The sequence below is a fragment of the Coturnix japonica genome, chromosome 3 (assembly GCF_001577835.2).
Source record: "Coturnix japonica isolate 7356 chromosome 3, Coturnix japonica 2.1, whole genome shotgun sequence".
In the NCBI taxonomy this organism is placed as follows: domain Eukaryota; kingdom Metazoa; phylum Chordata; class Aves; order Galliformes; family Phasianidae; genus Coturnix; species Coturnix japonica.
The window spans coordinates 42,131,875-42,276,053 of record NC_029518.1 but is presented as its reverse complement, the minus strand read 5'-3'; the positions used below and the strand labels follow the sequence as shown (position 1 = coordinate 42,276,053).

General features: G+C 37.5%; 3 protein-coding genes across 12 annotated transcripts in view; all 3 read right to left on the bottom strand.

Moving 5' to 3' along the window:
• Window positions 1–23,153: 23,153 nt before the first annotated feature.
• On the bottom strand, window positions 23,154–87,859 carry ADGB (androglobin). Of its 9 annotated transcripts, none has more exons than XM_015858175.2 (35): window positions 87,539–87,848; window positions 78,932–79,067; window positions 77,237–77,329; window positions 75,291–75,362; window positions 74,551–74,739; window positions 73,919–74,058; window positions 71,364–71,450; window positions 69,571–69,752; window positions 68,440–68,568; window positions 66,830–66,924; window positions 64,478–64,643; window positions 63,459–63,549; window positions 61,994–62,138; window positions 58,540–58,570; window positions 54,895–55,063; window positions 53,890–53,953; window positions 52,546–52,648; window positions 51,867–52,008; window positions 49,521–49,635; window positions 49,006–49,173; window positions 47,983–48,121; window positions 45,595–45,729; window positions 45,138–45,231; window positions 43,686–43,820; window positions 43,329–43,482; window positions 38,832–39,019; window positions 37,859–38,040; window positions 35,718–35,899; window positions 34,415–34,526; window positions 30,080–30,267; window positions 28,302–28,457; window positions 27,114–27,222; window positions 25,740–25,848; window positions 24,224–24,407; window positions 23,154–23,734 (listed from the first exon to the last, which is right to left on the bottom strand). In XM_015858175.2, the coding sequence occupies exons 1-35, from the start codon at window positions 87,718–87,720 to the stop codon at window positions 23,534–23,536; spliced, it is 4,767 nt and encodes a 1,588-aa protein (XP_015713661.1). In that variant the 5' UTR covers window positions 87,721–87,848; the 3' UTR covers window positions 23,154–23,533. The 9 variants fall into 9 exon arrangements, with proteins under 9 accessions (XP_015713661.1, XP_032299535.1, XP_015713663.1 ...); XM_032443644.1 differs by having other exon boundaries at window positions 35,739–35,899; XM_015858177.2 differs by having other exon boundaries at window positions 35,703–35,899; window positions 61,994–62,075.
• Window positions 87,860–95,721: 7,862 nt separating this feature from the next.
• Window positions 95,722–113,106, bottom strand: RAB32 (RAB32, member RAS oncogene family). Its single transcript, XM_015858182.2, has 3 exons — window positions 112,694–113,106; window positions 99,026–99,303; window positions 95,722–97,347 (listed from the first exon to the last, which is right to left on the bottom strand). The coding sequence occupies exons 1-3, from the start codon at window positions 112,920–112,922 to the stop codon at window positions 97,198–97,200; spliced, it is 657 nt and encodes a 218-aa protein (XP_015713668.1). The 5' UTR covers window positions 112,923–113,106; the 3' UTR covers window positions 95,722–97,197.
• A 30,247-nt stretch (window positions 113,107–143,353) lies between these two features.
• GRM1 (glutamate metabotropic receptor 1) overlaps window positions 143,354–144,179 on the bottom strand; it is a 173,195-nt gene continuing 172,369 nt past the window's right edge. For both annotated transcript variants that reach the window (XM_015858187.2, XM_015858188.2), the window contains one exon: window positions 143,354–144,179. This exon is cut by the window's right edge and continues 2,876 nt beyond it. The gene's annotated coding sequence lies outside the window, so the exon portion shown is untranslated.

Below are 144,179 nucleotides of genomic sequence, written 5' to 3'. Positions count from 1 at the left end.
GCATACAGTGCCTCATTCAAAATTATCATTTTTTACATATTTTCATAGGATGAAAGACAGATTTACACATTTTTTAATTTAACTGACCTCCTTTAATTCCTCACAGATAACTCCTTCCAGCCAGAGGAATTTTTAAATTAAGCATCTTCTGTCTTCTGTGCTAATTTAATAAGCAATTTAAGCATGAAAGAGCCATCCTTAGCAACTCAAGTACCAAAATATTTGCATCCTTTACTCCTCAAAACTTTCTATGGTAAATTTTATGGTGGTCCATCTGCCTGCCTATAGTGGTAAGATGTGTCCATGTCACCTTCTTGCTAATGTTTATTTCTGTCAATTTACTTTGTTTGAAAATGGCTTGTAGGGCATCATCATAAACCAATTTACATGAACAAGAAATGGAGCAGTCACAGAGGGCTGAGGTAGTGGTGAAATTTTTGCTCCTTGAAAGTGTTTGGGTTTTTTGAATGAATTAAAAACGAGATTTTGTGATGATCATTATTCACTGTAAAAACACTTTTGTTTTTGAAAAGAGATAGAACTTAATTCCTGTACAACACACACTAATACGAAGACCGCTACAGGCTGCTTTGCATGAGACATGAAATCAGTGTAGTTGTGTTTTAAATAATTATTCTACTGTAATACAAAACAGGCTTTTGCATAGATACCTCTCAGAAGTACGTGAGTGGCAAAATTCATTACTATCTGAACACAGGGGGAATTTTTCTGTGGAACCTGTGTAACATAATAACGTACCTAATTTCTGTGCTAATCCATTTCTCAGTATAGGGGCAAAAGTTGTGTTCAGTGAATAGGTCACTATTAGCATCTACTGCTTAACAAAATATGTATGAATGGATTTTCACCATCAGAGTAGACACGAACTATTAAAAATTCAATACATCCTCAAAGTAGAAATTCTCACCTGGGCCTGGGAGCAGATCTTGGAATCATCTTCCACAACTGTGGTCACTCTTTGTACAATGCACAGAAATATTAAGGCTTAGGGGTGATGAAGAACCTTAAATGTAGATAAGGGTTTCCAGTATCCTGGATTTTTTACCCATCATAGGAGATAAAGGAATTTGGAACTAGAGCTACAGTCTGTTCATGATTTTTATTTTGATGATTGACTGTGCAATTTAGATCTATGAGTCTGGGGCGACCATAGATTTACATTAAGTCCCTGTGTCATTAACTAGAGTTGCCTATTTCTGATTTTTTTATTTTTTGACAAAATGTCGCAGTGGAGAGAATACAAAAGATATGACAGTAGTCAGTGTGCTGCAGAGGTGTTACTGTTCTGGCACAAGTTTTTGTTTCATTTTTGGCCCTCCACTAAATTCATCCTTTGTACTTCAGATTCTATGACACAGAATAGGAAAAGTGACATTCTTTTCCTCTAATAACTGTGTAAGATTTTAATCCCCACATTTCTATTTATGAAACTGAACACAGTTTAATCACCAAGAAACTGCATTTACACAGATCAAGAAATTATATATAAAAAAAATTCAGCAACTTTGTTTAAGAAACTATTCAAGCTATTCTGAATACTTAAAACTAAATGTGAAGTATTTACTGTATGAGAAAAACCTATTTAAGATGTAAAAAACTTACTGTTTATGCTAGGAGAACTTCTAATAACAGAAAATTAAGCAAGAATGTTTGTGACAATTGTGTTTCTTTGGTTTGCTTTTTTGTTTGTTTGTTTTTCTGTTTGTTTGTTTGTTTGCTGTTTGTAGTGTCTTCATGAAACCTTTAGTAGCGGAGTTTGGCTGCACTACAGACAGACTCCCCCAAGTACAGAGATACCCCATTCTCATGTCCATCCCCCCATCCTTAGTGCCTCCATCCATTTGCCACTGTAGTGACTATACATGGACCTGGTGCTGCTCATTTTCAAAGGCTGCTCTGAAAGCTGTGCCTCTGATTTTAATATGTTGGCCTACAACATCAGAGACGGATGTTGGTGGTATGGCAGTAGATCCTGAACCTTTCTGCCAATACTCTGTTACATTTTGTTGCTGTGCAACAGCTGGCAGCAGAGGGGCAGTCTGACAGAATGGTGTCTGACATGGAAGTGTAGATGAATTAAAGGTGTGGAAATGAATTTTTTCATGTGGGAAGAAATGGTGCCAATTGGCATTCATCAATGCTTGCTGAACATTTATGGAGACCAAATAGTGGATGTGAGCACAGTGAGGTGGTGGGTGGTGCATTTCAGCAATGGTAGCAGCGATGTGAATATAAGCCACGTTCCAGATGGCCACGCACAGCTGTCACACCACGAAATGAAAAGCTCATCCACATGAATCGGCTTATGGTTGTGATTTCGTTGAAAAACTGTGTTTTGCTGCTGAGAATTTGCTCTATCGGTGTTATTGTGCTCCTCATATCTTTTGCAGTTTCCTAGACAGGAACTGTGGGGTGAGTCAGGATGTGACTATGAAGGGAAGACAGGGAGGCCATGTCCATATCTACCAGTCTGGCCCTGTTCTTCCAGCACTTTTACTTCACTGGAATTCAGCAGCACTGTCTGTGCAGGGAAGTTACCTGGCTGCTTTGCTCTAATGCCAAGTGCAGAAGGGCTTACTGCTGGAGTGGGGATGCATCGAAAGTTGTCTGTGGCAAGGAGCACCTATGGTACTGCTCAATGACTCCTTGCTGCAGACAACTTCTGATGCAGTCCCTCACTGAGACAGCTTGGGCCTCTATTTTTGTCCCTTCTCATTTGCTAGCGAAGTGGTGAACACAAGATTATTTCTTCAGATGTCAGCAACGCCCAGTGATTATTCCCCTGCTCACTTATAAATGTTTAGTAGCTGAATCACTTCCCAGCCAGCAATTGTGAGCTCAGAGATGGAGGCATCTGTTCACACAAACTGAGGTGTGGGAACAAATTAACTCTTGGTTGGAATGAGGGGGGTGGGGAAATTCCGTTTTAAACAAGGATATAAAGCCCAAAGGCAGGAAAATGCCATATACCAACCCATGATGTATTTGATAGGGACTTCTCAAAATCACACTGGAGAGGTTTTTGAAATCAACACTAAAAAAATCATGAGCAGCAGACAAGCTGCAGTATTGCACCTTATTACTGTCTGTTGCCAATTCATCTCAGTTTTTCATTTTGTAGCTTGTCCTAAACAGTTTACCAAGTTCTGTCAGTATGCACAGCAATATGATTTGATTGCTCTGGTGCAGAAAAGCTTTCACTGATGCGAGATGATTAAGGACTCCTCAGTCTGAATTTTCTGGATTCTGGTGGCTGAGGTGCCTCTGAGCTGCTAAGCACAAAGCCTTCCTTTTTTCATCCTTTCATCCATTATTTTTTTTTTTTTTTACCCTTTTTGTATGGCTGCTCACTACATCTCCTAAATGCAGCAGACTGCCTCTCAGCATCTGAGCTGGCTTCCCACACCTCCTATGGTGGAAACCTCCTCATGAGCAGTCCCCACAAGATTTCCCCAAAGCTGTTATGTAGGCCAATGAAAGCTACATGGACAAACACACAATCAGCCATTTAAAGTACCTCTTCCAAAGGAACACTCTGCATTCCTGATAGTGATTTTCCTGAGGTTAATTAGAATGTGTCCAATGTTCATTGTATTCCTATCATCACAGCTTCCCCAAAAGCTGCCATAAAGCAGCGCAGACAGCTCTAACTTCTGATAGGACAGCTTTAGACTTGGCAAAATCTAAAAGCAGGAAGGGAAAGGGAGGAGGGAAGGGGAAACAGGAGAATGGTCAAACCTGAGGCAGAAGCCACAGTGAGCATTTGTAGCCTTGCAAAATTCACCCAGGAGCTCAACTCCTGCCAATATTCACACATAATCCTACAATTGTAGATTCGTGCAAAACCCTTGTACACTCTGCTGTGTGCTCCACAGCCAGTGCTCGACAACAAAAAAGACCCGGTCTGCAAACAGGCAGCCCTCTGAGTTCCAGCATAACTAAAAAATAATAATACATGAGGTAAAAAGCAAACAAACCTTGTAACCTGTTTCTCACAACATGACTAATCTGGACAGCTTCAGGCTTCTTTTAAAAAATATCCCAGTGTATTCTTCACTGTATAATTTCCCTTACTACTGTATATATGTCAGCATTCCTGCAATCCTTTATATCTTTATGCATTAGCCTTAGGAGTTCTGAACCTATAGTTAACAATTCCTTGCAATAATGTGTAACTTCTCTGAATTCATGGGAACTATAAAATGCAAACATCTTACAATGTGGTTTGGGCTTCAATTTGTACATGTGGTGCTTTGGGTCTGTGTTTGGTTAGGCTTGCTGGACCTTAGGCACCAAGGGTCAGAGAAAACTGTGGAGCCCACACACAATGGAACACTATTAAGAGTTACCATCTTTTTCCTCAAGGTTGATAACTAGAAGCAACAAATTAAATGTTGCCTCACTGTTGCAGTTTCTAAAACCACAGGAAGACTTGCGCATGCAACAGACTCTGAAGAAATTTTCTTAACAGTTCCTGATAAAAGAATGGGGGGATGAGCCAGGGACTGTCTTTATGTCCAGATAAGGGCTCAGGAAACAGGAAAGTTGAGCAAAGGCACAGAAAATGCTGTCTCCCTTTAAGGGGAAGTAAATAAGGACACTTGGGTGAATGGTAAGATGTAGCAGCAGCACTGAGTCCCCTCTTCTAGAGAAACCCTTAGAGAAAACTCATTGTCAGTCTATGCTTCAATGTGAGATGGCACAGCTGTAAGGTTTGACTGTGGAATAACAGCCCTGTGGAGCCTGAGTGTTTGGCTTGCATTAGGATTAGTGATGAAAAGTTACTGTAATTTCTTTTTAATTATCTGACTTATGAGTAAAATGAACTAAAGCATGAGAAAATTAGATCTGCCTTTCCTTGCTTGGCCTCCCAGTAGGCTGTACCTACTGTAGCAGTAAAAATGCCTCTTTTCCTGGCTGATGGCATTAGAAAGAATAGAGAAAACAAAATTCTGAGAGCTCTGCCTTTAAAATAAATATGAGTGAAATTGTCCAAGTAACAAAAAGGTGATGAGCAGAATCACTAGTATCAACCTGCAGGCACCCAAATCTTGTCTTTACAGAAAATTAAGGTAGAGATCTCTTTTGCACAACGTGGGTATTGGGCTGTCCTCCAAAAATGGGTCACAGCATCTGCAAGACCATGCTAGAGTTTCAATACTTTGCTCCACATCCATTCATCTCTCTTTTCATGGCAGTGGACTGCATGCCAGGATCTCCCCTTGAGTAGATATGACTCCCAAATATGTTCCTTGGAGTTGAGACATTCCTTATCCACAATAAAGCCTCTATAAATGACTGAATGCTGAAATTTTGCAAACTTTGTGAAGTTGCATCTCAGATTGATTGTGCAAATAATCTTTCAGACATAAATTGTTGGCCAGGCCTGGGGCTATGATTAGATCTAGCTGCACTCTTCTGATCAGGAGTTTGGAAAGAAAGGGTCCAAATTTAAACCTCAAAACTAGACTTCATCTGACTCTGTTTTCTATGAAGTAAATATCTGAATGTACTTTGCCATTGAATCTTGTTAAATCACTGTGTTATTCATCACTACACTTTGTTAAATCATCATTTATCTATATTGTTACATCAATAAAACATATTGCTGCTTCTCTCTTATGAGTGAAGGGCATCACTCAATTCCAGAACAGCTCCTCAGCATGCCAGCAATTGCCAGGTGAAGAAAGGAAAAGATACTTAGGGAATAAGAAAGTCAAGGCTTTGGTAGATGTCATAAATCTTTTTCATCAGGAAGAGAAGAAATGCAGCCTCCTCTTTAACAGTTAATGAAGTGATGATAACCAGAGCTGGGACAGTGCAGCACAGTCAGAAGAGCAGCAAAATCTTTATCAGTTCTCAGGAAGCCTGCTGGTTGCGATATTGTTTTAAAGCATAATTGTATCAGAAAAGTGGAGATATTAAGAACTAATGCCAAAATGGAGCATAAAACAACTTCCTGATATTTGCCTATGCTGCAAAAATGCTGTGGTTTCCTCTGTCTGGCTTAGATATGTCACAACTGTTTCTGCTGCCTCTAAACTACCATCAATAAAAAGAACACAGTAAAATGCCACTCTAAGATGTTTGGACATTTTGAATGTACAATTAGAGTTGCAGGAGATGATCACTGGGTATTTTAAGCTGCTTCTGGATTTGCCTTTTAATGAATGCTTTTCATCCAACATCCTAGCTGGACAGAGCTTGGGGGCAAAATGTTATGCTGAAATGTACTACAATGAAGAGAAGGCTCAGATGTTAGTATTGCTAGCAATTACATTTATGTTGGGGAGAATTTGTATTGGATCACACATACATTACATGTTGGTCTTCAGAGAACAATAGATACAAAGAGATTTCAGTTGAAGTTTTCAACATGATTTATTTCTGCTTTTAAAACATTGTGGATAATGCAGCACAATGAACAAAAATCTAAGCAGATGCCAGGAAGAATCCTCAGTTAATAATTTATTTCAGTTACTTCCTGCTATGTTTCATTAGTTAATTTGGGGAAACTAAGACCCTGTGGGCACTACACAACTAAACAGAGCAGTTACCATGTCAGCGAACTTCACTGGAACAAGTACTTCCACAAGCATGAAAATAAACAGGAAAGCCTAGGTTTACATAGGTAGACCCCCGAATGCCCTTGCCATGGTACTTCTTGCTTTTTATATTTTCACAGTAATCCTATCATGGAGGACAAATATTTCCTTATATATATTTTTCCCCTCCTTTCATTTACAGATATAACTGTTTACATTTGCCTGTAAGAGGAAAGCAGGAACTTAATAACTTTGAGATATCATTGCTCAAGTTCTTTCCAAATTTGACTGGGGTAAGGCAGCTGATGGAAAAGAAGAGAAGGGGAAGGAGAAGGTTGGACACAAAGAGACAAGTAGAGCTGCCATATTAGCTTGACTTTGCTGGGATAACAAATTGACTACCGTCCTCAGACAATTTTGAAGATACAACTTCTGATGTGCATTTTGTTCCATTTGACTTCTCCTCTCCAACAGTCTTACTGAAAGTGAAGAAGTGGCAGTTTAATTAGCCACACTGAAGGATGAGAAGAGAAGCCTCTCTGAAACTTGATCCACTCAACATTCATTCATTCATCCAGTATTTTAATAAGATGCAACAATGACTGGGCACTAAAATAGCTTTCATGCTTACTAATGTTCACAGTAATTCCAATCACCACGGAAATGCTCTATAATGTGAAAACATACTATTTGGTGGCATTACAAATACAAGATGTCAGATTCTGGTTGCACAGGCATTCATTGTTCTATGACCATTCATACCCCTAATCAATGGCAATGGATATGATGGAAGTGCATTAATAACACATGAATGAGACAACTGAGAGGACTGTCATCAGCAAGACTCCCTGTTCCAACAGAGACTACCTATTCTCCCAGAAAAGAAGTGCTCCAAATAAAAGTCCTTTCAGGGTGTGTGGAGCAGCTCTCACTCATATGGGATCAGGGGCAGAGCTTTTTTTGCTTTATAGGGATGGAGAGGTAAAGATGAAGGATACCACTTCAGTTCTCTGTAAGCATCTGGGAAGAGAAGAACTTCATTGCGCTGCCCAGTTATTGCTCTGAGGGCAACGGGCACCCTGGCATGTGCAAAAAATTCTACATAGCTTTTCTTTCCTGTCATGGCTGCTTTTGCGTGCCTGTAGCCTGAACTTCTTCCTGTCACCGTTGGTCTGGCTCTGTCTGAGATGAATCACACACTCTTTGCATACTGCACATCCTCAGGCAAAATATCTCATGGAAAAGCAACCTCAGTTTAGTCACAGTTTGAATTAGATCCATTCAGGCACATGCTGGGAGGGGGGGTGGGGAGGAGGGGGACAGGAGGGGGGTTGTTGATTTTTGTTTGTTGCCTATATACTGGTTGTTAATCTTTATTGCTTGTAAACTCTCTCTATACAAAATCTGTGTGAAAGCTGGACTACCATGTTAAAGGGAAGCTACCAGATGGGGAAAATATGGTTGATTAAAGTGGCTGTTTCCATGTTTGCTCAGTGTTGTGACACATCTTCACATTGAGTAAGGTGATTGGCAGAGAAATAACAGCAGTGAGCACTGATGAGTGTATGTGTCGTGTATACAGTGCCTGGAGCTGACTAAAATTTGGGTTTTACTATCTTCACAGAGCTTCCAAGTCTGATTTATTACAGGTTTTGCTGGGGAAAAAAATAAATAAATCAAAACCAAGAGTTACAGCTCCTGCTTTAGAGAAGAGAAAGCAGAAAGACAGCCTCAGACAGGGAATTAAGGTTATTGTAATATCAGAAGTATTCTGCAGCATGTACAATCCTATTTATTCCTATTAGCCTCTTTATTTCCATTACACCAAGGAGCAATGGTTAACCCTGGAGGTTTGGGCTGACCTTCCAAATCTGTCACAGAGGTTGAATACAATCTGGAAACCATGTCATCTCCTGTTCCTTCAGCACCCCATCTGTAAAATGTGGATAACACTTTTTCCCCTTTAGTCTTCAGTCTTGCATGCCTCGTGCAAGTTATTCTATGTATGCATGTATAGACACAGAGAGAGATCTAGACAGATGTAAACAGGCTGGTCCCAGTCATCTTTGATTTTTCAGGCCTCTGGCTGGTGCTACATGAGAATAAACTGCACTTAGTAGGGAACAAGTCTGGTGCACTACTCCTTATCTCACTGATCTGCAAGTGGATACCAGTAAGAGCTGTGAGCAGTTGTTCCCCTGATGTCCCACTGGTAGCAAATAGAGACACAGTGGACAGTTTTCAAGATTTATACTCTGGGGTTTTTAAAGATTGCAGCAGGGCTTTTTTTCCCAACAGAGAATAAATTGCTACAGTCCCCAGCTGCTGGGATGGAAAGCCCAAACACAGCTGTGCTAAAACTGCTCACTGTGCACAGGTTCCACAGCATACTTTGGCCCAGTGATTTAGAAGGACACTGGTGGCCAGTCCCATCTCCACTGCATCCTATGCTTGCTGTGCCAGCCACTGCTTGTCATGCCTCGTGCCCATCCTGAAAAACATGTTCTTCAGACTTTCAGTCAGTCATCTTCTCCTCTCTCAACCGTCTTGGTGGTTATTTTATTTGCAGATTTAGGTGACACAGAGAGGTCTGACTGAAAACAAAGGCTCTTACTCCTAGGACTGTGCTTTTGTATCTAGTTATTGTATTTGTGAGTAGCAGAATTCCATTGGGAAAAGTTCAGCTGAAATGAAAGGAGAAGAAATGTGTTAGTAGCTCTTGCAGGGAACACCTGCACAATAAGAAGTTTCACTCCAACTACGTCAAAAACCTATGCTAGATATGCCTGCACTGTACAAGAAAAAAGCTCTTCAGTTGGATCCTATACAGCACAGCTAAATTTCTCAGAAGACTCCCCACAGTGAATTTCTCACAGCTGTGGCAATGAAATGATGACTAACCAAGAAACTATGGAGGTGCTAGACCAGCTTTTCAATTTCCTGAACAGGAATCAAGGTCAAGGAAAGAAAAGCAACCCAGAGGTTACTATAATACTAAGCCTCCATGATTACCTATATACCTCCCATGTAATATGAGAGACTCTTGCTGTTCAAGATGGCTGTGTTGGTACCAGGGGAAAAGTTCCCTGCTCCCAGCCCCAGATGCAGCAGAACCACCCCAGCCAGAGGCAAATAGCAGGCACTGGGGCTGCTGCTTTTGTAAAAGGGTGTTTCTGATGAACACAACTCTCTTTTCATATTTGTGATACCCAAATAGGTGTTCGGCTTGGAGAAAGTCTTTGCAGTGCACAGTCATTTATAGAGGACCAAGCAATAAGGTACAAACCTTGCTGTTGAATTTTATTTTAAGTAGTCTTAAAAATGGAAGAACAACCAGACTTACTCTGTCTTGATAATTTATGAGCTAGCTGACAGGCGATGGCTTAATAATATTCCTCTAGAGGGCATGAAGTGGGATTTTTTTTTCCAAAAACAGTCCTTCAGAGGTTTTCTAAGCAAGGTTTTTCCTCTCAGGCTTATTAGCAAAGGCTGCCTGCCCACTTGGGGCATACTCTAAGGGGAGAAACATGGTATGGGATAATTCCTGTATAAGAATATGAAATGCAGTTTGACTGGGCAGCATGATGTCAGGCAAAATAACTCATTTCAAGGGATGCTTTGCCATGACAGCAGTTGAATATTTAAATGTAACCACTGGACAAAAATTCAGTCAAGAGGGTATTCCCTCTCTGGGCTTACTTTTCTGGGCCTGATATGCAGAGGTCAGGCATCTTTCCCTTGCAGTTCTCATCAGTCTCTCTGAACATTCAGCTAAAATGTTTTGCATTCAGCGGGGCCGAAACCCCTTCACCCCCCACCCCCCCATCCCCACCCCCCAAAAAAACAAAAAAACCCACAACTTTTTGTTAAATAATCTTTTACTGATGAACTCTGGAAAAAAAAATAATAAAAAAATAAAAAAATAAAAAAATACACATTCCAAATGAACTATATGTCCAAATAAAAGGAAAATCACGGCATAAACTACTTTAACATTTGGTTCTAGATTTGAAGACCTGACACAGCACTCTCAAAACGAAGAGAAGCTCATTCTGCTGACATACTTGCTCCTTCCCTGCTTCCAGGTGAGGCAGCTTTCTGAACTGACCCTACTGGCTACAGCCCCATGGTCAGCCCAGGGTTGGCACCCCAAACAGGCGTTGTTCCTGTAGAGGTCCCTTTGTGGCATTTGGGAAAGCCTTGCTGACACACTGTGCATGAGCCAGTCTAGGCACTGTGACTGTGCATGCAATCCATGTATCTAGAGGTCTGTGTAGCATAACCTATGTGGATGAGCTGTTTCTTCTTTTTGCCATGTTGAGAGCACAATCTGTTCTGTCACCAGGTCCATTTAGGCTACACAGATAAAGACCTTGTGAAAGATCTTTGGCTTAGCCACAGTGTTTTCTCAGTCTTTACTGAATTTCAGCAAAAAGAGATGTGCTCCACTGGGGAGCAAATAGGAGTAGGAGAATAACGTCACTCTCACTCTAACAGCAGGGAAAATGCTGAAGAGGATAAAAAATATAAATCAAAAAATCAAATTGCATTTGAGCTTTACAGCAACACAGGAACTGTTTTAATGTACATTTTCTTTTGATGTAGATCTCTGTTTGCTCACTCTGCTGATGAGGGAAGTATCAAGGGCTGCTCCTCACATCACCAGGATCACCAGTTTCAAGCAGCTGTCATGCCCTCATTAGCAGTGTCCTCACTGGAAAGAAGCATTTCAAATCTCAGCTGGACAGTGTGGGACCGTGCACCTCAGAGAAGCAGAGCTTTTTGCTTTGGTTCAGATGAGGGAAAGTCTGCATGGTGCCTGTGCAGTTCTCCTGCATTGCCTGTCTCTTGCCACATCTCATCTGCAGACAGCAGACTAGCCCAGCCCCTTAACCCACCCCTTGAGCATCACTGTAGCACAGCTGAATGATATCTTCCTCGTGGCAACTTGCTTACAATAGCCCTGAGCCAAAGTCCATATGAGACCTGCTATTCCCACCCAGCACTGCAATGGTACCATCCTCCTAAAAATATGCTCCTTCCTAGACTGAGAATACCATTTGTGAGATGGTGTATTTTTTTTTGTGGGTGGTTTATTCTTTTTTTTTTTTTTTTCCAGATCTCATTTATTTTCCATCACTGTGCCTGTGATTACTTTCCCTCCAAACCCTCCCTCTCCCTCCAGCCAGCTTGCCTTGCCTAATTCCTCCCGAGACATTATCAGCTGGGATGATGAGCAGCTGAGCTCCTGTATTACTGCTGACGCAGGCAGGCTGGCAAACAAGGCAGTGAGCACTAGGCTGGTGGGGTTATGGCACTGAGAGAGGGAAGGAGGGAGGCTGATGGGCTGACACACAGCAAGAGCCTGTGGCTCTTTGTCACCACCTCCTTTGGTGCTTGAGCACGGGGTGGGGGGGGGGACCACATGCTTCTCTGATGTCTGCTTGCCAAGAAGCTCCTGGGTCCCTGGCAGGTCTGAGCCCTGTGCACTCTGCTATGCCGGCAGCTTTGCAAATGGATTCAAGGCCATTTATTAGTTGTTTTTTTCCCCCTTGCACACACCCCTAAGACGTGTAGTGTAAGCGCATCAGGCTGCTCTCACAGAAAATGCTGTGTGGCTGTGGGAGGCAAAATGCTGCCTGAAGCAAGATGGAGCATGCCCTGAGCCCTTCTATAAGGGCTTTGATTGGATCCTCAAATCTTTGCAGCATGCATCCTGTGATAACAGTGGCTTTGGGGTCAGGAGAAAAACTAATGAGCAGCCAGGGATGTGGTTTGCCTCAGATGCCTCACCAGCACCTGGTATGCTCTATGTTGCTGACACAACACGCAAATCTCAAGCTGGTGGTGGCATGCAGAGAAAGCACAACAGTTTGAGAAGATCAGGGTGATGACCCAGGCTCCCAGATTCACACACCCCCAGTCTGTTTCACTGCTTGTCTGTAAGCATTTGATGCTGCTGATTTTGTACAGAGTAGCTGGTTGAAACAAACCCTGAGATTAAAATGGTGATATGGCTTCAGGTTAAAACAGCCCTCAGTGTGGCAGAAAACTACAAAGGATAAGTGAAGGTGTGGTCCTTAAGGGCACTTGCAACCACTTGAAGAAATGGCCACATCCTTCTGACCTACCAATCAGAGTAGATGTGTGCTCACTGATTATCCAATAAATACTGAGAAAACAAAAGGGTGCAGTCTCTAACTGCTGCAATACCATGAGAATTCAAGCACAGCCCAGGACAGCAGCACTAGCTCCTCACTCCCTGTCAATCTGAAGAGGCTGTTAGGGCTGTGCAGCATCTCCTGGGATTGCACTTCCACTTCTCTGCTTGTAAGAGGAGAGATTTATGGTTTTTACAGCTTAGCAACTGATTATAGGGATAATGGGAGCAATTTGTCAGCAAGCTAACCTTTATAAAAACTTCCTAATGTGAAGATTTTCCTCTCACATAGTACATCTTAATATGAATAATAATGGTCTCATGAATTTTGCTGGTCCAGGCTTTCCCTGGGTTATAGTCTTTATTTCCCATTTTTTCTTTTTTCTGCAGAAATGGAAAGCTCCTTCCTAAACACATCCCCTCCCTGTAGGAGCCTGCAGTGCTGGCCAGGCAATTAACAACTTCATCCACAATCGATACACTGAGTTTTTCTGAGTACGTGATGCCACGAGCAGGGAGATGAAGATAGATTTTTCCTAGGTAAGCTTTCCACAATATGCCTGAGTGTTTACATGTCTTGCAGTAAATCTACTTCCTTCTAATCATGATAAAGAAATCAATTAGCAATATTTTACTTGTCTGTTCAAAAACGAATATGGAGAAGATTTATAAGCAAGCAAATTGTGCTTGACAGCGAATTACTGAACGGGGACTCAGGAGACTCCGGCAAGCCCCTGGCTCTACCAGGCAGAGAAGCCTAGTTAAGATCTCTACTGTGCTGGACAGGTGTGAAAATACTTCAGACTGCCATCAGTCCCCTGGGCTTTACTTTGTTCCTGTGGCAATAGAACAAAGAAAACGCCGTGTGTTTGATTAGCACTATTATCATACAAAGGGGAAACTAGTCTGTATCAGGGAGTCAATTTACAGGAACAGTTGGTTTACTTCCTGACAAGCAGTACTGCCTATGGGAGCCCAGTCTCAAGCACAGCTCCTGCTGACTTCAGTAGGAATGTGGTGTGAGTCAAAAGAGATGGCTCAGTTGTGCTCTATAGAGAAGCACGATCATAATTATAGTAAGTATTATAACTGGAGATTTCTAAAGTCAATCCAGCCACTTCTTTTAACATCAGTAGCTTTCTGGTGGATAAATTCCCAGACTAATTCCTTTTTAACAACTCAGCCATAAGACTCATCATTAGACAAATGTCATATCCTAATATATACTACATCTTAAACACAATGAGAGCTTCAATCTGTTTTATAATCTCTATGATATTCTTGTTGCCCACATACTAGGGAAGAAAATTTTATTGTAGGCAGAAGACTGCACGGATTGTTCCCCATCAGACGGTTCTTGGTCTTCTTGTCCCTGAAAAGTGATAGGCTCGTGCAGACTTCTGCTGCATGATGAGATCTGTAACGAAACCAATTTAAGAGGTCTGCTGCAGCTTTCAGTGCTGCAACTTTTAAGAAAAGTGCTGAAAGAAGATAGATAGCATACTAAAATGTATACAAATTCATCAATTAAAAGGTCAACAAACTGTTCAAAAACTTAAGCAGTACAGAAGTTGATGGTTACCAGCCAACCAAGAAACCTGCTGTTTTATTCCACGAAATTAAATTTGGCAAAGTTAACAAAGCCCTTCAATCAAAGAGTTAACCACAGCCAAACAACAACAACAACAAAAAACTATCAATCATAATCTCCTGGCAACAACAGAAATCCTTGCCATACAATGAAATGCATATCAGGGAATTTTCTTCAGAGTTGGGTCCCATGGAGGAGCAGAAGGCATAATTTGTTGTGGAAGAAGAAGGCTGATCCCCAAGCTCTCGCATCTGAGGATTCAATCCTCTGATTCTCAGGACTTAAGTAACATTTCTCTACTCCATTCTTTGCTCAACCTACAACATTTTAAGATTTTTAGGAGCTGTTGGTCAATATATGTTCTCTGTTGAGAATTACTTTTGAGACTTCCTAGGTTTCAAGGGGTAGATAGCAAAATGCTAATGTTATGCTACTGTGGACTACATACACATCAATAACCTATGTCTGAACCCAATGGCACAGCAAGGCTTACATCCATCCAGTTCAACTTTCCCTTCAAATGGGTTAACTCTACCCAGAGTCTACTGTCCCTTTAGATACTTTGAGTGCTGTCCCTGTCAGACACCAACATCTTAACCATGCCAAGATGCTCTCTGGCACAACACTCACTGGCTTGGGCCAAAACCAAGCCAGGAACTGGACTAACAAGACAACATTACACACGAGGGCATGGCCCCTGGTATGACTGAACTTGCAAGAGTTAATGCAAGAGAGAACTGACCCCTGCTTATGCCAATTCCCTATTTTCCCTTTTATCAATGTGTAGAGTGTAGACCTGGTGACCCAAGTGAAGAACCTGTCCACAGCTAAACATCCAGTAAAGTACCAGTATGATGCCTTCATTCATGGTAAGGGCCTTCAGCTCACGTTCCTCACTGGCACAGACAGGTTCACTGCCACTGAGCAGCACCCTCAAGTTATCTGGAGTATTTTTATGCTTATTCATTCCCTGGATATGTTTTAAAAGGAGAACACTGAACTCAGAGATGGCAGCCCATGTTTTCAGGGGTAGACTCCCCAGTAGTTAGTTCAAAGTAGCCTGATTTTTGGTGCCTCAATTTCAAGGGAGTTCCTCAGCTTCTCACAAAATGAAGCCAGTTTAGTTAAAGACCTAACTTTACATAACTGATTGGGAACTTCACGACCTGACTTGAAACTATGTTACAAAAGTAGAGGGGTGATTTATGGGACAGCAAATCCATCCTTTTGTGAGTCCCCGAGTCCCCAGTGCATTATAACCTTGTAATGAGTCAATAAAACAAGCCACAGCTACAGCACAATGAATGTCAGGAGGCGCAGTGGACAGCAGGTATTCCTAACAATTTAAGTCTCTCAGTCTCCTGAACAAGCACTTGTACTGTTTTGAAGTTTATGGTACTACACTGAATGAGACAAGCAGTTATTGGTATTTTAGCTGCATCTCTTGTACTGCAGAGAGATCAATACCGTGTGCCATTGTCAGCCCTGCTGGAGGAGAAGGGCTGGCAGTGCCATCATCTGGCCCAAGGGCGAGCACTGAAAGCAAAAAATGGAGAAATCTTCCAGGACTCAAAGGCTCAAGGCAACTAACTGCACACAGACTGTGTTTCTCTTGGGGTTGTGGCAGCAAAGCTTCAGTTATTGGCTGGATGAGCTTTGTTTGAGATTGACTGCAGAGCAGTTACTCACACAGTATCTGAATGGACAGAGGGGCTGAGAGCAACGCGAAATCCCTCCAGTTTACACAGATCAATTCTCCTCCAGAGTAAAGTAGGGCAAGGCAAGGTGCAGATCTGAAGGCCCAGCTGAAAGCGCTGAGCTTTTGTTATTTTGCAGACCAGTGCCTTTCAGTTATTATTTCTTACTTATAGCACGCCTCCAAACTGAGTACATATTTTGCTGTGGGGTAAGTAAAAGACTAAGAAGTGCTTCAGAAAACAGTCGGGGTCAAGCATAAACCCAATGCTTTTTCAGTCCGGCTCGAAGGGGAGGGCTGCAGGGCTGCTTCACGACTCTGGCCGTGCCCCCATCCCGCAGGGAGGTGCCGGAAAGCCTCGGGCCCAGCCCGGCTGTAAAGGAAGCGGTAGCGCGGCGTTGCTCCAGCAGCAGCAGCCAAGCGCAGCTGCCCGCACGGCAACCCGGAGAGACTCTCCGGCGGGCGCAGGCACACAGACATCTCCCTCTGCCGAGACGCCGCCGCAAGTGCAGCTGGTGCAACATGACCAGCTACTGGCGAGCTTTTTGCAGCCTCGCTGGGGAAGACAGGTCGCCAATTCGGGAGAGAAGCACTGAGTGCTGTCGGATGTTTGCCGGGACAGGCAATGTGGGCAGAAAGCGTTCCGCTCCTCGGAATGACTATAAAACTGTCATGTTTTGGTTTCATTGATACAAGGTTTTAGATTTTATGCAGGAAAGCAGCAGTGTCCGGAGTACACAAAGATCTGCAAATCATTTAGTAAGGTAAATGCTCTCTAATTACCTTATTCACAACATTTATTACCTGTTAGCATCGCACAATTCAGGCTTCTTATTTTAGAACACCCTCCAGGCAACAACAATCGTTATGAATTGTTAGAAGTGGATGAATGACTCAGCATCCAAATTGAGTTGGCCAGTTTTGCATTACCCCCATACTATGAGAAAAAACAGCTGTGGCACAGTTGTTCTATAGGCTTCTTCAAGAGTTAAAGACTTCAGTTTACACTTTATTCATATTACTTTCCCATCTGACAATACAAAAACAGCAATGAAAACATGAAAAGGAAAGGAACGTGGCAACTTGGAGTCCTGCTGTATCTAAAGGCAATTGGCATAACCAGGCATCTCTGCGCTCTATCTTTATGCATCCTACTGGTGAAGTCCCAGCCTCCAGCAAAACTCCAGCTGAATTTCCCTGGGCAAGGACACAGCATGACAAAATGCCTCACACCTGACTTGCAGCATTAGCCTTGTTTTAGTGTGTTAAATTATCTGGATGATAGCAACACAAGTGCTGATAGGTCTCTGGGGGAAAATAATAGATTCCTCATTTTCACTAAGGTCAGTGAGAAGACGGGAGATAGAATGATACCTCATCTTGACTTGTTTTTCTGTGCATCTCTTTTGCAAGTGATGTGACACGGAGATACTTACTCCTCTATCTTCACCAGGTCTCTGGTGAATAAATCAGAATCATTAAGAAAAAGCAGATATGTACATAGATATACCCTCACCATAAACAGCACTTGAATTTAGCCACACTCAAAGTATAAATGGTGTTTTAGTTGTCAAAAAAGTTTTTCTTCAACACAGCAGCTGCAGTTTTAAAACTAATACATATGGGGAAGAAAATAATCCAGGGGCAAAGATACTGGTGGAGTCTTAGAAACTGCTACCACTAATTAGCTTATGTGAAAGTCACTTCAGTAAGTGTGAGAGATGCACTGTTAGGAAAATCACCTTTGGCACTGGCACAATAGAAAAGCAAGGGAAAATATTTTCAGTGATGACAGGCGATGACGCAAAGGTAAGTGGAAGCAGCTTCTGATACCTTCATTAGCTGAAACTCACACCTCATGATACAATTCGGTATCTGAAGAGAAGATAACTACAAATCCAGTGCTTATGCTAATTCCTGCTCTCATCTTTCTTCATTTCCCAAGGGAGGTGTTTTTAAGGGATGTGTACAACACCAATGTACAAGTTCTGATGATCTTGTCAACTCAGGTGGGTTATTCAACACCGATAGTTCTAGCATCTGCCAACCACTGTCCAGGACCAATTCAAGTTCTAGCTACAATGCAAAAACACTTAAATACTGAGGAGTTGGAGCTGACTGGTGGCTACCAGAATAGGCAGAGCAGAGATAAGGAAAGATAGAGGGATAATCTTTTCCTTTTCTCCTTTAGGCAGTTCATACTTTCTGCATGTTTGAAGCAGTCCTAGTGATGCCACAGCTGATAGCTTTGACTGCTTGTAGCTGATGTCTTCTTCTGATGTATTTTTCACCTCAAAAATGCCCAGTTAGTTCTTGCTCTTAAGGATAACTGCTGGGCAGAGGCACCAATGTTTAAGGAAAGAGTGAACATCCTAACCTGACAGGTCCTGGCCACACTCAGACCTGTACCTTTACACAGTCTCAGGTTAACCTGCTAGCTCCTGAACCGCCATCTCTAAGCACATTCTTACTAAGGTTCTCAGTCCTACCTGAACCACATGCACATCCCTGCCTATTTTCTCTATTTCAGCTTGCAACATCTTCAAAGCATCTTTCCATCATGCTATTGTATTGCTTCCCATCTTTGTTCTCCTTTAAGACGAGTAGTACAATAGCATCTTGATTTTCTTCAAATAACCAGAATAGTTAAGTCATTGAGATGTTACCCAGGCATTGTTAGGGCTGATTAAAGAAATGGATGTGTGGAAAGAAGAACTCCAGAAGCGAGATTTCTCTAATTCTGTAAACTGCTGTGTGATTATGCAAAGCCATTCTCTTATGTTTTCTGCCAGACAAAATATGTTAGACACTTTTCTTGCCTTTTGGAGAGGAATTGCTTTGCATGTGCATAAATGCTGTATCTCTTCCTTGAATTGAAATGAGACCTTACATAGCTGGTAAATTGCACATTGCTGGGGTGAGCAGACTGGCAGCTCAGCACTGAGCCTCATTTCACAGCACATTGCTTGTCTCAGCAGCGAGGCATCCTGGAACGGACTTGGTCTGGTTTTTCGTCTGTAACTCATTGTGTAAATGCCAGCCAAATTAAAGCAAAGCAGATGGGACCAGTCATTTGAAGATTAATGAAGCTACTTGCATTATAAAGTAACTTGAAGATATGTATTTTAATGAAAAAGATCCTCTTTCGTTCCTAATAGCTGGTCAAGAGAAAAGGATCAAGCAGTGAAAGTAAGTGAAGCTTAGCACAACACACCTACAAAGAGTTATGAAAGTGATTAACTCATTACAGAGTTAATCCCCATTAAAAGGAATTATCAGTCAGAGACTGATAATCAGTCATTTCTTTTTCAGGTTCCTAAATGACTTTTTGAATGCCACCAGTTTTCTTAAAACATTGAAGCAAAGCAAGCAAACACAGAAGAAATCATCTGGGATTATTCACAACCACGTTAAGGGGTTTTCATTCATCTGTAGCATTTGCAGTGCTCTCTGAAACTTTCTGGAATTCCTGCTGCATGGAAGTTCTTGAATGTTTTCCTGTGTATGATGGCTATACATCACATGGTAGAGAATGTGATATCAGGAATGAGTACAGCAGACAATTCCTTTTTGTTTTACCTCTTTAAAAATGAAGCAAACCCCTTTAAGAGGTTCCTGAATGTGCACCCCTGCACTGAAGAAATACTGATTGTCTTTAATCAAAATTAAAGCCAATCACAAAGAATAACTATGAAACATTTCCAGTGCTGCCTGCAGCTCTGAGCTCATCATGGCTCTCAGTCTGCACAGCTGATCCACATGCCTCTGTATTGACTCCTCAAACTGCTTCTTCTTGTGCAACTCTCAGGGATGATGGGGTGCTAAAAGCCTGTCTGGCAGCTTTTTAAGCAGAGGCTTGTGTTAGTTCATGAGCTGCAGGTGCTGAAGGCACCATGGCTATTGCCATACCCGTCTTCAGGAGTAGTACCTGGCATTTCAAAAGAGAAGTTGGATCCAACACAACTGGATGTTGTGTTGAGGGACATAGTTTAGTGGAAGCTATTAGTAATAGGTGAACAGTTAGACTGGATGATCTTATAGGTCTCTTCCAGCCTTGGTGATTCTATGATTATAAGTACACAACTCTCCAAGTCATTAGACAAATCAACTGCAACATTTAGAGATCAGTGTATGTATCTGGGCTATTCTTCATATACAGACTATCACAAACAAAAGCTGAATGAGTAACAAACTTCCAATTTCTAAAGGGATGATTTTTTTCTGAGTAACATTAGAAGGAAGTTGTTAACAAGAAACAAACGCAAACAAACCAAGCCACCCCCCCCCCCCCACCCTTCTGTGTCTTGAACCCAGATAGGTGGCAAATGATGGTTCCATATAGCCATTTCTCTATTACGCTGCCAAAAAGAACATCATCTAGAAAGATCAAGCAATCACACCTCAATACTGTAAAGGCCATGACCCCATGTTTCAGTCTCTTGCTGAAACACTCTGCTGAATATGAAAGAAAATAATTTAAAGCTTGTTCTTATACCTCTATTGAATCTGGCACTGAAGTTCAAGGGCAGTATAAACAACAGCAACTGCCCATATTCCTGAGCTTTTGTTACAGGAATACTAGGTGTAACAATCAGAAAGATCAAAGCAATGGAACAGCAATACCCAAAATGTAATAATAAAAGGGCTAGAGCAACAGAAAGGTATCACAAAGGAAAAGCACTCACCCATCTCCAAAGATCTAAGGTCACAAAGAAAGCTCCACAAAGAGGGGACATCCAACCAGAGATCCTTCCCTCGTGGCAGTCAGCCCTTAAATGAGATCTAAGAGAGATGCAGCCAGGCTCCACTGCTTCCAATCACACAAAACAATTGCCTTCACCTGTGCTCCTGGGGCCGACTGGGTCCTTTCCCCAGGTGCTTAATCAGTCATTCAGGCCCTGACTCAGCAGTTTCTATACACTAGGGGAAATGCAAATATTTGATGAAATATGGCATATTTCTTAGAAGTACCGTCTGTAAAAATAGAATGTGAACCACTGCACTAAATACAGGCAACAAGTTTCTAAGGGCTGATTGTTTAAGTTTCACAAAACTGTGGTACTTAAAAGCAGACTTACTCCAGAGGGTAAAAGGACTAAAGTGCTTTATCCCTGTGTATGCACAGTTCAGCTTTTGGGTAACTTAGACTAAAAATGAGAGGAAAAAAAAAAATTAAAAAATCTCATTTTATACACACCTGATATTTTTACTTGTCTTCCTTACAGTAAAGTGCTAAACATGATGGCTTATATTATTCCAAAGAGTCTCTTTGGAGTACAGGTAAATTTTGTTGTAATTTTTGTTCACACCTACCCACCGACTTAACCTGCATTATAGCGTACAATGTAAGCTGTTGTGTTGATGCAAAACTGATCTTTTAGAAATTCCATTCATTGCCTGTTTTAGGGTCCAATGTATACGAATTCTGTGGCACAATCTGAAGAAGGCCAAATGTCTTCCCAGCTTCACTACGAAATATGTGGATATTTTGTTGTTGTTGGCTTTTGTTTGTTTGTTTTTCTGGAATGTTCACGGGGATTTAATAAAACCACAACTGTGCTTTTCTTAAAGCACTGCATGCTCCATAGTACATACAATCAAACAGTGTGACCGTAACTCACTACCTCATCATACCCACATCATTGAATAGACAAATAAGCCAACAGAGACACAGCAGATTCTGACTATGCCACGTTATTCTTTATAACAAGAAAATTATGAAGCTTAGAATTGTGCATTTCAGCAGAACTAGATTTGTTAATGTAGGTCTGAGTACACTGTGTCTGAGTTCAAGTCAGTTTATAACTGTTGTGATCATGCAGGTTATTAGCTGCATTTTTTGACATTTAGATGTCAATTATGCTGGCTTCTGGAATTGGACTGATTTTTACAACAGAATGTCATTATAGCACTTTCAGTGACATCAAGAACAGAACTTCAGCTTGATCTTCCTCTACAGAAGCTCATTAGAGATTCACATAAGAAGACAACCAACACGTGCTATTGCCATGGAAACAAGTTGGAATATTACGAAGCAGTATAGCCCATATTCCAAAATAGAGAGGACAAAGTCAAAGCAATTATAGCACAAGACTGACAGGCTTTTTATTTGCAGCCTGTATGGGTCAAAGCAAAACCTAGCTCCTGCTCTTTGAAATAAAAATCATCAGTGCAGTTTTAGGAGTCGGGTTTCAGTCCCTTATTTGCAAACACAAAAACAATCCAGTGTGTTTAGTTTATGTTTCACAGGAGGAAGGAGGCCAAATGAAGGAAAAGGCATCACAGCAGGCGTGTAGGTGTGGCAGTGTACAAAGAACAGACATCACAGACTGATAGAAAAATGAGTCAAGTTCAAGTCAAGTTCAAGTCAAGCAGCGAGGTTCTAATAAAACGGAGATGAACAAGACCAGCCGAAGCTGAACCTCAGGTATGTCATTACAACTCAGAAGAAAGGCTAGTTCCAAATGTGATGGCTACCTGCTATCAGTGGCCAGGATGCAAAGGGTAACATTTCTTGTGATTCGTGTTTAATAGGTGACTCACAGTCTCCCATGTTGCCTAGATAACAGAATGGACATATTGTACATATACGACATGTAGGCAGTCTAACTTCCCAGACTTCTGCATGTGACTACAAAGACAGAGAGTTCTTTAAGCCATTTATAACAGCTCCGTCTGGTCTAGGAAGAGTTTTCAGTGTTGTAAGAGCTTTAATCATTTTCTCTGACTACAGAGTGCCAGCTACTGCACATGTATTTTTTGTGCTTGATGACAGTACTCAAAAGTTTAAGAATTCTGAGCAGAAGTATATTAACCTTCATGCAGAAAGCCTGTGATTGTCACTTCATTCATGTACAGGCTCTACTTTTAAGAAACATTTTTAAGTTTCAGCTGAGCAATCACTTCTTTCAAAGATGCTGTGGGGAAAAATAAAGCTTGGGAAACAGGATTTCAGGAAGCATTTGAGAAGCCTTGAATGATTGTGCCATGAGTTTGCCACTACAAAGAGTTACTGTGAGATTCAAAATCACTTATCAGAATGATGCCAGATGTGAAAAAGAACAAATACTATGGTACAGGGATAGTTTGTGTCTATTAAAGCAGGCTTTGGGAAGCCTTCCAATGACTACACATGAGACATGTGGAATGCTACTATTTAATTAATGACTTAAAAAACTGACAGGTTACATTCACTGTTTCAATTCTGGCTGTTTTGATTGACTATAAAAAAAACATAACAGCATAAAAGCATGATTTTGAGAGAAAACTGAATGCAATACTGATGCAAAAGTTTATTTCCAGTAATAAGTACAAAAGTTAATAGCAATGAGTACCAATTATGAGCAGCAAAATATCAGATACTGTGTTAGAATACTAGATCTTTTTTTGGTGTTTTTTTTGGTAGAACAAAGCCCAGATGTAATGTGATACACTGGACACCAACACTGGAAAATAGCAATTAGTCTCTTTAAGCTTGGCATATAAATTTTATTTCCCAAACAGCTAAGTTAAATTCTGCATCACTTCCTACTGCTTCTCCCTGCACCTTTCCCTTGCTTTTTTTGGCTCGCTTCTTGGATTTTCTTCTCTTGCTCTGCTTGCAACATTGCTGCTTCTTGAGCTGCCTGCTCTTCACGTCTTCTGAGTTCAGCCTGTAACAACTCACTTCTGTATGCTTCCCGAATGCTGTGAACTCTGCTTCGCATTTCATCTAAGGATGCCTAGGTAGGCAGAAACAAAAAGCAACATCCTCACTCTAGCACATGAATCTGTTTCATCACAAGCAACTGCATCTTTTAGGTTGCATTTCACTGTTTGACAATATAAGTACAGGTACTCTCCTTTGGAGCTGGTCATGCATTTTTATTGATCACTCACAGGGACACAGACATGTATCAGTGTTTTCTAGAAAGAGCTGATGAATTACTTTAGAAATATTTGCCACAGTAACATATGTTAGGCATCCAAAATCACAGCAACATCAGAAAAGTTGGACACGTTCTTATCAAGGATTAGGCATCAGTCAGTCACTGGTAGAGGACTATGGTTCCTTTTGGACTTGTAGCTAAGTATTACAAATGAAGTGGGGTGTATGTGGATTCTAATTATTGATACTGGATACAAATGTTTAAAGAACTGTTGACCAGGATATTCATGATAGTGCTGGATATGACAGGCACAGTTACTGGAATGTAATGTGGAAAACTCACCTGCAGATTCTCATACATTTCAAGTACATTTTTCTTCAACAAAGCTCTGGCATTTTGATCCATTTCTCTTTGTTCCAAAGTCAATTCTCTTCGTTGCCTAAAATGGTTAATTTTTTCCATTTTGCATTTCTTTTGCTGTTGAATTATAGATTCATCTCTTAGCACAGGTTTAGACATTGTTTTCCTGAAGGAAACAGAAAGATATTTATCTCATTTCAAGTACATTTTCAGACAGTTTATATTTTGTTTAGTACCTACATGCATATATTTGATTTATATCAAGCCAAGTAGCCATTGTACAGTTCAATGACATTAAGGGATCACTTTTCTTCATCTTGTACATAACAATGATGAGGAAGTACATTGCTGAGGCCAGATCTTCATATACTTGGATGTTTACTTTAAAATATTGGTAAAATCACACTCATCTTTGAGCATATGAAAAACTCCTACATGTGACACTTATTTTTAATTTGCAAGAAATATCTTAGTTCAGGAAGTTTTTGATATTATAATTTAGCATTGAGACAAATGTATTTTTTTCCATGGGCACAATGGCAGTTAAGAGGATAATATATTGCCATAATTTGACTCAAATGACTCGTGGAACAGTGGAGGAGCTGAAGATAAATTAAAGCCTTCTAAAACTCAAGCCTATGGAAGATATTTTGCCATATCTTCTAATTTTTAGTGTTATTAATTTCAGTATAACACCATTTTCCCTTTAAATTAAAAACTGAACTTGGGGAATTTTTCAGCATGTTCCAAAGTCTTTTAAAAATGAGTGAGTAGCATAAATAGCACACTGAATACAGGTGGACTTTAGCATGAACTGGGTTCTGTCTGTAGCACAGCAAACATGCAGGTAAATGTATATGAGGCACATAGGTTCATCCTGACACATACAATAAAGGAAGTATTTATTTTGAATGACTAATATATATTGTCTTCAGTTATTAACTAAATTGCATTTGTTAAATATCTTATTAGAATCTAGCATCATATAATGACAAACTTCATATGCACTTCTTTCAAGATAACCACTGAAATAAACATATTTGGCTGCATATGCATTTCCTTAAGAATTTTATGTCGCATTTTCATAACAGGAAAACAACTCCTTTAAAATGTGTAATCTTAAAGGAATAGCATAAATTATAACAGGATGTAGGAAAGCTTAGATTTTAAAAAACACCGATGTCAGGTAAATCAAAGTGAAAAGCGATCAGGATACCATCTACTGTCACTACTATATGATTCTATGTATACAGCATAAAGGACAGACAAAACACAGACCAGGATTTTCACAAAAAAAATAAACAAGAATGTGACAGTATTGTTGCTTACGCCAATGACATGTGAATGACAAAGTCTAAATTCACATCTATTATACTATACCCAAATATGAAGGTACAATTGCTTATATTGCATTTACTAATTCTTATATATTGAAACCTTTAGTCTGCCTTTCAATTTTATATTTAACAGGCATTCATTTTTCCTTGATACAGGTTACCTCATATAAGGACTAAGATCTATAGGCTCCCACTTTATTTGCTCCATTGGTAAGCTTGAGTCAATTGCTATTTGTGATGTTGTCTTTTCTGCAGTAAGAGAAGAAGAATCTACAACAAAACAGATTCAATTGATTATTCAGAGGGTCCATCTTGTAACAGTTGTAATAAAGATGCTTTTCTCTTTAGGCTCGGCAAAATATCTTTCTAAATGAGAACACAGATTGGACATGCTTTTTACTTCTAACAATTATGATAGAATCAAAGATGCTGAAAAAAAACCTGATTACATTTCCATTACTGCTAGAGTGAAGTTTGTATATGTACTTTAGATAAATCAGCACAACACATGAGGGAGTAAGACAGAATTATCAACTTTAAATGCCTAAGGAATAAATTTTAATCAACAAGGAATCACATTCTTTTATGAACAACAACAAAAATATCTATAAAAATCGGACCAATCCTGTCTACAATTCAAAAAACTATATTCTCTTTTGGGCATATGTTTTGTTTGGCAAATGACAATCTCCAAAAGAAAGTTCCCAAGAATATTTAAAATGGTCAGTCTTCTGTCTTAGAATGATTTAACCACAAAGGTGGTTTTAATGTAGAATTCTCAAAACACATTGACACATTTGATATTAAGCAGGCCACTGAGCTGAACTGTGTTGTGATCATTCCAGCACTTTTGTCTTCTGGTTCACTTGGCCACATCAGAGAAGCCTGTGAAATTTGGTGAGACTTAATGACGTCTGCAGTAGTTTGTTCCATAAAAACTCTTATTACTCTATTTATTGTAGAAATCGATTGAAATGTTTACAAATCCATTAAAATATATTTCTGTACTAATGACCACTGCTTCCAAATTTGAAATTGAAGGAGTGTTTTCCATTGAAGTTCCAGAAATGTCAGCTTAATTTAGAGTTGGAATTCTAGTCTGAAAGGACTGCCTGAACTTGGCTTAAGGGTAACTTAGCAGCCTACAAGGGTAATGAGGTTGTATCTGTGTCTGAGGCTGGAGCAAGGTATTGGAGAAGGTATAAAGAAGACAGAGACTAAGCATGCGATTGTGGATTTGGACACCATTATTGAGGCTGCTCTCTCCATTTCCAAACAGTATTTAATGCAGACATCTTTGTTAAGGAGCTGAATGACTTATGCAGAATGCTTTGAAACCTATTTAATTTCACATAAAAACACTGGTTGTGATATATATGCAATGTATTTGAGAACTCAGAGTAGGAAATCCTGTATCATGGACAATTTTTTTTTTGTTATTTTTTAAAATTTTTTTGGAAGTAATTAATATCCCTTTATATTTTAAAATTATAATGCTCAGAAGGAAGATGACATGCAGAAAGTTATACCCTTACCTCTGTCTTCTGACAAGGATGATAATCTGGCAATGTCCACCCCAGCTATGGGCCCCTCAGAATCTCTTGCAGCATACTTATTGATAAACTGCATGCGTTCCTGAAAAGCCTTTTTAAAAAATTTTAATTGGATACTTTTATCTCAAAACATTTTCTGAAGTAGGAATCTATACGTGATCAATGGGACAGTAAATCTTTGAACCCAGTGTATGATGAGATATGATATTTCTTCATTATCGCTAGTGAGTATACCTGAGTGGTTGGATCCATGATTCTATGATCTATGGAAACATCACTTCAAACAACATGAATAGCATCAGTGAGATAACAAATAGAAGAAAAAAAGATAAACACAAGAGGGCTGTGCTTTGTGTCAGTCATATTCAAATCATCACTGCATTATATATACTATTTCTGAAATAATGACCTGTCAACATTGATCATCCTTAACATTTTGGAACTTTTGTTTAATCAGTTTTAATGTGCTGTGTAGAGGAGAAGTAAATTGTCACTTGTATTTAAAGTTTATCTAACTTAAATTGTGTTCTGAGTATGTGAATAAGAACGTGTAGGCAAACCGTGGTGAAATGGTAGCTGAGTAAAATGAAAAGCAGACAACACCTGGAGTCTTCTCAGTGCATACCAGCAATATATAGTAAGTATCCCAAATGATAAAACGATGCTGTCAGTATCAAACCCAGTACCAAGACAGTATGCAACTCTGCCTGGGGCAGGAATTAGAAAGGATGCTAAGGTTCTCGTTACCAGAGTTTGGAATACATACATTAAAGATCATTGTGAAATACTGGAGAATGCTTTATCTCTCAGTAATTTAAAATAATGTTAATTTTTTAAATTTTTTAAATTGTAAATTATTATACTCTCATAATCTTCAGCTTACCACAAGTGACAATTTTGCAGTTGTGTAGAGGTAGTGGGTGTTGTAAAGAGAAACATTTTTTTCTGTTCACTTAAAGTCTCAGTGGTCTCAAAAAGTCTAAAGTAGACAATGTGGATTCCTGCCCACAAGTCATGCACATCAGCACTTTTGATTATTTAGGCTGTTTAAAATTCCCTGACATCCACAAAATGGTGAAGAGAAGAGTCACACAAACTCAGTTCTCTGTTATCACAACAGCTCCTGCGACTTGTGAAGACACATTACCATGCAGATTGCACTCTGATTACCTTGACAGCTCTTCCTGGCTCTGCAGATTCCCATGCTTGCTTCATGGCTCTGATCTCATCTTCTCGCTGTGTGTCTTTCTTCACTTCCAGAACATCCATCTCTCTCTGCTCAGTAACGAGACGTAAAATCCAGTACGGTTTGTTTATAGCATCTTGCTGAAAGTAGAAGTACCATGGACATAATTATTGGTATTTATCTATGACCACTATGTAAGATGATGCTCTGTACCCTGGTAATTTTTATAACAGGTAGACATTATACACGGATAGAATTTGACATGCATTGCTAGACAAAAATTTACTGCCAATGGAAAGGAAAGGAAAATTACTTTGTAATATTCCAAACTTCGAGGTCTTTTGTATACTTCTTTTCCCCCACCCCCATAACCTATACAGCATTCTCTGCACTCCAAGCCCTTCTTGACAGTCTGAATAAGAGTATTTGCAACAATTTTATTCATGCAGTTATCTCTCTGTCAAGCTTTTTTTTTTTTTTCCCTTTCCTTCCAATTCCTTTTCTTCTTTTTTTTTTTTTTCTTATTAGAAGTCTTATTATTTTTAACCAGAATTTTTGTGTAGAGATACATCTTGCTCTCTCTTCTCTAACATCAAGTTCTTTCCATTCATTTCCAAAATTCTATAAACTACTTTGAGGTGTGGCTTCTCCAGAATCATAGGATGCAAGTAGTACTCAAAGGGTAGGAGACTGTCCTGCTGCCTGGCCAAGAATTGAAGTATTGTGCTGCACATGCTTTTGAAAAGCATAGTATCTCTAGAAGCTTGAAGCCCAAGATTTAGAAGAAGGGATGGGTTGCTCAGCTTTGATTTGAGGCAAAAAACAGGAGTATTCCGAACATGCAGGCAGGAAGTATCCTCTTGAACCTTGCTTCTGTTTTAGTAACAGACTGAAGAACTCCTGCAATCTATCATCCCAGTACCTGTAGCACAGCCCACCTGACACAGCCTAAAGTTGCATAGCATTTACATGGCCAGCTTTCTCAAATGCAGCCATTCTGACTGCTCTGCAAGAAAGGTTAAGGCACTGTTCCAGAAATCTGTATAATTAGCTGTGGATAGGAATCATAGAGAAGCTTGCTGTTCAACAACTTAGTCAACAAGACAGCACAGTAGAGATTTCTTCATGAAAAACTCTATGGAAGTGCCCTCTTCTTCAACTACTTCCCATGAAGCAGGAAAAACAAAAAACAACCATGAGGACCTGTAAGTTTATTTGCCTTCCATTAATCTCTTTGCAATCCATAAAGTCAATTGCTTCTTTAAAAGCTGGTCAACCACATCACAATCAGATTGTCCTACCACAAAGTGGTAGGCAAGTAAATATCAATTTCTATGCCACTACATTTTTACAAGCTAATTACAATTATAACATGTAAGACAGGAAAGACCTATTTTATTTCTCTGATGATTCTGTGAAAACCAGTACAATTGACTCCTACTGGACATCAATACGTCAAATTAATGGAATTTAACAAACCTTCACTAGAGGCAGAAAATAGATATCCAAAAGAAACACTCAGTGGTTGCTTTACACATAAGCTAGGAAATGAGCACATCACTAATGCAGGATACAGGTCTTTTGTGTGTGACATTCAGTTATCCTCAGGTGCAGAACATGAAGGTGCCAAAGCAGGGCATAGAGAAACACAGGGAATACACTAAAAGAGCTAATAATTCTAATCTGCAGACGTGCACATGCCTTTACACTTAGTACAATAATTTCACATTCAGTAAATCCAAGTTTTTAGATTTGTTCTCACCTCAAATTCAGGTTGAAATACAAGAGATGAAAGTGATCCTCTTTCTTTAATGGTCTTCTCCCTTTCTGTCTTCTCAGTTGCTTTATCTTTCATTTTTTTGGTTGATTTAGAAATACTTGCAGACCTCTGTCCTTCAAAATGATTGGACTTTATGAGAAAACTGTGCTTCTCTTGCTTTTCCCCATGTGCTGTTCACAACATAGTTACGATTCACGATGAATTAGAATATACCATTGCCATCCATAAATGTATTTACCCATGTAAATAAATCCAGGATGGAACGTAACAGCACAAAACAGCCACAGGAAAGACAAAAAAAAGTCTTTATGTAATTAGTTGACACTGTTAAGTACTATGCCAATGTTAATTGTTGAAGCAAGAAAGAATCTGGAGACAATAAAGCTTTTAAAAGCAGGCTTACGGAAGTAGACATGTTGCAACAGCTTTACTTGTCCTTAACAGCATTTTACCTGGAACTTAATTATTGGTTTACAGTGGTACATGCATATCAGTAACTGCTCTATCGTTCTGCGTATAAGTCAATCCAAAGAGGAGACAGATATTCTGTAGCTAGCAATCTGATTCTTAGTTCTCTTACACAGTCTGTCATAAAGGTGAGAAGCTCAAAGTAAGTAAAGTCAGTGTTCTCATTGCCTCATGTCCCTGTAAGCCTGAAAGACTGAAGAGCAGAACACACACACATGAAAAAAAAAAATCAAAAAATGTAAGGATATTAAGGCAACAAAACATATTTAAGACTCAATGCGTACCTACCTGGGAATTTTTACATTAGTTACTTAATCAGTACTTAATCATATGCTGAATGTATGATCTTTGTTGAATTGAATAGCTGGGAACTACATAACACTTCCATTCTTCACTGTCTTAGGTGGTAAGAACTATTAACAGTTTCATGTCATGTTCTTGTTATAAAAGTAAAAAAGAATAAGTAAAGCCTGCAATAGTAAACAGCTTTAATAGCATAGGAACACAGCAAATGAAACAAGGTGGACTGGATCCACAACAGTCCATGATTAAAGATCAGAGTCTGAAATCTCTGTTTCCCTTCACTTTCACGCTGCTTGAAACATTAAAACAAATGCTGAAAAATGGGATTTGATCAGTGCAATCAATCAGGCAATTTCTCTTGGAAAAAAGAGGAAATGAGTCTGAAGATAATAACAAGGTATCTTTCACTTAATGTTGTGTTTCTAATTTCTTTCCACTGAGGAAAGATGACTGTGCTGCTTGTTTTGATCAAAAGTCCAATGAAGATATTCCGCTGGCTTTAATGATATTTGGATCAGATAAGCAATGCCAGTGCTATACGGAAATATAAAATGGTAAATTTGAAAGATGTACAAAGCAAATTTATACTACACATATATATGTACATATATCATGTAATATATTATACACGTGTTTATGTATACATTACATTCGTAACTCCTTATGCTACTTCAGTAACATATAATGGTGCGCAAGAGCTATGCTTAAATTCATTCAATGCAACCAAAACATACAATAAAGAATGAAAGCAAAAGTTAAAGCAGTCTCCACAAGTACTGAAAATAATAAAACATCTCCAGAAGAAATGCAAATATAAAATAAATACTGATGGCATAATCTGAAGTTAAAATATCATTATATAAAAGGCTTTCCATTTAATTTCACATTGTCATAACATACTAGGAGGCAAAGACTATCTGTGTAAAGGGATACTACAATTTTTGGCTTCTATAGAGACTTTATAACCCTGAATTTTAAAATTTTGATGTTCTAGACTTACATATATGGAAAAGTTATTAAATAAATAACATGGGAACAGATGAAACGACAGGGACTAAATGAGCTATCTTGCTCATTTCTTGGTTAATGCCTTTTTAATTTTTTGTTTATGCAACGTGTTATTTAATAAAGCATTTATGAGATGTCATATACAATAATTATGATTAAATATTAGTCATGAAATCACTTTTGCCAACAGTTCTTCTTATAAATACCGTCAAACAGCAGTATTAAGGGATTATGAAGAAAGAAAAAGATGAACATTCATAAAGAAAAAAACAAATCTATTATTGGAGAACCTAATTTCTACCAAAGTATTCCTAATAATTACTTACAATGCCAGTGAGTATTATGAGCCTTCTAAAGGGAGACTACCTTAAAAGACTGGCAAAGGATAACACAAAGCAGAAAAATGTTTTTGACACAATAAATCAGCATTAACACAAAGTTAACTCCAGATGGCACCATTGCATTACATGAAATATTAGTGCCTGAAATTTGAGATTTTTTTCAGGAATTTTCCACCTGGTTCACTGCAGTTTTCTTAAAAATCACACTGTGAGTGGACATTGTTTTGGATAAGCATCAGCACTGCCATAGTATGAATTGTGTGGTTGACAAGTGATGCTGACAGCCTTCAATGGTAAATCTCAGTTTTCATATCACTTTAATTTGAAAACTGGCTCACAATCAGCAGAATATTCAGAGATGGAATGTTGTTTACTCTAAAATACCAACCTGTGTAGTAAGTGATCTAGATAAATATTGCTGCTGATAGAGAGTACATAAAATAAGTACTAAACAGTATGGACAATAAGAGTTATGTCCCTTATAAACTCTCTTAGTGGCCTGAACAATCTAGTTTTTATTCCATGTGAACACTGTCAGTTTGTATTCTTGTATAAACATAAACATTCAATTAATCTGAACTGCGAAATGAGTTTTGGTTACTTTGAAAAGCAGCAATTATAGCAGGACACAGAAACCACAAAAACATCCTACTAGAAAATTTCTTTTTATCATAGATTGTGACTTATATCAGTTTGACTGTAAATGGGCCAAAGTACCAGTTAAGATGGATAAGAAAAGCTATGAATAGCAGTGCTGCTACTGGGAAACAAACATTAGAGGATCCATGCTACTGAGAAGCTTCAGCATCAACAGCTGAGAACTAGCAAAGAAATTCAGTGACCAAGTGACCTCTTTTGATCTGAGGCTTTACCAACCATTGTGGAGGTTGTATGAAAGGGTACATACCAAAAGCATGGCTGGTATGTTATGTGCAAGCTGCAGCTAAGTCAGAAGAACAACTACGCAATAGGGTGTGATTATGTGAACAATGCAACAACTTAAAAGAGGGTGAAACAACAACTGAAAAAGTTGCCTGTACATCTGTCTGTGAGGCACAACTCCTTATTATACCCACCTCACATTGTAATCTATCCCACTCGCAACTCATGCAGGTATCTCTTTCTGAACCAAAAAGTCAGTTATCAATCCACATTTCTGGGGCTGTATCTCTCTACATGTTATGAAACTGACATTCTGTCAGCTCTAGTAACTAACAAATAATAAGTCTAGTACTATCTAAATTGAAATTGAATGTATGAGTTTGCAGGATAATATATCGTAGTGGAATATGTATTCTAAATACATGGAGAAATTTGCTATGATTTAGAAGCAAGTACAATAGATCTTCATTTCAAAACCCATCTGAGCTAGACAAGAATATGAAAATAACAAATCTTCATTTAGGCCATTTAGTAGAATTTTACACTAATGCATACTGATGCAGCTAGCATGTAGATGGCAGCATGAGTACATTGGTGCTGTCTGTGTTCACATCAGTGCTTTGAGTGCCTGTCTGTGATTGCTGTGGTTGGCCACATATGTATGTACGCACATAGCACCTATGAATGTTCCACCTGTGCACGCCTGTTGAGAGCACACCATCTGCCTCACTACTGGTAGGATATGGGGACATGGAGCTCCTGCAGCCTGACCTCACTCCATGGATCTAACCTGTAATTTCTTCTACTGCGCTTAAAATGTGTGATGACACTGGTAAAGGAGAAGCAAGTATACAGTATTTAAGATTCCTCTGTTGCCTTCCTACGTTGAACACACACCGCTACAACCCTAAATTCATCTCCCAGTAATACAGATGGAACATAGATGTGGAAAGAGGCCTTGTCCTCTTATTAATGTGTTTTCAGGCATGCTTCTCTAGTTTCAGTAGAAAAATCCTCTACTCTGTTATAGTTTGTCAGAATATCATACCTTTATATTTACACTTCATTATAGAAGTGCTCTGGCAACTGTTTGAGACTTAAGTATGTTTGCAGAGTATCCTTTTATTTCTGTATCTCTTGTGAACTGAAGGTATAGAAGCACATAACCAAATCCTAGTTCTATGAGCCATAGAACAAAATGCATTAATGCTTAATTGTTTACTCAGGTGGCAAACAAAAGAAATGCCATACGGTCTTAGTTTTTAGCAATATAACTAATTTAAAAGCACCTAAGTACATATTTAAGGTGGCATACCTTTGAGTTCAGTTTTCTCTGTTACCTTCAGTGACTGGACGAACTGAATCTGGCTCTCAGTGAGTGGCCAACTATCATATAACACCAACGCCTGTATGATATACTTGTGAGTCTGTGAAAGAAAATGCAATATGCGAACATGCTGAGGACATAACACTTACAGTAAGTATTTAGAAGTCCTGTATTAAAGTGGCAACTGTTGAACTCAGCAAATGAAACACATGATTACTTTACAAGATTGTACATAACAGTACTCACAAGAAGCTTAAAAAATTAGTGTTAATTCCACAGATTTTACATTAATTCCTGTAAAATTAAACAATTACTCATGTGTTTATCAACTGAAATAAAACTGGGCTGTACAATAAGGAGCTACATTCTTTAAGGACTTCCATGTAACTTTCCTATATATGCCATGTGCTAAGACAAAGAATTCTGTCTTTCATTTTAAGTCCTTCTACAGAACTTTGAACACTAATATTAGCACTCAGAGTCTTGAGTTGAGGTGGAGGTGAAAAGGTCAGTGGGTTATTTTAAACATTTTCAGCACTGAAAAGGAAATTACACCAATACTTCTTTTAAAAATTGTTTTCCAAATTTTACAGCCAGTTTTAATTTGAAGGAGTGACTTCAGAAATTGTCTTATTTTATTATTATTTTATAAATATAATGTTGCAGATGAACCTAACAATGAGGAAGAAAAAAAGCTACAAAATCACCTGGAGACACAGAAACAAACAATGCCTGAGCAACAAAACACTATTTTCTAAGATAGACAAATAATGCCTGATGAGGTCAAGAGAAATGCATAATTTTGACATTCCTCTCTAAGGAAATCTAAGGGCTGAAGTAGCAGATACGTGTGTTAACAAAGTATTCAGCTGGCTGGCAGCAGGTAGGTCTCATATAGAAGTAATAAAATTGCCTTTCTCTTCCACTGCTTTTTGAAGAGAACTCGCATTGAAGCATCAAAAGTTTAAGCTGTTCATGCTATTTTTGGTCCCTTAGCTGCAAGTCACAGTATACTTGCATTGAACTTCGCATGTGAAGACTGCCTGAGGACTGAATACATCTACCTCCTTTATTTGAAAATAAAAATGAGCTCCTGTTAGTTGATTATTCATGTTATTGCCTCATTCACCAAGAATCTTAATTTTGGATATTTTGTTCTTTCTTCCAGTTATCAGATCCAAATCTGAATCAAAAGAAATGTCAATACCCCTTTATGCTTTCCTCACACACACAATCTCCAACTCTCCCCAGGTTCTGGTAATTGAAAATCTCTTACTTGTTGTGGACTTCCTTGATTATTTTCAAAGCTTTCCAAGAGGAAAGATTCTTCTTCTAACACAGGTGAACGTTCGTGAGAAATTCCTGCCTTGAAATAACTTGTGGTATCCCTTGAAGCTGAAACATGACCACCTCTTCTTTTTCCAGTTTCTGATTCCTTCTTTTCACCTTTTTGAATATTCTTTTTTTTAATTGCTGCAAGAAGATTAATAATATCAGTGTAAATTTCAAAAAATTCTGTGAATTATTAGTATGAGGTAAACAGATGTCCCTAGAAAATACAGAAAAGAAGTATATTTTCTCATGCTGTATTATGAATTTAACCTCTCATCACTTTACTTCATGTTATCAAATGTGTAATCTTGGGGAAAGTTACTTCATCTCCTTCATTTGCCTTATAATCAAATTTACTTGGCTATAATTTGTTACATCACTTCTTTTACAACTGTTTCTTCATCATGCTAACTGCTAATGTGCCTAGCAGCATGCATGAGGATCTGTACGGCCAGCTGTGTGTGTGCGCATTTGTGTGTTGTCTCACTGAACACCACTGAGAAGAGTCTTGCTTTGTTTCCTTTACATCTCTGCCTGCTACCTCTGGTATTTAACATGCTGCCAGGTTTGGATTCACCATGATGTTTGGCTGGATTACACAGAGACAGCTTTAATTAATTTCAGATGCATTTATGTAAAGTACAATCAGGAGTTTCCAAGCACTTTGAGAAAATGTGCAAAATTTAGCCTATTTATGAAAGATGATTTTTGAATACACCAACAGCAATAGGAGAGCTGATAAGCCTGCAGTGTAATGAATATTAATACAGATTCTATAAAGAAAATGCATTTTTAGTAAACAAACTTCTGAGATTCAATTGTTCTGACAAAAATGAGTAGGGTATTGACTGTTAACTTTCAAATACATTTGTATTACAGGAAATTTTATTTAAAATCAAATATTCTCCCTTGAGGGATAATTTTCTCACTGCCTCAGTTGCTATAAAAAAGAACTGACGACAGAATAATCAGCATTTATTAACTTTGCAAGACATGGGGAAATAGCTCTTCCTTCAGTGGTTTCCATTTCTGTGAGGAACATTGTGTAGTTGTAGAGAAGAGGCTAAGCCCCCCAAAAAAGTTTTTCTTTTAAGGATGTGATTGCATTTATTCATGAGTTTTTTGCTTCCTGTCTGGCTTATATGACTGCTGACAAGCCAATAACAAATAGTGATGATCAAGATGGTGCATTTAAACCACGGTTTGGTATAATCTGTGGATTATCTACCATATCCCATGGTTTGGGTATTGTTTCTTGACAACCAGAACCAAAACAAACTTTCAGATCAAACAGTGTCAAGATCTTGAAAATAAAAAGCCTTCAAAGCCTTTGAGATGGTCCCTTACCATATCCTTCTCTCTAAATTGGAGAGGTGTGGATTTGAAGGATGTACTGTATGATGGATTAGGAATTGGCAGGCTGGACACAGCCAAAGGGTTGTGAATATTGGTTCTGTGCAGGGTGGAGTCCCTCAGGGGTCAGTCTTAGGACCAGAGCTCTTCAGCATCTTCATCAATGACACAGACAATGGCACTGAGTGCACCTTCAGCATGTTTGTGGATGATACCAAACTGAGTGGTACCGTTGATTCACTGGAAAGAACGGAGGCCATCCAGAGGGACCTGGACAGGCTGGAGAAGTGGGCCCATGTAAATCTAATGAGGTTCAATAAGGGATCATTATGGTCCTTTTCAACCCAGGACATTCTACGATTCTATGAAAATAGAGCATATTTCTGTTCTCAAAGGCAAGGCAAGCATGTGCATTAAACTTTCAGGACAGAGAAGCTACTTGAATGATCCAAACAACGCTTTAGACAGTTACAAAATGAGGCCAAAACACAGAGGAATAAAGAAGTGACTGACACCTTATTTCAATAAGTCATTTCAGTATTTCCTTATTGCTGGGGACCAAGAATTCCAATTCATCACTCAAGAATTTCACTTAATCACAATCACAAAGCCACTAATAATTTCATGGAAAAGGTGAGAAAAACATTCTATTTATTTTCTGTGTTTACATAAAGTTACTGTAAGAATGTATATCCTTCAGTGAATAAAACTGTCAAATAATAATTAATATAAATAAACAATACTTACACAGGGAACTCAGAAGATTATTACTCAAGAAATGAAAAGCAGGAATGACTGCTTGGCCCTTTCCAGTGACATTTACAATTTCTTCCTCATTATCTAGGACTTGTAGCTTAATGAACACATCTGATTTAGAGGTTTGTACCTGCACTGTAGCAATATGTGATAGTGTGACATTTACTGAATACCTAAAGAAGAAAAAAATTACAATATAATCAACAATACCAGATCTTTCTTTTCTAGGGAAGCATCTAAGAATTGTGTTGGCAAGAAAAAAAAACACTTAAAACTGAGTTTTTAGCTCACTGTTTCCTTGCAGTCTGGTGAGCTAAGCATCCTTTACTGCAGTTCAGTGCAGTGAATCCACGATTAAAGTAAACATGGACAGCTGTAAAAAAAAGGGGTGGTATTGCCATTTTTTCTCCACTGTTTTATCAGATCTCTATATTCATATTGTTGCTCCTGCTGTAATACAATTCGTTGGGGAAAAAAAAATGTTTAGCTGTATGAGGGAATAGTTTCAATTAAAAAGTAATCCAGTAGAAGTAAAAAACAAACCAAAAGTAATTAAGTAAAAGAAAATTATAAAAAGTAAATAATCACATTCTGATTGAACATGCACTTCTAAAACAACTGCATGTTTAAATAAAATCAGGCAAAAAAAATATATACCAAATTCTGTGCCTCCTCACCACTTGTAAAATCCCACCTTTAATGCATGTTTAATCTACAAAGGTAATATGGAATTTCAGTCATTGATATATAGGTATGACTTAGCCTAGTGAAATACAGAATACTATTATGATAATTTTGAAATTATTCTGTTTATTTCACAACTGTTCTTCATTAAGCAACAGCAGTATTTCAGAAAAAACAAAAGCAAAAACAAAAAAAACCCACTTATTTATGAAATACAAAACATACATTGTTGTACTGGACATAAAAAGCAGGATTTGATCATTATTCTCTCAATGTTTACCTTAATATTACACATTTGTCATTGGGTATGTAATACTCTCTAATTTCTTTAGTAGAATAGATGTTATTTACAGCCTCACGAGCGAGGAATGGGAGCGGACTATGAGAACTGATGAGTCGGAGCCTCCATATTCCAGATGCTAAAGCCTGGTCACCAGTAGATGCTTCAGCCATAAATGTGTATCCTTTCTGAAGAGAAAACAAGACATTTTTACTTGGAAATAACACTTTCTAGTCTTGGAAATGCAGCTTGCTAGAGTTCCAATAGAAGTTAAAACTGAAAAAGTACTGAAAAAGGAAATCATAGATCTAAACTGTAAAAATACTTCAGAAATAGTAAGGCTGGAGTTAAGAACTGCCTAATAACATTTGAGAGCAAATATAAACCTAGTATATGTTAAAAAAGAATAATCAAAGATATGTAAAAATAATGACAAAGAAGTACAAATTCCTGTGAGCAACACATAGAAGCCTTCACTGACATTATAGTTAAAACGTTTAAATATTTAAATACTTAAAGTACTAATTATTTTAAATAACATACAATATAAAACACAAGAATTAATTAAACAAATATTTAAAAGGAAAGCACCACAATAAAAACCAAACCAAAAATCTAACAGAAGAGAAGACTCTGGTCCAGCATCAACAAGCTTGGTGCAATTAATTTCCAAATGATTGAATCAGTATCACCTACTGATTTAGATTGATAAATGGTGGGGGTGGGGGTGTGGGGGATGGGGGAGAAAGTAGATTATTCTTTTGATAACAGCATTTTTCAATATTCTTGAAATCCCAGATTTTTTGTTAATCTCCCTGCTGATTTTAAAGGTTCTTAATGTTACATTCTGACTCCTCAGTTGTCTATATTTTCCAGCTTACATCAAATATTTAAACAATTAGGACAGGTTTGGGGGTTTTTCTGTTACATTTTTTTCCTCCATTATAGCCATGCTGAATGGCTCAAATCATCCCAGACTGCTCTGAAGAACAATAACTATTTTTTCACTTCTGACTAACAACTTTAATAGGTCACCTGTTGTCTGAATCAGTTTATTCCATTTGAGTATGAATGCTGATTCTACCACAGTCAGGTAGAATCAGCATTCATACTCAAATGGAATAAAGTGACAGGTAACTTGAACACTTGAATGTCCACCCTACATGCCTTTTCCCAACTGCTAATTTTTGGCATTACAAAGATCTTCTTTAATTTACTCAGACTTTGTATCGGAGATGAGAATAGTAATACTTTAGCAATTCATGCACAAGATGTTAAGCAAACAGTAGCTGTCCTCATGTATACTAAAACAAAATTAGATAAACATGAAACAAGAAAGTGAAAACCTTTTCATTCATGGATAAACCAGACAAAAATCACTCTTCATGCTGGAGGTTGTGGGAAACTGTATGTGAATCCAATTTGCTGCATGGAGATTTAGAGATCAGATTCAATCCAGGGTTAAAATAATAACACTCCAGCATTTAATAATTTCATTTCAATACATTAATTATCAATATATTAATCTTAAAGTCTTCTAAGAGTCCATCACAAAGCCAGAGAAGTGCATGCTGGACAAAAAACTTGGCATGACCCAGCTGTGTGTGCTTGTAGTCTGGAGGGCCAACTGTATGTCGGACAGTAGATCAAGGGAACAGATTGTCCCCTTTTTCTCTGTCCTTGTGATGATTGTCCCATCTGCAGTACTGCATTCAAGTCTGGGGTCCCCAGCACAAGAAAGACATGGAGCTGTTGGAGTAGGTCCAGAGATGGGTCACAGGTGTTCACAGGGTCCCTAGGTGCTGTTCAGCTGAAGTTTAGAAATGCTTCTCTGTTATTTCCTACCATCTTCTAAAATAAACTTGTGTATAAGATAGTAAAAGAAAAAGGTATACAGTAGCAGTATACAAAAATAAATATATAAATAAATAAATAGACTGAAGAAAGTAGCAACTTGCATTGCATTTTTTATCTAGACAGTAGTATCTGCAGAAAGCAGACACAAAGACATTATTGCTAGTCTGCAGATTTTATCCTCTTTTTAATATTCGTTTCTGAATGATTGAAGGCATTCCTAGAGCGACTCTGCAGCAGAATAACAATATCTACTGATAAAATTTACTTTGACTTTGTTTTAATCTGCTGATTCTTGCAGCAGAACAGCTAACTGCTAAATTCATTCAAAAGGAAAAATAACTTGTTTTATAATAAATACACATTTAGGAATTCAGGCATACTATATTTTCTGTTTCATTATTGACATTTCACATAAAGTACTGTTAAAAGAAAGGTAACAATTAGAGTAAAATAATACCACTGTATGCAATTGTCAAGAAACACAGAATAATTGTCTTGTCAAACCATCAGTCAAGTTTTCAATAGTGTTGCAAGTCCACTGAAGCATTAATGAACCATTTGCATATAGGAAGGTAAATTGTTTGGTGTAAGTCCAAACTTTTATTGAAAAACTCAGTAGCAGAGATTATGAAATAAAAGAAGTGTAAAAACACAGCATACATGTATAATTCTGCTTTAATACGCTTAAATTAAAACCACTCTTAACTAATATTAACCATATTTTATAATGTTAAATATAAAATCATAGGCTTAGAGAGCAAGAATAACATCTGCAAAAATAATTACGGTGGAGAGGTCATCAATAAAGAAGAGAAAATAACAATAGTACAATAGTAATAGTGGAGCTATCACGTGGTGTATCCATGCAATAATGGTAAGCAGGTGGGGTACGGCACACCAAAATGAGCATCTCCAAAACTAAAGCCATAGTACTGTACAAAGGTTGGTAAGATCTTAATTAGAATACTGTGTGCAACCCTTGACATCTCTATTCAAAAAAAGCATGTAAAATGGGAGGAGGTTTGTGGTGGAGGTGGGAGAAGGGGTAGCAACAGTAGAGTTGTAAGACACATTTTCCATTCCACAAGACATAAATAGAACAGTCACAGTCTGCTAAGCAGGACAAACGCTGAGATGAGATCTGAAATAAATCTGAAGTTTTGATCTTTCTTTACACAACTCATCATTATCCTGAAAGGCTGTAAGTAGTGTTTATCATTGAGATTTCACATCCTGCCACTGTCGAACTACAAACTGAACCTTCCTTCCTGATGGAATACACAACCCACCTCTGAAGATCCCAAGTTAACTCTGAGAACTTGATGACTTTTTCTGCAACCCTTTATGTTCCTCCTCTTGTAGTAGTCCCTACCTGCCACATTCAGCTGGCATTCACTATATACCTTGGATAAAGCAACTTCATTCTATTGGAGGGGATGGGGAAAAGGTATGATAATACTGTAAGTAAAATTACAAAAGGAAGACAACAGAACTGCTACAGTCATGGACTAACATCAATTTGCTACTTCTAATTCTCTACTGACAAAGAAAGCTAAAGCTTGAATTTATCTTTTCTAACAGGCTCAACTATGGGTAGTTTGTCTAGCACAGACAATATTAGTGGTAAGATTGAAGAGTTTAGAAGCAGGCTAAAATGGGAAAAAAACCTGGAAAATAATTATAAACTAATTTCTGGATTAGTTCAATCTGATGATCTTCTGAACTATCAAACCAATTAAGCTATATGAAATCTATATGGGAATAGAGAAGCGGTCAACACCTGTCACTGATTATTCTTATAAGTCTAGGGAAATGCTGTCATTATGAAGAAACTAGAGAAGATAACTACATCCAGAAAACATTTTGAAACACAAGGTTCTTAATTAGTGAGACTTCCTGACCTGGAACTGATTTAATTTAATATTTTATTAGTTATGTGCACAGTGAAACAGTGATCCATGTTTAATTAACTGATATCACAAAGGTAAGGGGTATAATTTTAAAGGAAAATAATTCAATGTTACTTTAAATAAGGAAAGTGATCTGAAAGAAAAACAGCACTAAAATCAATAATGAAATACACCGCATTTCATCAAGAAAAATAAACAGCAGGATTCAGCTCTTCAGTAAAGCACTTAAGGCTACAGCAGTATGAGTCAACAAGTCTCTTGCAAGAAAAGTAAAGGGCGTGGAAGAGGGGAAAATGAGCATCAATCAGTTCTATAAGTAGTAAAGCCTGCCCGAAAGACATGTAAACTGATCATTCCTTACTCATCATTTCTTTAAGTTTATCCTTGCTGCAAACTTTTCTGTGCTCAGTATTGTATATCATAAAAAAGAAAAAAATGAAAACAACTGGGAGCAGTCCAAAGGAGAAAGTAATCAAGAACGTAGGAAATCTAACCTTTAAAGAAAGACTGAGCAAGCTGTCATCATTAGCCTAAAGATTGGAAATCTGGGTGATATACCTTCCTTCAGAATTAAGACAATTCATTCAGTGTTAAAACTTGGAAGGAGGCAATAGTTTGAATCTTTTAATAAGCATGGCCATACTTCTAAGCAGAACATTAATATGTAGCTGAAAATGCCTATAGAATTCAGCACTTTTATTCCAATTATTTTTATACTCCAGATATTTACCTTATTTTTGGGGTAAACATGAGGCACCACTTTCAAAAAGACATGTGGCATTTCCTTCATTGTGTCGTTATCAATTACATGAAGTCTACAGGAAGGAATAGTGGTATACATCTTTGGCACTACGAGCATGTCTTCTGGGACAAAAAATATTTCTCTAAAATAAAACAACGAAAACACAAATTAAATTCATTTTATTGCCACAAATTGAATAATTTGTGCAACAAAATAAAAGTATACATTAGAATTTAAGGAAAACAGACATGTAAAATCATATGTTTTGAAACATGGTAGTGAGAAACAGAGTCTATCATTATTTCATTCCAATAGGAATCCTATAAAAGGCTATAAAAAACTCACCTAAAAACCACAAACCAAATATATGGTGGCTGATCAGAATATGTTACAGCATAGTCAGCGAAAGAGGTCTTACACCACTCATCTTCATAACAAGGAAAATTTTTGATTGAGTCACATTTTCTTTTAAACATTTCTCTGTAAAGTAGAAAAACAAAGATTTAAATCTACTCATAATCAGGAGAGGACATGTATTGATGTATATTATGAAGAACAATGGTTCATATTTGAGGGTAAAATGAAATCATAAAATGTTTTATTAATGCTATCTTTTCTGTTATTGGATCGCACTAAGAAATAAAACAGGTAAGGAAGGTGCTCTATTATTTTAAGAGCTGGTAGCCTTACATACAAATATGTGTTGTGTTTCCATCAGTCTAACCATTAATTATTTTTATTATTAAAAAAAATAAACAACAATAACATTAGTTAGGATACCTTCCATTTTTTTATATTAAGCTGCCATCTGAAAGCTATAGAATCATGAGGAGATTTAAAAAAACCTCTTTCTTTCATATTTAAACTCTTAGGTGTTATCAATTTCTGTGGAATTAGTGCTAACCTGACTGGCACTTGACTGACACTGGGAAGCTTATTTATCATTCGTGGTATCAAAAGTTAGTGTTCCTCTGAACATGCCCAAGTTTTAAATTGCTAAATTTAAAATCCACCAAATTTGGCCAATGGTACTTTGATGTTTTGCTTTCTATAAAGAGCAATTGGAATTACACAAACAATCCCCACTTTCATATTTTTAGCCATGATAATAGTCAAACTTGGCATTTAATTAAAGGTAAGTCACAGAGCAGATCTAAATTTTGTCAGGATTAGCTTAAAGCAGAACAGTCTGCAAAGCTTTGCAAAATAATAATTCTTCCATCACTGATGAGCACATGTACAGAGGAAGCCCCTCAGAAGCTCCAAATCTGTGAACTCCTTGAAAATTACCATATGGGCAAGCAGAAACAAGTTGAAAACTTAGCTTACGTCAATAGGCCTTTTATATTAAACAAAAGTCTGTAAGCTATTTAAAAATAGTAGTTTAAAAAAAAACATAGTATTATGATTTTAAATGATGAAAACATGTTTTTTAAATCAACTGGATAGATGTTTAACCAAAGAAACGGTTTCAGGCTCCCACCTATGAAATGACCTACTGGATATTAAAAATCAAACAAACAGAAAACAATATTCCAGCTCAAAAAACAAAACAAAACCACCAAACAACTATATGGTAGCACCCTTTCCTAATGGTTAGGTTTGATACAGTATTACTCATGCAAACATATAACAAAGCACAGCATATCTCTACAGAAAGCATCCTATCCTTTCTGACCAAGTTTAATAATTTTAAAACTAGTAACTCACTTCCCACATTTATTGTGTGCACCAGCAATTTATGGCAGCTCTATGGAAATGGCTGCAATAAAGTAGTATAATTTATTATATCATTACCTTAACAGCACTACAGCACACTGTTCAAAATTTAACTCAATTGAAGTCCACAAGTTTTTCAAGGTTTCTGTGACAGCAGCGTTTTCTTTAGTACCTAGAAATAGTAAAATAAGTCTGATAATGTACATAGTACCTAACTTTCACACTGTTTTAAATGTACACTGACCAAATATTTGTGAAAAACATCACCTGGAAGCCAATTGTCTTATGAATGCTATCTTATTAGGATTCTTACAGAGGTGCCAGAGGGCTGACAACTACTTTTTCCTTTCACAGTACTTTTCAGTACTTTTCCAGCTTCAAATAATTATGTGACTAATATTTTCCATTTTAAATACCTTCATTCAATCTTGTATTGACATGAAATGCCATAGAAAATTAACTGGGTATTAATTAAGAAAAAAGCCCTTGTAGTAAATATTCGAACAAGATGAAACATTTTTGAAAAAGGACACACCTGGTTTTCTGCTGTTCAGTACTTTCCTTATATAAGTGCCCCTCCAAACAGCTTGGAGTTTAACAACTGCTGCTGTTTCTTTGAATGTGGGAATTCTTTTCTGCCAGCTACTAACGGAATCCAATTCACAGTTTTCTAAAAGAAGAGGGAGAGAATGAGAACACCAATAAGGCTGGAAACCTTGTAGCTGCTTGCTATAAAGTGAAAATACAAAGGAGACCTGTGTTACAGAAATAATGATTTCTGCATAAAATTTCCATTCGTGGCAAAAATACCACTCAAATTTTTACTCCTATCATTATAAAAATAGACACTGTATACTGTGTAATTACAAAGTTAGCATGCAGCTACTAGGCTAATGCTGAATACCAAATCATCACTTTTTGCTTCTGTGTACAGACAGCTGTTGCATTTTATTTATTTTTTACATCAAGTCTTGTAAGATGAAATCATCTTCCAAAAATAAACCAACAGAATTTGATGTATTAAAGTCTGAATCTGAATAAAGCTTAAAAGAGCTTCGCAAAATTTCAAATGTTTCTATCTCTGAATCTGATTTTATTAAGTAATAATTTAAACATCAACAACATTCAAAACACTGTATTTGATTTCTGCTAAGGAGCTACAGAATACGGGTAACACAAATAATAACATGGAATTTTGTTTATATGACTGTGACTTTCTGTTATCAAGAAGTTTTTGAATGGAATAGAAATTAAAATCATAGAATCCTTAGAGTTGAAACAGACCTTTGAAGGCCATTTATTTCAACTTCTCAGCAATGAATAGAGACATACACAGCTAGATTAGGTTGCTCAGAGCCTGATCCAGCCTCACCACATCTCTGAGCTCCAGTGCCTCACCACCCTCACTGTAAAAGACCTTTTTCTTAGATCTAACCTAAGTTTACCCTCTTTAAGCCTGAAACCATTTGCCCTTTCTCTATTGCAACAGACCCTGCTAAAGAGCCTATCTTCTTCTTTCCCGTAGCTCCCCTAATAAGTGGTTTCTGACAGGTTACTAATGAGCAATTTGATGGAATTCTTGCCCAGAATTAATATTCTTGAAGCTATCAGCACAAGGATTTATCTGGGGAGGCTATGGGGAGTAGAACCACAGGGAGGCAGTGTCAGGTAACCAGCTGGGGTATGCATCAATGTACAATGAGGGGAAGTGAGCTAGAGGGAGAGGAAGGATAGAGTAGTCCTAAATGAAGTACTATCAAACAAAAAGAGTATGAAAGAGATACACATGAAAGTGGGACAAAATTATATTAAGAAAATATATTACTCTCATCAGAAAGAAGATCACATTTCAATCTAATATATTCCATTTAATATTGATGGAATTGACTGCTTGCAACCATTGTTCCTTCTTATTTTCAAAAGTCTCTTTAATACTTAGCAACTCTGAACATTACACAAGTTCAGTCCAACAGAGAACAGTTTAGAACTCAATATGGCACGGCAGAACCATTTATTAAGAGAAGCACGCAATCACAGAATAAAGCAGACTGGAGTGGATAAATAATCCAATCTCACGTTCAAATCAGGATCAAATACAGCACATCACTGAAGGTGACGAGCATATGCCCAATTCATTTTTCAGTATCTCCAGGGAGATGGCAACTGAGCAATTCAACTTCTGACAGGACCAACAGTGAAGAAACTTCCATCCTTATGTCACACTCTATGAACTTCCTTGTCTCCTACAGGTCCACAGCTAGCTGTTCCTTGGGGGCAGATAGCATTTGGACAGATCAACATTACTAGACTGTTTTCAGGATGGGTTCTCAGAAACCTTACAAGACAGGACTGCTAACTGCAACACATCATAACATGACTTGTCATAGACAAGTCTAGAGATGAATTCAGCACAGGGAACAAAATTGATACACTACTAAAAAAATAAATAAATGGAGATAGCATTTGAAGTTCTGTCTTGATTTGACCCATCCTCATACACAGACAACAAGAAAGATTTCATTCATCTATTACGGTACTTTTCAATGATAATTGTAGATTTTCAAAGGATTATAACTCAAGTATTGTAAGATGCACGACTAACCTAATAATTCAGCAGTGCTAATGTTGGCCAGTCCTTCTAGGCATAGAGCAAATTTATAGATTTTAAATTTGTAAATGAACAGAGCATGAATATATATTGTTGGACCAAAGAAAGCATAAACACAAAGTATAAAAATATTTATAAATATACTTGCTATACTTTTATTCTGAGATCTGTCTCACTGAATAATTTCAGACATTCTGCTAATAGTAGAAAACTTGAGTACCTCCTAAGAAATGAACCACAGTTATTTAGTCAGGATCAGTGAAGATTTAGTTCCCTCCAAAATGTTTGAAGTTTTTAGCAATACCAATACAGTACCTGAAGACACACTCTCATCCTCAAATATATCAGTGAATGTAAAATCCAAAGTGAAGGATTTGAAGGCAAATTTATACTCAGGAGGTATCTTCTTGTCCAATACATATTTGATCAAAGACCATAAGGCACTATTGAAAACCTTAAAAAAAAAAAAAAAAAAAAAAAAAAAACATTTGTCAGATAATTATTTATTTGTAGAGGCCAAATTACATTGGCTCCCATTAATGTTTCAAGAACTGTTCAGTTGTTCTCATTTTCATGTCATGCATAACTTTGTCTCACACAATTAGTCCATACTGTGAAACTCCAATACTTCAAGCACACATGCAAGAGAAAACCATTTTCATGCCCAGCTTTTAAATACAGGACAGATTCCAGCACACAATTTTTCATTACCTAGAAATATTTTTTCAGTTTATTTGAAGTAAGCTGATTGTGTCAGACCAGAGCATAAAAGAACATGATAATGACCATAATGACATGGGCATGCCTACTGAATCAGTAGATGACCCCACTGCAAAAAGTAGGAATATAGTGATGGGCAAAAAGGGAAAATTTGGTGTCCTACTTTCATGAATACATTGATGTCTGTTTTTATTCTTGACACCTTGATGTTCTCTGGAAAGCAGAAATCCAGTCCCTTTTTCCATCTTTAATTAGATTAGAAATTTCAGAGTATGTTTTTCAGAGCCTTTTTCAGAGTTTGAGTTGAAAAATAGCTAGGTCTTTATGCTAGTGATGTACTGTGACCAACAGAATGCTCAGTGAAACTGACCAAAAGAGAGATTCAAATTTAATGCACAGTGCACATATTAAAGTGTGTTTTCATAATAAGAGATGATAATATGGAACGCCACTGCAAGTTTCATATGCATTGATGATTGATAGCAAGTGCTACACCTGAAACATTCTGGAGGTCCTTTGTAAAAACATAGCCACTGGTCTGAAGTAGATAATGACAACATTAAGCTGTTAGCTAATCTCTGCAGTGTCTAGATATGTGTTTACTGAACAAAGTTTCACCTTAAAATGTTCCTCAGCCATTTCAGTACCATGGATGCCAGGAGGACAGTGAGTTAGTTCCAAATCCTTCTGAGCTTCAGAAAGTTTGGGCTCACTGCTGAAATTATTAATCACATTTCCAATAGCTGTCAGGATAGCAGTAGCCTGCTCAATAAATCGGCAGCTCTCCTGGGGAAAGAGGAGAAAAATTAGCTATTGCTATCTGAATTGTTTTAAGATTTTGTTTCCTTTTGAGATTTCATACATATCTCAGCAGGAATATTTTCAGTATTCCACTTTATGCAATTTTTCCACATGTACTGGCTAATGCTTACTTGCACATTCATACAAGTCAGCAGTTGCAAAATTCATCCCAGAGTCCCCTAAGACCATTTTCAATCCACTCACCCATTTCATATTAAAATTCATATTATACTCTCAAACATACTAAAAGATTAATAGTATTCCACTTGAAAACCAAATAAGAGTCAGAAATAACTTCAACACAATACTTGACAAGTTCTAGCCACACATACCTTTTCGAGATTTCGCATTACAACATCCTCTTCTCCAAAGACACAGGGCACCATGCTAGAGAGATGAATATGGTGCCCTACAGCAGAACTTACTGTAAAGAGAAGTATGTGTCGTCTAAATTAAAAAAAAAAAAAAGAGAGAAAGAAAAAGAAAATTTAAATTTAAAATAACTTTTTCCATTTGTTGTTAAGTCACAGTTATTCTTAAGCTTTTATTTTCATAAAAGCATTTGTTAAAATAGATTCCCTTTCCCAGATTCTCTCACTCTCCAAATCTTGCATCCCTAACTCCTCACTTTGCTAAAACTTCTAGATGAAGGCAAATAGGCAAAATCAGAAAAGTCATTATTATATTTGTTTATATTTAGATTTTACTTTTTCTGCAGTAGTAAAAGTAATGCCACTATTTCAGATGGATATAAGCTCAAAGTTTTTAGGTCAGTTAGCTACACTTAAAAACACATTTGCTCTAGAAAACTTCTAAAGAAAGCTAAGTGCTCTGGTCATATAAAATAGACCATAATTTCTGTGTTTACAGAGACATCTACGAGAAAAACACATGCCAGGTTAATGTTTCAGAATGATTACTTTATATGGCAACTGTGGATCAAACCACCAAAAAGTAACCTACAACAGCAACTCAGTGTGTGCTATCAGCATACACTTCATCTCATCACACCCTACAACATACTCCAGTTATAAAAGAAACAATTCTCCCAACTATGGTTACACAACATAGGGGCTTCAAGCTCTTTTCACGAGAGAATAACTTCCTGCAGTCCCCTCTGAGATACCTGGGGAGGCTGCTGACATCAAATAGCAAAGCCTCACAATCTTCTATCATTGTCAGAATGGCATTTAGACAAGTAATACTAGCTGCAGCTTCATATTAAACAGAAGTACAGCAGCAAGAGTAAGAAATCGCTCACCCCATCCCAAACTCTTCCAAATTTTAACTACATGGTCTTCGGGAGTGAAATATAAGACACTTCCAAACAACTGACAAAGCAGAAGGAAGAAAGTACCTTCCAGGCTGAACAAGCCATATCTCATTTGAAATAAAATGGAACAGTGGTCAATAAAGCCCATCTGTTTCCCACACGCTGTAAATTAAAGCTTAATGAAAGACTGCTGGCTTTGGCAAGAGTAAAGAGAATGTAGGAAGCTCATAATTTTGCAGGTACAAAAGATGCACATTTTATTGCTTCTGTAGAGGACAAGGACATGCAAATATTAGAAACTGTGCCAAGGAGATGCGCATATTGATAGAACAAACCTATAATAAGAATCACTTTTTTTTTTTTAAATTTAGTCTGAATTTACACAATCAGAGGGCACTAGTAAAGAGTTTATTACCAACATGCTAGTATTATGGTACTTCCATTTTATACCTGTTCATTCAAAGCCTAACATGATTTTGTTTTGATTTCAAGACATTTAAAATATTGGATGGTCATACTCTGTGTGAATTTTCTGACGTACGTTTTCTTCAACTTTGAACATGCAGTGTAATATTGATTTATATCTTAGAAAAAATAAACAAGTTGAAAGTTTGCTTACTAAATACATTTTTGAGTCATCTACTTTAAGATTAAACTGATGTGTGTCTCTTTTCCAACAAATTAAAAAGGCTCAATGAACTCATCAGCAACTGAATGCTAAATGCTATTGAATGCTAAAGTGACGTCATTTTTCACTTGAACCATTTCCAGAAACTAATAAATATCAAAGGCTCTTGCCTTTTAATTATTGATTTATTCTAAACACCTGGAAATGCTTTACAATGAATATATGGAGTTAAATACATGGAGAAATAAATTTTATTGTGTGCTAATAATGAAGTTTTGTAAAAATCTCAGTTGGAATGTAAGATAAGATATGCAAGGTCTCTTGTAACCTCACAGAATTTCTCATCTCATCATTCATAAATCCTACTTCAAGAAAAGCTATAAAGCTTCCTACAGTGTCATTAATCTTTCACATTTCCATTAAAAATCCTAGTATTTTTCAATTTTTCTTGGTCATGTAACAAATATCTCAAAATTATTCTCATTAGAAACAATTTTATGTAGATTTTATATCTGTGATGTTTACTGTATTTTTAACTATTTTTTTTTCTTGCTAATTGCAACAAGAGCAAAAAAAAATCAAAAAAATTGTACAAGTTTTGGTAATTGTATTAAATTCATAGCAATGTTTCAGTTTCACCAATCTTAGCTATCAAAGAATTTGATTTAAATAAAAACTTCTGTTTTAGAAAATAAAATCTTAGCTGGTGTGTAAGGTAAATGATCATCTTAATCCCTAAGTAATAAAGAGCCTTCAGGAGTGAAGCCTTATACATACCCAAGAGGGAGATTTAGCACAGTAGCTTTGGTTGAATATGTATGCATCTTTAGTACAAGTTTCCCCGGAGTCATACATTTCCAAGAAAAATGTTCAATCTTCAGCAGCGCCTTTGAAATACTAGAACCTTCTTGTTCAGCAGCTGTAATAAAAGAAAAAGAGGAGGGGGGGGGGGGGGGGGGGGGAAGAGAAAAGCAGGGGTAGGGTGGGGTGCAGACTATAATAGTAAAGGTAGCAGTTCTGTATTTCTGATATCTACAGTCACTGAAGTCTTTACATAGCCTTTGATAATTCAGAGAAAAGGGACAGTCAAGGAAATCTCATAGGTGACAGAGAAGACACCCTTTAGATGGTTGATCTATTTTTTAGAAAACTGTGGTCAAAGCAAGGTACTGGAAGAATGTGCAAACCAGGTGACTTCTAAGACAATTAAGACTTTTCTAACACTCCTTAAAAATGCATTCTGTCCCACATGCAAAGGAAGTAAATATCCATGCAAAGCGTTATAACTTTGTTATAGTTATATTAACTATACTTTTGATTAGATTTTGATTCATTTTTGTTGGGATGGTTACTATTTATTTATTTATTTATTGGGGGGGGGGGGGAGGGGTGTTCTATTTAGAACCAAAGCCACTCTATGATTCTATGAATATGCAGTTTTCTGCATTGACCTTACCTTCAGGGTCAACCCAGCATACTAGCGCGGAAAAGCTAACCAGGATTTCAACAGGCTTCAGACTGTCCACAAGTAAATAATAGAAGACTCGATCATCAGTAATCTGTGTAGAGAAAGAAAAAGTTTGTTTTTAATTTGTATTGAATGTTGTCTGCTTACACATTTTTCATCCTCAACTTTGATATCTAACTCCTATGCAAATATAAAAATTATATTTAACTGTGCTGTTCCTAGAAATTCTTTAAGGTCTGAAGGTGAATGAGCTTCTTTGCTACTGAGCTGTTTTAATATGTACTACATTTTCTTAGAGTCATTTCAATAAATTTGTGGTTCTTGATCCCAGAATGCTGTATATTACTACTTCTTTCATAGGATAATAAATAAAAGTGTTCTTTTATAACTCTGATACAGAATTTTCCTGTTAGTTCATACAGCTCAAGTATATCAAACATAAAAAAAGAAAATGGTATTACAGCAAAGGGTGATTAGATAAGTTTTAGCTCAACAGCACATAATGTCACATAGACTTCAGGTTAATTATGGCTTGTGAAAATATATAATGAAATGTTTCATAAAATTTCTTATTATGTGATTATAAATGCAGAGAGATATAAAATTGAAGGCATGCGATAGTTATGAAGCATAATCCATGAAGTTAACCTTCTCAGTATAGAGTTTTACATTAAATTCATGCCTAGAGTTTGCACTTACTCTACAATTACATTTCTGTTACAGTATGAAACTGGAGCTGGAACAGGATATTCAAGCATGTTGAATAACCTTCCAATAATAGAAACTAATGGCAGGTTTAAAGAAATCCTGTAATTTTGTGCAACTAAGGAGTATTTCTAATCCCCACAATAGAACCTTGTGCATATCACTGTAGGAATTTACATGTACAGTGAAAGTAGAAGGCTAAGCTAAACAGACTTCTGATTCAGGTGTTAGATGATAGGTGAAGATGAAGGAAGAGAGATGAAGAAGGGATTCTGAAGCTGAATCATCACTGAATTTAGTTGCTGTAAGACACATTTCACTCAAGATAAAAGAAAAATGGTGCAGTTGCAATTCAGTGTAATGTATACTCTCACTACTGAATTTGATGAGTTGCATACTCCATATTTTTGAATTTATTCTGTAATGGCAATTTATAACATATTTTATTCTTCCAGGTATTTGCTGGGAACATAATCTGTAATAATCCTAACACATTTTTACTTATTCAGTAATAGTTCTAAGCAACGTACCAATTACACTTAGTATATATGTATTATATAATTACATAAGGTTTTGACAATGACAAAAAAAAAAGTACACAAAAAATTAATACAACTATATATATACCTTAAAGTCTGTCTTCTGATAGTTATAAGCATATGTATGTGGCTTGTGAAAAACATACAGATTCCTAGGAAGAAAAATATATAAATTATACATTTCAGATAAATGTCTACTCCATTACATAAATTTTAAATTCTAATCAGTAAACGCAGTATAATCTTCTATAAGTCACTCAAATCTACTCACAAATGGTTCAGAATTATTAACCTCATTAAAGGTGAATACAGTTAATCTATGGAAAAATGAATAGCTTATACTTCTGCTGCACTTCTACAATGGTGTGTTGGTGGTCTGGCCATTGGTCGGTCTTATTAACTTATAATCTGTAGGTTACAACAAGTTAGTCTTTTTCAAGAATTTTCATGCATAAAAGATGCTGCAATAAGTTTACTATGAAGTGTCATTTTAAGGAAGAACTCTTTTGTAAAGTTTATTCATGCCTGTTCTCAATTTTTTAGTGTTTGATTACTTTCAGAAATATTTCTTTTTGTCTATAAATCATATCTGACGTAAATAAATATTAAAAATAAACTACATGATTTTTGAAATAAGATTTTTTTAACTTGGTGGGAGAATACGAAGTTTCTTTTTTGGAACAAACGCAGAAGATTTAACAACCCTTATTGCTTTGAAATACTGATGTTCAGACACAGAGATTGATCAATTAGTGGCATTAGCGTCTGACTTAGGAGCACCTTAACTGCTATGTGTTTCAAGACCTGGCATCTTCCACCCATGTCACAGTGTGGCATTTGCTTTGTGAAGCAGATGGCTGTGCTCTCCACAGTACTCTAGAGCGCACATGCAAGGCAGCCTGGTGCTGCACCTTCAGATTCACTGTCAGTAGGGACAGGGTCCAAAGAGAAGACTTGGAACTAACCTGAAAGGTAGGAAAGCTATACAGAAAACATCTGTTGAGATGATAGTTTTAATACAGACACTTTTCATAATTTATCGCTGTTAGACTGTATATTGTAAGGAATACAACACAAAACTTCTGTTCCTTACTGGAAACAAACACAGAAGTCCTCAATGCTAATCCAGGTTTCCTTGGAAACTGAAGTTTTTTCTGACTCGATTTCTTCCTTTGATTCATCCACTGCCTGGCTGTTCATAAGAGTATCAGCTGTTTCTGGCATTTGTTTTGCATTAGAGCTAATATTCTTGTGCAATTTTTCTGTAGACATAGGAAAAAACACAGATTCAATATACAGGCAACACATACATCAAAGTAAAATCCTTCTTACATAAAAAAAAATATCCTAAAATCAACAGGCTATTTTCCATACATCTCAGAGATTAAAAATAATGACTGTAATATTCACCTAAAAAGATCAAAAGACGACTAAAACAATTCAGTACAGCGTTCTGTTCCTTCCATCTGAAACTGCTTAAGTATTCTGTCTCACTATACCATTACAAATAAAACTGCGTGCTGGAACCTTTATTATGAGCGTATAAAAAACACTGAACCCACTGTTTCTGTAAAGTGAAAAGCTAGCATGGCATTGTAATTTTTATCACCCACAGAAGACATAAAGGCCTATCCTTGCTGCTGGGACTCAGAATCCTTGTGATGCTACTCACATTAGTCAGTCAAACTACTTGTTAATAGAATCTAATTAAATAATGTTAATTAATTTTCCTGCAAGAAAATCAGAAATCTCACTACTGTCAGAATCACACCAAAATATCTGCGCAAAATACCATATATACGTTTTGTAATAAGGTATTAACATTTTAAGTTGCAATATAATATCACAATCTCTGCCTTTATGAGATTCACATGAAGTTACTCAGAAGTTACTCAGTCTTCTCCAAAAAGTTTTAAGGATAGCCCAGAGCAGCTGAGAATAGAATTCAACAGTTCAAACATTAACAGCTGTTAATTCAGAATGCTAAGGAAAAAGCTGTTAATACCAAACACATCACTATGACAAAGAAGAAAGCTAATTAAAAAATAATTTATTTTTGAATATGTTTTTTAATATTTCATGTTCAGTGAAATACAGTGATCTGCTGGATAACAAACGAGCTTATAAGATGGAAGTGACTGTAATTATTTTGCAACTATTTGTCAAGAATTGAAAGGAATGTAATGGAAGAAAATGTGCTATATTCCCTTTATTCTCCTGTAAGGGAGAATATTTCCTGTATGGGAAAACTGCCTGAAAGCTGTAAAATGTAGGCTTCTCCTGAGATTTGCATAACATGGGTTTGGGGCCTCCAGTGAAATAACCGGTGTTTGTCTTAAAATCCTGACTACTGTAGAGACTATGGAAAGGAGACGACCAGAGTATAAATATATCCCATGCAGCTCAGTGTTGCTCCTCTTTTCATTCTGAACACAAGGACTAGAGTGCTATCAATAGACATAGTTCAAGATCAGTTGCGTCAATAGATTTCTACAGCCTTCAGATAGAAGATACACTCCAGCTTATTTAAAAGTCAATAGAAAAACCCTTCTGCTGATCATCTATGCAGACAGGGGCCTGAGGGAACATAACCTTCAAAGGGTAGCTAAAGGCAAAACCAGTTTTAACAAAATGGCAGAATCTTCCCCACTTTTCTTTGAAGAAACAGTGAGAATATTATGAGAATGTAATAAAAAAAATGCATTTTTTTCTTGTTTTTATCTATGTATAGCAAAGATAGCACTGTTCAAAGTTTCCTGGAATTATACAGAAATAAAATTCCAAAAACTGTTCACAGGCCTTGTATGCAAGAAGAAGCACTTCCAAATGTGAAAATCCACAAACACTAGATGATATACTGAAGATATAATTTCTGGAATAAAGCTGTGACTACATTTGACCAAATTTTAAGAGCTGCTTTGTACAAATCAGTACTTTAAGACTGACATATGGAAGATCATTTCAGCAAGTAATTGCTTGTAATCATAATACAATTTATTCCTTGAAAAATCATAAACACTAATTGAATACAGAGGGATATAAAATGGGTAAACAGATGATTAATTGAAAGGTAAAATAACTTACTCCAGGTAGAATATGTCATACTATCTTAGGGTTTTTTGAGGGGTCAGGATTTTTTGATGTAAACAGTAATTTTTAGATAATGAAGTGCAATAGATATAATTTAGCCAGATTTCAGGGAAGTAGCTGATTTGATAACATACTGATATTAGCAGAATAGAATATGAGATTTGGTATAAAAAGTGTAAGGTGTGCAGTGAAGAAAGCAGTGATCTTTATGCAAATGTAAATGCTTGCATTAGGAACACAATTTGAAGAATTTTATTAAGTACTGGAGGCATATGCATTGGAATTGAGTAAACTCAAGTTCTCTGTTCATTAACAAATTACAAACTGACACTGGACCATCCTTATCTCACAACCTCGAAAAAGAATACTGGCTCTCAAAAAAATATCAGCATATACAGACAAGTGCAACGGCATTAGTAGCAGTTCATCAGGGTTCCTGTACTAATCAGGATTAACCAAGAGTGTGGCAAAGGAATATGAACTGCAACATCAAAGACTGGTAAACGGTCAAAAAAGAACATAATCTAATTATGCTCTTAACAACATGCACATTCCTACTACTTTCACTGCAATGTATCTATAGACTGAGCAACCCCCCAGTGAAGTTGGATGACCTTTGGAGTGAAGGAAAAGTTTGCCCAAATTATTAAATTTATGTTGCATAAGTAAGTTGATAAAACTTCTCCGTGACGCATACGATCACTGATTGTGATGCAACAAAAGGATATAGGGACATTTTGAATTACACCATTATAAAACTGTATCATGTTATTATTCTAGAACCAATCTGTACCCTAATTATTAATATTTTCTTCAAGAGGCCTTTTCTGACTAGACTTCCAAGTAAACAGAACATATAGCTGTCTGGCTGCCAAAACGCACCTATTTTAGAATAAAAAAATAATGATAGCTACAGAAATAGTTCAGCACCCCAGCTTATGTATGGGAGGCTTTAGGGAGCCATCTATTGTAGACTATTATATTTCTATTGGGTTTTGGGCAGAAGAGGTACTGAGCTGTGAGTCAATAACTGAAGAATTATATTTCCAGCTCATTAACTCAGAATTTTGATGCAGTGAGATTCTACTGTTTTGTTTCTATGTACTGGAAATATAAAAATCCTACAAAGAAGTAAAAAGAAAAGACATCCTAGCACTACAGTGGTTGAAATGATTGAAAGTTCTTAAAAGTAAGATGTTAAAATAATGTTTTTGCCTGCACTGAACATATGTTTCTTGTTATTTTCCATCTGCACACTCATCAGATCCTAACAGATTAAAAGCATAAAAATGTAAAATTTATTAAAACTGAAGCAGTCCTTCTTTCTTGTCTTTTTGTTTCAGAGCAAACAAAACAACAGTTAATGTTCTTCAGAAACAGAACTCTTTGTACAAAATCCAGTATATTTTATTGTAGAATAACATTCTAATGTGAAAAAGTGTAATTTTTTCAAAATTTTCAACATAGAGAATTTTAAATACCAATATGAAGACTCCATCATTCTGCAGTTACACCCATTCTTTGAAGCTTTAGCTACCAAAACCCATAAAAGCATAAGACTGATTCTATTATTAAAATGAAGGTTAGCAGTGAAATCAAATAATTCGAGAATGGCAGAAAACCAGATATGAATTTCAAAAATATTTACCTTCAGTGGGTCTCTCTGTTTTGTGCTGCTCCTATATGAGGGGGGGGGGAAAAAAACCAAGTGATTCTAATTTTGCATCATACTTTTAGAGAAAATTTTCCTTTTCACATTTGTCCTTCCTGAGCTATAAGAAATGAGCTAGTATATTAACTCTAAAGGAAAAGGAATATGAAAGGAATATGATCTGCAGTCTGGGATAAAAGATGTTCCACATGCCTACTGGTATACTATTAAAAACATTACCTGACACTACTGTTCTTTGACAGTAAGTTCTATTCCAAGAAGTAATTAGATCTATTCTAGATGTGGTTCTATTCTATTCTGTTTTCATTCTTGGAGAGAATGTAAAGGTCTCTTCCAACAAGAATTTCTTCTTGTGTGTTCAACTGTCAGTTGAAACACCACACTTGATTGCTACAGCAATAAAAAAAAATCAGTAATTTTTGACTGTGTCTTTGCAAACAACTTTACCCTGACCATTGCCATTTCAAAGCTGAATTAATATGACTAAAGTTGAAATTCAGTTAGCTTGCCTTTTGGAAAGTCCAATTTGCACTCAACTATCAGTGGATTAACTGGACTAATTTTACCTTTGCAAAGGAAAATACTGAAGCCAAGAGGTTCTGTTACAAACTTTGCAAACATCTTCTCATTCCAGCTCACCACTTAACAAGCACTGTTACCTGCCCCCCCCCTCCCCCCCAACCCGAATTCTCATCTATATTCATTTCTGTCTATGGCAGAGGCACTAATCTTGAAGTTGACAGCACTGAGCATATAGATAAACATGGTAATTTCCTGCTTAAAACTGAAAACAAAGTTATTATGGTTCAGTATAACACAGTATGAAATTCTACAAACTGGCAATAATTTAAAGATCTGAGGAAATCAAGGTTGCACTTTCAGCATTTGCTATTTCTAATCAGCTATACAATTATTTATATGTATATTGTTATTTTCAGCTTCAAAACTAGAGAAAGAAAACTCTCCTAGATTATCTCCTAGAGATACCCATAAAGTTATTTTAATTAGAACATTCAAAATGGGAAACAAAGAAGATTATTCTGCAAGTTAAAAACTTTTTTCCATCAGTTCAAATGCAGTTCTACCTACATACCACAGCTATTAATAGCCTCAATATTTTTCAGATTAAATTTAAGTTGAGGCAAAGGTAAGGTTCAAGAACAAGTTAATTAGCTCCTCATAACTTCTTACATTTTACCTCTGAATCAGATTGCCCTCAGACTAAATCATATTCATGTCTTCTTACCACTCTTTTCTTTTTAAATCAGTATCTCTCTTTCATGTATTTTCTTACCCTTGAGTTTCCTTGTTTGCACACCCTACTGTGACAGAGCAGTTTTCTGCAGTCAGAATGGCTCTTAACTCCAGGACCAGAGGAGAAAAGACATTCTAAACTATTTCTATGCCTCTAGCAATAGATGTCTATTACTTTACAATTAACTAAATGTGCATAGAGACAAGTAACCCAACCAATAATTATAATGCTACTTACAGAACCTTTTTATCCTGCTGCTTTTGTAATGTTTTTTTTTAATTTGCAATAATTAAAAACACGTTTAAAAGAATGTGATGTACGATTATAGATATTGTTTGTAAAATGTGCACAAACTGCAGAGTAGTCAAAAACATTTTACTGAAATGAATTTTCCTTCACTACAGCACTGCCTTATTTTTAACTAATAAATGCCCAATAAATATATCTACTTGGATGTACACTTTCTACACACACAGTGGATATGGAGCAGTTTAAAAAGAAATGAGTTTCAGATCTGAAATATAAAAGTTACGTTATAATATATTCTGAGGAGGAAATATGTAAATAGGTGCTCCAAAATTACAGACCAAAAGATTTTCCTTTTACATCAAATTTTACCAAAGCTAATAATTGAGTTTTCTTTGTGACACTTTGTCAATGAAGATACATAATACTCTCTTCAGCAGGGTCCCTGCAGTCTTCAAACATATTATGCAACTCAAGTTGCTTATACATCAAGTCTCTGTACCTCAAACAAATTTCAGAAATATTATCTCCATGTATATTTATCAGTTTGTCCAAGAAAGAGACACAAATTTTAAATTTTAAAATAATTCAGTCATCTTTTCTACAAGATAGTAAAGATCAGCATTTTGAGGTTGTTTTTTTCCTTCACATAGCCCTTTGTATTGACGTATTTTATAGACTCTTTTAAACTATTTCCTATACTGTAATTATATTGAATGTAAAAGAACTGCTTGGGACAGAAAATAAATGCAAACAGGAATAACTGTAGTAGTAAATCCAAGTAAATCCATGTGGAAGCACATCTTTTCCAATATATAATTGTTTTTCTGGTTAGATGCAGATTTTTAATCATATTGAAAGGCATTTTTATACATACTAGGCAGCTTTTCCCCTTCAGTTTTTTGAAAGCCAAAGAAAGAAATGCTAAATAAGAAGATGTGTTTTTGTGCACTGTTTGCCACAGTAAGTATGAAATTGATGAGATAATGGTACTGACAATCTGGACTTATTTGTAGATGCTGAACATATGAAACCATATTCATCAAGCTTTGTTTGTTTGTATATTTAAATATCTATTTATCTGTGCTGCAAATCAATCTCCTGTATAAAACATTTTACATGAAATAGTTTGGTATTCAGAAAGTCTTTGTATAAAAGCAATCTTTCTCTGTTCAAAACATAAGGTGTTAATACTATAAGGAGCTTTCTTTTGGAGGCTTATTTAAAAGCAGACTTCAGTAGTATATATAAAGAACAAGGTAGAAACCAATTTAAAACAAAATGACAACAACAACAAATAGTGGTTACATCTGCCAAAAGTAATTCTCATAAAATCCCACTGATATTAATTAAGATTCATATTGCCTTTCATGGAAAACTATGATGGAGATAAGTAATCCTTAGTAACTGGCATTTTCCTCTGTGGGGGCACTTGGCAAGAAGTGCTGAGCGTGCTGCCCCTACCTAGTTTTGGAGGAATGTACCTTTCAATTACAAATCACGTGAGGATGTAATTTTAAGGCATGTGTTTTCAACATTTGTATTTTTCAGTCTCCTACATACCATCCTTCACTTAGCTGAAATAGCATAATTGTAATAATCTGTGAATCAAACATTTAAAATCAAAATATTCTATTGTATTGACAATGTCACTTTTAGTATCTAAAGAATAAATCATAAAAAAATGGCTTTTAAATGAAAAGTATCAGCAAAAGATCTCCCATGCATTAATAAAACAAGTAACTGGAACAAAAACTGAAATACAGCAAGGTGGGTGAGGAAGCTTAAATAGATGTCTTTTAAAACCTATATTTAAGAATCAAGTATTTCCTATTTCTTTTTTCACTGTCTTTTGGAACATAAAACTAGGCCAAGTTAAAATAAATAAATAAATAAGAAGGGGAAAAAAAAAGAAAATTAAATTATTACCTGAGAATAATCTTCTACATTTGAGCAACTCCCACTTTGATTCAACTCCACATTACTGTCAACTAAATTTTCATTCTTTTCACTGACAAAAGGAAGATGGGTCATCAAATGAAATCCTTTTTGGATGGTAGACTGTGTGAAGAAGCTGAATTATCAAAAAAAGCTCAAATAATTTAATCCATATATTTCAAATTGCAGATTTCATAACTATGTTTTAAACAGAATTCTGTCAAAATAATTTGTATCTCCTTTATTTCAAAAGCCTAATAAGGCAGTACAAAATGTCCATATGCATATTTTCCTTATAATTACTGGCTTAGTACCACACACATGTGTTTGTAATACCTGAACTATTGCCACCCTCTTAAATAATCTTCAACAAAACAAAACCCATGCCACTTGATGAAAACCAGATGATAATACCAGAAATGAATGAATTTCTATGGCCCGTAGAAAGGAGAATAAATGTAGAGACAGGAAAAAAAAAACTTTGAGATGTATGTAAGGCCTACGCCGGCTACAGTAAGAGGAAATTCTGCCTCTGAGTTCAGTGGAGGCAGAAGTAAAAACTGAAATATAGAAAACTAGAAGTACAAGAAATTCCTTCCACGTTAAATAAACTAGAAAAGTGATGTCAAAACAGTAGTGCAAACATGACAATTAGATGTAATTGTGTTGTGGCAACCATGAAGAACAGAGAAAATTGTTGGTGTTATCTAACTCCTGTCTTAAGGATCGATATAATGAAACATCGAGATCCTTAGCAGTAACAGTGTTCCAATTATCATGCCTTTCAGTGCTTGAAAAATGTTATTAGAATGAAAGAGATTAATAACAAGTTCAGTACCAGTTATGGATAAAAGTCCTTTATTGTGTTTAGGTACCTTGTTACTTGAACAAAAGGCCAATTCCTGCTACATATTTTTGGTTAATTCCTTTAATTAAATCATAAGAGACTAAATTAGCTGATTGTCATGGAAACTTAGACTAGCTAATAAACCATCCTCAACTAAATGGTGTAGATTGACCACAAAGGAATTTATTAAATATGAAAACTAAATAAAATATGGTAGCATACAAATATTACATCATCTTAATTTTTACTCTCTCATTCCTTCATAACGCATTTATGCACATTGCTTAAAATATTTATGTGTACTTTTTCCTACAAACAACTAATTTACTGTATTTTAACCAGCAAAAAGCATCTGAATCAGCAAAACAATACTCCCAGAGTATTTCATAGTAATCCAAAGTCATTTCTGCAACAGTCATACATTGCTCTTCAAATATAACTAACTGATGTATCATCAACCCAACCAATCACTATGACCAAAATGCAGACCCTATCAAATATGCAGTTGATTCAGATTAACTACAGCTGTATTTAACAAAATTTGCACACATTCTTACAGCAAAAATTACTAACAATGTGATGTTACTGATAAAACTTTTGAATACTTACGTATCTTTGGGTACTTTGATAGGATTGGATTTGTGATTTAAAAATAGGCTAGTAATCTCAATATATTGTTCACGTTTCTCTACCACAGGTTCTGGGGGAAAAAAACAACAACTTGTTAAATATACATTCAAAAGAAATATTTAATACTTAACTGACAAACAATTTCCATAGGTGATTCTTCACCTCTTTATAAAATTGTAAGGACTTAAGGAAGCAATCCCCAAGCACCATAGCATACACTTAAATAGAAATGTAGAATTATAGAATGGCTTGTTTTGGGCCCATCCAACCTGACCTTGAACACCCCTGCAGGGATGGAGCATCCACAACCTTTCTGGGCAGCCTGTTCCAGCACCTCACTGTATAGAAGAGTATAAAGAATAGAATGGCCAGGGTGGTTTTAGCTAATGCATCACAGCAAAATAAAGTGCTTAACACTCTGACCCTCAGCTTGCAGTGTATTAGAAGTGTGTTCAGCCTACATGTAGATTGTATACAAAGTGGCTCAAAAGTAAAGCAGGACATTCTGCCTTTGTTGATCTTCTGCTTCTTATGCCAGTCTATTTTGTTAGCATGCCTGTAAAGCCTTCATATTCAAGCCAGCTCATACTGTGTACTTAATTCTATTGTGTAGTACAGATAAGCTCCAGAATAGATTTACCCTTAAAACTATTAACAGTTGCAGAAGGGCTGCTTTCATACTTCAAATGTACAAAAGGTGCTCAGAAGCTTTTGTGGCTCTGCATTGGAGTTTCTGCATTGCTCTGATAACACTTCCTCTTCATTTTCTCCAGTACTGAAGATTAATTTTTCAGAGACATATTAAGACACTTCCCAAAGCATTTAAGAAATAACAGAACTAAGGTGAAGTATAACAAAAATAGCAAAAAAAAAATAAAAACAAAAAGAAAAAAAGTAATCCCTAACAGAGTTCTACAGAAGTGATGCTAACATAACTACGTTCTTGAGAATGTTCATAATGATGAACATGAATTCTAAAATTTATTGAATAGACAAACCTTCAGGTTCAGATTTTGCAACAGTTTTTTTTAGACGGAAAAGCTTCCAGGGAGCAACCGGTGGCTCTGGGGGTTCCAGAGGGCAGGACCTAGTTCTAGTAACCAGGACGGGATGGCTGTGTGCTTGGGAAATCCCATACTGTCTCAGCTTCTCTGCAGAATCAGTCTACAAAACATAGAAAGAAAACCTGATTGGCAATAGCTCTCCTTTGTCATCACCTGTCACGAACAAACAGTATGCACAGAGAAGGATCCAGTGGCTTGGATAACAAATGAAATGAAAATGGTTTACCTGACAAAATTATCCAAAAGCATTCTAATTAGGATTCATATTCAGCACAAAAGGTACAATTGATCACTTAGAAATGTTTACATATAGTTTACTTTTTTGTGAAAGATTCATCTCATCTTTAAACTTCTTTGTACAATCATATTCATTTAGATGCTACAGAAAGCACAAGTGGAGCACAAGTAAGAAAAGAACACTGACAACATTTTACTTTAAATATACATGTCACAAGTAGTTTTTCTTTTCAGAAACAAACCCTTACTCCATGCTGAAATTATAAAGAAGCAGAATTCTAAAAGTGACAGATCTTTTAGATAACTTGTGATAACCTTATAATGTAATATCACCTTGAACAAATATGCCATTAAAGTCAGGCTTTTTATCTCCCAGCTAATTTACAAAACGCATTGAAGGCACTACCGACTTACTGAAGTCTTTAGCAAAAAAACTTAAGAGCAGTTTTAAATATGGACATTGAGTGGTGCTCTTCCCATTAAAATAACAATGCTTCAGTATTCAAGTTCCATTTTTTTTTTCCCTCTGCAAAAAGTTCTGTTTCAAGCTTTGTATATATTTTTAATTATCTCTCTTAATTTTAAATACAACTTGTTTCAGTTGCTGAATAAATCAGTAATTTTCTGATTGCTTCTTCTCATTGCCATATGTTCCTGAGGTGGCATAATTGCAAGCAATGCAGAGCAGACTATGGTTGAAATTCTCAGATATGTTTTAAAAGAGAAGATAAAATTAAATTAAATGCTCTAAGGTACTCAGGCAACTTATTTCTGGATTTCCAGAGGTATGTTACAAAGTTTGGACGTTACTTCTCCTATACTGCAATTTCCACTGATGAAGCACTTCTCAGCCCCCCAAAGAAAGCCTGAAAGTGGGCTTTTTTAAAAGGAGGACCACAATAAATCCACTACATTTCTATATCTAACTCTTACCTTCTGTCTTCCACCTTTCTATCACTCTTTACTGAAATATTGTTTTAGACATATAGATTCCTCTATCTCATCCTATTTGGACTGCCACAACTAAATACTCTTTTCCAGAAATCTCTGTAACCTAAAAATCTGCAGCCAAGTCTGAGACTAAAAGCGTCAGATGGCAGGAAATACATAACCCCTATGTCACTGTTCCCCATTTGTTTTTATTGTTTTTTTAATGACTAAGGCTACTTACTATTACCAAAGAGATAGTAATGAGAGCTTATATTAAAATAAATATAAATAAAATCACAGGGAACAAGAAAGTCTCCAAAGGAACATGAAGTACCCTGTAAACTTGTTTTTTTAATGGGAGAAAAAAAGAAGAAAAAGAAGAAAATAGTGCAAAAATTACAAGCATCAAAGCACGAGACCTGCAAACTACTTTTGGAAACTTTTTGGGTTTTTTCTGCGAAGCTTACTGGTTTTCTGAGAAGGAAGATTACATTTAATGTTCTAATTAAGCAAAATATGATTAAAATGTAGAAAATAATAAACAACATCTAATTAATAATCATATCAAGAAAGCCTGTTTTGGTATTATAAACAGGTTTCTGTGGATTGTAAATAGCTAAGTGGAAATTTAGACACTGTTTTCAAGCTAGCTGCATGATGTGTTAAACTTACTCATCTGCTTTAATCAACTGCAACAGTAATGACAGAAATGAATGGAAACAAACACGCCATTTCATACAGACCAATGCACCAGAAAACACATAACAAGTAAGACTGAAAAATAAACTGAAATTTTTCAGGCAATCTATCAAATAATTAGCTTTCCCATTTAGAAGCATCTCATCATGATGCATTTTCTCGATCCATGTCTTGTTTTCCAGAGACTTCAGCTCTTAGCTTCTTTGTGGAGTATAACTGAAAAATAAGCAGGGTCATGGCAGGAAAACACATGACCAGAATCTAAAAGGACAAAAATAAAAACTGAACTGATAATCACTACTTGCTGTCTGCTTGACTACACTAATTATTATCATTATTTTTTCACAGCGCAGTAGTCACTAAATTAAACATTCTGATAATAAATGTATAATGCTTATTTTCCCAAGGGTACAGGATTACCATCTGAACTAAGGAAAAAATCTTCTCTTCAGATGAACGTAATGGCAAACAGCCAGCGTAGACTGCCATTTCTGGCTGGGTTGGCACATTAGAACCTATGGAGAAAATATAAAATGTTTTAGAACAAGTTAAGTCATAAATAAACATTGTGATCCATCAGTTATTCAGCCCTCTCTGCCTTGTTTTTATTATTCTTTTTTCTGACTGCCATTTCATTCAAAACAAGAGCTTTTTTTGTAAAAATCTCAGAAGAGAAGCCACAGATAAGTAAGAAAAAAACCCAAACACACACCATTATTTTAATCAAACAGCTTTTATATAGAGTTATTATAAAAATGAATAATAAAAAAAAACCTAAAAAATATAACAGGTCAGAAGTTGTTCTTGTCCAAATTCTTTTATTTCTCTTCAGCCATTGAAGCCATTGTTACCTTAGAATGATGAAGAGAAACCAAGGCTGTTTTTGGATGAAGGAAAAAACCCAGAAGTCTAAAAACTATAGTATTATAAATATGGATGTACAGTTCCACTTGAAGTTCACCTCATAAAGAAGTACATAATTTTCTCTGCATCTTTCCTTAGTCATCTGTATGCTATTCAAAACATACAAAGATAGCATTTCAGTGCAAGCATTGTGATGCATGGAAAAAGTTTTGCCTTTGCTCCCTTCAGCTCCACTTTAAATATGTTGGATAACTACTTCCTAATTTTATGTATGCCTACAGAGTGTCAAACTAGAAGTTGCTTTAGGAATAAGTTCTTTTGCATGTGTGAAATGAAATAAGACAATGCTGTTTGCATACAAAGAAAAGAATGGAAATGAGAAGAATGGAAAAGGAGAACTGACGTGTGGCTGGACAGTACAATTTATCAGACCTCTAAAAAGCCATTTATTTAGAAGGTATGCAACATCTTTTTCTTTAAGTAGTAACATATCAGCATATTAAATACTCTTTCAGGAATTCAACTTCTCAAAATATATATATTGATAGTTAGAACATGCAAAGCGAAACTTTACTTAATTTTAGAGTACTGTCAATGTAATGATATTTAAAAATAAATAAAAAAAATAATCAAAATATAATTCCAGAAGAAAGGTAAATGAAAATAAATTCATTATACAAATAAGTTACACAGTAATTTCAAATGAATGATTCTGGCCACCCAATGCTTCAGTAAGGAACATTGTTTGTTGTTCAAGTTAACTATGTAACTTCATAGTTATGATCTACTGACTAAAGCAGAAACTGAAAAGTTATTACAGAAGTTTTTTAAAAAAGATAATATATTAACAGTTTTCCTCTGGAAAAAAAAAAAATCTTGGTCTTACAAGACCTGCCTGGAACTTTTTTCTATTTGTCCATTTTATCTATGTAGAATTGCTTTACCTTTCAGTATCAAATACAAATTTCTGCAATATTATTTTCATGTTCTAATTTACATTAATATGTTAGAAGGTCTTCAGATTTTCACACAACCCACAAAGGTTGCATTAATAATTAAAAAAAAAAGAAGTATATTTAATACTTTTAAAATCACTGTTAAGTTAGAAAACAAACAGAAAGCAAAACTTTCTTTACATTTGTATTTTTAGCTTTAATAGCACTTACTCTCAGCTAAAGATTGAGGAGAGCCCTGCACTTCTGTTGCTGCTTCTGAAGCGCGATGCGCTGACTTGTTTTTTTCCTTTTCTCCATCTTTATTTTTCTTCTTCCCTGTTTCTTTCTTCTCTGCTTTTCCTGTGAACCAAAATAAAGATGAAATAGATTTTCTCTTTCAGAGGATTCTGCAAGAAATACTTCTAACATCAACCAGAGAAGCAAGAGCCAAAACCTTGGACTACAGGAAAAAAAACCCTCAGATTACAGGAAAATACATCTCTAATTTTAAAAATTCCAAAAGTTTATCAGAGCATCAGAACACAGTTTGCAGCCTCAGAGATGGACATTACAGAGTTTTACTGCAACATTTCCCTGATTCTTAGCTGTTTCAGTTACTGATACAATTTCTAAATCTTAGGCAGGACTAAATTTACAACACTTTCTGTGATTATACCATCAAAGCCTGTTGAATGGATGACAGTGCTCTTCGCAGCAACTGCATCTTTTTTCAAGTCCATTCCTTACCCTGAAATATCTTCTAAACTAATGGGTGAGCTGTAAAATGATAACAAGAGCTCCTAAGAAGATATCTCAGCCAGGTCTCTTCTAAGATGTTCATAAAACCTTGAGATAGTATTTGGGATTTGAAGCTAGCTAGGAAAGTAGCTTTCAATGGGAAGAAACAGAAATTTCAGAGTATGATTCAATTTTTCACTAATTATAAGTGAAATTACACCTATGTCTGACTTAAAAGTCAAAAACTGAAGATTAGAAAACTCACCTCAAACATAAAAGCTACAGAATAATATACAGGCACAAATACATCTCTAAGCATAAGTATTTTCATTTAGAATTTCTTGAAGAAAAACAGTACCTAGTAGCATGAACAGAAAAGTTATTATAAATTAAAACATAGACAAACATTAGCATGTGGACGTCAGTACACCCTATATGTAGTCACTCTTTCTGACATCCATCATGAGACATACACTTTCTGGATGGCCTGAATGATATTTGCCAAAACAACAAACCAACAGACTTGCACATGGCATAATAAATACGCATAAACTTGAAGACAGAGGTTATGTTAACTTTATTTATCCTTGACCTGTAAAGATAACACTACATACTACTACAGACCTTTGTCAGATTTCTCTGCTTTCTCAGGTTTATTTGGCTGTTTATTCACAGGTGGAATTTCATTTATTACCACTTCAGTCTCCTCAGGTTTTGTATTTTCCTGAGAGGTATTCTCATCTGTCCACTTAAATTCTGGCATAATTGATTTCAGAAGGTCCCAGACTTTGTCCAAGTATCCAAGCCTTAAAATAAAAATAAACATATGTATATCACTGATAATGATATTTGCAATAAGAATGTCTGATTTCATTTAGACAACCGTCAAACAACTGGCAGTCCAACTCTTGGAAAAATTACTGAGTAAATAAAACACATTTGCCTGATTTTGTGTGGCAGCCAAGAGAAAAGAAAAAAAAAATACTAAAACAACACAACAACAAAATGGTCAACAAAATACCCAACACATTGTGAAGATACCAATCCATAAAGAAAGAGATGATGTTTGCAGAACCAAATAAATTAGGCATCTCTTCCTAGAGCTTTCTAGCACTTAAAAATTGTGGCAGGAAAATTTGAAGAGCATCTTGCAATTACACTGTATGATTACTTGAATATGGCTCTGTACATTAAAAAAAGTCTTCTTGAAGTACTTCCAGAAAACATTTTTCTAACTGTCTCAATACAAGCTGTTCTACACTTCTTCCACTGTTTCCATCATCCATAACAAGGTTTTGATAGGACATTGCAGTTTCTGCATTGATTCACCACCAAAACACAATGAATAACTATGTAAACTGAATAAACCATAGATTAATTTAATGCAAGCTAACAGAAGTAAACTTTCTTTTTGCAACTAAACAACTCATTGTGCAACAAGCTAGATCCAATTTTATATCATATTACCAAAATTCTGTGGCATTCATATTTTCTTACTGCATATTTTATTGTTTGCTTTAAGTGTCAGATTCATTAATATCATTCTTATTGTTTCTATTTTAAAATTAACTACATAAAGACACAAAAGTAAGGTTTTTTAAGATTTCTAAGTCCGTGGACTACAGACACACTACCGTAAAAACCTGAAAACATCAAAAACCTAAGCTTTAATCATACCCTATGCGTGATGAAGAGATGAGAAATATTGTTATAAATAAACAATTATACCAAAGAATAGATAAATCAACATTATTAATATTTCTATATACTCATTATAGTGTATCACGAAACAGCAAAAACAAAAAACAAACAAGTTTCTTTTTAAAAAGTCTATATGGTTAGAGCAGGTACTCCCACTTATTCATTCAATAAAAATACTGAGTGATATCAAGCTGGAAAATACAAGCATGCCATTATGCTAATGGACTTTAAACATAAGAAACAAAAAAAATATTATGATAGGTTGGAAATGCTGTTTCTGGAAATAAAAGTGTAATAAGTATTCCAATTTAAAATAAGAAAACATCACGTTGGCTGGATTACTTTCAAATTCATGTAGTATGCTTGCAATAGTACAGTAATATATGAAGTTATTAGTATTACTGCCACACATTTTATAACTTTTTTATCTCATATACAGATACCTCTAACCCTGCTTTCACCACAGGGTGAAATATTAATCCAAAATAAATTCATATGAGAAAGAATAATAATCATAAATAACTTTACAAGCAACTGAATGACATGCAAATAAAAACATAATAAAATTGCACTTCTTGAAGGCAAGTTCTAGAATTAAAATCTTACACTCCCAAAAACTGACACTGAAGGACTTCTAGGACTCAGCTTAATTTTCATTATCCTTTATAGAACTATATAAGTAAAAAATATATAAATAGTTTAATATAAGAATTTACTGGAGAGGGATAACTTCTGGTATCCACCCAGTCAGTGCATGTAGAACTGTAAATTCCTCCAGCTCTCTTTTCTCATTTTCACGTAAACTGTAAGACAAAAGCAGACATTACACAGACCTATATTATAATCAATTCACAGTGAACTCAGTAGTCTACACTGAAAGACCATACACAAACAAAAAAGGGGATTGCTTAAAATCAAGTAATTAATGGCAATTTTCCAATCCACAGCTGACTGACCTACAGATTCCATTTGCTCCTATGCCTTTGCATCAAGACTGTTCTATTAGTGCTCCCTCCTGTACAATGGCATCATTTCAACACAGCTAGCAAGTACATATGAATACCCATACACAAAAATTCTCGTTTTGCAGCTTTGGAGAAGTAGGTCTGAAATACCATCATACCCATAGGGAATACAAGCCTAGAACTTCCCTTCCCCCAAGCAACTGCTCTGACTCCCAGATTACTATACAACAGTTGGCTGCATTTCCAGTAAAAAACACCTAACACTCTCAATGCACAGTGTTGAGTACAAGAGGCTGGAGAGCAGTTCTACAGAAAGGGATCTGGGGGTCCTGGATGAAGGCAAGTTGAATATGAGTCAGCAGTGTGCCCTGGCAGCCAGAAGGGCCAACTGTACCCTGGGGTGCATCAGGCCCAGCACTGCCACTAAGATAAAAGGGGTTATCCTCTACTCTGTGCCAGGTGCCTTACCTCAAGCACTGGGCATAGGTTCATGTGCCACACATGAAAAGGGCATAAAGCTTTTAGAGAGGAGGGATATGAAGATTTTCAATTTAAAAGCCTTTCTCCTTTTAGGCCAAGCATTTCTTGAAAATGTCTTGTTTTTCTAATAAATGCTAGCAAAACCTTCTGCAAGTATTTTTTTATATTACTGTACCATACATTTGTATCTATAATGCTTGCTATTGTTAAAATAAAAGCTGTTTGGTGCACTTTGTCTTTTGAAAGAATATGTAACAATGAAAGATAAAAAATGTTCTTAACCAAAGGAAATACCCAGCAAATAACCAAAAATGCACACTATATAATTAAACTTCCATAAAACCTAGGAGTTCAATAAATCTAAAACATAAGGCATAAAAAGGTATAAGACCTGATCATCTGAACATGCTCTTAATAATAATGCACTAAAAATAAAATATTGTAATTTACACAATACTTCATGTTGAAAAACACCTCTCTGTTTCTTTCCTTCTGTACAGTTGTAATTGTACAAATGTAAACCAGAGGTTACATAGCAGAAAAGAAGATAAATGACAAATGCTCACCCAATGTTGAGGCTCGCTGTAAGAATAGATGCTCACCAATGTTGAGGCTCACTACAAAAATTCACACAGGAGCAATCCCCAGAAAGAGATCCTGCCTTGGTGGAAGTCAGCCCTTAAATTAGATCTGGGAGAGGCGAAGCCAAGCTCCACCCCTTCTGGTAGCACAGCTGAATTACCTTCACCTGCGCTCCTGCAGCTGACTCATTGCTTGCCTCAAGTGGTCAATCAGAGGTTCAGGCTGTGATCAACAGTTTCCCATACACCTTCAATATTTTATTTAAAAGTAGTAGTATTTGTAAGGGTAATTTTTAATCTAAAACCGTACAATTTTCAGAATTTTAAATTACACTGAAGTACTTCTAAACAACTTAATTTGTCTAAAGTATATTTTTCCTCTACTACTGCAATAAGCTTGAGTGCTTCCTTCTACTCCCTCTTCTCCTTTTTATGTATTTTGTTTCCACTGTGAACCTATTTTCTTTCAAAGGTGAGCTGAAAAGTCAGAAAGCTCATTGGGATGCATTGCTGCTTCTCTTGAACTGCATGAAAGAGACTTTCCTTCCTTTCAAAACAAAATACCTTTTTTGCCTACCCCAGAGGGACAAATATTCTGTCTCTGTAGTCCTTCAACTTTTCCATCCCACCAAGCAGGACAACCATCAAGGACATTGCAGATTATCACCTTCAGTCCTCTTGGATCAGATTCCAATTATGTCATGTTTTTCCAAATTGGAAAGGCATTTTCTAGCAACTTCTTGTAATTCTAAAGTAACTAGTAACTGGTTGTATCAAAAGCATTGGTTTTTTTTAAATGATTTTTACTTATCATTTTACAAATAAGCAATAAACTGCCTATGTTACATCAGAAACACTACTTCATTAAAACACCTTGAATATTTCCATTTGGCAGAAAAAAACCACACATGAAGCATTTGGTGAATAATGACCAAGAACTAAAGCAGGTGGGGAGATTACTCCAGTGTTTTTTTTTGTTGTTTGTCTGTTCTGTGGTGGTTTCTTGTTTTAGTTTTCTCTGTGTAAAAACATAAACATGCATTTAAAATAGTGCCTTCTGTTCCCACAGAGAACCTTGCTTTACTGCTCTACTGTTTCCGCTTTCAGAACTGTATTTCTCATTATAGAACTTATAGCAAAATCTATTTCCCATATGTACTAATATTTTCTTTTTTTTTTTTTCCAAATTTCATACAACTTCACGAAGAAAAAAACCAACACGAGAGTGAGTTAACTAAAACATACCTAGTATTTGCCACCTTAATGATAGCTTTAGACAGCAGCATTGGCCAAAGTTCAGTTTGACATGTTGTCGCTGGTAGTAACAAATTACCCTCTTCACTAAAAGGCATAGTATCATCCACAGTGATCTTTCTCCAGCAGCCCTATGATGGAAGGGAAAAAAAGGAAGAAAAAACCCTGAACTTGTAGTCCAGAAAAAGAACATGTATGTAAAAAAACCTCATTTGTTTTCTCACAAACTGAATTCTACTGCGATTTCATTCATATTACAGATTTTCATTTAATATCACAGAAACATAGAAATAGTCTCATAGCATTTTATTATGACTCAGACTTTCTGTTTTACAGAGCCTAGTGTAATTGCAGCTATTCTAATTGCATCTACTCTACATGATTTGCAAAAATAATGTTTCCTTATCAGTTAACCAGCGGTTCTATCAAGTATTAAGCTGTAAAAACAACAAGAACAACAACAACAACAACCACAAGACACTGTTTAATGAATTTACATTAACATTCATTGAAACTTCTCCTCTTACAAATGTATTTTTAATAATTATAAATTTTTCTCCTTATCTATAAATTTATGCTTCTAAATGCATAATATTTATAGATGGCTGAAAGTTAGTACTCACCATCCAGTACAATTTCACTACATATTTTCCATAGCTATTGTACAGAGGCATGTGTCCCTTAGCATTTTTATTGATGGGATAAATATGTTCCCATGGACTCCAAAACGGTGTGCACGTTTCAACAGATAAGGCCTTTTCATTATATATTTTCCATAGGGCATAAATCTCACTTATGATCCATCGCATCAGCTGAAAGCAAATAGAAATACATCAATAAAAAAATTCAACTCATATTTTGAATTAAATTAATTTACAGTACAATGTAAAAAAAACAGCTGCTGTTTTAAATGAAGAAGTGACACAAAACAATAAGCTATGGCTTACCGAAGACCACCTATTGTGAAAATCTTATCTAACAAAGAACTTCATTATAATGAGTATAGGCACACAACAAATACTGCTGTTTGCCTCTTGCCAAAGAACAATGAGAAGATATGTTTTCAAATTGTAACAATCTTCAAAATTACAAATTTAAGTTTTAGTGAATGTAATTACATCCTGTTTTATTTCTTTCTAGATACAGACTTATGAAATATGCTATAGCTTCAAAAGTATTACCAGGCTGGTAATACAATTGTTTATATGAATAAATAAGAATACCTTTTTACTACAACAAACTTGGACTAAACCAGTGATTCTGATTGACCACGAAGGTTAAAAAGAGATGAGAATAAATATAGACAAAGAAATAAACAAGCAACAAACAAAAAAACCCCAAATATTTCTGTATTTCCACCTACCTCACTACAAAATAAATGTTCATTTGCTGAAAAAAGGTCACATGAGATCTCATTTTTGACCACCACAGGAGTCTAAGAGAAAGTAGATTAGTTAAAAGTCTATATTATCAGAAAATTAAAAAAGCTATATATCAGGAAAAAAAAATGACCAAAAAAAAAAAATCTGATATTTTGCAAGCTTTATTTTTACAAACTAAAGGCTGCTGATTTAAAAAGCAGTTAGCTGTCTTGTTGTTTCTGAAAACTTTCTTTAAATGCAGGTGTTCAGAGTTAAAATAAATAAGATTTAAAATTAGAAACATAAGCTTATAAATAGAGATTTCATCAGATTAGTCATAATATTAGCAGTTCTGCACTTATATAACTTTGTTTCATGCTCCAAGATTTTCCCGATCCTACAAGGTCATGCAAAGGTTCATTTAGATTGTTTGCTTGTTTTCTTAATTTCCTACCGAATGCTGAAAGTTTGTCTCCACTTCATACCGTATGGAGCAAAAGGGGAAAGAGCAGAAATCAAATCATTACTTTCAGAGCAGCCCTCACATATGTATTCAAACTTTTATTTGTATTACATAATTTTGATTTCTAATACTCAGGTGTGCAGTCGATTTTCTTCTTGCAAGCATTTTAGAAATACTATATTAGGGTTGTAATTTACTGAATTAAATATCTCTGTGCCTCTCATCACTTATTGGTGATCACTGCTTGATTCTATGCTTACCACACTAAATAGCACTTAATAGCCTTCCATCACTTTAGATTCACATTAATGTTTAATAACTTACAATATTCCTCCTAACCATCACTATTTGATCCAAAACACATTGAACTAGGACAAACAAACCTAAGTTTTAATGAGAACTTAAATCAGATCACATCTTAAAGCCAACCTTTTCTACACAGTGGTCTAAAGATAGTTTTGAATCTATTTTTAATATAAAGACATGTTTCCATGGCTTCCTGTGCTCCTGCCCATATCTTTCAGATCCCTCTATTCAGCTTCTGTGTGTTGGCAGCACTTCTCTACCAATCTTTCAATCTTGTCAATTACCCCTTGTCTTCTTCCATTCCTCCATTAAAAATGAAACTTGGAGCTGCTTAGTGTCTAGTTAATAAGAAGTAAAACTGACAGGCTGAGAAAAGGAAAACTGACAACATTAAAAATGTTTAAGGGTGATCACAGTACTTAAAAACTTCATCATTTGACTGGAAGAAAAAATGCTTTAAACCTAAAGATTAGCAACTGCACTGGGAAACACTTCAGCCTTTGAAATGGGAGGCTGCTCGTTTTCTTTTTCATTTTAAAATGAAAGAAAAGACTTGCACAATGTTAAAATATTCTGTTTACCTTCCAGAAAAGTACTGTCAAAGTAGTAGACACATTCTGAATGCATACTGGTGAAATGCAATATTTAAGGTGGGAGATGAGAAAAAGTACTATGTTAATACTAAAGTTAATCCACAATTTCAGGGTAGGTGTTTACTTTACTGCTCAAGATGACCTAGCTGAAAGAAAGAAGGCTTGTTTTGTCATAACACTGATTTTTAAAAGTGAGAAAACAGGAACACAAAACAGGAAGGCATCTCTCTCATCAGGTGTTTTCATAATGAACATCAAGCAAAAAAAGCAGAGCAGAGATAGAGTACGCTACCATGTTGTGCACCAGGAAGTGCTGGTGCACTCAGACACTGTAAAGTATCATTTAAAACATTATGTATTACAGCAAACACTAAAGAAAGGGATTAAATTTTACATCCCTTTAGATACTGCGAACCCTGGGATGTGCATGCATGTTAACCATTGCACAGATTACCAGTTTCTGGGTAAACAGCAGTCACAATGGTCAGAATCACTATGCATGATCAAGTGGATACAAATCCTCCATCTTTTGAAATAATTTCCTCTGCTCTTGTGACATCAGCACTTTTTTTCCATTATTTCTGACCTCATTCTCTGAAAACTCTTGTGGTCGTTTCCATGAATGTACTTTCAAGGATGCTGGCAGTTCTATTTTTCCATCTGGATCATCAAAGGCATGCTATGTAAAACAGAGACACACACAAAACAAAAACAAACAAGGTAACTTCACAAAAAATTTATTATTTTGAGGTAGAATAATTTTGTTATTGTTTTCTACAAGATTTAAGTTATTCTTTGTTCACATGATAATTTGCTCTAAGGGAAAGAAAGTATAAAAGGGAACTAATATTATCTATAACAGGACTAAAACAATGTGAAGTCCAACCTGACAATTCAGCACAAAAACTGTTTACATCATTCAGAAAAATCTGTTACACTATCAAACTGTTCTATACTGAATGTTTCCCCTCTTTCCCACCATTGTGAAAAATCTCCCCCAAAATGTTTATGTTTTTTATTCAAGACACCAATCTGCCATGTTACGTCTAAGTATTTTTTCTAACTCGCTATTTCTAAAGTTTTTAAAGTTGGAATATGAAAGTAAATTTCTGAAGCAATTATTTATACATAAAGCAATTGAAATTGCCATAGAAACAAGGAAAGCTATAATTACACACACATGAATTAACCATTGAAGAGAAGGCATCGTATACTTTTCAAATTTCCATTTCCAAAGTGAAACTTACCCTCCATGTAAACAAAAGGTGTCAGGATATATATGATACCTGTTTACCTAGAGGCACAATGAATGAGCATTTGCCTCTGATACTGCTCATACTGAGAAACTGATCAGTACACAGTTACTGCACTCTACTTGTGCCAGGAATATTAAATATTTTTAGATATACTATACTCTACTGTCAGCTTCATAGACCAAAGTATATAAATTGTGTCTTCTACAGACCAACTAATAGAAGAGGTTTCTAGGGTGGGAAAACAGTGCTTTGAGTACTTACTGATCAAAGGAAGGCAACTGAAAATATGTCTCAAAGCCATTAAAAAAAACAACACAGGCAACAAAAACCTAAATCACAATCTCCCAAACTATTTTCTCATATTTATTTATCATTTGCTTCATTGAGTAAGGTCCTTCAACACACCAATTTGCCACACAGTCTTTATAAAGTATATGAAGGAAGTAACCACACTTTTGAATCTTGTCTGATTTTCAGTTGGGTTTCAAAGTCATTCTAGAACAAAAAGGACTGAGGATTTTCTGCACCTGGTAAATGCTTCACTTATGCAAGATAACAGCGGATTCTCTACACTCCAGAACTGCATTAAGTATAATATATTCACAAACTGCAGAAGATCTCAAACTTTTTTCCTCACAAAAACATCGCTAAGATAGGTACATTCAAGCTTTTGAATCCACAGAGACTGCATGGAAAGGATTGTCCCAGCACGTTACAACAGTTTGCCTTATTTCCACATCCTCAGTTTCAGCTGTGCTATGAAATAGATTTGGGAGGTTATAAGTTTTTAAACCATTAATGTGAGAATAGAGTATAAACATGTTAACAGTTCCTTTAAGCTGCAGCAAATAAGAAATGTACAATATATTTCTTTATCCATTTAGTTTACTACGAAACTACTTAAATTTATTGAAAAGATACGTAGAAAATTAATACATTTATTTGCAAAAAATCAAGTTATGAGAAATAGTTATTAAGTGCAAAAACTGTCATGGTACCAAAAAAATATATGCCACGCAACTTACAGAAATAGGACTTTTCCCAGCCTTGTCTTTCTCTTTTCCAGCTTTTCCAGCATCCCATTTTTCTGCACTGATGTCAGCTTCGTTCCATTCTGGCCAAATGGGAAATCTTGAAGCACCCACAATACAAATTTGTATACTGGAAAACAACCAGACACATTAACAAAATGAACAGTATAATGAAAGTACAGTACAAAGATTTCTAACAAAACATTCACTTTTTACTATAATGTAATAAAAAACATAGTAGTTGCGGTAACTTTTTGTCACTAAGATAAAGAAGATTATAAAACTGCCAGATGATTTTAGAGGTTGTAAAGCAACTAAAATATTTCAAATGAGGAATCCTGCCTTAAGTCAATGGGATAGCTGAAGCACAAATTAAGAATCCTGTTGACTGGTTTCTTCCTTCTTCCTTTTCTGCTGCTTCAATCCACAGATCTCCTTTCTTTACAGCACAACTTCTATCTTCCATTACTCAATTCATCTCAACACCTAACAAAACATTCCCTTTTTCCCCCCCTCTCCTGTTGTTTGTGGTGGGTTTATTAGTTGTTTTATTGGCTTACTCACTTTAACCAACCAAAAGGAAGTTGCTATGGATAAGTTACTGGGGAATAGGATTCCATTTCCAGGCTTCTGTGAGCTTCTAGATCAGACGGTTTCAAGTGAGTTTCATACTTATGGTTTCTTGTACTACCAGCACATTTACTATGCAACTTATGGGATTCACAGATTGAGCAAGAAATGATTCACAGTGCTGTCACTAACCACCAGCAGGATAAAGCCCAGCCAGTTCCTGGGCAGCCTCACTGACCAACTCCATCTGGTTTTACTGTTGATCACGATGCCTTATGGTACAAGACATCCCTTTGGCCAGGTTGGGTCAGCTGGTTCAGTGCACTGTTAGCTCCTTGTGCACATCCAACCCCCTAACCAGCATGGCAGTGGGAGAAGCAGAAATGACCTTGACTTGGTATTTAGTTAAAAATAGCATTTTTACTCCTGCTTCTTCTCCCTAGGCTTATATCACCTTAGAACACCTGACAAAAGTAATTTTCTGAGTCAGGAAAATAACTGATGCTCTCCATAGGTTTTTTTAGAATATATTAGTGTAACATTCTTTCTTCTTCTTACTTTCCTCATATGTTTTCCTTCTATACATTCTATTTCTTTACCATACCTGATTCTAAGAATCAATCTGAAGTCACGTTTCTCCAGATACTTGTAAAGCACCCAAAGACAAACCTGACCTTAGATTCAGCCATAGGAAAGCTGGGAAGATTGCAGACATCTTTCCCATGCTTTTAAAAAACACGACACGAGCTTTGTTCCTCTTTTTGGCATTTCTACCATGCTGGCTTCTGTAAAATAATTCTGTGCATTCTGTATGGCACCTGAATAATTAACTAAAAATTAAAAACCTCTATGGCAGAGCACCTCAGTTCTGTCAATTTAGGTCAACTCATTTGCAAAGCACTTAGCATGCCTTGATAAGAACACCAGGAAAACTCATTTCTTTGGTGCTGTTACACAGACCTAACAGAAGAAGACAAAGACAGTCCTGCTGAAGTAGATGAATGACCTATAGCAAACAGAATCCAACAGGTTATTTCAGTAACATTTTCCAGCGTCAAAGCACAGTTATTATCATTTTGCTTTTGGTAGCACTATTTCTGCTGTGCAGTTCTCCTGTGGGAAGCTGTTTCCTGCAAGACTGCTCTAAGTTACAGAGGAACAACAAACACCAACATACAAAACTAAGACCAATAGGGAGTACAACAGATATCGCCACTAAATATTTTCTTATGCACGAGTCCATGAAGCTTGAAGGCTACAGATCACAGCAGACTGAGCTCTCAAGGGGTTCATTGTTTTAATTAGAATTAACAAGAAAAGCCAATATGAATACATATTTTTCTAATTGAAATGTAATGTAATTAATCACAAATTCAACATACTGCTTGGCTTCTATGCTATTTTATTACATTTATCATACTTACATGCATTTCTGTTGCATGAAACTAGAAAAACTTTTAGGTAGAAGATAAAAAAATAACATGAAGAAATTGACCATACAAATAAAAATTAGGTGAGTTCCATTATACAGAGTATACACTGAAACACTGCAGACAATGAAGTATTTCAATTAAGCTCTTTGTCTTTTTGGAAAGAAAATCCTAACTCAGAAAATTCTAGGTGTGTTTCACTGTATATCTGAGAATAATAAAAATACTGGTAACAGAAATAAGAGTTATATACAAATACAATAAAATACACAATAAAAGACAATAAATGAAAAGCAGATGCTTTACGCTCTGGCATGACAATGCAAATTCTCCAATAATACCCTTATTTTTTGTAATAGAAGGGTACTCAGATACACACTGATGCAATAAATAACTTCACAAGAACAATCATAAGCCAAGCAATGTCACCCAAATTGAACCAAAGATCATGACGCATGTAGATTGCTCTGAAAATAACACCTCCTACATATTTCTATGAAAACTACAGATACAAAGAGATGTAATAACTCTATTGGGTAGAGCAAACTCTCACCTACAAAACATTTTTTCAACACTGTCACCACCATTAGGAATGCATTTTTTTCTAACAATGAACAAGAGCCTGCATGCCATGCTTATCAAAATCTGCACCAGCAGAGGTGACCCACTGTTGCCACTGCTGAAATGCACCACCAACAACCTCACTGTGCTCACATCCACTGTTTGGTCTCCAGAAACCTTCAGCAAGCTTCAATGAACATCAGTGGGTGCCATTACTTCCACACGGAGGAATTCAGTGATGCACTTTTCCTTCATCTGCACTTCCATGTCAGACATCATTATGTCAGACTGTCCCTCTGCTGCCAGCTGTTACACAGCAGCAAAATGTAATAGAATATTGTTGGGAAGGTTCAACTTCTACTGCCATGCAGCCAACATCTCCCTCCAACATTGTGGGTCAATATAAAAAAAATAGACAGCAATACTTTTGGAGTAGCCCTCGTATCTTACCCACTAACATTCCTATGCCTAGGAAAAGTAAGCAAGTGCATGGCGGTATGTTTTGTTTGCTGTTTCAGATGGATAAAATTCAGTGGACAGAGACATTTCTACTCATTGGTCCTAAAATGCAAAGTCAAGCCCACAATAGATTTACATTCCTTCTAAGTTGTCTGAGAGAACAAGCACCTTGCCACGTGCACACGGCAACAGCCACGGTGGTTAGAAAAAATAAAATGAATCCCTCCAAAAGGCTCTGTACAGCCATTCAAAACAAAAGAATTCTGATCATCTTAGGACTGATTGCAGTCATTTTTAGCTTAGACGCTTTCTGAACTAGTTATGGTTGCCATGCAATCAACAATCTTTGGTAGATTTAATTTTCATAGACTCATTCCATGCAATTTTTTAGCACCTATTCAATTTACATTAACCAGCTGTAGTATTCCAGTGCAACACTGAAAGCAGCTTCAAGTTCAACCATCACATAGTTATCCACAGGACACTTCTTCCCATTCCTAAGCTTCCATTAATCTAGTGGACCCTCCCCCAACATACACAGAAAAAAAAAAAAAAAAAAAAAAAAAAAAAAAAAAAAAAAATTATCTGTTCAGACTATATTCTCTGAACCACTGCTGCAATTTAAATCTTATGGAAATTTACCTGAGAAACACATACTGGCAATGGATCAAACTGCAGAAATATGCTTTTGCTGACTTTTTATCCTAGACCTTTCAGGAACTCATGTAGCTGTGGAACAATGTTTTGTGTTCTTACTGTCTCAGCCTGTAACCTTAATAACAAATATGAGGTAATCCCAGGCTTTGGTGCAGTAGCCCACTGCACAACAGCTACCTGCTACTTAAAGCAGCCAGGCACATAGCTAAACAAAAATCATATTTTCCAGCTAATGTGGGCTTCAGCTGGTCCCAACAGGTGCTGAAGAACCCATCAGCAGTTAATAAAGCATTTGGCTATTTCTCTATGTAATGAAATTTCTAATGCCACTCTGAGCTTTGTCTGCACGCTGGGAAATTGTGCCTGCACTCCAACCATCCCTAACCTATTCCCCTATCTCGGCACTGACCATTTATTCCTCACTTTGTCTCTGATAACCCAAACCCTAATTCAGATTTTCCTTAGTTCTGGCAAATGCTGATGACTCAGGTTTAATTCAGAAAATTGGACTCAATAGCATAGAGTTTCATCAAATTCATTTACAAAGAATTTTTAGCTCATTATCATTGTTACAAGCCAGAATCTTCAGTCCTGACAAAGGCATCAATTCCAGTGATTTGCTAGAGTTGTTGAAATCTGGGAAAGATCAGATTCTCAGTAGCCTCTAATGGTGCAATTAAGAAAATCTTTAACGACAGCTGTTCTTTTCAGCTCTTCAGCCTGTCATCTCTGAATCTTCCCAGGTCTTGAAGAGAACTGTTACCTAATTAGAAGGCAGTAATGAAGGGAGACCCAACGGTACATCCTGAAGATAGGCTTATGTGAAGTCTGGCTTAGTGAGTTATAAAGGAAACTTCATATCTTCTTCCTATGCTTCCCTTCCAGCACCAAAACACAACGTGACAACAATATGAATTGATTTTCCACAGTACTTACTGTGCTGACTACTGCAGGCATTTATGGGGGGAAAAAAAATAAATAAGAAATCTGATCTCACTAGAAATCCAGTAATTTTAAGATTATCAAAACTTTTTGTCCAGATATTTGTACACATTACTCTCAAAGGGTTTCTACACTAATTTATCTGTAAGAGTTATTATTGTCACACTGTAGTTCCTTGCAGTAACCAATGACAGTTCTCAGCAATTTAAAAAACACTATTAGCCTTTTTTCTTTTTCATGCTGCTGACAGTTCTGTTCAATATTTCAGTCATTCATAGATACGTGAAAATAAACTCAATTTGCTACTAAGAAGACAATATTTCAGAAAAAAACAAAATACTTTTGACATTTTTATCCCTGCAACTGCAAGATGTGCTCAGAAATAAAACAGAAATCCTAAGGGAAGACCTACTTCACAAAGAATAGCAAACTTATATGAACTTATGGGACAACGTTCTCCCAGACAATGTGCAGTCTTCTGTTTTTTGTCTGATATATGGATAGCAACATTACTAAAGTTCTCATAGACTCATGTAAAATTTGTGTGCTAGAAGGTGTATGGAACTGTTCTGAGCAAGCTTGGTAACAGAATCCACATGAACAGATGTTAAGGAAATTGCTATTAAGTAAATGCCATATGTCCAACTGCCCCAGCTCCAATCCCATAGCATGTGCATAATAATATTTACTTTTAACCCTCCCAGTCCACTAAAAAGACTTGGTAAGCTGCCATTAATAAAACATTCACAATCATTACTACAATTAGCATACTGCTAGCAGAAAATCATTATCTATGGGAACAGATCAATCCCTTCCTCATGGAGATTGCAATCAAATTGATGATTAAGTCACAGGGTTACATAGAACAGTTGTATTATCCCTGTGTTCAGCAACTTTCATCAAATATAAATAATAAGAACAGCACTAAATCATTGCATCTCAGGGTGGACTGCTGCAGAATCAGCTCAGTACTCCAGTGACTTTTATTATCTTTTTTACAACAGTGAAACAGATCTACAGAACATCTATACTGTAACACAGATATTCTTTACCACACACAATCTACTTCCAAATGAAGATCTATTGTAGATCTGTCAACCTGTCTTCTATCAGTAGCGTTCCAGTAAGTCTGGCATTTCGCACACACAAATCCTGGGGCAAAGGGGAAAGCATTCTAGAAGCAATGTGAATACTGAAGAATGAAATGTTGCTTCCATTTTGCACAAATCACAGTCTATAGTACTAAGTTTCAACCAATCTGCTGATCCAAATAAAAAGGTCTCTGTCAACACACTGCAGTTCAAAATGCACATCTGCCTAGCTGCTGAATATCTCTATAGGAATTTTGTTGCTTACAGCAGTGCTCTGCAAACTAGGGTGTGCAAACCATGTAGGATGTATCAGAACTTCAGTATTGCATGTATGTAACTTGCAAATACATAAATATGCTATTTTGAGGGAAGTGTACTCAAAATTCTTTGCAAATAGTGATGCGCAACCAAAAAAGTTTGGAGACCATTAGCTTACAGCATGACTACAGGAAAGAAAGAGATTCAAGTATATTGGCCATTTCAAATGCACTAAGGATGCAACAATATCTTCTTGTTGATGAGCTTGGGGTACAAACTCCCATCCATCTGGGAAACAGGGGAGCTTATCTCATTACAAAAACAAGAAAGGCTATTCAAGGCATCTTAAGCATTCTGAGGTAAACTTTAAGCCCTGCTGCATTCAACTCCCAACTTTTAACAGCTTTTATTGATTTTAACAAAACCAGGGCTTCACTCACCTCTTTGAGCACAAAGATGTTTTCAACAGTGTGAAGACAGTATACAGTCTGTAATCAACTCAAAATGCATTTACAGCTTACAGAGAATACAAAGCAATACTATTGAAAGTAAAGTAGGCCTAGACAACAGGTTCAATTTTCAAATGTTTTATAGTAGTAGACTGTGATTTCACGAGTAAACGGGGCTACTTTTCTTATAAAATGTTTAAGACAAAAAGTTTAGGCCAAAGGTTAAAGCAACTTCTTACTAGCTTTTCTTGGCTTATTACAACAGATCCTGAAGAATTTTTTTCCCCAACATCACAAACAAGATTTATTTTGTAGTTGACTGCACGTGGCTAGACACGCATTGCCCTAAAACTGTTTTATCATCCATCTATCCATCAGGCCTGACTGATATTTCAGGATGATAAAAACTAAGCAGGGATAGGTTAGTCAGGAAAGCAGTATTAGAACTGCTATGACAACCAGAGTTCTACTGCCAAAACTTGCTCTATCTGGAAAGGGCACAAAGCAGAATAAATAAACGCAATAAAGCATTCTACAGTTTAAATGGAAATTACAGGCTCGATGAAAAAAAAAAAAAACAAAACTTAAAACAAGCTACATATTCTGCATTGTGAAGGTTCTACATTACAATCAAGTGATCATAACTTCTTCCACAGTCTACTTATTCATCATTGAGCTACTACTAGGACATATCCAAGCTACTCCTCCTTGTGTAAAACAGCCCCAGTGAAAAAAGTCCAGACTCTTGTGCTAACACTAAATTAACACTGCAGTGTAGAGGACATTAGTTCCATTACAATTACCTGATAATTTCATAGTGAGATGAAGCATATCTATTGCCTATTACATCCAACAAGAGAATTCAAAAAACTTGTGAGCATTTCTCCTACTCACACTTCAAAAGTGTTTCTATAAAACTTAACACTATTCAACCCAACTGTAATCAGATATTCTCTAGTCTCAACCTGGCACAGGAAAAAGGATTCTGTAATCTAATTGTTGTCTTATTTAATAAAGCCTTAGCAGCGGTGCCACAAACACCTTTAGTCTGATTCCTGGCAGCACTGTGCATGAACACAATGTTTTGGCTGAGAAACTTCCAAAAAACATAGAAATATGATCATGGATCAAAAGTCAAAGTAGTGAAAGAAATGTTATGCTTTCCACTTATTTAATGAAACTGATGTGCTGCATCATTAGCCATTTTGCCCTGAAAAGTTCAGCTTAGCTCCTCTGGTCAGTGAAAATGAAGGTCAAGTGTTTTCCAAATTATTTTCCAGATTCAAGTTCTCAAGTTTTTTAAACCCCAACAACTCTGCCATTGAAAACTCTCTTCTGTCTACTTGCTACCTTAACTCTAATACTTGGTACCCACAAACTGAACACAACTGAAGTCCAATGACCTTCAAGTTCACTTCTAGTCCAAATTGTTCTGTGATGGTACAATTCACAGTATGAGCTGTGACCAACATTCTATCCTTCACATGCAGAACAATGTATCGCAGTGTGAGTGCCTGCACATCATGTGCACTCCGTGGTCACAGTCCTATGGCCCGCCTCAATGTCCAAGATGTACATCTTGACACGCAAAATCTTTTCATCAGGGTTATGTAACGCAAAAAGTAGCATAAGAAGAAGAAAGTACAAATTCCACATGAAGCGCTGGGCACAAACTGGAACACAGGAGATTCCATCTGACCACCAGGCAGCGCTGAAGTTCTGTGCGGATGCCATGGTACCCAGAGACGCTGTGAGGTTTCATTCCTGGCAGTCTCCAAACCCCACCTGAACGTGGCCCTGGGCACCCTGCTCTGAGTGTCCCTGCTTGAGCAGGGGTTGGACCAGACAGATCCTGAGGTCCCTGCCAAACTCGGCCCCTTTGCAGCTCTGTTGTAAACCTGAACGCCCAGCTTAGAGAGTGAAGGCAAACAAACAAAAACAAAGTAACCTCTACCTTGTCTATAGAACCTACTTTGACTAAGCACCCACTTGAGCAAGCAAACTTTCTTCGCACCGGCTCTTTGCACGCCCAGAATCGCAAACAATGCGCCTCCTCCATAACCGCACCCCCCCCCCCTCCGCGCGGACCGGGGCAGAACATGGGGACGCGCAGGCGGCAGCTCCCCATTCCCTGCTGTGCCGTTACCGCCCGCCGAGACCCCGCGCTCCTCCTGGGGTTCTTACTCTCTGGTGGGGGCCCCCAGGATCCCGGAGTTACTGCGACTGCCGATCTCCTTCCTCTTGCTGCTCTTAGAAGCCATCCCAGAAGCGTTCGTCGCGTTGCCGGGCGACCTGACGCGCCGCAGGTAGCGGCTCAAGCTCCGCCCCGCTGTCCATGGCCCCTTGGGCCAGCTCACGCCAGGCATGTTGCCTCTTCTCGACACAGTCAGAACGGGTCGGGACAGATGATGGCGCCGGCAGCAGGTAGCTGTTGCCTCAACCAACGCTCACGCAGCCCCTCGCGGCCCCATCGCGCACGGGGCGCGCAGGGCACAGAGGGTCACGCGGCTCCTTTACGCGGCCGGAAGGCTGCAGCCGAAAAAAGAAAGTGTCATCGGTATTTACAGTTGTTGATTGTAAACGTGGTAACCTAAACTCCTGTATCAAGTACCCTGTAGAAAAAAAACAAACTTAGTGATTGAATACTTTTTTCCTGAATCTATCCAAAGACAATAATCGGGGAGGAAAAATAAATCTGAAGACAGAACCATTAAGTTTGGAAATGACTAAGAATCATCTAATCCTACTATCAACCCACCCCCACAACATCCCTTAGTGCAACATTGACCATTTTCTTGAATACCTTCAAGGAACTATAACTCCAGCACCTGCCTGAGCAGCCCATTCCAATGATTTATCACTCTTATGGAAAAAGAGATTCTTTCTAGTATTCAACCTGAACCTCCCCTGGTGCAGCCTGAGCCCATTCCCTCTCATCCTATCACAGGAAAAGAGGCTAAGCCCCATTTTGCACCAGTAGCCTTTCAGGCAGTTGTAGAGAATAAGGTCTCCTCTGAGCCTCCCTCTTCTTCAACCCCTTGTCTCAGCCACTCCTCATAACAGCTGTGCTGCAGAGCCTTCACAGACTATTACCCATGCTTCAATGTCTTTCTTGGAGTGAGGGGTGCACAGCTGAACACAGTACTTGAGATGCAGCCTCAGCATGGTGGAATGTGCAAGCATTTACCCTTCTCACATCAAAACGATAGAAAACATAAGCTCCTGACAGAAAACCTATGATTCCCAAAGTGAATAGAGTTTCACCAAAGTCAGCTGCTTTTGGATTCAGCAGATACTGACCTCATTTAACTAAAGTGACTTGTTCAGATGCAGTCCAGAGATCACATTATTCCTAAAACCTCCTTTCTAAATAACTCAGCCTTATTGCCATTCTCCAGTCTGTACCACACTGTGAAAAATACTCCATAGAACAGATCGTATCTTTTCATTTAGTCTTATTCAAGCGAAGTCTTTCTGAAATATGAAAACTAATGAAAATGTGTCAAATCATGAAGGACATAAGTATCAAAAGGCAAGGCAAAATATATAATGATGCTACATCTACAGGCTTTAAACAAGTATCAGATCTTGATTTATATCAAGATGACAGAAAGCCAAATGTTTTGAAACTTAAAAGTAGAAAGTCCTTCAGCATCTTTACATTTCCTTTAGCATTATGTCCAGTGGCATTCATTTTAAACAAGGTACCTTGAGACACTTCTCACTTGAGAATCAAGTAAACATCTCTGGCTTATTTATTTTCAGTCTGAGCAGCTGGTCTCCAGCCAATTCTACTATCAAAAGCTGATCAAGACACACAAATGAATGCTGTCAGACACAGAGGTAAGCTCCAGTTCACAGTACCAGCACAAGGCTGTCAGCCTCCCCATAGAGGTATCTGGGACAGTTCTCTTCAGAAAATTTGATTCCTGATCCCACACTGCAGGGGATGCAGGCTTACAGATGGAAAAAGAGATAAATTTATGATTATAAAAGAGTAGCACAGTTGTCTACCAGAAATCCATAGCAAGAACTGAATAGATCCTAAGATAACATATACTTACCATAGCAATGGATGGGTCACATCGTGATCACCATTCTTCTAAAGATGCCATTTAGACGCTGTTTTGCTGTTGTCAGCATTATTCTCTATTGTTCCTTAAAACATTACACAGTCAATTGCTCTTGTCACTTCAGCTTTAGTCATGAGTATTTCATACTTTTCTGTAGCTACAAATACTAGTTGTAGAGAACAGGTAAACAACAACCATTAACAGGAACACAGTCAAAGCTTCCCAGGGGTTTTGGAGTGCAGGTTCAACTCTCCCCTGATTTTACAGAAGGCATAAGGATTCCAGAACAAGACAGGACACATTTTCTTTCTTGAGAACGTTTGGAAGTATGGCAGAGAGCAAATCTTATTAGTTTGCTGAAATAAAGATTGTCAGATTTTTCCCTTCCAGTGACAAGATGATACCATGCAAATCAGAAGATCCACTTACAAATACAATAGCTGCTTGGTAGGTTTTGTTTGGTTTTTTAAATGAAGGTAGTCAACCACTAGCATTAGCCTTCCAATAGGACTACAGACTCACAAAACTGAATGTAGTCATGACTAACTTCATTGGAGCTGATGTTGCTTTGCAGAATCTCCTGAGGTCCCTTCCAAACACAGTTACTCTGCAGCTCAGTGAAGTTTTACAGGAATAAGTTGAAGTCAGACATGCAAGGATGGATAAGATACACTGAACCTTTAGGTATAAGAATGCCACAAAGTTAAATAGGATATGAAAGGGAGGTACAAGGATTATTTACTTATTGAGGAGGGGGGGAGTTTTTGAAGGGTTTAGATTTTGGGTCTTTTTTGTGTGTGTGTGTGTGTGTGTGTGTGTCAGTTCTGAAATTATTAAAAACAAAAACACACACACGAAACCAAAATAGGAAGTTTTAGGCTCCTGCTGAATTAATGAAGACAATTGCAACTAGCAGCCAAGTAGAGAAATAGTAAAAGTGCACAACCTTCCATCCACTGCCACTTAAAGCTACCTAATAATAATGTGTATCACTTGATCTTTTGGGGGAATATTTTTATATTAATCCCAGCTGTGCTCTAATTTGATGTGGTAGAAGGATTTTGATGAACCATAGCTGCCAGTTCCACCCATCCTTTCACTGGATTTTTTGCTACAGTACCTTTTGATAGCAGTCATGATACAGTCTCATTTTTCATGCTGTAGCTCATTTTGGGGAAGACAATTCCAAAATAAGGAGTAAAATATTCAGCAGTAGTCCAAGCCCCACAGGTGCATCAGGCCCAGCATCACAACTGAGCAAGGGAAGGGGACTATCCCACTCTGTTCTGTACAGCACTGAGAGCAGGTTTAAGAAGGACATAAAACTATTAGAGAATGTCCAAAGGAGAGCTATGGAAGTGATGACAGGTCTGGAGGGCAAGCTGTGTGAGAGGCACCTGAGGTCCCCAGGTTTATTCAGCCCCAGAGCACAGGTGACTGGAGTCTGCATGGCAACCTACAACATGAGGGGAATGGAGGGGCACCACTGAGCTCTGTTCTCTGCTGGTAGCAACAAGGCCCGAGGGAACAGCATAGAGCTGTGCCAGGGAAGGGGCAGCTGGGGCTGGGGAAAAGGTCTGCATCAGAGGGTGGTTGGATACTATCATTGAGCAGTGGGAACAACCTCAGTCTGTTGGAGTTCAAAAAGCAGTACAAAAATGCTCTCAAACATAGGGTCTATTCAAGGTCTCTTCCAACTTGGCATATCCTATGATTCTAAATATATCAGTACTATTTAATCTTGCTGGACTTCTAAGGGTATGTTAACTTTGATTCCCTATCCACTTCAGAATTAAGGGAACAGAATTCAGATAACCAGAGAAGGAAAACTGAATTAGATTAGACAACTATGCACTACCATATCTTTGTTCTGTAAATTTACACTTGGTGATTCATTACAGGAATGCCCACGTCAAAATAAAAAGCTTCCTGGTTTTTATACTGTATGAAAATCCCTATCTGAACCTTGAAGTTGAGAGCAACTGTGGTGCTCCAGCTACCAGGAGCATTAAGTGGGGACATGCAGAGGAACTACTATTATCTTCCTAAAAATTTCTATATATTAAAACTAAATGCTATTAGGAATTGTGATCACACCTTGAGGGATGGATAGATAGTTGTGGTTTTAGAGTAAGAATGCACAATATTACCGCAGTATTAACTAGTGAGCTGTAGAGACTACACAGTCTCACAGAGCATGATTTTATTTTAGCATTTTGCTATTTAAAGTTAAGAGGGTAACTTTGCAGCAGATTTATAAACTTAAATCTTGTTTGTTCTAATTAAAGGCAAGCTGCAAATCATTGCAAATCCTTTTTAATGGTGATTAACTTCAGTGCAGTTTTAAACAATTGGTTTAGTACAGTTGCAGTTGTGCATAAGGGCTAGAAGTAAAGAGTTGCACTAGAAAAAAAATGCAGAATTGCTAGACAAATTTCAAAACAAATGTGACTAATATTTTTCAAGAAAAGACAGGAACAAGGCCATAGATATAGCTGTAAACTCTGAAACCTGCTTTTCACCCTACAAAGTTAAACAAATTACCTTTTTAAGTTAAAATAGTACTGCAACACACTTTACATTCTGCAACATACAAAATGTAGAAGTGGCATGAATATTATGAAGATTGTGCTGTCACACGCATGATAAGACAGGTGTCGTCATAACTATTTAAGCTATAGTAATCTCATCAAGTTGTGCTCAAAAACAATAACCTAAGGAAAATAACTGCTCCCCTCCTTAAGTAAGTAAATATTAGAAGGCAATGATCTGGGGTACCCTAAGGAAAAGCAGAGTTGAACAAAGCAATCCTTTACATTCTTCTTTAAGTTCTAAGCCAAGTAGTCTGCCATACGAACATCTACATAGAAGCATTAGCACTTAAATTGGACAGATGCTATACAGAGCCAAGGGACTAGAAATAATCTCTGTGCACAGTACAAGTAACCTGTTGTTTTATTGTACTGAAGAAATACTAAGTATGAAATTATGTTTGAGGCATAGTAGTTTAATACAGAATGCATCTTGATGAGGCAGACATTTTGCTACATTGTATGTGGGTAGCACTGTCAAAAAACAAAATCATTGTAACAGAAGAGGCTTGGACACAATATGAACACTGGAAACTTAACATGGCTCAACTATGATAATTGGGTAAACTTCAGTGTGATAGTTTACAAGACACTTGAAAAGCAGATTGAAAACCAGAAGTTGAAAAGCAAACCTACCTGAATGCAAGGGGTTGAAAGTCCATTTTTCAGGATTGATATGACATATTACTTTAAAATACACCAGTAAATATCAGAAGCTTAGAAAGAGAATTAGCCAAATGCTCATGCTGCCTTTAAATATTAAGGAACTAAAAGATTTTTAAAAAGTCAATTATTAGCATAAATCCAAGATTCAGAAGGATCGTTGTAATACACAACTTAAAGAAAATAGGGAAAGAAGTTATTTTGAAGTTTGTGTTTTATCAAAAGGCTGAATACTTAGGTTTCCAAGGGTGATTAAAAAAAATAGACCAAAACCCTTAATATTAAAACAGCACGTGACATGGAGCCCCTACCTCTTACTCTCAAATTATTTAAAATCACAAGGCCACGATGTTACAAAGGGGATAAGATGCAAAAGCACCACACTCAGCTTTTATATCTTCATTAAAAAAAAAAAAAAAAAAGATATTTAGTAAGTACTGAGATGTTGGTACTCTATTTGTAGATCTTCCAAGGCTATCTAAACACCATCCCCTCCCTATAAAGCTTTCCTTGAGGTAGTTAGAGCAGGAATTTGGAGATATTTGTTAAAGCAAAAATGGAAGCAAAGAACCAATCTTACAGAGCTTTCAAATGATGATGTGCAGTACAGGCACAATCCCTTCCAAATCTTCACTAGATAGACCTGAATCTAGCACGCTCCTTACTCTGACTAGAGTTTTGCTGCAGAACAAACAGCTCCGAAGTGACCTTTCACATGCTGCCAAGTAAATGATGTATTTCAATACAGAATCATTATTTATATCACTGGCACTTTCCTAATACATTTTTCACTTCTGTGAAGTATGCTGTCATCTCATTTTCTTACATTTTTCCAGTAACTTATTATACAAAGGATGAAGGCGTATGCACATTTAGAGAACTGTTTCCATAGCAAATAAAGAGTATCATAAAGGAGGAAAGAAGCAGTCAGTTCTCCATTTTAGTATCAAAGCCATTAATTTATTGAAGCTAGAAGAAAGGGAGCAATAATTTAAAAGCAAAATACTCCAACATTCAACACCATATCACTTTAAATATTTCTATTTCCCCCATCACCATTTATCAAACAGCCTATAAGAACTATTTCCTAATAATAAATCACTACATACAAGCAAGGATTTATATAATTTGAGAGAATCAAATGCTACCAAGACTCAACAACTAACTGACCTAACCATAATTTTAAACAAAAAAACTTCAGAGCTGGAATTAACTTATTTTCCTTCCACTGCATTTAAGTTGCACCTAGACAATTACATATAGAATGATCACCAATTTCTCCTGTTTTCATAATTAACCTTTTTAAATGAATAAGAGGATACTTTGCATAACCCGCACATACCGCACAACTACAGTGCAGAACAACTATATGCTATCTGCATCCTTTATTAAATAAGATGGAATCAAGCCAAGTAAGGCATTTTTAAGACATTTAACTTGAAGCACTGACTCAGATTTTTACTGAAGTTCTTATCTCAAATCATTCTTTCAATACAGGGACTAAGAAACCAAGTAATTTATTTTATGATTGATATATTAGAATTAGCAAAATATAATAAAAAGTAGCAGAGGACCTCCGCCTATACAAAAAAAAAAGATGAAATGAATCATTTTACTACATTGTATCCTGTACACAAAAAACAAATGACATTAGACACTTTTTAACATATTAGCTTGACATTAAGTTGTCAAAACTTCTAGATAACTTTCCATACCAGAGATTTTGTGTTAATTAAAATAGGGCTCCATATCTACTGTGATTAATCTTTGTTGTCGGTATTTCCTGAACATCACTCAGGCTCAGTTTCTTCAGTCAATAACACATCAAAATTACTGTACAGTTTGACAATCTTGGTCATTCTGTATTCATTTATAGTTCCAAAAGCTAGCTATACACAGGAGAAGGAAATTATTTCAATATAAACAGCAGTAGCTTTTCAAGCAGAGGTTTAGACCTACAGAAATAGTCCACACAGGGTTACAATATCACCAACAAAACAGTGAAGATTCATGCATTCAGGTAGAATCCCAAAGCTTCATCCTGATTTTCATTCTGCTGCATTGGAAAACTAAGAACAAGAAACAGTGCAGTAGTTGCACGATTAAAAAAAAAAAACAACAAAGTAAAACCAACAATCTGAAGTCTACCACACCCAGCAATTTCCACATTCAGGTTGGTATTCAAGGAATTCATGATATTAACAGTGTAGCTTTAAACACACTAGATAAAGAAGTGAACTTATTCTAGTAGTAAAACAAAAACAAAAAAACACAACAAAACCTTCCTGTCATTACATGGGTTCATTACTCCTACTGTTCTCAAGCCAATTGAACATGAAATCATGTTTTGTCAGGAGGTTTTAATCACACATTTTGATTTACACAAGCATGAAACCCAACAGGTCGTGCAAATGCTCCACTATAGTTATGTTTTAAGTTTAGAAGACTGCATGTTGGAGATTAAGTGGGTTTAAGTGGATTTACAGTCCAAGTTAACTTGTTCAGGAGAGAACAGGAAAATTACGGTAGTTCCAGGTTAAATGTGACAGTTAACAACCCAAACAAGTCAGCAAACAAGGAACACAGATAAGGTGCAACTTTCTTAAGCTTTGCTACTTTCAACTTCAAATAGCCTGTAATCAAGCTTTAGATGTCCAGCTAATCTGCACAAGCAAAACAGATTCATTCCTTGTAGTGCTACACAGTGGGAAGATGAGATATCATGGATATAATCAAACTAGATAAATGCTCATGCAGACAGTCAAGCATTGAAACAACTTTCCTGGAGGTCATATGGTCTGCCACTGAATCTTTAAGACCAGAATACTACATGAAGACCTGAACAGCCTGGTATGATCCTCTATTCACTATTCCTCTATTCCTTCTATTGAGAAGGAGACCAGAAGGATTCTTAAAATGTCATCTAGCCTAAATTAACTCAAACACCAACTAGCTAAACCTGGTTTTAGTTTATAGCATTCCATACCGTGGTAATATAAAAGAAGCCTTTAAATTTTAACTATTGAAATAAATATTTTCATTGATACTTGAAACCAACTTTATTTAGGGTGGCACACATAATGCAAAGATTCATTCAAAAAGCACACACCAACAAGATAAGATGCCCAAATATATTTATTCGTTTCTTAAAAAATATGTTACTCCTTAGAAAAGACATCAGCCTAGATAATTTCAATACAGATTAAAGTATATTCAATCTGGCACATACTTCATGCTGATATTTACATAAACATCAGTACCACCAGACAAGCAAGTTAAGAACTCTGAAGCCAATAGCAGTGAGGTACCAAGACAGAAGAAACCCTTTAAAATTACAAGGAGCTCTGAAGCATTTCAGCCTAGTAGAGCCAAAATTACAAGAAAATAGCCAAGAACTGAAGTTCTCTATTCCTTTTAATCTTCATTTGCTGCCAGAAAAACCTGGGTTATAACAAGGAAGCAAGCATCTCCATGAACAGTTACAAGCTGGTAAGCAAGCCAGTTCACAAACTGAGTAGTCAGAAGAGTGCAGCACTGTTCTAAAATTAAAAAAGGAGGCGGGGGATTTTTGACAAGCTACAAAGATCCAGTTGAATTATTTCTTCCAAAGCATCTATTCTTATTCAAAGTATTCAGAACCATCTCCAGGAGAAAAAAAAAAAAAAAAAAGGAAAAAGTAGGAAGTTCATTGTCACAGGACAGCAAGATATTTATTTTACCCAGCCTTGCTAAAGTTTTTGGTGTTAGTGCATGAAAAGACTTCTGGATATTTCTAGATGTGCATACAAGTGAAATTATTATAAGAATGGCAGAAATGCAACTGTATTGATTAATGTGTTTCACAGGTAAAGTATTAGCTGAAAGTAATATTCTTTAAATAGCAGAAGATGTATTTTTGTTAGTACCCATGTAACAGTGTCTTTCCATTAAATACAATCGTTTACCTTTACCTATCTTGTTCTTACACAGAGGTGAAAGCAGTCTACTCCACCTGATCCTCGTGAACACACCAATGATGATATTGGCCCCTTCAAGATTAACATAACATCTTGATCCAAGTGAGCTAGCAAGGAGACAGATAGGTACAAGTGTATATAGGTGAGAAGTCAAGCTAAAGTAGGGCATTATTGGTGACGAAAAGAATATTCAGTAGAGGTGCAAGTGTCTGTTCAGCTAAAGACATGAGTGAGTCCTATTTGGAATGTAGCATATCCTAGAAGGCAAAGTAGACACTGAATGTTGTCTTTGTTCTTTTTTAGGAGTGTAAACACTACCTTATGTTCTCAAGTAAGCAACTAACCAGATTTAGATGAAGCCACTCAAGCAAGAGGAGTGAGAACTCACAAGATACTCCTGTTTAGCATGAAACTGAGTATGTAAACACCCACAAGAATCACCTGTTCAGATAATACCAGACACCCCATATGGATTGTCACAATGCAGCACCATAGCAGCAGTTTGATTTAAGGAACAGTCTTGCTGCTCATTCCATCACATTTGTCGAACAGTGGTAGCATTAGCAGCACTGTGATTTACTCTCTGCTTTCAATGGGTCTAGGTCCAGTTTTGGTTTCCCCACATCATTCTCTTCATTAGGAAAGGTTTTGTAGTTGGCAAGGATGTTTTCCACCAAGAATCGAGCAGCTTCATCTATGTTGATGTTGTCCTAAGAATAGGAATGCAAATAAGTTAACAAGTTGTTGGTTGGATTTTTGCTTTTAAAAAGTCACACTTCCTTGTTAGAAGCTGGCCAAATACACACTACTCTGCAGCCACTGGCAGAACACAGGCAGCTTAGATACAACACATCATTGCTCAAAAATTTGCTGTTTGTAAAAGGAAAAAAAATAAATCATCAGAAAAGTTTAGTGAAGCTATTCACCCACCATACACAAAGGATAGCTAGACTCCAAAGTACTGTGTAGTCTGGACATAAAACTATGTTTGAACCACTCTTAAGTGCCAAGCTGCACTTATGTGTTAAGAAAGATAAGAGGCAATTAACACTGGTTTTAGTAGTGCATGGCCTTTTGGAGCCTATTCCTCTTTTTGCTGCAATATCAATAAACTCATTTATCAACAGAGGTCTTTTGTATCAGCCTCAAAAAACCAGAAAAGTCAAGGTGCTTCATTCAGCCATTTTCTTAAGTAAGTACCTTAACTTACATTCCAAAGAATCATAGAAATATAGATTCACAAGGTAGGAAAGGATCTACAAGATCATCTAGTCCAACTGTCCTCCTATTAACATTACTACCACAAGCCACTAAACCATACCTCATAGCTCCTCATCCAGATGCCTCCTGAACACCGCCAGGGACAGTGAAAGTGTGTATGCAGAATACCTAGAACTGTATTTCAGTCTAGTACCTTAGTCACTGTGCATCCCTACTCCTTATTTTATGGTGACCAGGAAGAGATTTATTTCTTGCCATTCCTCTTACAGATCTTTGTGGAAAAAAAAAAAAAAAGCATCAGGTGCTAGAAATAGCTCTTGCATAAGTATGCTTTATGCCAGTTTGTCAGCAGCAACTGAAGGAAGTAGTGAACTCAAAGGAAGAGAAGGATCTTGAAGCTTAGCTTAATATAAAGGAATTATTGGCCAGACCAGTAACTGGCCCTGTCAGACATATTGATGCTTGAGATTGATGATTTTTCAACATGAAGGCATTTAGGTTAAGAAACTGTTGATTTCACTGCCAACTAAGCTACTGTAAGCATATATGCACACTGTTTGAGTTTGATTAAAACTGTGCAACATTTGAATCTACTCAAACATAAACTTTAATTGGAATAAAGCAGCTGCCCTTAAAATCAGTTTCTCCACAACTGGGCAATTAGATTTTCCCTAGTTCAGTCTCATCACTACTTGATATAGGAGAAAGTGGTTTAGTAGCATCATCTAAGTATATAGTAGCAAGCAAGCAGATAATTTTATCTGGAGTCTCATCACTTCTTGTATGCACCAGATAAGAAAAAGCTGCAATGGGAATTCTTTCACTTAAAGATGCAGTAGTTTTTCCTTTTATCAGTTCAATCAGTATTTATTAGCACTGACATCTAAAGAACAGCACTGATCTTGATGCACACAAGATCAAAAAAAAAAAACACATTGAATTCAGTTAATGTTTCCACTTCAGTGTTGTCTGAATGTGAGATGCAGTTCCAACTAAATATGCTGTAAGCCTTCCTTAGCAATGAACTATCCTGCACACCACTTCTATTTCTCACTGAACACTGGAATCCAAACTGTCACTTCCTGCATCTGATAAATTTCTTTCCCCATATGACTATATCTGCTGTTGTGAATAGAAAGCACACTTAAACACCTACTTAATTCTTACCTTGGCAGATGTTTCAAACCATCCAATAAAGCCACCTTCTCTGCAGAACTGGTCCATTTGAGAAAGATTCTGGCTGCCATCTTTCTTTTGGTCACACTTGTTTGCAAGAAGAACAGCAGGGATGGGGCTGCCATTGGGAAGAAGTACTTTACTGTCCAAATCATGTTTCCACTTTGAAACAGCCTCAAACGTGGAACCTCTTGTGACATCAAAGACCACAAAAGCACCAACTGCTTCTTTGTAGTACACTCTTGTCATATTTCCAAAACGCTCCTGGCCTGAAAAGGAAAGATGTGACAATTTTTATGTACCTGTGTTCACCAGAGTTTACGCTGAAGACTATCAGGTTAGTACATAAAAGTTCAGCCTCTAGGTCTTTTAACAGTTTATACATTGTCTCTTCCATCCTACGTAAGGTCATTACAACAGCTGTTATATACTCCCATATGTGACAAGCTGCAATCACATTCTACTGACAAATAAGCTTTAAAACATAGTTTTTAGTAGTGCCCTATGAGAAGTAATGCCTAAAACATTACCAGGACAACTAGACATAAGTTACTTGTCTCACAAAAGAAGCTTTTGTGTGATTTAGAATGTCAGCCTGCCACTTCAAGTACGTATTTGGGAACACAAGATTTTTGGGAACACAAGATTTTCCTGGAGGGCAGATAAGGCTTTCTGCAAGCACCAACACAAACAACTTTCAATGAATGCTCTGAAGGACTCATCTTTTGAAGATATTTTCCCTTAGGGACAGCTTGAAAGGAACTAGTTTAATAGTTTTTCATAAGCTTTTTTTTTTTTTTTTAATTATTTTAAAGTCAGACCTCTCCATAATAGTTTCTAACTACAGGAGTTCCATTGATGCCCCAGGATTTGGTACAAGGTGAACAGAATAGGTGAAGTACAATTGTTCATAATAAAAACTCAGAAAAAAATTAATCATCAGAAGAATAAAGGCTTTTTTTTTTTTTTTTTTTAAGTAGAATGTTGTTCTTGTTGTCAGTATATTCAAGAAGTAGAATAAGTGCCAGGTTCACCATTGGGAAGGTCAGACTGTCACACTATACTTAAGTGAGCCCAACAGTGGCAAGTATTAGGTATGCACATGTCACTTTAAATTTGGCCTACTAAAATGGTTTTCCACTCTGTTCAGAAGTAGCACCACTGGCAGAAATGTTTCCAGCACTATATTTTAGTTTCACACTACATTTTCACTTCAGCTGTTTGCATGTATTTTATATGTTCTAGAATACTAAGGATTTTAACTTGGAACATCATTGCCATTTCCCATCCCATCCCCCCCCCCCCCCCCAAGCATTCAAGTTTACAAGTGTCCTTTTTGCAAGGACAGTCACCAGAAGAACAAGGCATTATCTGCTCAGAAATTAATCAGAAGACACCATATGAAGGAACTCGACCATGTAAGCTATTTTAAGGTCAGTATACTTCAGATTAGCTCATCCTCTACAGACAGTTTCAGCGAAGACTAAGCATCTAGTAGAACTGCCCAGAATCACTAGTAGCTTCCAGAGAACCATAAAGTTCCAGAAGAGGACTTCCTCCCCCCCCCTTTCCCTCCCAGTACAACCTCAAATTACAATGGTGCAGGAAACAACATCACAAACAAAACATTTTGGGGAGCAAAAGTTAGACAGGAATTTACTCACTACCATCTGAGTATCTCTCCTGTGGTCACAGGAAGCATGAACAAGAGCAAAGCTCTTCCCTCCATACTCAAATCTCAAGTTTTGATTCAGGATTTCTGCCTAGACCTTTAGGACCAACAAGTCGGGCACCAAGCACATACCTATGACTGTCTCTAGAAGAGGTGCATTCCTCCTAAAGTGTCAGAAAGGTTGTACAGAAGTAATTTGTGTTGTCTTTCGGGCATAGGAAAACCTGGAATGGCCTAGGAAGGTAGTTTTGTTATCATCAGTTCCTAAATAATGGGGATGTTTCCCACCAGGCAGGAGTGCCAGGTCTTTTCTTCAATTCAGACAGTGTATCCCTATACACAGGTTAATCTCACAAAAGTACGATATCAATTTCCACAGTGTTCTGTACCAATTTCAGAATTCTGATGATTGAATTCTTTCTATAAAGTCCTGTTACTAGTGATAATGCAGAGGCTTCAAGCAGAGTCTCTCATAGGCACTGAGACACATTCTAGAGGAACTTTAAGTTTAACACACCTTTCAGGCAAAGCATTTGTTTCAGGGGTTCAGGCCAAGCTACAGCGTAGTCATGGGCAGAGGTTATGTTTGGGAGTACATAATGGCTGCATACAGTACAGAGTTCCAAATTCTCTAACCACAGAGTTTTCACATCTAAATGACTTAGCACACATCACCATATTTTCCAGTAATTGCAACAGCAGTAAGTGAATAATTGCCTAATGTCCTGTTCTGGGAGCCAGTTCAGTTCCCTACAGTAGCATCACAGGAATTCAGCTTAGTTTAAACCTGTACTGAACTTCAGGAGCTTTCCTTAATTCTTAGCTTATATTGTAACAGAGCTAACCTAAGTTGAAAACTAAATTTAAGCAAAGACTCATATTCTTACTGAATATAGAAACTTTCATTTACTACAAGAGATGAGTTATCACCGTGAGAATCAGAAAATGCCAGCCTTTTCTTGAAGTTTATTTATACATACACAAGCACTTTAGTTAAGTATAGCAATTTTTCCTAGTGCAAGAATTTAGCAGCGTGACTTACTGTGGTCTGGCTTTTCAGTGTGCTCCTACAATTAATGCTGATCTTAATTACTGCTTATAGGATGGAAACTGAAGCTAGGAAAAGCAGGTTAAGAGTGCAAATGAATGCTGAATATGCATGGTATTGGGTATGTGTGGGTTCATTCCTCCAGAAGGATTCTCCTATATACCTAAAGCCTTGAAATGCTAGGAACCAACTTACTGACAGCAAAGTGGCCTATCTAGAAGCTTTCCCAACTATGTTCTCTACTGGGAAGGTAGGTTTCTGTTTATCTGACAATACCAGAAGCACAAGTTCCCCTACTCTGCATGATCTAATTATCCTAGTCTATTCTGAAGCAATGCTACTCTGATAAACCTGGGCTGTATTTGATGCATTTAAGCCCTTTTCTTCATCAAGAGCACTACTACTAAACATTCAACTTCTCTCTCAGACAAAACTAACCGTTACGACACTTTCCAAAAATTGTGTCACTGCTGAGGAAGGAAAAGATGACCACATGTTAAAAAGGCCTGACAGCTGGAAGAACTGTGAAATAAATAGTTTCTCTTGCTGAAGGCAGGCTACTGACAGGATAGAATGAATGGCCAGATCTCAAAGTCTGATTTTATACACATCTGGCAGTTCAGCATCAAGTAATCCTAAGCTATACAAGTATGACCAAAGCTAAAGCCATCCAGAAGTGAAAGCACAGCTAGCTGAAGAGTCTTGCTTCTAGTCAGCAAGTAACTTTGAAGATCATTCTCAAGTTTTACCATTTTCTCCCACTGGACCCAGCAGCAGTTGTCAACAACTGATATTTAAAGTACTCAGCTTGCAAATAAAGCCAAGCAGCTACTGCTGACTTTGTCCTTTCAAACGCTGAAAGGCATTTTAAGGCAGTTTAATAAGAAACCACCCTTATAATAAAAATCTATAAAACCAAGCCAATAGATCAAGCAACATTTCTTTCTACACAGTAGTAAAGAAAGTCAGAGGCCAGAGTTCCACTGAATCAATTAGGAAATTCAAGATGTGTAGAAGTCCCAACTTGCCAAGGTGTTACAGTTATACTACTTTTATTTCAACAGGAAAATGTCAAGTACAATTTTAAATATTACAAGCTTCAGTATCGCAGGATGTTTATTAAATCATGATAAGCAGACCAGTGTTAATCTGAGAATACTTGAATTTTCTTGTTCCTTTGTGAGAAGGGATCAACCATTTACCATGGCTCTCAATATAAGTCATGTCAAAATTCATAAAGGGTGACATTACTGAAAGCCTAGTGAAAGAAGATTCCTTTGCTGTCTTGACTGGTGTCCTCAGTGCTGCAACAAGGCTCATGCAAGTACAGAAATACTGGTTTCACTCCCTATAGAAGCCTTAAATGAACCTCCTGCTGAATGTTTTACAAGTTAACACATTTGGAAATACATAAGTATCTCAAAGTCGATACAAGTTTCCTCCAAAATAGAAGTTCAGTGCTAGTCACAGCAGAAATCTGACAGGTAACAGTTCTGCTACAAAGTGAACATTGATCACAGTGAACAGTACTCAGGAACAGCATTGCTTAGTTTCCACGCAGGTATGTCACTTGCACTTCCCAGAGGCACTATTCAACTTCTATAATAGATAGCAGAAGACAACTTTTACCAAGGAAAAGGCTTGCACACAACTACTGTGATATAAAGTATATAGTGAAAATGCATCAAGCTACACCGCAGTACAAATCTGTGTACACGCATGAACAACATAGGTCAGTGCAAGTAAATACTCTGTGTATGAAAAATAGTAAAACCAAAGTTGTGTAAACATTTAGGATAGACTTAATGAGACCAGCACTATGCTTACCCTTCAGTAAGTAACTCTTCAAGAAACTCCTAGGTCCTTTTAGACTTCACTGAGCATCATCTCAGATCCAGAACACCTACCCCCAAGCCAGAAAAACTTTAATGTGATTGTCAGCACCATGGCTCTCAGGTTCTTGCTATCAACTAGATTACTAACCACATAGCATGCTAGTAAAATGTGTACCTGTGCTGATATGCTGTATGGTTCAGTCTTCAGAACTCTACAAATTAGTTGTCTCATTGTCCTTAAATTAGTTTGAAACATTTGTTTTTACTCAGCCTAGACAGGAAAGAATTGGAGAGGAAAAAAAAAAAAAAAAAAAAGCAACAGCAAACTAAAACCTTTTTGCCTCTTCTTTCCTCTCCTTGAAGTATTGAACTCTTTCTCTCCTGCTCCAGCAGCACTGCTATAGAGAAGACCAAAACCTCAGGCTCTCCAGATGTCTAGGGTCAAGCTCCTACTTGGGAGCCTGGGGGAACATTATTGGGGAACATCTCAGTGGCAGCTCCTTATTTACAATGCCAACTCTCAGCACAGTTCACATCACACAGTATGGTAGATTTAAGTTACAGCACCATCAAAATGGGTTGGGCATGCAGGCCAATCCTATCACTAACAGTTAGAACCACTGCCCGACTCAAAATTTACCTAAATCCCCAATGAGACATAGGCAAGAACAGACTTCATTTTGAATGCCTGTCAGTCTTATAGATGGATGTAGAATGCAAGACAAATATTCAGGCTTGCCCAGAGGATGTACTGCCCCATCCTCCAGTCACTTGAAACACATTTTAGCACCACCAAATTCAGGTATGTGCTGACTTGGGGAACTTCTTTAGCAAGATATACAGATACATTACTTCCAAGCCACTCACCACTGCTGATAGTATTTCCTCAGACTCTCTCCCCACACCAGGACAGCTTGTCCCAGAACTGTCTCAACCAATTAGAGCAAATCTGTTATTCAGAAAAAAGTAGGTTAACCAAACTACTACCAGTTTTATGGGACATGCCCAAGTTACTGCCTGCTTTTCCCACATGGGCAGCAGCTGTAGACTGAGAGAGAGCAAGCAGACAGATTCCAAAGTGGTCAGTACTAGTTGTCTTTCCATTCCTATTCTTACCCATATAAGCCATAAATGTAAGATTATCCAGTGTTTAAACTAGATTGGCAGCTCTGGTAGATATTAGGAACCTGTAAGTAATGAAAGCTTCACTTATACTTTCCACCACTGTGAAAGTAATACTTGGCATTTGAGGTTCTGATGACAAATTTTAAGAGATTAAAAAGTGAGAACAAGAATATTACATTTTCTGAACAGAGTATACAAAACACTGTATGTATACACAGTATGTATTTGAGAGATTTAATCTAGACTAGTTGGAGTCATTGAAACCACTGACTAATGTCAGTTCAGGGGTAGCAGCACATTCAGGTCATAATTTGACGCATTTTCACATGTTTTTAGGAATCTATTTCATTCTAAAATACTAGAAAGTAGTTCACTGTAAAGTTTTATTGCATAGTACAGCCAAAATCTGAACTAGCCAGATATTAGCCTTTCCACTTCAGAATTCTGGTAGCTAAATAACGAAACAAAAGCAGCACTAAGGTACAAATGCTGAGACACCAGATTTCTATCAGGAAAATTGATCACATCTCCCATCCTTATAGACTGTAAAAGCACACTATCCCCATCTACAAGGTAGAAAAGCTAAATAGGAAGAAGTCTTCCTCAAAAAATTTCACAGCTCTCATAAGGAAGTTTACAGTAAGACTGAAACTTTTTTTGCTGCTTGTAGCCCTTGGCTAATCCAGTGAGTTGACTAACATGCCTGTGCTGGCTTTAACAGCTATCTAGTAAGTTTTGAAGCAAGACCTTATATTTACAATTCAGCTGGCTTTGTCCAGCATCAGGCATGTGTAGGAGTTAGTTTGTAAAAAAAAAGTCTAGCAGGCATAATTTGTTTTGCTTGCATCTTCAACAAACAAATTGAGACAAGGAGTTTCTGACTATGCGGGAGATTTTTCTCCCTTGAAAAGTATAGCTCAGCTAACTAATATCTAACTAGACATTAAATATAATATGGGTGGAAAAAATGGCTGGTTCCTATTTCACTCTAACCAGGCTCATTTAAGCAAGCTAACTGCCAGAGTTAAGCCCCATACTCCAGGTTTGTCTCCCTCAGCACAGTACGATGCAGCAAGAGCTGCACTGCATAGTTAGCGATGCTGCTTGGCAGTGTGGCATTTCACAACACAGGAGAACAAGTCTAAAGTCAGTTTGTCTCAAGAATGACTTAATCACGAGACCAAAAAATTTTAATCTCCAAGCCAGCCAATGTGTCATGGCACACAGTGTGCCACTGGAATTCTATATCAAGTAGCTGCCACTTTGCTCTACCCAGCACTATATTCCAGGAGCATTTAAAAGAACAAGTTCCCATAAGCTCTTAGTAGTGACACTTAAAGGCTTTTTAAAACACTTGAAAAGCAGCCAAAATTCACACAGTAAGGAGTAATGATTTGCATTTACTGCTAGCCTAGAAGCTATTACTGCTCAAAGTAAATTATACTATCTCTAGCCATAGTTAGAATGTATATTTCTAAACTAGCTCTGTAAAACCTTGACATCTCAACAATCAGCACCACATCTACCTTCACTCTGCCCATCTGTAGCCAGGTGACAAGTTCAAAAATTGTCTTACCAACATGAAAAGTATTGAAAAGTATGCTGCATCTCACAGTCACTGCTTACTGCAGCTCATACTAGCAGTAACACTGCCAATAATTTCACAAGAATTATTCCTATGCTTTCATAAGAAAACAGACACATTTACTGCAAATCACTTCCTTTTGACATGGTGTGTCACACTTCAGAACTTCTAGCCTGAGTATTTGGAGGAAACCATTCCCAAACTGTAAGGGCAGGTCAATGAGTGCTGATGGAGTTGAAGGAAGATATTAAAAGCAGCTCTAAAATTTAATTCCAGTGTCCTTGATTGCTACTGAAGGGAAGAAACATTTTGTATGGAATACTGAAACTTCTTTGAGCCCAACTGCTAAAACTATCTATCCTATAAAACACAGGAAATAAAATCAGTTTTAAACACATCTGTAAAGCCCTTGCCAACTTAAGCTGTACTTGTGTACATGCACTTCAGTGACACCCAGATCTGGTGTGCATATAAAGAAATAACAATTAGTAAAAGGCCAAGCGGGTGCCAGTAAATAAGGCAAAGTTACAGACATTCTGAACCTGGAAGACAACTGTAAGGTAAGTTGATAAAGATCCATCTGCACCCATGCAAACTATACATAAGGAAAAATGTAGGGCAGTCTACACCAGTTTATCTCTGAAAAGTCAGCTGTATTAATCTCCAAACAGCTTAATTTCTGAGTCAGTATTACATTAATGTTAATAACTCAGACAATACTTGCCTCAAAGAATAACTTAATAATCAATTTGATTTAGTGGATTTCCGCACAGATTTATAACTTGTTTAATAACTTGACCCAGAAGTTTGTTATGTTGTGTGATAAATGCTATTTTTCTTACCATTTGCTGTCTCCCTTCCTGTTTAATGAATCCATTTTTCATCCTCTGTATTTGAGTGCTACAGAAGCATTTTTATTATGGCTTCGTACCAAATGTAAAACATCTGAACAACTGCTAATACGATCTACTTGAAAATTAGACTGAATTTCTATGTATTCCACAGTGATTGGAAGATCAGTGATTAAAATTTTTATTCACAATGAAAACATCACTTAAGAGTGCTTGCTAAAAATCAATACTGTAATCTTGGCTTTAAGCGTGTACTAGATCAGCTGGACTTTTAAGATCACATTCCTAAACCTATTACTTGCAGGATAACCCAAAAGCCTATGAAAAAATTCTAAGCTTATTTCCAAGGTACTGTAAGAACATCTATCAAGTTTTCAGTTTAACTTAAACTTAACTGAACAGTTCTGTCTTGCACAATCAAGGTCACCATACCTAACTGCCTAACCCCAGCTTCAAGACTAACATTTTCCACAGTACTCTTAAGATATTTCTGCATTTAAAAGCCAGCACAGAGGCTTTTTACAAGTTTAGGACAAGAGAAGCAGTACTTTGCAGTGCTATATAATGTACTAAGCACAAGACACTTCAGTTGTGATTAATCAGTACTCCAGCAGCAGATCAAGGGAAGTAGCTTTATTAGAAAGACCAGCAGCCATCACTCACAGCAGTTGTTCATGGTACAGGGATGTCTGAAAGCTAGAGACACATCAAGAAGGAACAAGTTTAACATGTTTAGCACTAAATTGGACTATTTGACTTCAGAGCTGCAAATAAAGCAAGTCATCATGAAGTGAAAGTTCATAAACCTAATCCTGTTGTTCCAGAGGAGTCATAGGAAAGGACACCCACACAAAATTTCCCACAGCAGGGTGGTTTCAGGAAGGAAACACACAGTATATCATCAGCTCTGTTTCTTGCCTCTACTGCTTCTGAGAAAGCATTTCAATGCCTTCACAGATGAGCAGGCCTACATTTCCTCTAAAATTTTATCTGCTAGCCTTGCATGTTTTCAGCCAACATTAATTACTCTTACATGAAATGTATACTAACATATGTATGCAAGAAGCATAACAAGACCAGACCTTTTTAATCAGTCTGAACTTCATCACTCCTGACAGATCTTTCTGACCTACCTCACCTATTACCAGAGTGACAGTGCTTCCGTCCCCACATGAAGGGGTGTGCCTGGAACCTCCATCACCAGATAAATCAGAAAATACTCTCAGAACACTTGCCAGTTCTTTAAATAAAGCTCTGAGCTCCAAGTTTTGCATCCATCTCTGATATTACTATTTATATGCAGAGTTTTCACTCTTCCTTTCACATTCCTCACTCTTAGGAATATCTAATGAATGCAAAAGCACAGTTGTGGGCAGGTTGTTGTGTCTAGACCCTCAGGCTCCACCTTATGCTCACTTCCAGGCACAAATAAAAAAAGTCAGTTTATACTGCAGGCTTGTGACCAAGTTCCTTGAAACAGTTCAGCAGTCCTTCAGTACCTCAGCAGCATATATGCAGAACAAGAATAAACTAGAGTATGTTACTGCTCAAAATTAAAATATTTTTTCATATTGCAGTTTGAACATGTTTTAAACCATGTCAGCAAAACATGTAACAGTGTGAAGTTATAGTTCACAGAGTACACTGCTACAAAGTATACTGCCTCTCCAGAGGAGAGATCCAACTTCACTGGGACAGATTATCAGGTATAGTTTAGTAATCCTTGGTATCTGCTAGGCCAGAAGGCTTGCATTTTGCCTTCATTGTCTCACTCTGCAAATCCTACTTTCAGGTTTCTTTACCCTACTCTGGAGCATGTTTAGACACTTCCCTTCTACAGCATTTATGGTTTCCTGCGCTCATTTTCCCATTTCTCATCATTTCCCATAAATGAATACAAGTTAACTGCCAAATAAACTGAAAGCTTAACATCTATTCATATATTCAAGATCAATTTGTCTTCATAGGAGATGGGTTGTTCCAGGCCCTCAGCTTTGTGTTTGAGAAAAATACTTCATGTAATTTCTCCATCCTCTTCAAGACAGAATTCAAATGTTTTCAAGGAGACAGACATGATGCCAGTAACAAATTTGCATGCTATGAGTCTTACCCATAAGCTCTCAAAAATCTGTACCTAAGTATTCTAAATATACAATACACAACTGCTCCTCTTCTGTTCTGACAGTTCTATTGCCACACTCTTCCAGTTAGAATATTAAGATTTCTCTGAAAATGTTCAAAAATGTCCTGGAAAAAGGATACTGTAGCCAAAGTTAATGCAGAACACATCAATGCCCTCTAGTGAGTTGGACATCTGTAAAGGCTGATGTGAGTGAGTGGTAGCCAATATGATTATAAAGCTAAAGATACTCAGTCACAGCTCTTACTATTTCAAATCAAGTCTGATTGATTTAGAAGTCCTTAAGATGATTTTTCAATACAGTTTAAAGTTTCATTGGTATGCTGTATTCACCTCCTTCACCATACTGAGGTTAGTAGAGTACACTGACAAAAAGAACATGTTCAAGTATGAATCTCAAGCATACTGAAATAGAGTTTAAAAGCTTCCCTATCACTAAGATGCCTTTGTTTTTGTATCTCTTTACCACAATGACTCATCCCTATCTCCTAGTTATATTATCTATTACATCCTTTGAAGAAGAGAGTTAAACTTTTAATACTTCCAGAATTTATCCTGGAAGAGTCGCTTAGCATAACTTCACATGATGAGATAAAAAAAAACAACAGTAAGGCCCAGGGCAGCTAAGATTTAGAAGTTCTGCTCCTGTACAGACACGCATATAATCTGACAGAAGCTGAACAGAATATTTCATGCAGCAGACAAGATCATTTGAAAGTGACTGACAGTAGTCTCTCAAGTTTTCTCATCTCTGTTGCTGAAAAGGCCACAACCTGTGTCTATATAAACAAAAATGCCTGAGTATTTACAGGTATGGAAGTATAGGTACAACAGCTCCCTTCTTCCTTTTAGCATCCAAGCTTTGATTCAGCTGCAGGAGTCAGCTTTCCTGTTGTAGGATACAAAGTAATGCAATTTTGACCAGAAAAGAGCTGGCACTGTAACACCGTCAGGGCCTATCAGGCAATTACATGGATTTATGACTAAAACCTGAGCTAGCACAATAAATTGAAAACTATGAACCTACAGCACTGCAATAAACAGTGCAGCATCATCAGTTTGATGTCTGGCTACATTCACACCGGAAGTCAGCACTGTACCTGCATTATAATCCTCAGCTGATGGAACGAGCACCACAATTCATTTCTGTCATTGATGTACCTACAGAATACAGTTCTTTGAGGAAAGCTTTTAATGATAGACTTGGAACTACAAGCTGACCTAGGGAAAAACAGCATATTTAACTTTGCTTAAGGGCTTGACTCCTGTTCAGAAACCTTTTTAAGTACATCAAACTTGATTCAAAGCACCAGCACCACATCACTTGCAGGGAAGTCACATGAAGTGTTAGTTACCATAAGATTTAGATCTCTTCAAGAGATCTAAAGCTGTTTGTCTGCACATACCAGCAGACAAAATTATCTGTGAGCTGTTGAAAGACAGAAGACCATCCCACTAATGAGTTAAGAGGGAATGACTATCATATGCTCAGATACTTCATGACACATGCTTTAGGCAACATAGCCTGGGACAATATAGAAGTCATCTTCAGCTCAGTCCTTTCTAATCACTTCCACACCCTCAGGTCTTTAGAAAGAAAGTACAGACTGAACTGCAGAATACCTTTCCAGCTCAAGCACACTTGCAGTTTTAGGACTACGAAACCCTTGTGGATACTAAATTCCCTTTTATTTTAGTGGTTAATACCTAAATGGAGACCCTGAGTTCTAAAGAATTCTGAACTATTACTGTCAAACTGCCTGAGGACAGCACAATTTAATATCACTAGAAGTTCTTACTTGTGGTCTTAGTCTTCCATTGGAGAAGGGCCCCCAGCCCCTTGGAAACAGATTAATCTACCAGATTTAACAAAGAAGTTTAGAATGCAAATAGAAAAATCATTGTATTTTGGGTTGTTTTCATAAGGGAAAGATTACTCAAGAGTTTTATAAGAAAGTAAACATCATACTAAAAACTCATTTAGCTTAGTAGGGCATCACCTGTGTCCAAACTGTTACAAGAACAGCTAAGTTTCAGCTTAGCCTGTTGAAACAGATCACTTTGGCAGAGCACAGTCTACCCCAGTGACAGAAATCAACAGCTGAGAAGAATTTAAACAGCTGCCTGCCAAACACCAAGACCCTGGAACAACATTATTTTTATCTTCACAACTCCAGACTTGCTAAAACAAAGCCAGAGCATTGCAGCAGCTTGCACCAGTACTGCCAATTTATTGAAAGAAGTTGAAAAGTGATTTGCAAAAAGAAGCCACAAGAGAAATCCTGCCAGTATTTCTGCTTTTCTTCAAAACAATCATTCTTAGTTTTTCCTACAGCAGAAAGGCCTACCATGCATTTCAGCACACTGCAGTAAGAAGCAGGCCTTTCAGCATGAGAATCATAGATGAAGTGTTTCAAGACAATTTTTAAAGCAGAAGCAGCTGATACCAAACCACAGCTGGTTTGGCGCAGGGATGTATCAGCTGTGCATTACCCTTTCTGTTTCATGAGCTTTCACTTGACAAAGGAGAGTGTTCGTGGAAACAGTGATTACCAGTTGTTAACTTAGTATCTTCCAGTGTAAGTTTAAAGACAGTATCTGAAATAAGATATTTCCATATATACAGAAGTGTTCTTCAGACTGGAAAGAGAAAAAGGGAGCTGCAGGTTAGAGGCCAGGCTACATAAAGAGACAAATGCAATGCCAACTTGAGATGATTAATGAGTTGAGAGAACACAGGCTTCTTAGACTACAGAAAAGTTACATTTGCCAGCTGTCATTTAACACTTAAGCATAAACATTTAACTATGATATGTACACAGTTTGGTTCTTTAAGACGCAGTGGCATTACAGTGCAATTCTTAACACGCATAGGAAAGGAAACGGGGCTTCACTGTTTTAGTGTACTCACAGTGTCTTTTTGACACACATTCAAATGCAGAAAGGAGCATAACACAAATTCCTCACACCCTGCACAAGCCAGGGGTCACAAGTTACATTTAGATTAAGCAGGCTACTCCAAACCACTGAAGGGGAAACACAACTTTTTTTGAGGGTACTTTTAGTCTAGTTAACCTGAAAGGTGTGCCTACAGAGCACAACCTGCTTGGAAGAGACACGTTTCCTCTAGAAGCACCACACAGCAAGAGCCAGTTGAAGCAGAAGCTGTGAGCAGCCAGAAGCGGAGTGGCTTTTTGAAGAAAGCTATAAGAGCCCCAGCGTTGGCCCACAGGGCACCCACAGCCTACAGGAAGTCAAAAACTCCTCTTCCCGATGGAAACTGCCCACTACTCGCACCTCAAATACGGAGTTGGGAATAACAGGAAAAGGATAAAGGCACGGCAGCAGGCTTCAGAGCCAGAGTACACCTCCCTCCGCAGAGGCCTCGGTCCCCGTCCCTCACCTGCAATATCCCAGAGCTGGAGCCGCACCAGGGTCTTGCTGTCCCAGTTGATGACTTTGAGAGCAAAATCCACCCCGATGGTGGCCCGGTAGTGCTGGGAGAAGAGCTGGTGCACGTAACGCTTAATAATGCTGGTCTTGCCCACGCCCAGCTCCCCGATCACCAGCACCTTGAAGAGGTGCTCCCGGCTCTCTGCCACGCCGGACACCGGCCCTTCCCCGCCGGCCATGCCTGCACGGCCCGGCAGCGCTGCCGGGACTGCGGCGCTCCGCCGCAAACTTTCCCAGCCGAGAATTCACCTCCACCAACGCTACCGCAGAGCCGGCCCGCGACAGACAGAGAAAAGAAAACAGGGAAACCCTACAACCACCTGACCGCAGTCACAGGACGCGGAAACTCCGCGCCTTATAAAGCCCGGGGAGGGGCAGAAGGTGGGCCGAGCCTCCGGCTGGGGCGGGTCGGACCCGTGGCAGCGTTGGGCCGCTCCTGCGGGCCGGGGCCGTGTTAAGGGAAGCGGCTTCGTAATGCAGCGCTCCCTGCAGGGCTGGGCGCACGGGGCTGCGGACCTTGGTGCTCAGAGGGCTCGGAAAGCTGAGGGGACAGTGTGCGGGACAACATCGAACCGCTGAATAATCAGAAACACCGACAGCTGAACATGTTGCAGTTTCTAAGCTAATCGTGTGGTGTTTGTCTCACTCTGGGACAGCAGTAAATGAGCGCACGCATTCTTAGAAATCAACATAAAATAGGTTTTCTGCCTTTCAGGCTGTAGAGTATTGTCTGCACATTGCATCTTTTGGGAAAGGAGAGAAAAAGGTAAAGTGCTGGGGTGATGCTGTACCAGTGTGCAGCTGTCATGAGCAGCAGTTATCACACAAAGATAGTGCGTGGAATATAAATGGAAGCAGGTGAAGAGACTGGCAATATGCAATGAAGGAGCTAGAGGCACTGAGGAAAAATTGTATTTAGAGATTTGGGTTTAAAATTATTAATTTAAACTGTCATGCTGTATTGACTTCAAGACAGCTTCTCTAATTAGAATTTACTTTCCAGCAGCAGCAATAACATCAGAATATAAACTAAGGACAGATTCTTATACAGCAATAAGACTGATTTGTTTGTTTGTTTGTTTGTTTTGGTTGGAGGATGGCACAGGGTTAGCATAGATTCTCTGTCAAGAAATGTGATAGACAAAAAAACTTGATTATTATTTAAGAGGTGGATACTGAGTATAGGAGACATTACTTCAGGTACATGTATTTGAACCAGCATGTGTTCTAGCAAACCTCTCCTACCATATCGAGATTGACATCTGTCTGTGTGCACAGCCACAGTCCATGCAGTCTGGATACTTTGCTGAAGACCTCTCCCTCCATATGTGCCAAACGAATTACTGCCCTTACTTTCTTCATTTCACCTTACTGTGTAAAATTAAGGGAACATAGATCATATCAGACAACAAATTGAACAGCTGTACCATTTCTAGTAAGCTGAATAGAAGTAGTTCAGTGTACTTGAAGTTTGGTATCAATAATACCATAGGTTATTTTTATTTCTTGCATACTGATTTTGAGAAATTAGAACCAATATAAAAAACAAATGAGTCTCTAAGTCATGCCCTGCTCACAGAAGACTCATGAACAGAAACAAGGAAAAAATGTGACTGATAATTTTCCAAAATTAATAGTTTGATCAGTTCCAATTACATTACTGCTCGCCAAATAATATAGCAGTAGATCTTGCCTGAACCAGTAATTTGCCTTAATTTCATTATTATTCATTTCATTCAAGCTGGCGGATATCTGTGTGGAACAGCTTGGTAAAATCCAGTCATTTTCAGTCCTGTAATCACTGTTCTGCCCCTCTATGGTGCAGTATAATCAAGCACGCATGAGATTATAGAATAAAGTATAATCACCATCTGCCTAGCACAGGGTAGATAATCTTTATTCTGTCAGCTAAATTTTGGTGTCACTTGGTATTTTACATGTAATTCTACTTTTCAATTGGCTCCATGTTACCAGCTGAATGTCAGCAAAAATCCCCTACTGAGCTAGGAGTGTTGGCATCATGGTATGGCAATTGGAATTACATTATATTATATTGTTGCTTTCAACTGCTTACACAGGGAGACAAGGAAAAAGTTATTATTGTGCTATTTTAACTAGCTTAGCTAGCTGGTTGCCTTTAAGTAAGGTGCCTGTTTTGTATTTCAAATAATGATTGCAATTTTTATTTATTTATTTTTTCTTTCCCAGCACTGAAGATATCAGGAACGAGGAAGAGAAAATGCTAGCCTTACAAAACAGGATCTTGGTGCCTTCTCAACCTGAATGCTGAAGACTAGTCTGAATAAAATCTATCTAGCTTTTTTACAATTGCTGTTGGTTGTTATTAGATTTCCCATCCGCTGGGGTTATTTGTTAAATTATTACTTTGTCTGCATTTCAGAGCATGGGCTTCCCAAAGCAGCTGGATTTGAGGAAATAGAAATGTTTCAGACTTTTAGTAGCCCAGTGATCATTACATGATGAATACCAGAGGGTGGGTAAAATAGCTTTTCTTGTAAGAAGATATTTTAGCTCCTTATCTTTTGATACCCAATGGTTGTTGGGTTTTTGTTGGTTTTATTTTCGTTCTTTTTTTTAAGACTGCCTCTTCTAATCTTTCCTGAGTTAGTCTATCCTCAACTCCCTCTACAACATCCTTTCACCTTATGCCCATTCCGATATCATCATACCAACAGTAATTCTTTAATATCTTTCTTTTTGTTTGCTTGTTTTCTACTTTTATTTCCTTTTCCAGTAAATGTTCTTGACTTCACCTCAGTTTGGGCCTTTCTTCTCAAATCTTACCATTTTTCTGAATTTCTTATTTCCCACCATAAGGGATTGCTCATGTTTCTTTTTGCCAGATGGCGATTAGTAAGGGGAAACAGATTCAGTCAGTCAGCTCACGAGACATGCTTGTTACCTGAGGCAGTGGGATGCATTTTGTTTATTCTCCCCTGTAGCTACTTTAGAAGTGAAATTCATAGTTGAAGGGGCAGTTAGGAGCATGAAAAGTGGGATTGGTAAGGCTCATGGAAGATTTGTGAGTCCAGGGGACGAAGTACAGCTGTTCAGCTTCTATAATTGAGCAGATTTTCAAACAACGTGCTCTCCATGTGTTTCTCTGACCAAGTACAGGATTCATAGCACATTTCCTCTCTCTTTTGTGTAGTATTTCCCAACAGAAACAGAGGAAAAAATAAAAAAGGTGTTGTGACACAGTATTGTTGTAAGAGACAGATCATGCTGCCTGGAGCAGGGTTGGAAACTGTGTTTTTCTAGGGAAATATCCCTGGAAATATCCCTGTCCCTGTTACAATCCTCACTTTTATTGATAGCAACATACAAATAATAGACATTAAGCAAGCAAACAAGGCTGGGAGTTCCTTAGAAAAATACTGTTACAGCCAAGTAAAGCAAGGGATTCTGAAGCACATGCCCGGAAGATTGAATTAAAGTTATGCAAAACTTATGTATGAGTTTGCAGTCTACACAGACATACTTAGGTTTCACCCACTAAAAATATTCTGCTTCAGTTATCTGAGAGCACCCATGAATATAAAGCTAGGATTATATCTTAGCCTCTCTGAGACTTCACTTCCTACATGTCATTATGATATACTGTCATCTCCTGACAAGTGTAACTGTATTATGTAGACTTGAACTTGTTATGCGCATAGCCGACATATAGGACAATTCTACTTGAAAGATGTGGTTGTGGCAACACAGATGCCATATCTCTGTCGGTTGTAAAATGTGGCTTGGATGCCTGCAGGCAAAGCTATTATTAGACAACACTAAATATATATTGGAAAATCTAGCAGAATAAAAATATTAAGCTTTTATTAAAATCTATAAAATAACAGGCTATGCAATGAATTAATAGCTGGGTGCTTTTGTCTGGAAGAGGAAGATAAACCAGCCATGAGGAAACCATGTAAAGCATAGTCTTGGTGAAATTCTGGTAAGAAATCTGGTAGCCTTCCAGGGAAGAAAGAACATTCTCCCTGAGACCAATTCATTTGTAATCTGGGCAAATAAAAAGTGCAGATATTGGACTGCCATTTTTAGAAGGCAATCAACCTTGCTTGTTCCCCGTTTACAGGCTTCCTGTTAATCAAATTGTGTGCTACTCATGTAATCATGGATTCTGTTCTTTTGAAAAGGCTCTTTTGCCTTTGCAATACTCAGGAAGAGAATGAATGATGTACTGCTGGGGTTGGAAAAGCAATTGAAAAGACTGTATTTTGATCAGCATAAGTCTAGATTTTCTCTACTGTTTTTTTTTTTTTTTTTGTTTTGGTTTGGTTTGGTTTTTTTTGCAGTTTTGTGTATGAGAATCCTTTGCCTTCATTATAGCACTCTGAAGAAGACAGTAGAGCAGTCCTCTACAATCAAACTGTTGTATTGCTCCTCAAATGTTGTTATAAGTTTTATGACAACATAGGAGTATTTGTAGAATATCATTGCAGGCCTGAAGACAGAGAGGACAACAAATGACTGGAGTTCAGGGAAGAAAGATAGAACCATCTGTGAAACACTGAAGGAATTATAGTTGTGTGTAGGTTCAAAAACCTCTTTCTTCCCTCACCAGCTGTTCATTCCAAATTGACAAGGGACCTTATTTCTTCAGACTCCCTCAATACCTTTTCCAGTCTTCACTTGGCATCCCTCACTTTGTCCTCAATAATCCTATGTCATGTGCTGAAAGAGAACAGCTTTTCTTTGCAAGGACCTTATTTTTCTTTCACAAGGCCTCTGTCTGGTATCCTCCAAAAAGTTAAGGGAATTTTCATCTTTTTTCAATACAGAAGAATAGGCAATGGCCTGCATGACAGTAATAATGTCACTAACCAGACTTGTACTGCCCTGGGAACACTTTTCACATGTTTTAAACTTTTCCTGAAATTTGAAGTACTGGAAATCAATAGAAACTTCTAATTATTACGTTTCTATTTATAAGTCACTATCATAACATTTTGTGTCATTATCTAAAATTTTTATCCTTCTTATCTTGTTTGATAAGTGTACTTTTCTTGTACTAAACTGAACAGTATCTGCAGCTACAGAAATACAACTGAAGTATACTCTGTCTTAGATACACAGATATCAAACTGCACAGATAATGTGACAAGAGAGAAAACTAGGCACTACTACAAATAAATCAATATTGAGACATATATTTCACTTTAATTAGCTAAAACTTACCTCACGTGTAACAACCTAATAAAGCAGCAGCATTTGTTATATATTACATGTGTGGAAAAAAATAGAAAATTGAAACAAAAAGTCTGTGACTTTCCTTAAACTATATTAAGCTAACTCCCAATTCTGTTTGTGCACCTAAATACACGTGGAACTTCAGACTCTGAGTCACCCCTCTATTTCAGTTTTGTGAGGTTAATCATGTGCATGAGATTCATCACATGCAGCCATCTTCTAAGTTTGTGTGGTGAAACACTACAGAATGAAAAAAGATCAATATTACACCAGATCTGCAAGCATAAATACACATCATACTTATTCAGTCACAGCTTCAGCTGAAGATATAAAGGTTTCCTCTTCATTCTTTGCTACACAATTTTACAGCTTTGACAGATGAATATATCCTTTCATTTCCCTGCATCCATCCAACAAGGCAGGTTTCTCTGGCAAATATTTTGAATGAAACATATTTGTAATATTTGATTTTGGACTGTTTTTTGACTTAAACAGATCATAAGCACTCATAATGGATCAAGTCATAGTATGACTGAAATAATAGCCTTAGTCCAATTGTGATGGACTTTAGGTTGTTACTATGTGCTTTTCTTATAGCTGATTTTAACTGCCAGTAGCTAAAATAAATGTTCAAGCTGAGGTGTCTAACGGGCATCTGACCAAATCTGGGAGACCAGTTTCAGCTGGACAACTTAGAATGCAATTAGCACCCTGACCTTGCTTTCCATCTTATAACAATAGCATTAGTCATGTAGCAAATCTATTTACTTGATAATACTCCACTTTGTAAATACAGTCTCCTTATGTTGCAGCTTTATTTCTGCGACTTATATCTGCGACAGAGTGTCATGGATAGAAACAACACTACTACACACTTCAGTGGTAAGAGAGAAGCAGGAATATATTTTTTGATGTAATGTCAAGTCCCTGACTTGGTCAACAGTTTACATCTAAGGGACTACACATGCAGTAATCAATCTAAGATATATCTTAGCAAAGCTTAAACAAAACACTAGTCACTTTTCCAAAGGTCTGGAAAAATATCCTGATACCAAGGTGAAAGGTCTCTACACAGGCCTCAAGTTTTATCCCTCCTCAAGGGGAGATTCTGTCACATAGCCCACTGCCATACAGGAGAGCTCAAGGTGCTACGGGGCTTCTCACTACTTATGGTGTAAGATGAATGACAGTCAAACTTTGTTTTTAGGCACATACTCAGCTGTTGAACTAAGTGTCTGCTACCAGTTGTTTCAGCCTCCCAGTTTGAGACAGCTTTGTGACGGTTCATCTCTTTTAGTGAGAGAATTATTAATACTGTTGTTCGTTGTCTTCCTGAGCAAGGCTCTGTATACAAAGCAAGGCCAAAAGAGGAAGTTGAGAAAAGAAGGGGAGCAGAAGGGGAAGCGCACCATCACGTGGAGATACTATGATGCAAGCACATGGCTTTCAGATGACATACATGTTCTTCGTGACAACAAGCTATCTGATCTGAGGTATCAGCCCTTCTGAGCTACTTTTGCAGTCTCTCAGCGCATTAAGTACAAAATAAAAATAAAAAATCCAGGTATTTTTGGCAAAAGGAATTTCACTTAAGTACAAAAATTTGCATGTCTTCTATATAGAAGTTCCATTTATTACTGAAGATGTATATTTAAAATGTCCCAAAGCTACAGTCAGTTTTACTTCCTTTTCCTGGACCTAGCAAATAGTTTCTTTCTTATACATGCAGATCAGAGAGCTTTTCTTGAAATACTGTTTCTTAGATATGTATGGAGTCTTTTCAAATAGCAGCTCATCACATGACAATCCATAGATACCAACCAAGGTTTTTTTCCTCTTTCTTCTTTTACTCCTAAATGAATACATTCATACTTGCAGTCTCTTATTGACTACTTCAAAGAAGACTTCTCAAGTCCTTTATTATTATTATTGTTATTGACTACTTCTACTTCTTCCCTCCAGACAAATTCTGAACCTGTTTGAAATGTGAGCAGTTTGACCTAATAGTAATTTTGATTTTTTGAAAATGTAAACTTAAAATTTAATTTTTGTCCAAGCGATGCTTCCACTGCTATCTCTCAACTACTGTGAAGATCCATTTTAAAATAAGAGGTGGTCATTGGAGCAAATTTCATAGATTTTGAAAACTACAAAGCTAATGAAAACAGTCTTAATCAAACCAAGTATTTAGAATATGCTTAGTTTCAAATAAGAGACTGTCTAGGTAAGCCAAGGTTTTACATGAGACTCATGTTTCAAAATTTACATGTGCTTAGGTTCTTTACCAAGTGACTACTGAGAGAGCAAAGACTACAGGTTAACTGCACAAGTTGACCATGTGCAGCAATGGGCTTTCCTCTTGCTCGCCTCTGATGAACCTGTAATCCAGTGATATCTTGTTTAATACGACACCAAGCAAGGCCAATTCTACATAATACAAATTCTAAAAAATTGGTTATCTTTCAGTGGACTTTTCTGCACTGTACAGTTGAGTGAAATGGCGTTTTTACTTTGTATTATACAGAAAATACACACACAAAATAATTAACTACTATTTCATTTGCAAAGCAAAGCATTCAGAAATTGTGAAACGCCAAAAATGAGGCTGTACTTCTAACTTTAATTTGGCACCACTTATGCTCATTTTCATACAGACTTCAATAATACAACTTTCTCCTTTCCTACCTTCTCTTGTTCCCAACTTCGCTCAGTGTAGTAAGGTGTTAGAGAACTCAACATCTGTTCAGTGTTTTTATCTTCTTACATAACTACTGGTTACATTACTGAATACAGAATTATTCCTTTCCTTGTGATGTTTTCTAGAGCATTCCTCACAATAATACCCAAGTGAATCATAAACTTTAATGATAACATCACTTATATGAGATTAACTGTATTTTGTTATCTCTCCTTACTGTCCATGACAGTGGAAAAAAATCCCTCTCTGGAGGCCATGAAGGTGATCAGTAGCAGAACTGGAACTGTAATTTGGGGGCCAAATCCAGTGCTTGTTCCCTTGTATCAGATCACTTTGCTCTTGGAACTGCCAAGAAGCCTCAGCTCACACTGACTTCACATCTTTGAGCATTCATAAAACCTGTTCACACTCACAGCACTTGTAATCTTAAACTCATCCAGAAAACAAATCCCTTACAAATAATAATAATAAAAAAATTGTACACAAGTAATGGAAATAATTACTTAGATTGAATGGGATTTTCAATGAACCGATGAAACCCAATGATATTCCATGTTGGCACTGTCATTTCTCATTTCTATAACAGCATTTCTTTCTTTTGACTCTTGAAACATACCTATTAGGGAAGAAACTACGCATGCTAGGTTTAGCACAAAGCTACACTTGTGCTCTGGGACTAGGGATGAGACAACTGACCAAAACCCCACTGTCAAACTAAATGTAGGGAGGATGAGTTTCCTTCTGTTTTCTGTTTTGAGTCCTGGTCGTGTACCCTGAATTCTGTCACTGACTTCTGTGAAACTTTTCTGAACTTCCCTGTAAAATTACTTTGTCTTTCTCCATGTATATAAAATGAACCTTCTTGTTCAAGATTCAGTATATCCATTACCATCAGCAGATAAATATGTAGATAGTGTAAACACATAGACTATCTTTCCTTAGCAAAACAGAGGCAAAAACTCCTCAATAAGGTGAGAGTTTCTTGTCCTGAGAAGGCAAATGTATCTGCGGTTACACAAAGAGATATTGCATTCCCTGCCACATTTTTATGAAGGCTGCTCAGCTATGTGAAGGGATAATGGCATAATAAAATCTTTGCGTAGGTAAATTAGAGTTATCTTTCAACTCTTGTGTTGTTAAACTAGACAATACTGTGCTAATGGTTTTCCGACACACACACACATGCACACCAAGACATAAATTGGCTTAAAAATAACAATCTAGAAACAAAAAGCTCTACAGTTTAATATCAGTGCTTGGTGACACGTAGCTCCTTCAGAAGTTCCAATGAAATATACCATTTGCTTCTTATAATTAACTCCAGCTAAACTTGTTAAAGAGTAGAGATAAAATCTCCAATGTTTACCTCCGTATGATAAATGTATGATTATCCTTTTATTTTTTGCTAAAATGCCTTTCTCAGTGTGCTGGACTGCATATTTCTCAAAGTAATTTCAGAAGATTGACACATTTCCTGGGCTTGTCTGAAATTCATGTGTTCATGGCATAACAGCTCTGCCTGATAATTAGTCAACCCTTCATCTTTTTGAAAGCAGATAATTGGATTTGATATGGTATATGCCCCAGAGATTTTTTCAGACAGGGCATTAAAACTCAAAACCAGATCATATGTGTTTTGATTTCCACACATTTTGAGTAACCATAATGGTTACATGAAAGGAGACTTAGTGGAAGTTGACAACATGCTAGACAAATTCTGCCTGAAAGATATAACAAGAAATGAAGTTAGCTGGTAGGTCCATTTGCTGTCACATGATGTGCTTATTGCTGGTTCAAATAGTTCACTACGATAAAAAAAAAGTCTGAATCCATCATCATGGAATTTAATACTGAATTTGAGTGCTTTATCTGCCATTAGATGCTAGTCAAAATTTAGATGAGAAACCTGTCTACCTTAAGCTAGCGCTGTGTTTTTCATTTTTCATTTATCACCCAATGAGAACTCTGAGTAGCATGAGAACAATAATTTCGGGACTACTAGTGGCTATTATAAGCAGCACCAACATGAAACACTTCAGTAATTGTTTTTTAAGTTCCTTCAATCTGTGTACAAAGACTGAAACTAGAGACTGCAGCATATGCATGGCTTATAATTAAAATTCTTTAGAGACACCCACAGAGCTCTCAGTGGAGAAGCGCCTAACAGTGGTGGAAATATCTACGGTTATGAGGGGAGAGTACTGCCACTGCAGCTGCCTAGAACTTGAATAGTGCTTGCACATAGAGAAGACATCAAGGAAGGCACATCTCCTGCAATGAAGTCCACAATCTAAACAAGACCAATGGACAAGTCAAACAGAATTTCTGAAGGATTCCAACGTAAAGCATGTCATTTCTTATAATCTATTTTGCGTTGGCTTATATTTTTGCAAATGAATAAAAACTCACTCTGTTAACTGAATTGGTCTCGTGTATAGAATAGTGAAAAGAGAGCTCTAAGAAGGAAATGTTCCCAAAGAACTTAAAAAGTGTATTATTTAAAGACAGATTATAAGATGCAAATGGAAGCATTTAAATTAATTCTAACACAGCATGACATGCTAAGTTGTTGTTTCATGACAGCTCTGTGTACTTGCAGTGAAACAAATTCACTCTGCAGCTAATGAGCAAGATGTGGTTGTTTCTTCTGATAGCAATGACTAGCAGCACTAGGACTGACTTCTGCTGGAGTTTGCTTGACATTCTTGCTTGTTTGACAATAGTTTTTTTTGAATTGTAAGGCTGCTGTGAAATGTAACGAGCAAACTGTACAGATAAGAAACCTCAAACAAGAGGATATAATACCTTTATGTAATCACTCATTTCAATTCTTCAAGCTTTTGCTTGTACACCATGTTTCTCAGATTTTTGTCTGTGTAATTAAGGATAATAAATAAGAATAAAGAAACAAAAAACAAAAAGAGAAACAAACAAAACAACCAACCAAGTCTGAAGGAACCTATTTCTTTTTCACTACCTGAGTATAAAGTTTACGTAAAAACATCCAACCATTGAATTTTAGTCAAGATCTAGGTTAGGAAAGCTTTTATACTGCAGTTTAAATACTTTTCACATTAAAACTGTCAAGAAATGATTTTAAATATTTTAATTAAAAAAAATATATATCTAAAAAATCTAAAAATAGGTGAAAACAAACATGCCCAGTCACACTGGAATATATGAATTTAGAATATATTTTCACTATAACAATTACATACCGTCCATTCCTGTCATCTTTTGTTCATGCAAAGAGCAATGGTAACATTACCCACACACCACTTTTCTCCCATTTTTCCCATCTTTTGTTCTGAAAGTATGAGACAGTTTTTGTTTCTTCTAGACTATTTGGAGATAGTCTGAGTCCAGAATTCCAATTCTTTTTCCTACTTATTCACAGTGTACACAAAGGGTTTCCTTCTGCAAACAAGACATAAGATCTTCAAAGAAGAGGAAGGTTCCACTTTTATGACCAATCATAGCAAAGACAGCACATCCATAATTTTCTACTGTACATGTTTGACAAAAAATACTCTTTGTTCTATGCTTTTTTTAACCATCACTTTTTGCCTTTATTCACACAGCAGTATCAGTTTTGGAGAAACGGATACCAAAATTTCTGTTTGATTAATGAAAATGTTTTCTAAACTGTTTTTCTGCCTCCTCTGAACTCATACATTTTTTTCTAGATCATTACAATGCTAAACAGCTCTTCCTAATGATGTATTTTAACAGAGGCTCTGAACAAAACATTTGGCTTCCTATCAGGATAAGTTCCAGTTTCATAACAGTCAAATACATCACAGCTACTTTGGAAATGACTAATCATTTATGGTTGCTGTTTTTATAGGCTGACTTACTATTTTGCTGCTAGCTACCAAGGTTAAAGATGGATCTGAATCTTGTGGAAGTGGAGAGATGCTTCTAGACTGAGGGTGGCTTTTGGGGAGGGTAGGTCTAGCAATTGGGCAGTACTGTCAGCTGGTGCTGCAGAGTTATGCCACCTTTCTGGATAACCCTACACAAATCCCGTTGGCAGATGTACAGAAGAAAGATAACTTTTGTCAGCTGCACTTATCCTGTCTGTGTATCTGATACAACCAGACCAGCAGGGAAGCTATTCATAAATGCTGTTTCCTCTCAGGGGCTTTGCAGAAAAAGCTTTGCTCACAATTAAAAAAATTTGGTGCTGCTTCTCCCATCAAAAACTGGGTGTGTGAAACAATAAGAAATGTCATATCTAATCACACATTCACAAAGTATTGTTTGCATACATAAAGCCATCTGTTCTGATCAGCTTTTTCTGCCCATACATCAGTTCAGAGCAAGACAAGATTATGATTATTGTTATTTATAATATTACCCTCATTCTCTCTAGCATGCTAACATTCACTTGTTGTCATCTGATTTCCCACCATGTAAATTAGCTAAAGCAGCAGAAACTGTAGTTTGAGAAAGAGATCCTCAACAGATTGTTCCCAAGAGCTGAGGAGTGTGTGAGGCCAGCTTAGCAGTACATCTGGAGGAGAGCTTTAAGGGGCCATTGATAGCAGCCCCCAGGTACCTAAGTATCATATAGGAATGTCAGGATCTGGGTTCCAAGTAGGAAAGATCTCTGAGACCCAGGAAAGCATTTTTTAAATGAGGCTGAGCTATGCAAAGACACAAATCAGGAATCTAGACAGCCTTTCAAATCATTGCCTTTCTTGCTGGTAAAATTATTACTTAAATTTTGTGAATAAAATTGCACATCACCTACTGTGAGAACAAATATGAGAACTTTCATATTTTCAAACAATCCAGTTGACGTATTAATTATGGAGCTCCTGGACTGAGTGAGTACAATAACAGTAGTTTCTGAAGGGAATAAGGCCCACAGGCAGTTGGATCTAAGATATGACAAGAAACAAGTACTGGACAAATGAAGTTGAAAATGTCTGAAGGAAGTGAATGGTTGAAAGGTTTCAACAAAGATTCAGAGTGCAACCTAAAACCAGTGCAGTCAGTTTTTGCACCGATCCAGGTCAGTTTTTGACCACGTCCAAAGAGGAAAACTGTGTACCAAGTTGACCTCTTCCAAGTTTCTTACAGGGGCATTTTGATCCACTTAGTGCATAAAGTAACCCAGAAATGTCCTTTACACTGCTGGAGTTTATTTTGCAACATACTATGTGTATCTTACCAAGAATGTGCAAAATCCATTCTAGTCTACAGACACTCAGTGCACAGCAAAGGGCTCCTTAAAGAACAGCATCTTAGATACAGTCAGCAAACAAAGACTTCCACAGCAGATGATAACCATATATCATCAGCGTTACCCTTTCACATGTGATTAGTCTGATGTCTAAAAGCAGAACTAGTCTGAAGAAAATTTGGGAATAGGTCACAGCCCTGTATTATAGCTGCACAAGAGTATCCATGGCTAGGCAGCACTCATATATCTTTGCATGAGTATTGTATGTATTTTTAATATTGCCACTTTTATTTTCATAAGAAATTTACTGCTGGAGCTTACAAGCATAATGGGACTGGATTTCTTATCGGTGCAAAGAATCTTGAAATTATTAAACAATAAAATATTGCTCAGAGCAAAAGAATTTTGTTTAACATGGAAATATGGTTCATTCCTTGTGATTTCTGTATCTTTTAAGATGAAGGAATCAGTTTAGCAAAGAGAAGACTCCATGCTGTTTATTGAAAACCAGTATGACAAAGTCCTAACTGCACATGAAAATAAGGTCAATATAAAATAGGTTTAGTCTGGAATAGCTGCCTTACAGGTAAAATGAAAGCTTTTATTCAGTTTTAAACATACTGAGGACCTGGACGTGTGATTGAAAATACATCATTAATATTATCATATAATTATTAAACAAAAGAGAAAGTCTGTTTTATTCCACTTGAATATTACTGAATTCATTATTCTATGTAGATATAGACCAATAGCTCTTTAAAGATGAGCATCCCACAGTGCCAAGTGTGATTCCTGGATGTAGTAAAAGGGAGTCTCCACCAAAACTCCAGAGAGAGAAAAAAGGTTGCAGATAGGGACTGTAGTATAAGGAAACTTAGGGAAAAGACCATTACTTCAGAAAGTCAAACCATTTATCTATCAGAAAGTTAAGACAAGAGTTAACTAACAGTCAACTAACAGTTAAAGAATACATTTTCTTCTTGAAAATGATTATGTAAAATGTGTTGGGTCTTTCTTTTTTCTTATTACTTCTATTTGCTTTTGTTTCTTGGAACAAATAGTAAAACGGTTAAGTCCATATATGCTCATGTAACATGGATATGTACCCAAATCAATTATAAATTTATATTCTCTCCGCTAAGGAGAGAAGAAAGTTTTAATACAGAGAGGTCTGGATAACTCAAAGCTTAAGTAAGCACAATCTACAGCACTCCCAGCTGTCTGCCTTTTTTGTCCAGATGTCTGCTGCTATCTAGGTCCTGCTGGCTCCCCTGAGCTTGAAAATGTTGTGAAATGTAAATGCCTTTATTCTGAAAGAAAATGATGCAAATGAGATAAGGCATAGATAGTGCCTGAAACTGGGGCCATAAAAAGGCAGGCACAACGCAAACGACCATCTGCACAGCCCAAAGAATAGTAACACTGAAATGCTAATCTATGGATTGGTGTTGCTATCTGCTGCAGCTTCCAGCAAGCTTTCATTGAATTTTTCACTGCAGCTGATACCTATTGTCATGTGCCTTTGAAAAAAGCCAGCAATTAAGCAGAAATAGATTTTGATTTGGAGCATGGCCATAAATGCACAGCAAAGCAGAGAGTATCCTGTTACCACCACCAATCAGGTGCAGTTCTGAGCTCAGTCTGCCACAATGATTTTTGCATTTTCTTGGTTTCCAGGCTCAAAGCAACTAATATCAAAGGATACGTAACTCCATGAGCTGGTCAGCTGTTGTTTTTTTTCCCCCTTTATTAAAAAATAATACTACTCATAATAATAAGGAAGATATAATTTCAACAACATTTGATATGAGAACTTCTGGAAATTTTAAGAATATAATCTTTTTCAAATATTGGCCAGTGTAAATGGAATAGTTTCACATAGCTTCTCAGCATGAGAAAGACTTCAATTTCCTTTGAAACTTCCTTTGCACAGCAGTTTACAACCAGCTCAATTTTTCTGCCTAGCAGGCTCTGGCAAGGCTACAGTTCATTCAGTCTCCTGTGGAACTTCTGCAATGTATTTTACTGAGCACACCTTTAAATCCTGTCTTCCACGTCTTGCTTGGCACTTTCAAAAGAGACAATGTTGTACATCTGGAATCACTTCCTGACATTACTCAGCAACAGCCAATGCTTTGGTAACTTATTTTTCACCAGCAAGATATTGATTTCAATAGGCTCTTGGTAAGGCTGAGCTTCCTGTGGGGTTGCTTGTGCTGAGAGAAAATACTGATGTAGCTGTCCTGTGCTACAGGAAGGGAAAATTTGAAATAGAAAAGCCTCTTGAACACTGCCAGGGATGGCGACTCCACCACCACCCTGGATAGCCATTCCAGTGCCTGACCACTCTCTGAGAGAAAAAGTTCCTTCTTATGTCTAATCTAAACCTCCTCTGGTACAACTTGTCACCATTTCCTTGGGTCCTGTTTGTTGCCTGGGTGAAGAAGCCAAACCCCTCTTCATCACAGCCTCCCTTCAGGAAGTTGTAGAGTGCAATGAGGTCTCCCCAGAGCCTCCTCTATTCCAGGCTAAACAATCCCAGCTTCCTCAGCCACTCCTCATAAGACTTGTGCTTCAGACCCCTCATCAGTTTCATTGCCCTTCATAAGGAACTTTAGCATGACCACAGATAATATTAATTTCATTGAAGACCTCTGCACCCCTTCCTGAAAAGTACCTGGGCAGAAAGTACCTGTCTGCTACATACTTCTGCCTGATACCTGGACCTTGTGACTGCACTGGCCCATAGTGCTTCTCAGCTTCAGATAATGTGCTCTGAAGGCCTCTGGTTCATTCTCCCCAATGGTTGTGGTAGGAAGAAAATGAATTATGAGAAGTTAAATGGTGCCACCTACACTAAAAGCAGAATGGTTAACCTCAGGCACTCAGAAAGAGGGAAGTTCTGACACACGTGGTGTCCTGGACCTCCATGCTGCAGAGTCTGTTTTGCAAGGAGGACTCAGTGACACTAATCTGGAACCTGCCTCCCTCTGGCCTGAAGCAGGCTTTCTCTATGCCCAGACCAGGGGCTGAATCTGAAAAATCAAATTCCAACCACAAGAGGAGATTGCCATTTAGGGCAGCGTAGAGGGAAGAAACATGATTAGGAACATGGTTGAACTCAGATTCTGTGTACATCTAGGAGTTGGTGTGTAAAAGCCAGTGACTTTTTTTCTGTAAAAGATGTTTTTGTTACTTACAACATTGCGTTCTTTGAATCATGTTTTAAATTCTTTCTATGCCCACATTTGGAATTGGCATTCAGAGGACACTGACACTTAATAACAACAGTAGTTCCCATCACTGTTAATTTTGTATGTACTTTGATCTGTGGCATTTTCATATTAACATTACAGCCTATTGAACTGATGTCATAGGGACAAAAAAATTTGACAGCTGAATATTCAGACGAAACAGTGTTTTATTGGCAGCCCACTGAGATCTGTCCCTTTCTCCAGTCCATCTGTGAAATTGCCTTATACCTATGCAGAAGCTGAATTTTGACTTCTACGTTTCTTTTTAATCTGTGCACTAAAATAATGGAGTGGCTGAATCAAACATTAAATGCTTGAATTTGAATCCAAATTGAGAACATTAAGCACCCTCACTTTTAGTGACTCTAGCATTAAAAATAGAATGCTAATAAATTTCTTTATTATATCATGTGATTTTTTGAATTATTTAATCTAAACAACATCAATATTTTGAAATTTCACTTCTTAGATGAAAAGGAAAATGTGAAACATGTTTCTCCTCATTCATTATGCAGTTTGTAGATAGGAAATGTAATATTTGCCTTGGTAGTTCTCACCATCAGAATCATGTGGCAATTTAGAAAATACAGCCAACAATACATGAGGGTTCCAGCACCTCTAAGCTAATCTCCAAAAGCAATTCATTTCTGTAATAGTTTCATATTCAGCCCAGATTAGCCATTTAGCTTGTCTCTTCAGAACAGGTCGTTCTAGCTAATATACTGTCAATACCGTCAATATAAGAAAACAATTTCCAAGTGTTAATTAACACAAAGATCACAGGCATCTAACAGGTTCTTATGCACCACAGATCTTTGCTGAATTTTATTATCTGCTAAATCCTTACAGTCTCCATGGGCTTTGTAAAACAGCTGCAAATGGTGAGATAGAAATGCAGCGCACCTTCTTTACGCTCCATACATGGTGGGAAAGAAAACTACAGCATTTCAGGAAGGCTCATGTCTACCTATGAAGCTCTGTCTGAAGAGGATAAAGGAAGCTCAAAGAATGCACACTACAGATGTCATCAAACTAATAGTGAAACCACTCTAACATGAAACACTCTGTTTTTCCACATAAAACGGAGCTACTCAGTACTAAGGAATTGTACTGAAAATTCTCCTTTCCTCAAATTAATTGTATTTCTCAGCAGCTCTACCCACAGACATTCACTCCCCCGTGCATATTGAAACTCTGGACATACTCATGGATTTCTACAATTAAACATTTTAATGGAGCAGCCGGTGGTCTGCTTGGCCTGGAGCCAGGGAGCATTCTCTGATTTACTGGTCCACTCATTTAATTTTTTCTAGCTGTGATATGTCCTATCACATAAAAACATGGTGAAGCACCACAGCAATATCTCCAAGTGTTATCATTTCACAGACTGCTCTTCATCTTCCCTTGAATGTATTTCTTCACCTCTCATAAAATCACCAAAACAGGAAGCTCTGGTTTCTATTCTTCATCTCATTTGCTCTGTGAAAAGTATTTATCTGATTAGTGTGGACATCCTGCCTGCTCCCACCAAGTTCCAGCATTTTATTAAATCGTCACAACACTTACAAATCACTGGATGGCGCGGAGTGAAATATTTAATAGAAAGGAGAAAGTGTTGCTCCATCAGTCTTAGCTTCCTCTCTTCATTAAATCCATGCTCTCTGTCTTACAGGTGTAGAGGACAGCAGTTTATTAAAGAATAAGGTAGTGTGACACCAAGGGGCAAAGCAACCCAGAAGCAAACCAAGCTGGGCAGTTACCAGCTCCACCCAAAGACTTGGATTAGTTATCACAACCACACTCACACCTGCTATATAGCTTCATCTTTATGAATGGAAGAACCACTCCTGCATCTAAACAGAACCCCTTTGGTACTGCTGTTATCTGTGTTACTCAGCCCCTTTCCAGGCCAACAGGATTTTTTCACAAGTGTCATAGTCAAATGCACCAGGAACTGGGTAGTGAGAAAAGCAACAACAGACTTCAGAAGACACTTTGCAAATCCAAATCAATAAGTAAATAAACTCAGACCATATATCTGGCCTACATCTGGATAGCAGTTACAAGCCTTGCTGGAAGGGATATCTCCAGTGTTGTGGTAGCAAGGCAGGAGACATGCTCAGAGACTGGGCTTTTACACAGGTCCTACTTTGGTGAAGCTTTTGCAGACCTCAGGCACAAGAACAAAGCAATATTGGTATCGCAGGATTGACAGACCCTCTATACTCTTCCCAGATGTGCAAATTTGAATCATTTAATAATGTTTGAACAGGGGCTTAGATATATATACTGGATATTTGTGTGTGTATGTGTCTGCATACAGATATTTTTATCTTACTGGAGACTTAATCCTTTGGCAGTCAACTCTCAAATGCTTTGGAGTGCATCCAAAATATTACTTTCTGAAAATCTTTTTTGAAGTTCTCCTTCTTTTCAGAACTGTGAAAATATTTCAATTTTTCACTTCAGACAATCTTTTTGTTCTTTTTTTTTTTTTTTAAAGGACACTGGCAGCCTTGTCAGCTTTGTGTCGTGCATCACCATGCATGCTTTATAAACAGCTCCAGATGAAAAAAGGTCTGGTGTGTGAATGTGTGCTCTGGCATCCAGTGGAGAAGATGCATTCAAGGACTCCTTATGGATGACTGAGGTCTCTGAGCATCACTGCAGGATAACAAAGGTTTGTGGCTTTAATGATGTTACAAGACCAGGGTGCCTGACAGATGACCCCTTTATGAAGATTATTGAATTTTAGTGATTTACCTCTATCTCCCACTGACCTTGTAGACCACATGCATCAGCAAAAATGTATTAATACAGAAGACTGTTTTCCAACTTCCAGAACCAGCAAGTTCAGTTATTTCACACAGTCATAGAATCACAGAATCATAGAATGGCCTGAGTTAAAAAGGACCAGAAGGTTCATCTAGTTTCTACCACCGGCGAGGTGCAGGGTCACCAACCACCAGACCAGGCTGCCCAGAGCCACATCCAGCCTGGCCTTGAATGCTTCCAGGGATGGGGCATCCACAACCACCTTGGGCAACCTGTTTCAGTGCATTACCACCCTCTGAGTAAAAACTTCCTCCTAATGTCTAACCTAAACCTCTCCTGCCTCAGTTTAAAACAATTCCCCCTTGTCCTATCACTGTTCACCTTTGTAAAGAGTTGTTCTCCCTCCTGTATACACGTTCCTTTCAAATATTGGAAGGCCAAAATGAGGTCTCTCCTCCCCTCTCTTATTCATGCAAGAGTAATGTGTTATAAATTGTTCTGTGTATGAGATATAAAATTTGTCTTTCTGGGAGGAGAAAAGAAGTGAAGAAGCATGAAAGCAAAAGATCACATTCTGGTTCTTCCTGAATTCTGTCAGACCTCTCTGTTGCTCCCAGCATTGCTTTTGCTAATTTTGTCACACACTTTTTGTTTTTTTCTTTGCTATTTAATTCTTTCCTATTTTCTAATTCTTTCCTAACTTTTTATTTTTTATTTTTATTTTATTTTATTTTTTTAACCTCAGAAGTACAAAAGAAGGCAGTTAGAATAATTCTAAGCTGATGCAGGTTTTAAGTAAAATACTGTAACAATCCAGACCTTTGTGTCCCTTATCTCAGATAGGTTGCTAAAGCTGTAAGGAATGGCTTAAGGTACTGGGATTTTAAAGCATTTTCTCATCTTTTCCTCCCTTTTATTTTTCTCCAGTCAGACTGGGCTGTCTTAGTAAACACAGATACAATTTATCCCATTTTTGACCATAACAAAAACGTATATGAATTTTCCTGTTTCCAGATTGCAGATGGGAAGCATTTTCATTTGCCACAAAGAAGTTTGCTGAATTTTGTTTTGGGTATGAGAAAAGAACAAGCTGGCATATATATACATACATTTGTATATGATTCATTGAGGAATATTAAACCATGTTACATCTATCTGCATTAGATATGCAGTGTGTTCTCACAAATAATGTGAATTACAGGTTAAAATAGCACAACTGTTTGTTGTCCTCATAAATTGGCCTTTTATTCCACCCCCATGCAAGCACCAGAGACCTGACAGCCCTTTGAGGCTTCTTCCTTCTACCACCCACAGCAGCTTATGCTCCCTTCCAGAGAGAAGGGATTAGAAAACGCCATAGCCCCCCACACAAACAAATGGTTAGAATTAAAAACAGACCTGGCAACAGATGTAGAACTGGCCAGTGCCCATATATGCAAGGAAACATGGGACAAAAGAAACTCTCTCTGTTGTTGCATATTTTATGTATCTATCTCCTTAATTTTGTGTATTGTGTATTGCATCTGGGAATGTGGCACAATTAAATGCTGCCACAGAATTGTCTTTGCTAAATTGATGAAAGCAGACCTTAGAACAGAACAGAATATCAAAATTAGCACTGCCTAGCAAAGGAAGCTGCCAAGTGTCTTAGATGAACTGTAGCATAAGTAAAAAAATGGGATTGTCTTTCATTTGATTAATTGTAGTGGCAACAAAAGCCTGAAGTAACACCATTTATATTGTCAAATGATTCCCTGATGAAAAACTTTCCTTTCATCTAAATAGCACACACTCACAATAAACGTCAGGGGATAATGGATGCATCTAGATTTTCATCGAGACAGGCTGCTTGATGGTGCCTTAGAGCTGCAAGAAATATCCTCCTGAACAGAAATCAGGACAGCAAAGGTGCTTTTCAATGCTTCTAAGCCTGGTAAAGTGTCCACCCCAGAACACCACTGAGAACTGCTGCCCTGACATGGCCAGAAATCCTTTACAGCATCCCATGCTTTGCTATAAGGCTTTGCTCGCTGTAGCTTGAAATTTTATTGAAATGTTTGAGATCCGATATTTTGACAGTTCAACAATTTCCAAATTTTAGAAGACAGAATAAAATATTCCTTTTGTCAGCTAAAAGGAAAGCCCAGAAATTTCTCTAACAAGCACTGAGATTCAGTCTGCATTGAGGGTGGGGAAGATGAATCTGACAGGGAGATTGCTTCAAAAGTAAGTGTGAGGCCTCAAGAAACACCTTTAAATTCACTGGCCATGTCCCATCACCTGTAGCTACCAAGCTGGAGATTGCCTTGTTGCCACTCAGTGACAGGCTATTCCAGGTCATGAGCAGCAGCTGTGGAAGCTGTCACTGCTCTGCCTGGGTGGGGGGAGGGGTGTGCACTGCAGACCGTGGTTCAGTCCACAAAGAATGGCAAATTCTGCCCACAGGAACAATGTTAACATGCAGCATCTGCAAACTGAAGCTCTTAAAAGACATAATCCTGTTTTGCTCCCTGTGCACATATGTATGGAGACAGCTTTTAAGGACGGAGCAAACACCATTTTCCCATGGGCGACTTCTATTCAATAACAGGATGAACTTGTTTTAGGAATGAATAAGGTTCATGTGGTGAATGAAATGCATGTAGTTAAATGAGGAGGCAAATTAAGGGTATAAAGACCGTCTTTCATCAGCTTGAAATTCTAGGCTTCATTTCTAGCTTTCGGCAGTCATATGAGGTACTGAAGAAACTGGAACCTGTGCTTTTATATTTGACTTCTATATAACATTATAATGTTATGTGAATTGAAGTAGGCATGTCAAACAAAGGACCCACCACAGTTAATAGCTTGACCCTGTGCACTCTCTCCATTTCACACGTATCCTTGTGGGACTAAGTATCCCCATGTCTTATGGGAGAAATAGAAGTGATTTGATTAATTTGAGTGATGCTTAGTAAAGAAAGCTTACTCATCTTCTCATCTGTGAAGAGCACCAAAATGTTGAGAAGCTGCTCGCGATCTGAGCACAGTCCATCTCCAGAACTGATAGAGAGATCCTTTACAAAGCAGCTGGTTAAGTGTTGACATAATTAAAGGCTTTGTGCTAATGAATGCCTAAAAAGAAATCAGAATGGTAGGGAAGTAAGCAGTCTGATTTGGGGAACATCCTATTTTAGAATGCTAGACATAGGGCCAGGTTGTGCCAGGCTGCATTAGTGTAGCTTTTAATGTTTAAGACCAATATTGACAAATAATCTTCCACAGTATAGAAAGAGGAGGAAGGTCCCCACTCCGTCACTGGATCCTTCCCATGGAGCAGTAGTTTTGCAAGATTTCTTCATAGAGGCAACTATACCTATGAGAAATTAGAGAAATAACAACAACATTTCATATATGCGTAGTACCTGCTGCTGCCACTAACTTATAGAGAACATAAGGACTGAAACAGGATTCCTATATTTTTTTCTTTAAGTGTCAAAATAAGAATTTAGTGCTCAGCTTTAGAAAAATATTTACAAATGTTGGGTTTAGTATACATGTGTCAGCCTCCTCACCTGCTGAACAGGGAGGACAGCACTGTATCCCACACAAGCTCTCTAAATTGCATACAGACTGAACCCATGATGGGTTAATGCTCTGCAAAGCTCTAGGAGAGGAGCACTCATGGCCTTCCAGAAGCCAACCTTTGAGGAGCACAAGATGCTCTTTGAGATTGAATAATAGCATAAGGCAGACAGGACCTGGGTCTAAGCTGTTTAAACATGAGCAAGATGGAAGCATGGAAAATGTCACGTGGTCAGATTAAATATCTTCAACGTCTTTCTAAGAGAAAAAGTATTTGTGAGACTTAAAGCTGACTTGAATAACCACTGTTTCAGTGGACATGGGAAGGTATTTTTGCTCCCTTTTACATATTGCAATATAAGTGGTGTTTACTGACAACCCAAAGATGGACTTGTACCTAGCAATGATTAGATTAAGATCAGTAACCATTCCTACCACATGGTTTGAAGTGATTGCCAATGATGAAGAATGAACAGTTCAACAAATTAGCAATTTTATATGGTCTTACAACTGTCAGGCTTTCTGTCTTGAGTGAAAAATCTCATTCCCCCCAGGGAACAAATTTTACCATTTCTTACTGTAAAACAAAAATGTTTTGGAGGTGGTCTATTGTTGGTAAACATCAAACATATGTCTAGGCAAAGATGCAGAAGGAAGTGCAACTATTCTTGGAGTTCACACAGGGCTTTACCCTCAAAATAAAGGAAGTAAATCAACCCTCGCCTTCTGGTAAAGACTATTTTTCCTTGTCTGAACCTGTTTAAATGCATATCAGCAACTCGTGACAGTTATGAGTTGCCAATAAGGGAGCTGCCTTTGGGGAAAGTAAGCAAAACTGGCCTAACTGGATGATTCGCGTCAGGCATTAACTCACTGCCAGGTGTTCAGCATCTGCCTGGCAGCACAGAAAGACTGCAGACCGCATCTTTAAATGTAGCTTTTTCACTAGAGGAGGAAACGTTCCCATTGGCCTCAGGAAAAATGCTCACAACCAGAGAATCAACTCCTTTTTCTGCTTCAGGTCAGGAGCACATGAATGGTGCCCAGTAGCTGATGTGAAAGCTGTGATATAATTCTCATACACATGAGGTGGGTTGTAGGAAACTTTACTTTTTTATTTATTTTTTTGTAGCATGGAAAGCTACTGATAAAATAAGCATCTCAGTGCTCGAGTGAGCCTTTTCTGTTTGAGAGTGATAGAAGTTTCCTTTGACATACCCTGTAGAGGCAGCAATGATTTCAAATGCAGGTTAAAGAAGAAAACAGTATTTTGTCACTATAATTGTATAGCTTTCATATTAGAAGCTGAAGTCTGATTCTCCTCTCCTGGCCACTTCATATTAATCAGACTTTTGAAACTTGGCAGATTTGGCACCACTCAAAAATTAAGAGCTCAGTTTTCCTGGAAAGCATCAAAGATGAAGAAATCCTCAGTGCAGAGTTATTACAAACCCATTACCAGGCTCCTTGTTGTTTGATATTATTCCAAGCACTATTCTTAAATCTTTGCTGTCAGTACAACAACCACTGAGGCTGGTGCCATTGCTTTCCATTCACAGCCGGGACAGTGACAGCAGACCACCCAGCGGCTTCTATGCCCTCAGGAACAAGCAGCAGTTCTGATTCAGTTTGCATTTTGGCCAGAAGACGAATCAGCAGAAATCCCTGGAGCAAGCAAACAAAACAACCAGGTATCTTTTCCCAGAGAAGGAGAGAAGACACTGGGAAGGGCCAGGGCTGAAGCCCAGGAGCTGCATGGGCTCTCACGGTAATATGGAACCCTCCTAAGTGCTGTGTTGTGCTTCTGTGACACCTGTCTTTAAGCACTGACAAGTCCTCTGCACAGAAAACTTTCTCCCTTCTCTCCCGTACCCACCTTTTTCTCCTTTCCCATTCAGGCTTGACACTTTTGTCACAGGTGAAAAGTTATTTGTGACAGAGAGATGACACAGAGCTAAAGAGAAAGTCTGAGCAATTGTGCTGGGGAATTGAGGTTAAAAGGTAAATACTGCTGGCTGCAGTGTTTTCTGCCAGCTCCCTGTTGTTCATGTTGCTGCTCAAAGAGGTGCTGAGGCTCCCGGCAGCCAGCAGAGCTCAGTGAGCTCCAAATACAGAAGGAAAACACACACACACACACACACCAAATTTCTCAGCATAATGTGCACTGCAAGGCAGCTGCTCACCAGCTGAGCACTGCCCAGTCTTCTGTGGGCAGGGTGTGCTTCATGTTGAAGGTAACAGTGCCTGCCTCAAAAAAGCAGCAAGAAAAAAAAGGCTCCAAGTGTTTTATAATCTGCGGTGTTACAGCTGACAATGCAGCGTTACGCTGATTGGGATGGAACTGGGACTCTAAGCCAGAATCCTGCAGGGAAAATAACTTCTCCTCTGACCTGCTGCCATTTCTGTCCTCCTGGGAGCTAGATGTACTGTGGGTTGTGTCTGTATGTGATGGTTTATATGGCTGGAGCACCTGTGCCAGCCAGAGCTGCTGTACCTGTTGTGTCTTTGCTTTGTGTGGCTTTTTTATTCCAACAAGTACTCACAGATCTCCAGAATCTTCCTTTAATGCTTATCATGAGGCAACTGGAAATATGTATGAAAGTGAAGGGTCCAGTGTCAAACCACCAGCAAAGTCAAGACATATGTGACACTGAAGAGGTCTGGGAAAGGTAACTAAGAATGAGCTAAAGTGAAATGCCATGCAGATGGAGTTGTAAAAGAGAAAAATAGGGCTAAGGGATTGCTAATGCCTAGATACACTCCTCCCCTGAGTCCAGACATAAAATGTCCAGGAGGGGGAAAGACAGGCTGAGTCTTCTGAACTGTCTAAGTATTCCTATGCTAGGTTTTCACTTGTACATTTCATAAACTTCCACCCAGCTCCCTTTTAAAATAACTCTGAGTAGATGAATATCCCAAAGTCATTACATGAATCAACAGCTGATATGGGGACAGAGCTCAGGGCCATGTGGTGATGCACTGAGCAGCATGGCTACTGCCTTATAGCAGCACCATACGCACAGATCTGTGCAAAACCCGCTGTCATGGACAATGGAAGGGCAAAACTCTCTTTCTGCATTTATGAAAGCAAACAATTATATTGCCCACAGGCAGAGAATTGGATGAAAGGCAGGGCATACAGCACATCAACCTCTCAGAGGGAAGGAGAGTTCAGAAGAAAAAGCACTCGACTCCACTGCAGAACAGCAGCCTGACATGCACAGCCACCTCAAAACCGAGGGTGGTGAAAGCATGGCACAGAATGATAGGAGTAACAGACACCAACAGCAAAAACAGAGACGAGTCAAAGATCCTGTAAAACACAGGGGTTGGATGTGAACCATTAGGAATCTCAGAAGTTTGAGCACAGGTACTGGACAAGTTTCTCAAGGAAAATGACAGCATGATTCATACACAATGAGGATCTTAGCACTTAAGGGCTTCAGTTTCTAAATTAACACTGCACAGACTTACAAGAGAATTTCAGCACAGTGACTAACATTGCCAGCTATGCCAGCCAGTGTCCTTAAGCAGAAAGAAGAAATACTTGTTGAAGTACCTGTCAAATTAAAAAATTAAAATAGTTAATGAGTTTTGCTTGGGTGTTCAATACATCCCAAGAAAACACATCAGTTCTTGCCTCTACCCCCAGACAAAAAGACAGAGACTAGTGAGCACCTTAAGACCATAAGGCACATTAAAAACCCTCTATACTATACCCCTATGTATCAAAGAGCAACCAGAGACCCTTCAAGCCAGCAGGCCTCCACTCTGGGACAGAGGTCTCCAGGCCTTGTCCTGGCATGGGCGCAGGGCAGCACAGGGTGCTGGGAGCCCTGAATTCGCCATACCGCCATGTGGGGGAATGGATCCCACGCCACCTGCACATTGCACGGCGTGCAATAAATAAGTAGGTGGATTAAATGTCATAGACACATACCACTCCTAAATGCTTATCTGTCTGCACTCATATCTATGCCAGCTGCTTCCCCACCTACCTAGAGGCCTTTTGGTTTTGGAAACCCACAATGATATTTTACTTTTGTAGAGATACACGGTTTACACCCACTTTTGCAACTGAGTAGATAACAGATGCTCTTTCTCGGAACCAAACGGTGACCTGCTCTCTCAGGTCAGAGCACTCCTTTTTCAAGTGATTTACCGAGAACCGGAAGCTGAACTAGCAAAGGCAAAGCATGTCATGCTTGCTTTTGAGTTGGATAAGATTTACCCGTAACACTGGAAATGGCAGCCAGTCACTCCTGCTTACATCCACTGCCTATGTTTAGGTGCCCATGGCACTCACCAAAATGAGGGCCCAGGGCCAGCTACAGGGTCTGTGACAGTATCACGCGCCTGGCTGCATGACACCCCTTGTCTCCCTTTTGCAAATATCCCTTTTGAAAATCTTACACAGATAAAAATAGACCTTGGTATTCGCTAGAAAGTATGCTGCTTCTTCCCAGTGATTTGCAGACAGGTACTTGCCAAGTGTCTAGTGACTCATTTATCTGAGGGGAAAAAAAACACCACAACAATGCAATCTGCAAAACCACACTTCCCACTCCCATGTAAGAACCATTTTCAACAGCCACTCAGACCTTGTGCATGACAGCTATTACTAACTTACTTTTTTGTTCTTCCCTACAGAGTTTCAAACACACCTCCAGGAACCTGGTTACCATTGCCTTATGCTGTTGGTAGTCACTTAATACACAGTGGGCACAACTCACTAGCCTGGGTACAGAAATGTGGCTTACCAGAGAAGCTGTCATGGGTGGGCTTAGCTGATAGCTGCGCTGATGGAAACTCCAATGCTCTGTCCTTGGCAGGAGGCTAGAGACTGAGCAAAAGAAAGCTAAGCTGCTTTGCACTCCTGGGCCAGGCATCCATTTGCTTAGTGTAAAGCTATTTTAAATGGACACTGTTGGCAACATGCGAATATTATAACCATTTCATCTGATCCCCCTGCCTAACAGATGCCTAGCAATTCAACCCTGTGAATTCTTCACTGGTTTTGAAGTCTTAAAGGAAATTTGTTTAAATCTCCCAACCATCTGCTACAATGCTCAATTACCTTCAATTCAGATTTTCTTATTTCTGACTGAAAGCTTTCAGACTTGTGTCTCCAAATCTTGGATTTCATTACACTATTTCTTAGGTTAGATTAAAAGAAACACAATCAAAGGCAATTTTGTTCCCTTGTTACCTGTCATGTTACCAGCCCTTGGGGATGGGGCCACAGAACTTTGGAAGGGCTCTTTTGGTTAGACTAAAGCATATTTAGAACTGATCTAGAAATCTAAAGGCTAATAAAGCAGCTTTGGCAGGCTGGAGCATCTGGCCTTCTACATATTTTCCTTCAGCATTTCCACCAACTGTTGTTTGCTCATATCTACTGGAGTCTGTTTACATAGATTCTACCCAGTCTGCTCTTTCTGGTGATGCTCCTGTTGTTGTATATTTATGTGGAGATTTTTATTTATTTCTTTTAATAAAGAAAAACATGTGAACTGAAATATTTATGTGGTCTTAAATGACTTCAACTGAAATGATCGTCATCCATGTGCTCAAAGCACAACAATATAAAAACTGAAACCCTGTTGAAAAAAAGACTTGCTGGTCTCTTTATGGTCTCAGGCTGTTTGGAAAGCCATGAATAAAACAATTAGTACTAACCTCCTATGCAAATACTGCCATTTGAAAATGAACTCGTTTGCACAGCATATGTGTAGCTAGTTAGATAACAATTGCTATCGTACAATCATAGAATTGGTTGAGTTGGAACAGACCCTTAAAGGCCATCCAACTCCCCGGCATTGAACAGAGTCACCTACAGCTCAATCAGATTGCTCAGATCTCTGTCCAGCCTGCCATTGAATATCTCCAAGATGGAGCGTCCATTACCTCTCTGGGCAACCTGTTTCAGTGCTTCACTACTCTTACTATAAACACTTCTTCCTTATAACCTAAGTCTCCCCTCTTTTAGTCTGAAATCATTTTCCTTTGTCCTGTCACAACAGATCCTGCTAAGGAATCCATTTCCTCTTTTCTTACAGCCCCCCTCTTACGACTAAAACAATAAATCTCTGATGTCACCATCATGATTATTCCCACGTTCATTATACTGGATTAACTCTGAATGATGGTCTAATGATAGAATTAGCCTAACTTAACATTCCTCTGTGCAAGTGAAAAAGGATCAGCCTCTTGATTTCAGGCTCTATTTAAAAACTGGGATATATTTAAAGAAATAAAAGAAAGTGAAACTAAAATTTCTGCCTCAATAAAGATGCTTATATTTGAAAATATTATATTCTAATATAGTAATGAAGGTATATAGCATTGCTCATTTTCATAGGCATGTCTACAGTGCTTTTTCTTACAGATACTGCTCAGTTGCACAGTAAATGAACTGAGATCTTAGAAAATGCAAGGAACTGAAGGGCTGATTCCAATACTAGTTTTCTGTGTTAGATATGGTAATCAACACTGAATTAGGTTTTGATCTTTTTAGCATACATGAGGTGAGATAAAAGCAAGATTAAGCACTAACCAGTGAGAACTAAGATGTATACATTCCCAATTAGACTAGCTTCCCTATTTCCTGAAGACGCATTGCAGGAAGTGTACCTTGCTGCTAGAAAGACCAAAGAGCGTGACTCGCCACAGATTCAGTGCAGCCAATTGATCTCTGCCTCAGGCTTTACCTTATAGGTGCTGCTGCATGCAGCCACCCACCAACCTTCTCTTGCTTCAGCCTAGCACAAGCCTCTGCCACCTGACCATGCTCATCTGACAGTAGCAACAGTGTGTGAGGAAGACATCAGGGGCTCATCCCAGGGCATGTGTCACCTACAGACCTGTGACAATACAGCTACACAGGAGCAGCCTCCTCACATGCTGCAGGTAAGTGCTTACACAGACAGAGGGTCATGATCAGATGCTAAACTGATTGCGAGGATAGTGCTGGCAGCAACCTGCACTGGAAGTTCTGGAGGAAAGTATCTCTGCTGTGGTAGTCTGAGGATATTCTGCTAATTGAGTCCATTGATCATCAGAACCTTTACTAGGCAATAATCTGCCTAGCAAGCAGAATGACTGAACTTGTTAACACTTACCATCAAACATAATGTCATTCTCTGTTCTCCAGCAGCACAGCAGTTGTAGGTGGACTGACTCCTCAGATGTGGGTTTCCACAGGGCCAGATCCAAACCAGGGAGATACTGCAAACACACCCAGTTTCAGGCCTAAAAAGATAAAGAACTAGATTTTCTATGTTCAGAGTCACTTAGGTCTGAAAAATCACAGCAGTGCCCTTATTAAAAGCATTTATACTCCCATTTATGCAGTCTCATGTTGCAGTTCAGGAATCACCAAAAAGCCACAGAGTGCATGAGTTGCAGAGCAGGAGTCGAGAATCCCAGTCCTCTGCTCTAAGCAGCATCAGTGAAGGAGGGACAAGATGTCTGGGATGGGTCAAAGCCTATCATTTATATCTGTCATAAAAGGTGCGTTTAAGTTTCTCCAATGGCCGCTGAAACCTCTCAGAGTGAAACACACATAGATACTAATTCCAGCAAAGGGATGAGCTTTCCACATGTCCTTGGGAAGTAAAATTTCCTGTCACTTCCACTGAATGTCTTTGGCAACCTGTGAGCCCAAATGCACACCATCCTGATTTTTTTCTTATCAGGAGTCTGACTGGCTGTTTTTTTATGTGTTCTAAACAAAAATCCTCTAACCCTCTACCATCTCGCCTACATGCAAAAATCTATATGGTACCTACCTCCATTTTAACATCCCACCATCAGTCTCACAGAATACTGACAAGCTCTGGAACAATAGATGAACAGACACAGCTGTTTTCTACTTTGGAAACAAAAATTAACCATCTTGGCATTCTATTCTTAAATAATAAATAGAAAATATTTATTTTACAGCATTTTCAAGATCATTTTGACAAAAAGGCAGTTCTCATCAAGCATTTGACAGACAAAAGAAAGACCTTTTACAGGAAGCTTCATAGCTCATACAACTACATACACAATGTGAGTTCTTACTCCTTAGATATATTTATGTGTATGTTTCCAGTTTTAACAATTACAAACTAAAAGCTAATATACTGAATTTCAAGAAAATTCCTACTCATTATATAAATTACATTACAGTAATAAACTCAGTGCTTAATATGTTCAAAATAGGTAGATATGAAAACATAATACCTTCCCACATAGTCAACTCCCCATCTATACGAACTTGTTATATGTTGTTTTTATTCTTTCATCATCTCTTCAAACATTGGCTTCCTATTACTAGTCCTGTGCTACCAACAGACATTTTTGGAAAAAGCAAAAGAAAACTTATTTTAAGACTATAACAAGACAGAATTCATTGCCATTGCAGTGATCAGCAAGGAAAATATGGCATTTTCTCATTGTTTTCATGAGTAATTGGCATTATAAAAAGAAGAAAACAAAACAAAAGCAACAACAAAAAATTCCCCCTAATGCCCCAAGCAGACAAAAGTCAACCAACTGACCCTCAGGGTGGCTTTAGTTCGTTATAAAGTAGAAACATCAATCTATTGACAAAGACATATCTGTGCCTTTGGGTAAGGTCAGTTCATGCTCTCCACATCAGGAAGATGACAGCAAGTGGCTGCTAGTCATATTGAAAGGAGCAAACAGTGTGAAAAGAGGATGAGAAAAAAAGACTCCATCCCATTTTGAG

Coding starts and splice junctions, on each gene's coding strand:
- RAB32 (XM_015858182.2), bottom strand. CDS start 112,922: ATGGCCGGCGGGGAAGGGCCGGTGTCCGGCGTGGCAGAGAGCCGGGAG. Junction 99,304..112,693: donor CCAGCTCTGGGATATTGCAG/GTGAGGGACGGG, acceptor TTTCCTTTTCAG/GCCAGGAGCGTTTTGGAAAT. Junction 97,348..99,025: donor GGTTTGAAACATCTGCCAAG/GTAAGAATTAAG, acceptor TCCTATTCTTAG/GACAACATCAACATAGATGA.
- ADGB (XM_015858174.2), bottom strand. CDS start 87,720: ATGCCTGGCGTGAGCTGGCCCAAGGGGCCATGGACAGCGGGGCGGAGC. Junction 69,753..71,363: donor CCAGAAGTTATCCCTCTCCA/GTAAATTCTTAT, acceptor TTTTATTTTAAG/GCTTGGATACTTGGACAAAG. Junction 24,408..25,739: donor GATCTTAGTCCTTATATGAG/GTAACCTGTATC, acceptor TGTTTCCTTCAG/GAAAACAATGTCTAAACCTG.